The sequence below is a fragment of the Dermacentor albipictus genome, chromosome 9 (assembly GCF_038994185.2).
Source record: "Dermacentor albipictus isolate Rhodes 1998 colony chromosome 9, USDA_Dalb.pri_finalv2, whole genome shotgun sequence".
Classification (NCBI taxonomy): Eukaryota; Metazoa; Arthropoda; class Arachnida; order Ixodida; family Ixodidae; genus Dermacentor; species Dermacentor albipictus.
The window spans coordinates 105,145,945-105,290,123 of NC_091829.1; positions in this window are offsets into that span (position 1 = coordinate 105,145,945).

The following is a 144,179-nucleotide window of genomic DNA, read 5'->3' on the forward strand; positions in this document are numbered from 1 at the left end:
TCGATGTTTCTGCCCTTTACACCAACATCCCCATGAGTTAAGGAATTGAAGTCGTTTCTAGATCCCGCGCAATCAATCCCCAAGCGCACGCTCCTTGGGTTAATTCTCACGCTCAACTATACCGAATTCGCTACCTGGAAATTTTCGGCACTAGCACAGGTACGCGATTTGCTCCCACGTATGCGAACATTTTCGTGGGAGAGCTTGAAGTACACCTGCTGAAATCCTACCCTTTAAAACCCCACTCCTATCTTCGTTACATTGACGACATACTTATAATATGGGAACACGGCACAAGCGCCTTAATCGACTTAACTAGCCATTTCAATCGCTTTAACCCGAGTATTAAATTTACTGCTCACCACTCTACTAGTCAGATCAACTTCCTGGACACGACGGTCTACACTGAAAATGGAAAACGGAGAACGACACTGTACCGGAAGCCTACAGATAGCAAGCAATATTAAGACTACAACAGTCATCACCCGCGACATTGCAAGCAAGAAATTTTTGTCGGACAAACGAAACGTATAAGAAGTATTTGCAGTAAGAACCACGATTATATCAACCGCCTAAATCACCTTAAAACAACGCTAGCAGAAAGGAACTATCCCCAAATTGCTCTCGATAGAGCTCATGATGTCGCGTCGAGATTGGAGAGACAGTAGGAATTAGCGAAGAAACAGCCCACACTAGAATCTGACAGACTCCCGGCCTTCATAACAAAATATGCTAATGCACTCCCAAACATAAACAATATCCTAAGAAAATACCACCCAATATTATCAAGTAACGAGCATCTGCGAAAATCGTTCCCGGATGTACCTAGGGTTACCTATCGCTTAAACAGGAACTTTAATGACATGTTGGTGCGCGCAAAATTCAGCCAACAGCATTCCCCCGTAATAAAAACATGTTGTCGCCCTAGGCGCAAAACCTGCAGGCTACTTCAAAGTGACAATAAAATTAAAAGCACCACAAATAGTTATACATATGAAGTCAAATAAAGCTTCATTTGTATAAGTTTGGATGTGATTTATATGCTTGAAGGTCCTTCTGTAATAAACAATATTTCGGTGAAACAGGACAATGAATGAACGTCAGATTAAACGGACATCGCGCGCACACAGCTAAAAAGCTTCTCAAAGCCGTCCCCGAGCATCTCAACCAACCAGTTCATAACTTTGATAAACTTAAGCTGTACATCTTACAGTCAAATTTACGTTCTGAATGAAAAAGAAAATACAGAGAATCATACCTTATCCATAAGTTCAAGACATTGCAACCAATAGGCATAAACGTTTTAAAGGGAGCTTTAGAATCTATTTGCTATGCTAAACTTCAAGCTGTAGGCGAAAACACTTCGTTTTGTTTCTTGGCGTATCCCACCCTTTTTTGTTTCCCTTTCATTCCTCCTTTTCTTCATTCTTTTTTTCAGTCGGCGTTTCAGACGCCCTTGACACGCCGGCTAACACGCGTGCGTTGACAGACCGGGGGGGGGGGGGGGTGAGGGAGTTGGCCCTAGCTTTGGTGTTGTACACAGTGTTCCTTTACTCTCAATTCGACACGCTAACACACCTTCCTTCGTTTCCGCACTCTCCCGCCTCACAGCCTCTCCCCTTTAGAAGAACCCCACCTATATATACTGCGGCGAGGATAGCGTACGTCGCCTTGAAGAAGACAAGGCCACTTGTCGAAACGTTGGCTCCTGCATCCACCTTGTTAGCGTTTTGCTCATCGTCTTGTTATAAAGTTTGTCATTTTTGCACCTTTCATATCAGATCATGCCTAACCAACCCGCCCTGTTTTCCATCTTAACATTATACAATTAGGCGGCGATGATTTACTACAAAAAGCAGAGCTTTCTGTATCACGTACTTCACAAGTGCATAATTCATAAAAATTGGCAACATGCGATTGTGTCCGACCTTTCAAGTTCCGGTACTCTGTTTGAGATTTCACTGGAAATATTAGCACCAAGTTCCATCCTTACTTAGTCTGAATACAATAAGTGCATACATAATGTAAATAAAGTATTCAAGCAACGGCAATAGACGAACAGATGTACTGCTCTGAGTATGCAACTAAAGCGAGCGAAATGCGCTCAGTTGCCTTCTACACATTTTGCACAAACATATCTTCAGTACACTTATCTTCTTCGAAATCAACTCAATGTGCTTTTGCTTATGGTATATTTTACAGTCATATTTCTTCGCTCTTGCAGGTAACAACTAATTAGCCCACATTGCCAGCCTGCAGTCAGGGCTACTCATTTGTGTCCCTTACACTTACTGGCAAGCGGCGTTTGCATTCATTTACACTCGCCTCAACTGACTCGGTGACTTCCCAATGTTGTTAAATCAACAGAAATGAGTGAGAGGGCTCATGAATGTGTGTACTAATAGTCGAGCGCATGCAACTGCTTCAATGTCATCCGCATGCCAGCAATATTAGAAACACCTGTGTCTTTCTGCACCTCATCACACTTTTCTGCTGGCAAAATATCAGGTTTTAACGCGAGAGCGTTAAGGAGCTCGTGTCGCAGAAAAGCTGGTGTCGTCGGCGTTGGCCGTGAGCGATAAATCTCAGCAGGCACTTCATGAATAAAAAACAACTTGCAACATGGGCTGGGTGGGAATCGAACCAGGGTCTTCGGAGTGTGAGACGGAGACTCTACCACTCAGCCACGAGTTTTTTTTTTCTTTACTCAGCCACGAGTTCGATGCTTCAAAGCGGTACAAAAGCGTCTCTAGTGAATTCGGTGTTGCCTTAGAAACGAGCTGTTTCTAAGGCTCAGGCGTGCGTCGCTTGCTCAGGCGCACATTTTGTTGCCGCGCCGAACGCGGCGCTGCTCGACGCTCACCGCGTCCGATGCGGCGCGCGTAGTCGCTTCCCCGTAGCCCACTGTCTTACACCCCTTGGCGGGTCGACGGGAACGCTCTCGCGTTCCACTCTTGAAGGCGAAGCTTAAGCGTCCTCCAATTTTTCCTTCGTGTGCTTCATCATAATATTCTGATCTTTTCGCAGTGCAATGAACAGCCATTCTGGGCCAGTTTCCTGCTTACCGCTGCTGTGGTCCACTGTACAGTTGCACTGGAGAGCCGGGGTTTCTGCTTTCTTTGATGGTGGTACTATTACTGCCAAGCTCTCCCGCTTTAATTCTGTATAGAAATAGATACAGTTAGGTGAGAATAAAAAGATATTGCAGAAATTTGATCACTTTAGAAACAAAAGCTCCTAAAAAATGTTTTATTAACGCCTTGTAGCGGCAGCAGCATCGGCGTCGCACGAGAGTTGACGTAGACGCTCGCGTCTACACGAGGCTCGTGCGGCTGGCACGCTCCGGCGCGGGCTAGCGTTCCGAGAGAGATATCATTAAAAAATAATGCTACGCTAAGCGATCGAGTGTTGGTGCTTCCTCTCCTGCGAGAGCCGGACTTTACCGGTCTACGTGGTTGCTCGTCGCCACAGTTTGGTGACACCGGACGTCATACTGCCATACGCTCCTGTGGTAGAGACGACCGTGGACCAGACCAACGCTACGAGAGCTCAAGGCCACAACCCTTCCGAGGAACGCGGTGAGCCCTCCTGTTCCGCCATCGCTGTTCGCCTCCCACAGTAGTGGGACCAGCATCCATCGGCGTGGTTTCTTCAGGCCGAAGCGCACTTTCAAGTCCCTGGTATGCGCTCTCAAGCCTCGAAGTTCCATTACGCCGTCGCAGCGCTCTCGCCCGCTGCCATTGACAAGGTAGCAGATTAGTTGAACTCCCCATTGTCTGCCGCCGCCTATGACGATCTCAAGGCAGCACTGCTACAGCGCACAGCAGCTTCACAGCGTTCTCGCATCCAGCAGCTTCTGTGCGCTGAAGAACTCGGCGACCGACGCCCTAGTCAACTTCTTCGCCGAATGAGCCAGCTGCTCGGAAACAACGCGAGATCTGTCCACGACACGCTGTTGCGCGAAATATTTTTGCAACGACTCCCGGCTAACGTGCAGATGGTCCTGAGGACAGCCTCTACCATGGACCTTACCGGACTTGCCGCTTTGGCCAACAAAGTCATGGAAGTAGCCACCCCAACCATCGCAGCCATGGCGCCGTCTCCGGGTGACAATACAACAGCTCTGCAAACGTTTCCCTGCTCTCTCGCAGTGCAATCTCCGCTCGACTCCTTGTGTGAGCGCCTGGAACGCACCATCAGTGGAGCGGAGCATCGCCGCGCGTCTCGTCACCCACGCAGCCATAGTTCCAGCAGATCAAGACGCACGGGCACTCGCAATGAAGCCTCAACTACAGCGCCTGGCGTTTTCGAACACATGTTCGAACACATGCTGCAACTTGGCATCATCCGCCCTTCCTCCAGTAACTGGGCATCACCACTCCACATGGTTAAAAGGGGTGAACAAAAACCTGGGGCACTTCGCCGACCAAATAAAGATTTAAAAGAAAAGAAGACGTTTCGGCTCCCACACGGGAGCCTTGTTCACAGGTAAAATTCAGAGATCATACGGCAATCACTCGTCAATGTTAAGGACAAATTACCAAAAGAGAAATTCCCAGGTGTTGTGTACGTTTTCCCATGCGCGGATTGCGACTACGTGTACATTGGCGAAACTGGTGACTTTGAGAGGCGTCTTAAACAGCACAATTATGACGTGAAAAAAGAAAATGTGAAATCCAGTGCCTTGGCTGAACATGCCACTTCAAGCCGCCACGCAATCGACTGGGGGAAGGCACGTGTCCTTGCCAGGGAAAAAGGGCTATCTCGACGCCTTTATCTCGAGTCCCTCATGATCCAGACTACGCCACACACTCTGAACAGGAGCGATGGCAATCTGCCATCAGTGTATGCGCGCTGCCTGCGTCACGTGTTCTAGACTATTTAAGCGAGCTGCTCGAGCTCCTTTGTTTATTTTACCTGTGAACAAGGCTCCCGTGTGGGAGCCGAAACGTCTTCTTTTCTTCTAAATCTTTATTTGGTCGGCGAAGTACCCCGGGTTTTTGTTTACCCCTTTTAACCATGTTTCATCCCGACCAGACGGCCTTCTGTCAAACACTGAACTTCACCACTCTACATGGTGCCTAAGAAGAGGGGAGACTGGCGCCCATGCGGTGATTACCGGGCACTAAACAAAGTCACAGTTCCTGATCGCTACCCGCTACCGAACATTCAGGACTTCACGGTAGCGTTCCACGGTTCGACGATCTTTTCTAAGATCGATCACGTTCGCGCCTACCATCAACTACCGGTCGCTGAAGAAGACATTCCCAAGACCGCCATCACCACACCGTTCGGTCTTTTCGAATTTCTCCGCATGCCTTTCGGTTTACGGAACGTGGGCCAATCCTTTCAGCGTTTCATCGATTCCGTCACTCGAGGTTTGCCTTTCGTTTTTGCATACATTGACGACCTTCTCGTCGCAATCTCTACGGCAGAAGAACATCTTCACCACTTGCGGTTGTTGTTTTCAAGCCTTGCCAGTAAAGGAATTGTCATCAACACCGCCAAAAGTGAATTCGGTCAAACCGAACTCGAGTTCCTCGGTCATATCGTCGACGCTAACGGCATTCGACCTCTGCCGTTCAAGATTCGCGTCATCAAGAACCTTCCCCGACCGACCACACTCACCAAGCTTCGCCAATTACTCGGATTCGTCAATTTCTACCACCGATTTATTCCCGAGTGCTCACGACTTATGGCTCCGCTAGACGCTCTCCTGGTAAGCAAACGCAAACAAGTGATTCAGTGGACTGAAGAGGCCACCGACGCTTTCACAAGTCAAGTCTGCCCTCGCCGACGCCACGCTGCTTAGACACCCAAAGCCAGACGCACCCACTGCCATCATGACCGACGCTTCAAATACTGCCGTTGGTGCCGTTCTGCAGCAATTCATCGACAATGCGTGGCATCCACTCGCTTTTTTCTCCAAGAAACTGAAGCCTGCACAGTTCCGCTACAGCGTGTTCGGCCGTGAATTACTCGTTGTTTACCTGGCTATCAAGCATTTCCGCCATTTCCTCGAAGGCCGTGCATTCACTGTCTTCACTGACCACAAGCTCCTTGTGCACGCAACGAATCGTTCGGCGTCCTGTTACTCGCCCCGCGAGATTCCACACCTTTCCTACATCTCCGAGTTTACAGCAACGTTCCGCCACATCAAGGGCACCGACAACATTCCAACCGACGTCCTCAGTCATGTCAATGTCGTTTCCAAGTTGACATCGGAACCTTTCATTATCGAGGCCGACTTACTCGCCAGTCAACAGCGTGACGACACTGAACTTCGTACACTCCGGAATTCTTCAACGTCCCTGAAATTGGAAGATGTCGTTGTGACCCCAGATGGTACGTCCATCGTCTGCGACACTTCTAACGACACACCCAGACCATACATTCCGGCATCCCTTCGCAGACGTCGATTCGACACCGTGCACAACCTGTCGCACCCTGGCATACACGCGACACAGAAGCTTCTTTCCAGTCGTTTCGTTTGGCCTCGGCTAAACGCGCAAGTTCGCGATTGGGTTCGCTGCTGTTTGTCGTGTCAACGTTCGATGATCCAGCGTCACCCCTTTCCGCCTGCCAAGTCTTTTCTTCCACCGGATGCTCGTTTCGACACCGTACACCTGGACCTCGTCGGCCCTCTCCTACCTTCGAAAGGTTACTGCTACATACTGACATGCATCGACCGTTATACACGGTGGCCAGAAGCTACACCTATATCTGATATCTCAGCGCCCACAGTTGCAGCAGCTTTCATGTCTACGTGGATCGCAAGGTTCGGCTGCCCAGCCACAATAATCACAGATCGCGGTCGACAGTTTGACCCAGCGCTCTTCAACGAGCTACTCAAACTACTCGGAACGACACGTTTTTGCACAACTGCCTACCACCCGTAGTCCAACGGACTAGTTGAACGTTTTCACCGGCATCTCAAGGCCTCCCTTATGGCACATGAATTACCGGAGAAGTGGGTCCTGCATTTACCTCTCGTCTTACTTGGCATCAGAGCCGCACTCAAGAGTGACCTAGGTTGCTCCTGTGCTCAGCTAGTCTACAGCACTCACCTACGCCTTCCGTGCGATTTCTTTGTCACCACACCCAAAACGCGTATGCCATCACCTGCCGACTACGTTGCCGAACTGCAAGCTTTCTTCAGCCAGATGCGCCCCTTGCCTACACGTTCACAAGAAGCAAGGTCCCCGTACGTTTCTCCCGCACTCAGCTCTGCTACCCACGTTTTCGTGCGTAACTGTGCCGTGCGGAAGCCTTTGCAACCACACTACTCCGGGCCATATTGTGTTCTAGAGCGTCGTCCGACGACGTTTGTTGTCAATGTCAACGGCCGATCAGACACAATTGCCCTGGAACGTCTCAAACCCGCTTACATGGACGCACCCGCGCCATCAGCTCCACCAATATGCTACGCGACCCTGCTGCATCCTTCGCCGCTGCCTGAGCACGTGACACCCAAGACCAATGCCAAGACACGCCGCGTCACATGGATTTTCCATCGTTCGTAGAACTTTCCTCCTCTCTAGGGGGAGAGCCCTCTGTAGCGGCAGCAGCATCGGCGTCGCACGAGAGTTGACGTAGACGCTCGCGTCGACACGAGGCTCGAGCGGCTGGCACGCTCCGGCGCGGGCTAGCGTTCCGAGAGAGATATTATTAAAAAAAAGAATGCTACGCTAAACGATCGAGTGTCGGTGCTTCATCTCCTGCGAGAGCCGGACTTTATCGGTCTACGTGGTCGCTCGACGCCACAGCCTATTTAGGGGTTATTGAATACCTCATAGCCGAAAATCAACACTACATATCAATAAATAGACAAGCAAAATGCAGAATTTATTGATATGCTTTATTTTGTTCTTTCAGAGTTTTGAGCAGCGCAACGCTGCTTTCTGGCATTATGAAATGAGGAAAGTACATAAATTCACAGATTTTTCAGTTTACAATAAAATTTGACACTGCTAGCTCTACGTGAGTTATTGCATCGTTGAAGTTTTGCCACTGGCATAAAACTTCACCCCGTGTAGAAGTAACGAGTGTACAGCTCCTCTCCAAGAGATATTGCGCAAAATTCTGGTTCTAGAGCAAACCAGTACCTTTTTTCTACTGTTGCGTCGTCGGAGTTAAATGATTATTTTCGCGTCGAACAAGCTTTGAGCTGAATTGGGCTTTGAGTTACAGTGAATACGATGCATCATACAGGAAAGCCAGAAACCCAAACGAATCTACACATCACAACGAGGAAACTGCGTAACACACTAGAAACAGCATGGCTTAAGGAAAGGTGTATCTTGCGAAACACAATCACTGGAGTGCACCACCGATCTACATGTCTGTATGAACAACAGTCAACAAATAGACGCCATGTTCCTGGTTTTCTCAAACGCATTCGATCGAGTTGCCCATTGCCGGCTCATTTCTAAAATATCTCATCTAGATATCGACTCACTAACCATTTCTTGGCCTACAAACTTCTTATCGCTTCGTCGCCAATTTACCGTTGTTAAAAATTGCCCTTGTTCTAGTGCTGAGGTCACGTCTGGTGTACCACAGGGGAGTGTCTTAGGGCCTCTGCTTTTCCTAATATTGAGAACCGATCTACATTCGAACATTTGCTCTCGCATTCGCTCTCGCCCTCGCTCTACTGTTTGCCGACGACTGCGTTGTTTACCGAGCGAATAATTCCATTACGATCATAGCACCTTGAAGCATGACCTTCAAATTGTTACCGAGGGGTGTAACACATGCAAAATGTCTCTTAACCCTTCCAAATATAATATTATATCGTTCTCACGCAAGCGAATTATCCCCTTATTCGCACACAGCTTAAATAGCGTGACTTTGTCACGTACCACTACCTAAAGATACCTTGGCGTAAACCTCACTAATAACCTTTCTGAGTCATGGTGTATTACTACAATTTGCGCAACTAAATCGAAAACGCTTGGCTTTCTGAGGCGCAAATTGCAATATCCATCTGCTGACGTGCGTCAATTAGAATACCTGACAGTTGCACGCCCGCAATCAGGATTAGCATCCGCTGTATGATCACCATACCAATAATATTTTGTGACCATGCTGGAACGCATACAGAATATAGCTGTGCAATATATTACACAGAGTTTTGATCGGAACTCCAGTGTAACGCAGATTAAGTTCGATATTTCTTTACAGCCCCTATACACCCGCCGCAAGGTTGTTTACTCTGTGTACTTCACAAATGTGTTCATTCCGATAAGCGATGCATATTACCCCTCGAAACCCCCGCCTGTTTGTCCCCTAGATTACATAATCATCTTAGCTTCAAGCGCATTTTTTGGTAAAACTACTGCTTTCAATTTATTTGCGTACGTACCTCATCCTGTGTCTCACTGGATTGGTCTTCCAGATGAAATTGTTTCGATGACCAATCGTAAAATATTTCGTGAACGTCTGTGCACGCTTTTAACTTAATCTCCTTCCTCTTATTTGCTGTTATAGTTTACCATTCTGTGCATTGTTTTATTTTTTTTAATTCAGCCACTATAGAGTTGTGCTAGATTTATTTTGAAATTTAAGTTGTTTCCATTGTACTCAACAGCTCATTGTTACGCTACCCCTCTTGCTCAATGCCAGACAGGGCCTGTAAGGTGTTTTCTAAGTAAATAAATAAATATCTTTTCAAAATAAAGCTGTTGTTCCACAGCCTCAACTTACAGAATGCCATGAATTTATTTTATTTATTTATTAATTTATTTATTTAAATATTACTGCGGACTCATAGTCGAAGCAGAGTGGTCGATACAAATACAAAAGAAATACAAAAGAAACAGCCACTAAAAAAAGTAATAACAATAATACAGGCGCAGAAAGGTTATCTCACAGTTTGATCACTTGCATTGATAATAATAATAATAATATTTGGGGTTTTACGAGCCAAAACCACTTTCTGATTATGAGGCACGCCGTAGTGGAGGACTCCGGAAATTTTGACCACCTGGGGTTCTTTAACGTGCACCTAAATCTAAGCACACGGGTGTTTTCGCATTTCGCCCCCATCGAAATGCGGCCGCCGTGGCCGGGGTTCGATCCCGCGACCTCGTGCTCAGCAGCCCAACACCATAGCCACTGAGCAACCACGGCGGGTACTTGCATTGATAAGGCAGTTCCATCTACTAATGGTTCTCGGGAAATGAGAAAACCTATATAGGTCTGTGTGAGCAAAATATGGTGTTAGGGCATTTTCATTGTGGTGTCGGGTGGGCCTGCAAGTTAAGGGTGACATATATGCTGATGCAGCTAGCGCTAGTTTGTTTTCCAAGAGTTGGGAAAGAAATTCTAAGCTACATTTTTGCCTCCGTGCTTGTAATAGGGGAAGGCCATCTACTTGCATTAAAGGAGAACGTGAGCCTAATGCTGAAAATTTATCAAAAATAAACCTTATGGCCTTTCTCTGAATACGTTCAAGATAATCAATGCTGCGCTTAGTATGAGGATCCCATATATTGCACGCATATTCCAGTCTTGGCCGCACAAGAGTAGTGTAGCGGAGCCGCTTAACATTAGTGGGAGCAGTTTTAAGGTTATGTTTAAGGACACAATCTTGCGGAAGGCGGATGAAAAAACATTATCAATATGAAGATTCCGAGACAGGTTTGAAGTGAGTGTTACATCGAGATATTTATAGCAATTTCTTATTATAGTGAAGACCCTAATATGAACGTATATGACAGCGGATTTATTTTGGGCAAGCTCTTGGAAGGGAGACATTTGCTCGTGTGAAGGATCATTCCTCATTTAACACACCCTTGATGTATATTGCCTAGACTTGTGTTGAGATCGTTGTGATCGTTAGTGGAACTAATTTCTTTAAACAAAATACAATCATCGGCAAACAATCCTATTTCTACGCCAGAGCGAACATCAGCAATATCATTAATATACAACATAAATAGCAAAGGTCCTAACAAGCTGCCCTGAGGTACACCGGATCTTACCGGTAGAGAGCCCGAGTGTTGACCCGCTACATCAACGTATCGTTTGTGAATCCAGGCAGCGAGTATTTGAGGAATGCCTATTTCTTCAAGTTTTAAAATGAGTTTACTATGGGGAACCTTATCGAAGGCCTCGTGAACATCTAAGAAAAGCATATCTATCCTATCGTGTTTATTGAGGGTGGTCAATGCCATAGAGTGAAATAGTGCGACGAGTTCAGTTACCGTTGGTAATTTTTTTCGAACTCCATGTTGATATTTGGTTATTATGCAGCGTTCCTCGAAGAAGTTTGTTATACTAGTAGCTATGATATGTTCAATAATTTTGCACCATTGTGAAGTTAGTGAAATGGGAAGGTAATTTCATAGTGTCAGGCGGTCCCCCTTTTTAAAAATAGGTATAATTCGGGCTGTCCCCTAATCACAGGGTAGTTGTGAAGTCAGTAAAGAAGTGCGAAAAAGAAAAACTAAAAATTTAGCAAGATGCAAAGCATATCGTCATAGGAATGCATTTGGGATATTGTCAGGACCTCACAATGGTTTCGTTATCAAATTTAGTAACAGAGAAACCACATCAGGATAAGGAATGAAGGGTGCATCTGTACGTCAAAACACGGTCGTGGTACATGCACGGTTTGAAACGGAAGTGTTAAACACGCTCTGGGATTAATTATTGAAATGCTCGGCAACGGCTCGCTGATCCGTTACGTTGATCCCGTCGACTGACATATGTGATACCGGCTTTTTCTTTTCGCCGATATGATTCCACAATTTACTGGGGTCGCTTTTGGTAAAGTTAGGCGAGGAAGTGCTGAAGTAATACCCTCTCGTGCCGTGCACAGCTTGAGCGAGATTGCTCTGCGCATCATATATCCAATCCACCCGTGCCTGTCGTTTGCTTGCGTTTTATCTGGATAATGCTACGAGTTATTCAAGGTGTGTGCTTGTTAATATTTTTGGATTGGTTGGGACACTGTTATCTAAGCAGAGACGATCCATTTCTTTGAGGCGTGTCCAGAGTACGCTGACGTCCGCATCATCAAAAACTGTAAGACATGTTTCCATATGTTCATATATATGTACATTGTTAGTCCAAGACTAGTCTTTAAAGTCACGAAGTGATTAAGCTAACACATACGAAGTTCTCATTAGAGAGACTTTGTCCTACTTTCACAGTGTGTTGAGAGAAATTGCAGTCAAGAAACACGAGAAAAAATATTGATGTAGGATCGCCCTGTACCCGCGTATTTACGTGAACTACTAGTTACAGGTCACGCGTAAGCATAATGTCAAAAACCATGTTAACATATTGCTACGGGGTATGTTCCCACTGACGAAGAGCTGAGCAGGAAGAAGACGACGACAACGATTAGAAGCTAGCGCGGGCTGTTGCCTCTTGGCCAAGCGCGGCGTATTTTCCTTGTAAATATATTTGTACATAGCTTGTCGTCTGCGTCTTCCTACGTAACATATTTGGTGGAGGTGGACGTTCCCTGTACCTCGTCACGGAGCTTCGCAGTGGACGGTACGTCGAGCCTACCTTCATGGCTCCCGGCGACGCCAACCCGACTCCACCGGCTCCGACACCTGCTGCCACTTCGACGACCTACATCACCCTCTCCGCTCCCCGTGATCCTGGCGTATTCTCGGCCACAGATGGGGAAGACGTCGAGGACTGGATCAGCCTTTACGAACACGTCAGCCGCAATAACCGGTGGGACCCAACTATCATGCTCGCTAACGTAGTCTTTTACCTCGGTGGCACACCTCGAGTTTGGTTTCGGACGCACGAAGAGGAGCTCACCAGTTGGGATTCGTTCAAGCAAAAGCTCCGAGACTTGTTCGGCAACCCCTACGGTCACAAACTTGCCGCGCAGAAGGCGCTTTCCGGCCGTGTGCAGACGTCAACAGAGCCCTATGTCACGTACATTCAGGACGTCCTGGCTCTATGCCGCAAAGTTGATGCACACATGCCTGAGTCAGACAAGGTATCCCACATCCTCAAAGGCATTGCCGATGACGCCTTCAACTTGCTCGTATTCAACAACGTCGCGACGGTGGATGCTGTTATCAAAGAGTGCCGCCGCCTGGAACTCGCTAAAAGCAGACGTATCGATCAGCAGTTTGCCCGTCTGCCCAACACCCCAGCGACTTCTTCCTGTGCCGACGCTCCTCGTCCCAACAACACCGGCGATATTACCAAGATCGTTCGGCGTGAGCTTGAGGCCGCCTATCCGGCTGCCTTCGACTCCAGCCCCACCAACGCACCGGCAGTCACGGTTTCCCTGATCCAGGCAGTTGTCCGCCAGGAGTTCGAAAACATGGGCCTTCACACCATCTGCTCGGCCCATCACCCTGATACCCATCCGGCTTCTTCGATTCCACCCCGTCCCGCATCGTCTTACCCACCACGTTTCCGCAACCCAGCTGAATGGCGCACTGCTGACGACAAGCCCATTTGTTTTCACTGCCGTCGCATCGGGCACATTTCTCGGCACTGTCGAAGTCGCTGGACTTCCCCGACCCGGTCTGCTTATACTGCCTATTCTCGCCCCTCGGGTGGCCCTTCTCGTCCTTATGCCGCACGCTCCGATAATGCCGCCACTGACTCTCCTGCGCCGAACCGCCCCTATTCTCGTTCACCTTCGCCCCAAGGACGACAATCTCGCTCTCCCCAGCCCCGTCGCTCCTTTTCGCCGACTCCCTTCGGACGCCGCTCCCAGCCGGAAAACTGAATGATGCAGCGCCTCGAGGTGACGCTGCATTGCTCCCTACGTCGCCAAATCCTCCACTGACGTTGCCCACTCATCTGAACCTTCTTGACGTGCAAGTCGACGGTGTTCCTGTATCTGCTCTTATAGACACTGGGGCGCATTTGTCGGTAATGAGCGCGGACCTTCGTACCCGCCTGAAAAAAATACTCACGCACGCCACGACGCTTGTTGTCCGTGTCGCCGATGGCGGAACAGCCCCCGTAATTGGTATGTGTGCCGCCCGCGTCTCCTTCGCCGATCGCTCAACAGTCGTGCTATTCACAGTCATCGCCCACTGTCCCCACGACATCATCCTCGGCTTAGACTTCCTCTCCGCACATTCAGCTCTCATTGATTGTTCCGCCAGTACTGTCCGCCTTGACCTGCCTGTTCTGGATCCCGCTGAACCACACCCCAGTCGCCTCAGTTCCGTCGACTTTGTTCGCTTGCCACCTACGGCACTGACTTACGTTGACCTAGTGTCATCCCCACCAGTGCCCGACGGTCACTATATCGCGGCTCCTATAGAAGACGTCCTCCTTACACACGGGATCACGGTACCTCATACCGTTTTATCTATTACGGCTAATTGCGTCTGCCTGCCAGTGGTCAATTTTGGCTTGACGACACAAGTGCTGCCCCGCGGGATGTCTCTGGCCCAGCTTTGCTCATTCGAAGATCACTCAATAGCATCTATTGACGTAGACAGCAATTCAGCCGATCCTCCTCTACCATCTCAGTCGACACCTTGCACCATCGCCGACTTACAGAAAATGATTGCGCCCGACATGCCGTCCGAGCACGCTCGTGAGCTCTACCACGTTCTGCTTTCCTACAACGATATTTTTGACTTTAACGATCGTCCTTTGGCCCAAACTACAACTGTTAAACATCGCATTATTACCGGCGATGCCCCTCCTATTCATCGCCGCCCGTATCGAGTGTCACCGGTTGAGCGTCAAGTTATTCACGCTGAAGTTCGCAAAATGCTTGCCAATAACATCATAGAACCTTCATGTAGTCCATGGTCGTCACCGGTTGTACTGGTAAAAAAGAAGGATGGTTCATGGCGCTTTTGCGTGGATTATCGGCACCTTAACAGGGTAACCAAAAAGGACGTGTATCCCCTACCTCGGATCGATGACGCCCTTGACTGCCTCCATGGTGCTCGCTACTTCTCTTCTATTGACCTCCGCTCCGGCTACTGGCAGATTGCTGTGGACGATCTCGACCGCGAGAAGACTGCTTTTGTAACTCCGGACGGTCTTTATCAATTCAAAGTAATGCCGTTTGGTCTATGTAACGCTCCTGCCACTTTTGAACGCATGATGGACTCCCTTCTTCACGGTTTCAAATGGTCCACATGCCTGTGCTACTTGGACGACGTCATAGTATTCTCCCCAACGTTCGCTACGCACCTCGAGCGCCTCTCGGCAGTCCTGGACGTTTTTCGTCGCGCCGGTCTGCAACTGAACGCATCGAAGTGCCAATTCGGCCGTCGCCAGATTACCGTCCTTGGGCATCTCGTTGACGCGAACGGAGTGCAACCGGATCCAGGCAAGATCCATGCTGTTACGCACTTTCCAGTTCCGAAGTGTGTCAAGGATGTGCGCAGCTTCATCGGCCTTTGTTCCTACTTCCGCCGTTTCGTGAAAAATTTCGCGGCCATAGCACGACCACTGACCGAGCTTTTGAAAAAAGACGCCCCTTTCCAGTGGGGCGTTAACGAGGCCTCTGCATTCTCGCATCTAATCGACGTTCTCACAACGCCTCCCGTTCTGGCCCATTTCGATCCGTCTGCGCCTACCGAAGTTCGTACTGATGCCAGCGGTCACGGAATTGGCGCAGTACTGGCACAACGCCAGCGCGGCAACGACCGTATTATGACTTACGCCAGCAGGCTCCTCTCACCCGCAGAGCGCAACTATTCCATCACTGAGCGTGAGTGTCTGGCCCTAGTTTGGGCGGTTGCGAAGTTCCGCCCATACCTATATGGCCGACCCTTTTCCGTTATCACAGACCATCACGCGCTTTGTAGGTTATGCTCATTGAAAGACCCTTCAGGAAGACTTGGTCGCTGGGCCCTACGCCTCCAAGAATATTCGTTCTCTGTCACCTACAAATCTGGCCGACTACACAAGGACGCTGACTGCCTGTCTCGCTACCCGGTAGCCGAGCCTGACGACGCCGACAGTAGTACTGCCGACGGCATTTTCTCTGTGTCTGCCTTCGTTAACATCGCCGATGAGCAGTACCGAGACCTATCGCTGCGAGTACTCATCGAGCGTCTGCGCTCTACACCTACCGACGCATCCGTTCGCCGATATGTCCTCCAGGGCGGCATTCTGTACCGAAGGAACTTCCTCCCTGACGGATCTGATCTTCTTCTTGTCGTGCCAAAACATCTACGACAGACTGTGCTCTTTGAGATGCATGACGCACCTACTGCAGGACATCTTGGCGTAACCCGCATGTACGACCGCGTCCGCCGCCGCTTCTATTGGCCTGGTCTCGCTCGCTCTGTCCGACACTATGTTGCTGCCTGTGATACCTGCCAGCGTCGGAAAACACCTCAGGTGCTACCTGCCGGTCATCGCCAGCCGATCACTGTCCCTGTGGAACCGTTCTTTCGTGTTGGATTAGACCTCCTCAGTCCCTTTCCCACGTCATCCTCTGGGAACAAATGGGTAGCCGTCGCAACTGACTACGCCACCCGATACGCTATCACGCGGGCTCTCCCTACCAGTTGCGCCACTGACATCGCGGACTTTCTCTTGCGGGACATTATCTTACTTCATGGCGCCCCGCGACAGCTGCTCACTGACCGTGGTCGTAACTTCCTCTCGAAAGTTATCGCCGACATTGTACGTTCCTGCTCCACTCAACACAAGCTGACTACCTCATACCATCCTCAAACCAATGGCCTGACAGAGCGGTTAAACCGTACTCTCACCGATATGCTGTCAAAGTACGTTTCCAAGGACCACCGCGACTGGGACATTGCCCTTCCTTACGTCACATTCGCTTATAATTCTTCCCGGCACGACACCGCCGGATTTTCTCCCTTTTATCTGCTCTACGGTCGCGAACCGACCTTGCCCCTTGACACGGCACTTCCTCCTACTTCGATCTCAACAAGCGAGTATGCGCGCGACGCCATCGCTCTCGCCGACCATGCACGCCAGCTTGCCCGTGCTCGACTGACGGACTCGCAAACCACTCAGCAGCGTCAGTACAACGCCCGCCACCGTGACGTACAGTTTTCGCCTGGTGCGCTCGCGCTCTTGTGGTCGCCCTCTCGTCACGTCGGACTTTCACAAAAGCTCCTTTCGCGATACACAGGACCCTACCGCGTGCTGCGCCAGGTGACGCCTGTGACTTATGAAATTGCTCCTGTGAGCTCAACCTCGTCATCTACTCTGGCGTCTAGTGATGTCGTGCACGTCAGTAGGCTCAAGAGCTACTACACTGCTTCAGAGTCCAGCCTTTAGTCGCTCCGGGACGGCGCTTTTGCCGCCGGGGGTAGTGCTACGGGGTATGTTCCCACTGACGAAGATCTGAGCAGGAAGAAGACGACGACAACGATTAGAAGCTAGCGCGGGCTGTTGCCTCTTGGCCAAGCGCGGCGTATTTTCCTTGTAAATATATTTGTACATAGCTTGTCGTCTGCGTCTTCCTACGTAACAATATTGTTACGGGGTTAAAAACAATCAGACGTATATGTAAAAGATATTTACAATAAACTGTAGCAGCTGACAGCATGTTAGAGAGCACGCGAAGTCCAGAGCGTCGTCTAGGTCAAACCAGGACTATAACATCTTCGTCAGCGTGTCACATAACCCCCGGCGGCTGAAGCACCGGCTCGGTACTGATGAGGAGGCGGGCGAATGATGCAACTTAAGACGCGCGACGTGGACCACGTCGGAACGTTGCTGAGAAACGGTTGGCTCAAGAGGGGCGATCTCGTACGTGACGTCAGTTACTTGACGCAAGACACGGTAAGGGCCAGAGTAGCATGAAAGTAACTTCTCCGAGAGGCCAACGCGTCGCGACAGCGACCGAAGGAGAACCAGAGCGCCCGGTGTGTGATGGACGTCACGATGGCGGTCGTCATTTAGGCGCCGCTGATTGTCCTGCGACTCCACAAGTTTACGTAGGGCGATATGGCGTGCTTCTTGTGCGTTGAGTATGGCTTCACGGGCGTACTCGGATGTGGAATTCAGACAAGCACGCAGAATGGTGTCGTAAGGTAGCGTAGGGTCGCGGCCAAAGAAGAGGAAGAATGCAGAGTAGCCTGCAGCATCATGGTGAGTCGAATTACAGGTGAAAGTGACGAACGGCAGCGCAAAGTCCAAGTCGCGATGGTCAACGAAGACATACATGGAAAGCATGTCAGTAAGGGTGCGGTTAAGGCGCTCGGTTAGACCGTTCGTTTGGGGATAGTAAGCAGTAGCAAGTTTTCGTTTAGTCGCGCAGAGTATAGAATGTCATTGACAACTTTAGAAAGAAAGTAACGGCCTCGGTCGGTGAGGAGCTGTCGAGGGCTGCCGTGGCGAAAGATGACGTTCGCTAGGAGGAAGTCAGCGACATCGGTTGCACAGCTTGTCGGAAGAGCCCGTGTGATTGCATATCGGGTGGCATAGTCTGTCGCTACAGTAATCCACTTGTTTCCCGAAGCAGATGTAGGAAAAGGGCCTAAACGATCAACACCTACACGGAAGAATGGTTCTGATGGTACGTCAAGTGGTTGAAGGCGAGCAGCAGGGAGTGGGGTAAGCTTTTGCATCGTTGACAAAGGTCACACGCAGCGACATAACAGCAGACGTCACGGTACAGACCAGGCCAAAATAAGCGCCGACGAACGCGGTCGTACGTGCTTTACACGCCAAGGTGACCTGCAGTAGGTACATCATGAAGCTGGGCGAGAACAGTCTGACGCAGATGCTGAGGCACGACGAAGAGTCGGGCAAGGCCGTCCCGGTGCATGATACAGCGGTACAATGTACCATCTTGGAGTTCGAACTTGCGAAGGGAAGGATGGGGCGTCGTTGAAGTGAACCATTGGATAAGGTCTTGCAAGGAGCCGTCCCGACGTTGTACGGCTCCAATATCGCGAAAAGCAGCCAGAGAGAGAACGGTGACAGGTATGCCGGCCGCAGAAACGTCAGGAGGGTCGACAGGATGGCGCAGCAAGCAGTCCGCATGTTGATGTAACCAGGTGGTCTTGTACACAAGGGAAGCGTTGTATTCTTGAAGGAGCGGAGCCCAGCGACCAAGGTGCACTGAAGGATCTTTGAGGGACGAAAGCCAACACAGAGCGTGGTGATCAGTGATAACTGTGAATTGGCGGCCGTACAAATAGGGGCGGAATTTACCCACTGCTCAAACGAGAGCCAGACACTCGCGTTCAGTGATAGAATTATTCAGTGATAGAAGGCGGCTGGCGTAGGCAATAACACGTTCTCATCCTTGTTGTTTCTGTGCCAACATAGCGCCAGTACCATGGCCACTGGCATCCGTACGAATTTCTGTTCGAGCTGACGCATCAAAGTGAGCATGAATGGGCGGGGACGTAAGCAGCCCAATCAGCTCGGTGAAAGCACCAACTTGCTCGGGGCCCCGAATGAAGGCAGCGTCTTTTTTGAGGAGCTGATTGAGAGGGCGCGCAGTGTTCGCAATATTTCGGACAAACCGACGGAAATAGGAGCGAAAGCCCAAGAAGCAGCGAACATCCTTGGCACATGTTGGTGCGGGAAAGTCTTTCACTGCCCGTATTTTATTGTGATCAGGGCGTACACCAGAAGAGTCGACAAGATGCCCGAGTACAGAAATTTCCCGACGGCCGAAGTGGCACTTGGACGAATTTAGTTGCAGCCCCGCCTGACGGAAAACAGAGAGGATCGTTGATAGGCGTTCGAGGTGTATCGCAAAATTCAGTGAAAAAACCATCACGTCGTCCAGGTAACAGAGACAGATGGACCACTTGAAACCATGTGGGAGGGCGTCCATCATTCGTTCAAATGTGGCCGGGGCATTACATAAACCGAAAGGCATCACTTTGAACTTATACAGGCCATCGGGAGTAACAAAAGCAGTCTTCTCGCGGTCCATGTCATCGACAGCGATTTGCCAGTAGCCGGAGCGAAGTTCGATGGACGAAAAATATTGTGCTCCATGCAGGCAATCGAGGGCATCATCAATGCGTGGTAGCGGATAGACGTCTTTCTTTGTGACCTTGTTGAGGTGTCGATACTCGACGCAAAATCGCTAACTGTTGTCTTTCTTTTTTAACTAGCACAACAGGCGATGCCCATGGGCTGCAAGAAGGTTCGATGATGTGTCGAGAAACCATCTTGTCAACTTCATGTTGGATGATATGTCGCTCAGTAGGCGAGACGCAGTAGGGTCGCCGATGGATCGGGCTCGCATCACCGGTGTTTATTCGATGTTTTGCGAGAGATGTTTGTCCTAGTGGGCGCTTTCCAAGGTCGAATATGTCCTAGCATGAGGCAAGGAGGCAACGTAGTTCTTGAGCACGCTGGGGCGGACGATCGGGAGCAATCATTTTTCTAAGGGCATTCAAGTCTGAAGGGACAGGGGCGAAGCAAGAGTTGAACACGAGGGGCTGTCACAAGTTCAAGCCTAAATGTGCTAGTCTCTGGCTGGCGTTATATGCGCCAGGGATGTTCCGTGCTGGAGTACTTGTGTACAGAGTCCAAAGTTCACAAGCGGAAGGCAGGACGTCGTGTCCGGAAAGTACTGACGGTGTGAGGAAAAGCGACGCTATGCGAGAGCAGGACACCTGTATTAGGGGAAACGATGTAGTCAGCGTCTGGTGCAGGTAGAACATGGGAGACACCTATGTAGGTAACGGCACGGTGACGACGGCGTATATGCTCCGTGGAACATAGCCGTATCGGAGCGCTATCGGGAGGGTCAGTGGCAGCAGGTAGAGTGAGTTGGACAACGCCAGCAGAACAATCTATCAAAGCGGAATGTGTAGACAGAATGTCAAGGCTCCAGGATGAGGTCGTGAGGGCCCCAGTGCTATAGAACATAATGTCACGTGGTGGTGACGTTGAAGAAAACAGTAGCAATACTGTGAATGACAAAACTAGCTTTATTGGGCCAAGCTGTGCCCACAGAACAGGCTACACTTAAAGCACAACAATAGCGGCGAACACGGTCGGCGATCGTCGAAAATCTGATCAGCGGGTCAAGCGCGTCGGCTTCTACAGATCAGTCGTCGAATGGTCCAGATTAACCGCTGGGACCCGCGTGTCTTCCACAAAGTTCTACACTATTCGCGTCTCACATACATGCAATCAGACTACACAAGTTGAGGTGAAAGACAGTGGACGGTACCATCGATAACATTCCAGAAACTTCTTTTACATGCAGGCGCGTCCTGCGCTGTGCGATAACATTTGTGAGGCGGCGAAGCGCAAAAGAAAGCAGAAGTATGATGTCCAGCGACACTGACGCGAGCCGTACACATGCCAATAACGGCTGGTGTTCCACCGTCGGCGACTTGGACCACAAGCGACGGAGCAGGAGTGAGGATTTTCTTGAGACAATTCCAAAGGTGAGCATTCATCACAGATACGTGCGCGCCAGTGTCAATCAGAGCAGTAACAGGTACACCATCCACGTTCACTTCAATGAGGTTTGGATGTGTGGGCAAGGACAGAAGAGGAGTTTTGCGTCGGGTCGGTTTGGCAGCATCACCTCCCGGTGTTGCAACCGTTAGTTTTCCGGAAGGGTGAGCCGGAAGGAGCTAGGGGACGGTGATCGGTGAGATGGGGGCGATCGAGAGAAGTGGTGACGTGGCGAAGGAGAGCGACTAGAGCGAGTAGGCGGAGAAGTGTCGCCAGAATTTACTGGTTGCGTTGGCGGGGGAAACTGTGGAGCAGCATGAGGGCCGTGGGATGGGTGGTAGGACCAGGGGGTCGAATTTCACGAAGACCGGCCGTGACGTGAAATATGGCCGATACGGCCGCAAGTGAAGCATATATGCCATTTGTCTGCAGTAAGCCATTCGGCCGGGTTGCGATACCGCGTTGGGGTATTAAGGCTGCGGGTGCGAGTGGTGGGCTTGTTGGCTGCTTAGTGTCGTCACCTACAAACCCGCTACTTCTTGCTATGCAGATGCTATCCGCCGTCCTCGTCCATCTGCTCCTTGCTGCCAGTGCGACTACTTTTGTTGACACACCGCCGGCCTGTGGATTGCTGTGCTAGAACTCTGCTCCGCCCACTATCCAGCTGTCAACCGTCAACGTATAAAGCTTGAACCCGCCGCTATCTGCTTTCCTGTCGCCACTGCCGCTGTGCCTGGCCCTGGATGGTGGATCGTCAGCGCCGTCGTCACCAACATCAGCTGCGTTGCCAACTATAAATAGGCTGCAACTGTCAGCCACACTTCATGGGCTTGGTGGCTGCTTAGTGTCGTCACTACAAACCCGCTACTTCTTGCTATGCAGGTTGGTGTATCAGAATCACTTTTTTCTAAGGCAAGTAATTACTTCTTGCTGCAGCTACCGAGCCCACGTTGCTGATGTGCGACCGTTACTGAGTGTGCTGCTGTTGTTCAGTTGTTGTTGCTTTTGTTATCGGGTGACGTAGAGTCAAACCCCGGCCCTGATCCTATTCTCGTGGAACTACAAAAACTTTCCGCGGGCCAGTAAACGCTAATAAGCGAAGTCCAGGGTCTAAAGAACCAACTATTGACAACAGAGCAAGCCCTATATGATCTAACTAAGAGAATGGGCGACATTGAAAAACATTACCATTCTCTGCCATCCCTCCAAGCCGAATTAGAACTTATCAAAAATAACACCGTTCATACAGCACGCCTAACCGACGATATTGAAGCACGCTTGGATGACGCCGAAAACAGGTCGCGACGTAACAATCTAATTTTCTACGGCCTTCCTGACGCCAAGCCATCTGAATCGTATACCGAATCTGAGGAAATAATCATTCAACATTGCCGTGACCATTTAGCTATAAAGAAATCGACCGTGCGCATTGCTTAGGCCGCCACACAGGCGGGAGATGTAGGCCGATAATAGCGAAATTCGCGTTCCACAAAATAAAAGACGCTATCCTTTCAAGTGGACGTAAATTGAAGGGAACACCCTATAGTATAGGTGAGGATTTCTCACGCAAGGTTCAAAACGCCAGAAGTCATTTGCTCAAATTTGCAAGACAGAAATTTGTTCCATTTTCTCTACGCTACAAAACGCTTCACATCGGCTCGAAACGCTATCTTTTCAATGAAAGCTCAAGAACAGTACAAGAAATCCAGTAGAAATCACATCAGCGTCAAGCAGTTATCACCAGTTTTCACCCTAGATCCAAAGCTAACCTTTCTTTTTCCGTAATCTTCCCTAACATACGAAGTTTCATACCCAAATGTGAGCACCTGTCCTATCTTGTCAAGTCTTCTGATAGCAGTATTCTGATACTAACCGAAACGTGGCTATCAAGTGATGTTGCCGACGCAGAAGTACTCGCCGATTTACCGAATTTCAATGTCTATCGGAATGACCGCAAAGGCACTCGCGGGGGCGGTGTTCTCATTGCAGCCAGTAAACAATTACCGTATTCTGAAGTTAACATTGACTCCGACTTGGAAATTTTATGGCTATTAATCCAAGCTTTACCACAATCTGTATTATTGGGTGTTTGCTATAGGCCCCCATATAACAATCCTAACTTTCCCCGCGCACTTCATAATAATCTAAACCAGCTTACCTTGACCTATCCTAAAGCCGATCTCGTTCTTTTTGGTGATTTTTATTTTCCCGGTATTAATTGGAGCGGAGAGACTGCAACGGCTAACACAGCTGAAGCTAGAGATTTTCTTGATGTTTGCTTTGATTATAACCTAACGCAGGTAATAACTCAGCCAACGTGTGTAACCCATCCCAATAGCCTGTCTTCGATTAACTATCTGTATGAAATAAGTGAACACAAAGTTATTCACGTAGATTTCAGTTTTTGCCCTACTACCAACCCCTCGCACAAGAAAACTATAACATTATACAATAGGAGAAATAATGAGGCCATTATTAACCAACTTCGCACTTTTTTTCCCTCATATGAGGCCAATTTTTATCACTGTTCCGTTCAGGAAAACTGGCTTACTTTGAAGCAGAAACTAACCGAGCTAATACACCTGTTCATCCCTAAAACTACTATCCGTGTAAACAGCCAAAAGCCATGGTTTAACAAAATTTTGCACCGCCTAGATAACAAAAAAAATGTTTATTCCGGAATGCCAAAATAAAAGGGGGCGCCCAAAACTGGGAGAAGTATTATGTAGCAGAAAAAGCTTATCTCACGAGAATCCGTAACGACAAATTCACTTTCTTTAACAACGATTTGCCTAATATGTTAATAACCCACGCAAATTTTGGCAGATTATTAACCCCCAAGCAGCAGCTTCTACCACTCTTACTAACGACTCTGGAGAGGTTATTTGAGCAGCTGAATGTGCCGATACTTTTAACAAGGCCTTTTCATCTGTCTTTACTAAAGAGATTAACACTTCCTTACCCCATGTTTTCATGTCGTATCACGTCTTCCATGCCTGAAATCAGCTTTTCTGTTGGTGGTATCTCATCCCTCATCGAAAAGACCAAGTTATCATTGGCATCAGGAATGGACGACATTAACGCTAAAGTGTTAAAAAATATAGGTCACATTGCTTCTGCTTAGCTTGTCTTATTATTTTCGCAATCTCTTTCAACAAGTATCATTCCTGATGACTGGAAAGTGGGAAACCGGTCGTTCCCATCTTCAAATCCGGTAACAAAAACTCCCCTCTGAACTACCTACCAATTTTCTTGAGCAGCGTACCTTGCAAACTCATGGAACACGTCATTTACTCTTACATCATGAATTTGCTCGACTCTCATAACTTCTTTCACCATTCTCAACATGGATTTCGTAAGGGTTTCTCTTGCGAAACCCAGCTTGCCATCTTTGTTCATGACCTTCATGCTAACCTTGATGTTAACGTACAAACTGACTCCTTATTTCTTGACTTCGCGAAAGCTTTTGATAAAGTACCCCATAAACGCCTTATTTTAAAATTGTCCTTAAACTTGCACCCGAATCTACTAAATTGGATAAAAGAATTCTTGACTAACCGCTCACAAGTAATGTTTGCAAATAACAAATTATCCAACCCACTTCCAGTCTCACCGGGGTTGCCTCAACGCTCTGTCCTCGGCCCTCTTCTGTGCCTAATATGCATTAACGACCTGCATTTGCATGTGTCTTCTAATATCCGCATGTTTGCTGACGACTGTGTTATCTACCGAACCATTACTAGCCCATCTCACCATATGATTCTACAACAAGATCTCGACCACATACAACACTGGTGGGAAGACTGGCTAATGTCCCTAAGCCCTACTATATGCAAGCTCATTTCCTTCGTACGTCGTAAAATTCCCCTTCACTTCACTTATAACATAGCCAACATCCCTGTTGAATGAGTAACCACTTATAAATACCTTGGAGTTACCTTATCTAACAATATGTCTTGGAACACGCACATTGCTAAGGTCCCGTCATCAGCTAACAGAACTTTGGGTTTCTTAAAACGGCATTTATGTAACGCTCCGAGACACGTAAAATTACTTGCTTATAAATCATTAGTGAGGGCTAAGTTGGAGTACGCATCTCCCATCTGGAACCCACCCGAAGTAGGTCTCACTAATACCCTAGAATCCGTTCAAAATCGTGCTGCTAGATTCATTCATGCATCGTATTCATATGAAATCAGTGCTTCATCCCTCAAAGCCGAGTGTAATTTATCACCTTTATCCTGTCGCCGACGCATTGCAACCCTCTCTCTATTTCAGAAGTTCTTTCACTCGCCGCTTAATTGCGCTCCTTACATTATCCCTGCAGCTCACATATCTCACCGCTCTGGTCATTCATTGCAAGTTTCTCGCCCACATGCCCGCACTAAAACATTTTCTGCTTCATTTTTTCCCAGAGCAGCAAAAGACTGGAACGGCCTTTCTCGCAACATCGCCATTATCACCTATCCATCAAGCTTCATGCATAGCATATCAAATATAACCTCGCACTGATCGGCATCAACAATATTCTGTCTAAACAAACAAACAAAAAACCACTCCTTATGTAATACCCCCTCGAGGGTCTTTAAGGAAACAAAAATGAAGGAATAAATGAACAGTGCTGGACGGAGTGTAGTCAGGCCGATTAACTGAGCCGACGTTGGTCAAGCCAAGGTTGGCCAATTCTTGGCGCATGACGGAGTGGATCAATGAGACGGTCGCCTGGCGATTGTCGGGGCCCTGTGTTGGGGTCGTGACAGGAGATGAGGCTTATATTTCACGTCGGATGATATGTAGGATTGAGCGTGGGCGGACTGCGGAGGTCTTCGCAGGTCGACGTAGCCGCCGTGTTGGGTAGGCGGGGACACGGCTGGGCAATGCGGTGACTCTTGGCTTCTTCAGACCACCGGCATTAGGTAATAATGGCTTGCACAGTGGAAGAATTCTTGAACACAAGGAGATGGCAAGCATCATCTGCTATGCCCTTAGTGACAAGTGCAACTTTATCAGGTTCGGACATCTTCGGATCAACATTGTAGCATAAAGCGAGCACGTCCTGGATGTACGTGATGTAGGATTCAGTGCACGGCTGGACACGCGAAGCGAGGTCTTTCTGGGCGGCGCGCTGACATCCAACAGGCTCGCCAAAGAAATCTTTGAGCTTCTGCTTACAAATGTCCCAGCTGGTACGCTCCTCCTCGTGGGTCTGAAACCAGACGCGTGCCGGGCCCACGAGGTAAAATATCACATTAGCGAGCATGATGGTCTGGTCCCAGTGGTAGCTGGCGCTCACCCGCTCAAATAGCTGAATCCAGTCTTCAACATCAGGGTCGTCGGTGCCTGAAAAGGTTCCTAGGTCGCGGAGTTGTGCTAGAATGATGGTGGGTGGGGGTGCCGATGGACCCGAAGCATCCTCACCTTGAGCTGGCATTATAGATGCAGCCAAGGAGCACCCGCTGCGTAAATTCGTCTTGATAATGATCCCGCAACCTCCACAAAAATGTTACAGGGTTGAAAACAGTCAGACGTATATTTACAAAACATTTAGAATAATTGTAGCAGCTGACATGGTAGACAGCGCGCGAAATCCAGAACGTCGTCTTCTTTCTACCAGGGTTAAAACATCTTCTTCGTCAGCGTGTCAGAATATTTTGAGGTGTTAGTAACAGCATCAAGGCACTCCCAGTCTACTCTAGGTAAGTTCAAGTCACCGATTAGTAAGGCCTTATTTTCAAATTTAGCCACGGAATTTTTCAGTGTGCTAAGGTATTCTGCGGCGACTTATGATGGTGTGTACAGCCCAAATACACTTACACTGTAATCCAGCAAGTCAGCTTAATAGATGTGCATTCCTTTTCGTCAACATCTACCATTAAAACAACCTCGATGCAACTTTTAACTAAGACTGCCACACCTCCTCCCCAAGGGCGCCTGCCTTTACGAAAGACAGTGTAGGATGGGGGAAAGGCATCACCATCGGGCAGTTGATCTTGCAACCAGGTCTGAGTAACAAAAGTGACGTGGCGATCATGTTACAGCAGAAGTATTTCGAAAGCTTTAGCTAATTTAACAATGCTTCGCGTATTAATATTTCATAGCCTTAATTGCTTGTTACAAGGCGCAAGGGTAGGTCATGAGTGCGGCTTTGTCGAATGACGCTCTCCTGCCTTTACTCGCTTGTTTCGCGATACATCCCCCCCCCCCAAAAAAATGTTTCTTTATCAACTGTAACCCGGTCTTGAACTAAGTTAACTTTAATTCTTTGCTGCTTTTCTTTCTTAGCGCTATCCCACAGCAGCTTCCATTTCTTTAGCGTCAACTGTGAGTAGTAAGTTTGAATAGTCACTTTTGATGCATTGAGTTTCTTGCCATTTTGTTATTTTATTTTGTTCTCGTTCAAATTTTGAATGTGTAGGATGATGGGCCTTTTACCGGAGCGCTTCCGTATTGGGTGAATGCGTCCGATGGAATCACACTACAGGCTAAGCGTTTGTGTAAATAATCCTTTCACTACTTTTTCCTTCACGGTTCCATAATTGTCATCAGGTCTTTCGAAAATCCCGTGAATTGCGGTCGTCGGGGTGCAGAAGTTCTTTGGCTTGAAATTTCAGAATGCGTTCTAGTGAATGCAACATATTTTTCACTTTGTCGTTACGAACAGGAGCGCATCGTTTTTGGGAATCCTTTCTCGCCTCAATAAAGTCATGCACAATATTTTTTGATTCAGTAAATTTCTTCTTCAGTTCAAGAACCTCATCATCAAGCTTCGCTCGGCCCTTTAGCATTTCCTGATAGAGTTCCTTCTGCGCAGGGCCAGGGTTAGTTGGTACATCAGACCATAAGATCAAACGACAAGAAGAAAGCATTGATATGCTATGTTCGGACAACGCCCAAGGCATGGCAGGAAATAATAGCAGGATAGTCACTACGAAATGAACTTGCGTTGGGACTAACCTGCACAAAGCCGAACAAATCCGTAAGTACCATGGCCATGCCGGGTCCTCCGTGTCCACTAAAATCGAAGGTGTGCGATGCTCGCTTTATAGCGCTGTCTATAGATGAAGTAGTGCCGCCCATAACATCGGTAGGTGCCCGTAGGCGGCCTACTGTGCTGTGTGTCGTCTCTTGGGCAGTCATGGTGGCCATTTCCTAGAGTAATAGGGACTGCTGATCATGACGCAAAGGCCGTTCGATGGCACGCTGGACTGCATTACCGAGACAAAGTTTGCTGGATCGTGTATGGCTAGTGTTTGGGAATGTGGCAAAAACCGAGAATGCCCTCCTGCACAAGGCAGAACAAATCCGTGAGTGCCGTAGCCGTGCCAGGCCCGCCTTGCCCAAGAAAGTGGAATGTGGGTGATGCTCTCTTTATAGCGCTGTCCATGTATGAAGCGGAGCCTCGCTGAACATTGATAGCTGCCCGTAGGTGGCCTCTCACGCTGCTTGTAGTCTCTTAGGCAGTCTTGGTGGCCATATCTTAGACTGATTCGAACTCCTCATGATGACGCTATGGTAGTTCGATGGCCGGCTGCTCTGCATTACCGAGACAAAGTTTGCTGGTTCGTATATGGCTGGTGGTTGGGAATGCGGTGAATACGAGAATTCCCTGCACAAGGCTGAACAAATCCGTAAGTGCTATGACCGTGCCGGGTCCGCCTTGCCCAAGAAAGTGGAATGTGGGTGATGCTCTCTTTATAGCGCTGTCCATGTATGAAGCGGAGCCGCACTGAACATTGTTAGCTGCCCGTAGGGGGCTTCTCGCGCTGCCTGTAGTTTCTTAGGCAGTCGTGGTGGCCATATCTTAGACTGATTCGAACTCCTCATGATGACGCTATGGTGGTTCGATAGCCCACTGCTCTGCATTACCGAGACAAAGTTTGCTGGATCGTGTATGGCGTGCAGTTCGGAGTGCGGCGAATTCGAGAATGCCCTGCACAAGGCAGAAGAAATCCGTAAGTGCCGTGGCCATGTCGGGGTCACCTTGCCCACGAAAGACGATGGTGCGCGATGCACTCTGGTCACTGCCCGTAGGCGGCCTCCCGCGTTGCGTGTATTTTATTGGGCACTCGTGGCGTACATTGGTAGCTGCCCGTATGCGGCCTGTCGCGCTGCGTGTAGTTTCTTAGGCAGTCGTGGTGGCCCTACCTTAGAATTACTCGGACTCCTCATGGTCAATTGGCACAGCGGAGGCAGTATTGACAATCGACACAATTGCTGCAGCTGCTATCTTTGCAGTTGCCTTGGAATCTTTCCTGGCGAGGCGACTGTTTCGTCAAGCGGCGGCTGCTGCTGTTGCTGCAGGAAAGGAACGTCTGTGACAGCGCAATCAAGTTAATGGCATCACATCCGCCAGGGGAAGCAAGTTTAAAGCCGGTGGTACTCCAGGACTACGGTCACTTGGCCAGCGGAGGCAGCACGGACAATCGACGTAATCGCTGCACCTGCTATCTTTGCAGGTTTATATTTTTCGTACAGTATCTCTTTCAACCCAAAATAGTTCTGTTACGCTGCCTTGACTGATGCCAAGTTCCTGGCATTTTGTTTCCTTTTCTCTTTACCATTTACCTGTGTTTTACTATAGTTGATGCTGCTCGGTTCCAGGAGGAGCTAAAAAAGGAAATGAATTATTTTAAGGCAAGGTTGGAGCGTGAATTACACAAAAAAATCCGCGAGCTTAAGTAACGTTTTGAATGCTTCAACTTGGAATTTGAGAAAGTAAAGAAGGAACGTGACGAGCTTGTGCAAGAAACCAAATCTCTCAGAAAAAACAAAAACAAATAAAAAGCTTGTTTTGGACTTGGAGGCCCTTCAAAAGGAAGCGTTTAAGCTTGAGCAAAGCATCACTGCCTCCGAGCAGTACTCCAGAAAATTTAAGCTCGAGGTGAAGAGTTTGCCTTTAGCTCAAGGCGAAAAGATTCCTGACACGCCGAGTCAGATTGGTAGACTTGTTGGTGAGCACATCTTTCTTTCTTTCTGTATTGATTTATTGAAGACAATGAACAGATTGTCTTAGGGGACACGGCTAAAGGCAATACATTTGCCTGACTAGGCCGTGCCACCCGTACATTGGCAGCAACATGGCAGTGGCAGGCTTTCAGGAGATCACACATGAAATTAAAGTAGTACACATTTTCAACACTTGAGTGCACAATTCGCGTAAGAAAAAGGGAAAAAAAGGTTGAAGTTTACACAGTTTTCTAATCAATTGAAGCACAACAATTACAGGAAAAAAATGTATGTACGAAATTTTCCATACCTGTAGCTGAAAGGTTAATGTTTACACAGTTTTATAAAAACAACAACAAGAAACATGAACAAAATTTTCTGTACCTGTAGTTCAACATTTCTATTAGTCTTCGGATAGTAACAATTCTTTTACCGTTTTCTTAAAGCTTTGCTTTGAAATTCCAGAATTTAGCAGGTCCAATACCAAGGGGTAGTCGTTTAGAAGGTTAGGAAGTTGAACTGCTAGTTTTTGATCTCCGTATTTCGTTCTGCAACGTGGTTTTCCTATCAAAGTTTTTCTGAGGTTATAGTTTGTCGTTATGTCATGGTATTTACTTTGGAAGGAACATTTGTCTTCCCAGAATTGCCGTGAAATTTCGAGGAATAATTTGTAAGTGTGAAGTTTTGATGCTGTTAATATTTTATATTTGCTATAGTATAGTTTAGTGGTATCAGTACGTTCTAAGTTACCTATCGCGCGCAGTGCGCGGTTTTGGAGTGTTTGAATTGATTTTAAGTTAGTTTGTGTGGTGGTTGACCAAACTAGCAAACAATACGTTAATCGAGAATGTATAAGCGCGTTGTAAATATTGCGCTTCACATTTATCGGTAGCAAATATCGCAGCCTATTTAGCACACCGACAGCACGAGCGATATTTTTTCTAAGAACGTCTACGTGCGGTGTCCAGGACATATTTTCATGGAAAATAACTCCTAAAAATCTGGCTGTTGTTGCCTGTTCGAGGTTGACCTTCTGAAACTGGAGTGTTATCTGAGGGTGGATTATTGTTCCTTTTGATTTAAACACTAGATACTTAGTTTTAGTTATGTTTAATTGGAGTTTATTCGCATTTAGCCTCAAGCTTAGTTGCTGTAACCGGATGTTAGCTTGCTCAAAAAGATTTCCTATTTCCCTTCCTGAGAGGAACACGTTAGTATCATCCCCATATAAAATATTGAAATATATATTAAAATACCAATATTGGAACAGCCTTGAATATGGACAATATCATTAATATAGAGTAAAAATAAAACAGGCCCCAAGACGGATCCTTGCGGCACGCCGTACTTAATGTGCTGAATTTCGGAACTAACTCCATTTGCTGTTGTGTACTGTGTTCTAGAGGTCAGATAGCTTTTTATTAAGGATAATGCGACACCACGAATTCCATAAAGAGGTAGCTTTTTCAAAAGGACATCGTGTTGCACGCAATCGAAGGCCTTCCTAAAATCTAGAAAGATACCAAGAGTTAGCATTCGGTTTTCTATGTTGTCAAGGATTTGTTTCTTTATTTCAAGTAAAGCGGTTTCTGAAGATTTAGCCTTACAGAAACCATATTGCTCCTGAGCTATTATGTTATACGTGTTTAGAAACTCACAAAGTCTTCTATTAATTACATGCTCAGCAATTTTCGCGAAGAAAGAAAGAAGGGATATTGGCCTGTAGTTATTCATGTCGTTAACTGGGCCACCCTTATGAATGACAGTCACTCGGGCTAGCTTCATCCTATCTGGAAACATACCGTTAGAAAGAATTAGGTTACAGATATGTGAAAGAGGCGTGCTTACAATTTCACTGACCGCTTTCAACGGCTTCACTTTTATATCATCTTCACCTGAAGCACAACTGTCGTTCAACGATTAAAATATTGTCTGTATCTCGTGCTGTTCAGTAGGCACCAAGAACAGCGTAGAAGAACATCGATTTAATAAATATTCCGTGCAAGAGGCTGGTGTATCGTTTTGTGAGGACGCACCAGCATCAATAAAATGAGAATTAAAAGTATTTGCAACCTAAATATCTGACAATTCACTATGCTGAAATGCAACTTTTCTTGCGATAGCGCCTTTGTTAATTACTTCATTGATCGCTTTCCACATGAGATTTGAATTTCCCATGACAGCAAAAAACTTCTTCGCGTAATATTCTTGTTTAGAGTGTTTAATATTGGAATTCAATTTGTTACGCTCCGATTTGAAAGACCGAAAGTCGTCTTCGCTTCTGCTACTCAAAAAGATTTGGAAGAGCTTGTTACGACATTTTATCCTGTTATAGAGGTCACAAGTTATCCAAGGCTTTCTAGCTTTGTTGTGTTTTTTAAACTTCTTAAGTGGGAAACATCTGTTGTATAACAACGCGAAGGTAGATATAAAAACATCGTAAGCATTGTTTACATCAATTTCCGCGGTCACCTCAACCCGCCGATAACCAGAGACTAGTTCAACAAATTTCTTAACACTTTGTTCTGAATAAGTTCTTTTTAAGCTTTCAGGGCATATATTGGATGGCTGTCTATGAGGTAGCAGACAGTACATAGGCAAGTGATCACTAAGATCGCACATCAAGACTCCTGCCCTTACATATTCAGCAGAAAAACTCGTCACACTGAGGTCAAGTGTTGTCTGGCTTGTAGGTGTGATGCGAGTAGTCACGTTGATGACGTTGAACACCCGTATGATTCAAAAGTTTCCTGAAAACGCGTATAATCTAGGTGGTCTGGGCAAGCATCTATATTAAAATCGCCCATTAATATTGTTTCCAGTTTAAGTTCGGTGCTGAGTTCTAATAATTTTTCAGTATATTCTAAGAACTTGTACATGGATCCAGATGGCAGGCGGTACACTAGCGAAATCAAGGTGTTCATGCACTGAAGACCAATACATTCATAGCATTCATTAACAATCTTGAGCGCGGGGATTATACTCTACGACAAACCAGAACGGACATAAATAGCAATTGCTCCTCCTAGTTTTTTCGTTCGGTAAACAGAGATACAGTCATATCCAAAAATAGAAGCGCATTCAACCTCTGATGTAAACTACGTTTCACTAAAACAAAGCAAATCGAAGCAGTGTTGCAGCTCAGACAGATACAAACTGACTTCATCAAACTTATTTCTCAAACTTCGTACATTAAAATGAAATATTGAAAGTGGACATTGGTTCTTTAACGATACGACATCCCCAGAAAATTGAAATTCCAGGGTCGCCATTGTGGTTTAGTAAACATAACACATCTTCTGTTATCACGTATGCCGCCATCACTTCGAGGCTGTAAGACTGGCCAGATCCTCCTCGCCGCGCATGACAACAGCTCGGTCGCCGCTCCTTTTTCGCACGAAAACTTTACCGTTTGAGTGCCAGACGTATGCGTATCCTGAGGTCTGGGCCCATTCCTTCGTCTTTGATAAAATAGCACGTGATAGCCGTGTCATATTTTCACAGAAAAACACGTGCCCATGGTCCTTTAGTTGCTTCTTGTTAGCAAGCCAGGAATCGCGAAGTTCCTGGTGAACAAAACGGATAATGATCGCCCGAGTTTTGCCTGGTTTAGCGGGAAGTCTGTGTATAGCCATAACATCACTCTTGTTCAATAGTGGAAGCTTAATTTGCATCGCTACTTCGTTTACCTTCATCATTAGGTATTCGTTCTCGCTTTCAGTAATACCGTGTACTTCAATATTTAACCTGCGGCTACGGCATTCAAGGTTATCCAGATCCCGTTTGATTTGAGACAATTCACTGCTCGAATCTGCAAAGTTGATCAACTCTGTTTGATAGTTGTGTGGTAACTTTTTCCTGAGCCTGCAGCCTCGTCTGAAATTCATCGAATTTATCAGAAATATGTTGCACAGACGATTCTAGTTCCACCAGTTTGATTGGCAGATCCAAAAGGGTATCTAGCTTGGTTTCGATTGCTAGAAGTCGAACTGCTATGTCTCTCTGCGGCGTGTGCCGCTCAATTTCAGCAACCGCCCCTTGTCCCACCCCCCGACATGTCTCACATTTCCATGCCTTCTTAGACATGTCGCGCTTTCCAGTAAAAGCTTCTTCCGTTATACCGGAGCACGAACCAAAATGAAATTTGAATTGCCACTCACAGCAAGTCATGTACAAGCCATTGTCAGGCACCGCGGAGCGGCACACACAACAACGCGACATTTCAACAGGCACTAGTAACACTCGTAAATCTCAAGCAGCGTTGGCAGTAGCAGCTAGCACATACAAAAGGTAACTGATAGAAAACCACCAACCTGTAATATTTCAAAAACGTGTTTCAGTGGACATGCGTCAGATGCTGCCGCTACTGCCAAAGTGCGCAGGAAAACGGTTGTCAGGACTTGATATAGCCACTGGTCCAGGGGGCGCATCGGAAAGTGCATTGATAGTAGATCTATGGCAGGGAAATCAGCGCGGCGGTATGGGCTCACAGTATCGGCGATGAAGCTGCAAGTGGCAGAAGAAACCGGGAGTAAAGTTCAGTGCTTGAAACCGGGGTAGGCCAAAGACGGGGCATGGGCATCACAGTCTTGCGACGAGCGCCCGACGATTCCACGGGTAAAGCTTGTAGACGAGGCAGAAGCCACCGTACCTGTAATATTTCAAAAACGTGTTTCAGCGGACATGCGTGAGATGCAGCCGCTACTGCCAAAGTGCGCAGGAAAACGGTTGTCAGGACTTGATATAGCCACTGGTCCAGGGGGCGCTTCGGAAAGTGCGTTGATAGTAGATCTATGGCAGGGAAATCCGCGCGGCGGTATGGGCTCACAGTATCGGCGATGAGGCTGTAATATTTCAAAAGCGTGTTTCAGCGGACATGCGTCAGATGCTTCCGCTACTGCCAAAGTGCGTGTTTCTGACACCGTGTTTCAGCGAAAAACTCGAATGTTGCTCTTAACATTGTTGTCCAGTTTAAATGTTGATGTTAGCGTGACACTGTGGTTGAGAAGGCAAGAAAGCTGAAACATCCCACGCGTGACTTTGGTTATAAGTGTAGCAAACCTGTGTTCATCAGTGAGCACCTTTGCCCTGCTATGAAACAGTTGCTAGTAATGGCAATAGCTCAAAAAAGGCAAAAACTGGCACCTTGCCCTGCTATGAAACAGTTGCTAGGAATGGCAATTGCTCAAAAAAGGCAAAAACTGGCGCTTTGCTTGTACACCTGGTGGCAAGGTCTATCCGCGAAAAGAGGAAAAATCTCCTGTCTTGCACATTCGTTGCGCGCATGACGTAGAAAAGATTGCGTAAACTGTTCCGGTTTTCGCGAGCCTGAGCAGTCTATTTTGAATGATGAACGAGTCACCGCGAGTTGTCAGCTACTTAATTAAAATCAACTCCGATGTATGCTTTTCTTGCCTACGCCTGAACATTCATTCAGCTAGACACAAAGAAGATGAGCTATCAGTATTTATAGACGAGTTTACTTGCCAGTTCGACACTATCATGTTGACTGAAACATGGTATGTATGTGTCGAAGAAATTTAAAAGCCGGACGGATATCAGATCTTCTTTGTAAATCGATCCCGTAGGATGGGGGGTGGGTTTGCTATCGTCGTTAAAAATATGTTCGACTGTGAAGTTCTTTCGGAATTTTCGTTTACATGCAACGAAGTTGAACGTTTAACGTTGTTATCACACAATTATATTTATTCCGTAGCGTACCGACCCCCCAATGCTGACATAAATACCTTTATTGAATTGCTAGACCGCCTCTTCAGCTACGTAAGCCACAACAAGTTCAATTTAATTCTTGGGGGCGACTTCAACATTGATCTCCTGAAACGATCTCATACGCAGGAAGCTGTTTTACTAACTTTGGAATCATGTGGTAATTGCATACTGACTCAGACGGCTACACGCGTTACGATGCAGACAGCCACCCTTATTCATGTATTTATCTCTAACGTAAACACTAGTAGCTTACTTTCAGGTGTATAACACCGTTATATCAGCGACCATCATCCCATATATGCGCTCCTTAAATGTGCAACAAATAAACAACACAACTTATGAGCGCAGAATAATGTGCAAAATATTACTCCGGACACCCTCGCGTCCTTTTTTTTCTATTCTTTGAAATCAAACCGGGGATGACGTCTTTTCTTCTGAGACTGTAGATGCGGGGTATGAAGCATTCATCAAATGTTTTAAACGAGTATACCATGATCATTTCCCCGATAAGACTGTAAAAAAAATCCACTAGAAGTCGTAAGCCATGAATAAATCGAGATTGCTTTTGCATGATTAAAAAGAAAAAAAACAGTTATACAAGAAATTTCTGAGCACCAAGTCCCTTGCTGATCTAGGCAAGTTTAGACAATACGGCAATAAAGTAACGTATTTTCTCAAAAAACGAAAGCAGAAGTTTGACAGGGATTTCTGTGATGGCAGCGCACAAGTTTGGAAAAAAGTTAATAAATTATTAGAACCAGCACATCCTACGTCAGGAGTTAAAGAGCTTTGGTTTGAACGTGAACGTATCGAAAGTGTGGCATTTGCAGAGAAATTTAATACGTTTTTCTAAGGTATTATGAATACCGTGTGAGTTCAGATTTCGCTTGCAACCCTATGCGACGGAATACCAATAGCATATTTTCGGAACCTACGGATGACACTTAAGAGGAAGCTTTAGCTCGAGTGCTCCTATCTAAATACCTGTAAAAGGAGAATTCGTTTCTCTCGGCAACCACTGCACCACATGTGACGAGGTTTGTTGCATCTAAAATACAAACGTAAAATCTAGTGACTGCTGGTTTCGAACTTTTGAGTTAGGTCGTCAATTTTTCATTAAAAATTGGCAAAAATCGGAAACTTTCAAAAAACGAAACTATCACGTTTACAACTCTGTAACTCAACCACTAAAAATGACAATACAATTCTATGATTTGCATGTAATAGTACATTTAAAGCGGACAAAATTGATCTGTTACACATGAATATAAAAAAGTTTATGATAGGGATATACAACTTTTGCAAAAGCGTTGTAACCATCGTAACAAATTCACGTAAGATGTCAAATGACATATTGTATTTGTCCCCTTCGAATGATCTAATGGATGCCGTTTACAGAACCGCGATATCAGTTCTTGATGCAGAGCTATGAATTTGTAAACTTCGTGCTTCTATGTTTTTCAAACGGTCAAATATTTGAAAATCGTTTTAAGAACATTCAAGCCCAAAATCGAAATTCCGCGTCCAACAGTCACTAGAATCTAACTTTCTCTTTCAAATGAAACAAATTTCATCAAAATTGGTCCAGGGGTTATCTCCTAAAAACGTTTTTGCGTTTTACATGTACTTGAATAGGCCGTGTCGGAGTTGGGCCCGAGCTAAAGCTTCCTCTTAAGTGTGCAGTATTTGTACTTCCTTTAGGGACAACAGATCTTGTCATATAGATGGCGTTCAAATATCACCTGTAAAATTTGTCCTCCCTCTAATAGCACCAGTATTAACCTATATTTATAACCTTGCTGTATCAAGCGGGTCGTTTCCAAAGCAGAGGCAAAAATATGAGATTATAGTAGTATATAAAAGTGGTGATAAAAAAGCATCTCAAATTACCGACCGATCTCCATATTACCGATTTTTTTCGAAAGGATTGGAGAGAATCCTTGAAAAACGGTTAACGAAATACTGCAATAGGCTTTATTTGTTATCAACAGCACAACATGACTTTTTAGGGGTAAATCTACCGAATCAGCTTTATTGTCTCAAAAAGAAATTATTCGTAACGCTTTTTGAAAATTAAGAATTGTGCATCGGCATCTTCATAGATTTCTCGAAGGCTTTCGATCACCTTAAGAATACTACCCTACTTAAAAAATTAGACCTTTATGGCATACGTGGCACTCCACTTGAACTACTGAAATCCTACCTACGTCATCTTCTACAGTGCGGTAAAGTGGGGCCACATATATGTCAATTTCAAACTATTACTGCTGGCATCCCACAGGGAAGTATTTTGGGACTTTCTTTTTTTGTGATAAAAACATGCCTTTAACGCATAACTCTTTGTGCGTATATGTGTATTATATGTGTGCTGTGAGGCTTGTGTTGTGTATGAATTGAAGCAGTGTTTTGTGGAATCGGTTATCATGTATCCAGTGGTCATAGCTGGTTGTCACACTGTAGTGGAGGCCGGCTTGCAGTAGGAGAAGCGAGCGTTCCGAGTTTAAACCAGTACATGTCTATATTAAGTGGTACGCATCTCATTCCGTCACAGGAACAGAGCAGTATGGGCCCGTAGCACCCAGTGGTAAATGCGATCAGTTCCACCTTGAGATAACAACCGGTGTAAGGGCCACCCCGGGCTGAAGCCTCTTAAGCACAACTTCCTCCGCCCTAGTAAGGTGATGGAGGAGGGAGCAGACACACGGTGGGATAGGAGCGCGTGTGTCCTGCCGGATAAAATTTTTATGGGGTCGGAGTGAGTTAAGGGGTTGAGGTGGGATGAGAATAGGTGGAGGATCAGGGTAAAGAGGGCAGTGTGTCTGCTGGTCCGCAGCAATGTTGTAAGGGTTCGCTGAATGGCCTTGGATCCAGTGTACCTTGACACAAGTAGCTGTTTTCGTATTCATTGTGTGTATTATCTCGCAGATTTTCATCGCCTTATCAACCTTCTTGGGTTCCTGAATAGCCGCTAAAGAATCAGTGAAAATATATAGTTGCTGAGTGGTAGGCAGCTTAGATGTGGCATCTTACACAGCGTCATGGATGGCTTGAAGTTCCATTACTAGAGCGCTGGCATCCGTAGATAAATAGCCCTGGTGGACGCTGATGAAATTATGCGTATTACTCAGGAATGATCTCCTTCCGCCGTCTGGGAGAATGGAAGCATCCGTATAGACTTTTCAGGTGTTAGCGCATGATGCATCAACGATATTGTGTTCGTCAATAATACCTGTTGTATAATATGCGTCTTAACTTCATTGGCTTATTAGTTGTGATGCTGGTGGATTCCCAGGGAGGCATTGGATAGGGCTTATTGTCAATCCGAGAGCCGCGTTGAAAATGAGCATGCAACGCAGCGGCAACCGGCACAAGTTGCTTTTTTATTTCACGTGCTTTTTCACATTGCAAAATTAGCTCTGGAATTGTGCTGAGCTGGGCATGTTCCTGTAAGGTTGGTATCGGAGTGATGCGGTGCAGTGCTGTGTTTGTGCGCATAGTATCGCGATTGTACGTCTCCAACTGAGCCAGCTGTGCCAAAGTCAGCCGTTGAAATTGTGTCTGATATAAAATTCGTAGCTGCAAGACTGCACGCACCAACCGTCGAGTTACGCCATAACGAGTTCCAGCTGCTTTTGCTGCAATGCGACGAATAACGTGAAGTGTTTTCGCCGAAGTCTGGTTTTACGGAGCCAGTGTGCACCACTGCCGGAGGGGTGAATATCGAGACCCAGTATGCGGACCTCAGAAGCCTCAGGGATTGTCACTGCGCCGAGTCTAAATGTAAAGGGGGCTGTGTGATTCTTGTGCGTCCTTTCTTTTTGACCACCACAACATAGCTTGATTTTTGGGCAGAAATGTCCAACCCTGCTTTCTGAGCGGTGCTGTTCAGAACAGCAAGGGCTTCTTGAAGCTGTTCAGTTTGTCTAGGTATACCTTCATGCACCGACCACAAAGTGACGTCATCCGCATAGTTGAGAACCTCACGTCTGGAATCCGACGTAGTTGCCAAGCTAGAGGTATTAGAGCAACGTTGAAGAGAAGATGAGCCAAAACCGAACATTGTGGGACTCCTCTGTTCGATGTGAAGTGTCTTTCTTGCTTTCAATCTACTGTAATCGCAAATGTGCGATTCTGAAGGAATGAGTAGATAAATCTTATCCCCCGCGGCGGAAGTCCCAGGTCGATGAGGTTGGCAATAATGATTTCATGGTCTCTAGTGTCATAAGGTTTAGGTATGTCTGTTGCTGCTACCGTGCGCACAGCGTGACTTGTGGTGAAACCAGTAAAGCATCGGCTGATAAGATAGAAAGTCTTCTTCAGTTCCCAAGTAAGAACGGAATCGAGTTTGAGCAGGTTGATATTTATTGTGGCGTTCAAGCCACCAGGAAACACGTGTGGCCAGTATCTTTTCAGCGAGCTTGCAGACAGTTGAGGTTAGTGAAATTGGGCGTAAAGACTGCAGGCTATTTTGAGACTTTCCTGTTTTCGGAATCGTGCCAACAATAAAATGCTCCCAATCTGGTGGAACGTTTCCAGTCTTAGGCTTGTAGCGCAGCTCAGAAGAGCAAAAAAGGAATAAGGTAGGGGTAATCAAAGGGAATGGGAAACAGAGTGAGCGCTAACTTCCAACTGACAGTTTATTTCGTGACACGAGACTACTCATACACTCGGCAAACCATATGACATCAGGAGATAACAAAGACATGAAGCAACAAAACCGATAGTAACCAAGTGGTAACATTCAGACAGCCTGTGGCTGCAGTCGGAGATACGCCAATTCATTGTTAGATAATGATAATGAAGGTGAGCTTACACATGCATGGCCCAGACCAATGATAGCCTTTGCTTCGATGATTTCTCTTGTGAGCTGATTACGACTGCGACCAAGAATGACGCATTCCTCTAAGATAGGTTCGCAACCACACGTTTTGCAGTGCTGCGCCAGAAACCCCCCAGCTGTAATACAATTCTTGGCATTGTAACGATGTTCGCGCAGCCTGTCATTCAGACAACGGCCAGTCTGACCAACGTAACGTTTTCCGCACATGAGTGGAAAACAGTAAACGACGCAATGTGTGCAATTAACAAACTTATTTTTGTGGTTCTTGTCACAGGAAAGAGGAGCTACCTTATTGGGATTAGTGAGTTTGCAAATCTTCATTAGCTTGTTAGGGGCAGAAAACACTACACGAACATTCGCTCGCTGGGCGATTTTCTTAAGATTATGCGAGACGGTGTGAATATAAGGGATGACGCTAGTCCTACCCCTAGTAGTTATAGGATAATCTGCGTGCTGGTTGTCTTTCCTACGCTCTCTTAGAATTCGTTCTGCTATTGATACTTGTAGGGACACGGGATAACTAGCCTGCGAAAGCCGATCGCACTGAGAGGCAAAACTAGACGACACAGTATGGTGGCACGACTTTTTCAAAGCATTATTAAGGCAAAGGTTAGCAATGCCTCTCTTGATCAACTTGGAATGGGCAGAATGAAACGGAAGGAGTGGTTTGTTAGCACGCGGTTCATAGGACCAACACGTATGAATATCCGAACAAGTTAAGCGCAAATCTAAAAACCGGATCTCATGATCCTGAGGGAGCTCGTAGGTAACGTCAAGGGGCGCTAGGCATTCTTGGACTATTCGTACTACCAAGGCGACCTCAGTCTCAAGGTCAGCCGGAGAACACAGAACACAAAACAAAAAATCGTCCACGTAACGAAATATTTTAAAAATGTTAGTCTGACAAAGGTTCACTGACATGGCGACGTCTAGGCGAGCTAAAAACAAATCACTGAGGAGCGGGGCAATGCACGAACCAATGCACACTCCGTTTTTTTGCAAATAGATGGTGTCATTCCATGTAATGAACGTAGATGACAAATAAAAGCTCAAAAGTTCTAAAAAGTGATCACTAGACATCCCAGCATTATTTTGAAAACGGGTGACGCCGAATTCATCAATTGTCTGCGATATAGCTGACAGCAGGTCATTGTGAGGAATAGAATAGTAGAGGTCCTTCACATCGACGGAGAAGAGTTGAAAGCCTCGATCAGAGTTGTCCTTTAAAAATTCAATTACTTCATCGGAGTTGCGTATTAACAATGGGTCATTCACGGGTAAAATGGCTAGCTTGGCCTGCAGAAACAGTGCGACAGACTTCTGCCACGTGTCTTTTTCTGAAACAATAACCCTCAACGGGACGTCAGGTTTGTGCGTTTTCGCGCTAAAGAACACCTCTAGGTGATCTCGCTTGCTGCTGGCAATATTTCTTAACACTTTGTCCAAGTTGCAATCCCTGCAAAGTTTCTTAGCCTTAGCTTTTACCTTACTTAAGGACACTGTATCCTGACGCTTAAAAACAGCGGAAATTGCCAGACCAGCTTTTGCGTGAAAATTCCCTTCCGAGAATACACAGAACCCGCCTTCTTTGTCTGCCGGTAACACGCAAATCGAATTGTCACGCAGATAGTTAGCTACACGTCTCAACGACATCTTCGGAAGTGCCTGTCTAAAATATTTCGTTACGTGGACGATTTTTTGTTTTGTGTTCTGTGTTCTCCGGCTGACCTTGAGACTGAGGTCGCCTTGGTAGTACCAATAGTCCAAGAATGCCTAGCGCCCCTTGACGTTACCTACGAGCTCCCTCAGGATCATGAGATCCGGTTTTTAGATTTGCGCTTAACTTGTTCGGATATTCATACGTGTTGGTCCTATGAACCGCGTGCTAACAAACCACTCCTTCCGTTTCATTCTGCCCATTCCAAATTGATCAAGAGAGGCATTGCTAACCTTTGCCTTAATAATGCTTTGAAAAAGTCGTGCCACCATACTGTGTCGTCTAGTTTTGCCTCTCAGTGCGATCGGCTTTCGCAGGCTGGTTATCCCGTGTCCCTACAAGTATCAATAGCAGAACGAATTCTAAGAGAGCGTAGGAAAGACAACCAGCACGCAGATTATCCTGTAACTACTAGGGGTAGGACTAGCGTCATCCCTTATATTCACACCGTCTCGCATAATCTTAAGAAAATCGCCCAGCGAGCGAATGTTCGTGTAGTGTTTTCTGCCCCTAACAAGCTAATGAAGATTTGCAAACTCACTAATCCCAATAAGGTAGCTCCTCTTTCCTGTGACAAGAACCACAAAAATAAGTTTGTTAATTGCACACATTGCGTCGTTTACTGTTTTCCACTCAAGTGCGGAAAACGTTACGTTGGTCAGACTGGCCGTTGTCTGAATGACAGGCTGCGCGAACATCGTTACAATGCCAAGAATTGTATTACAGCTGGGGGGTTTCTGGCGCAGCACTGCAAAACGTGTGGTTGCGAACCTATCTTAGAGGAATGCGTCATTCTTGGTCGCAGTCGTAATCAGCTCACAAGAGAAATCATCGAAGCAAAGGCTATCATTGGTCTGGGCCATGCATGTGTAAGCTCACCTTCATTATCATTATCTAACAATGAATTGGCGTATCTCCGACTGCAGCCACAGGCTGTCTGAATGTTACCACTTGGTTACTATCGGTTTTGTTGCTTCATGTCTTTGTTATCTCCTGATCTCATATGGTTTGCCGAGTGTATAAGTAGTCTCGTGTCACGAAATAAACTGTCAGTTGGAAGTTAGCGCTCACGTTGTTTCCCATTCCCTTTGATTACCCCTACCTTATTCCTTTTTTGCTCTTCTGAGCTGCGCTACAAGCCTAATACAGTCATGACATACCAACTCGCCCAAACTGCCACGCTTTTGGCGTTTCCAGTCTCCCATACTTAATAATAGCCTTAAGAAGTGCGTCGACAGCTGCTCCTTCCATGTTCTTGAAAACCCCATAAGGAATACAATGGGGACCAGGTGTTCGTTGCTTCGAAGTTTCAATCACCGCTATTAGTTCGGCCATGCTGAAAGGGCTGGATATTTCGGATTTGGAAGTTGTGTCAGACTCATCAACTTCAGGGCAGTTTATAGGTGACGCGTGATCGCATTTCCGGAAAACGCTTTTGTGGCGTGTTCTGAAAATTGATGTGGCGAACTCTGCATCGCTAACCTAACGCTCGCTGCAGGGTCAGGTAGCTTATGACCGTGTTCCATTGATCCGAACGTACGCCAAAGTGCTCGGTTCCCAATGCCCGATCCAAGATTCTCGCACCACTCATACCATTGACACCGAGAAAGTCGCTTTTCGTGCCGACGCGCCTCCGCCGCTCTACAGTCAGCACGTGCACAGCTACCTGGTGCATCGGGATTCCTCGACGCATACACTTCTGCCTGATGTCGCTATGCCGAAAGTTGCAAAAGGGCGAGGTCTGGTTGAGGTTGTTCCTCGTCAACTGTGGTTACCGTGGTGTTCCTCCGCAGCAGTTCTTGCAAAGCGGGAAGATTTTCTGAGGGCTCTGAGGGTACTTTATCAATCGACGATTCCCGAAACTTATCGCAATGCGTGACTGTTACTCGTCGTCGAATTTTCTTTATGCACGTTCTGTGTAAACCAATCATTATTGGCATATGATCACTGACCCATGTATCTGTTTCCACCCGCCACTGTGGCATTCCAGGACCCAAGCACCACGTGAGGTTTGGAGCGTTTGTTTTGTATACTGCGGGTACAGCACAGGTAGCCACAGCCTGACGGTTCAACAGTGTAAAAGTGGCATCGCTCATGATGTTTTCAACTTGGTATCCTCATCGGGAGTTGTACTTGTACCCCCATTCTGTATGTGGGGCATTGAAGTCTCCACCCACGAGAATAGGAATTCCCGGGTACGTAGACCGGAGATTGGCTATCCACCCCAAGTTCAAACGTGTGCGCTGTGGTCTGGCGTAGAAGGGCACTAGAATGATAGGAGTCTTCACTGGTCGTGTCAGGACCCCGGCCGACAAATTCTTGATTACCACTACACCCTAGCTCCAGATCAATCACTGTGTGAGCAATAAGCGATGATATATAAACTGCAGCTTTTCCCGGAGATGAAGCCACTAGCACGTCTATCTCTAATAGATGGGTTATGATACCCATTAAAATTGGACAGGGAGCATAGCTTATTATGCTCTTGAACAAGTAGTGCCCATACATGTAGCTTATTGTATTGTAGCTTGGCTTAATTTCTTATAACTTGGAGTTTAGGCCCTGACAATTCCACTGTAGAATTCCATCCTGTGACAGCTTCTGCAGAGAATTAGCCATGATGCAGGCAATTCTGAATGAACAACGTTTGTTGAGCGAATTGATCTAAAACTGCTGTCCAAACAGCTTCGTTTACCGGTTGTGCCGGATGGGATATAGGCGTAACGGTTGCATTCGCCGTGGTTGATGCGTCACGTGTTGGTCTTGTTTTCTGGTGACGCAGAATTACCAATTCTTTATGTTTGCTTAGTCGCTCAATCTCTCTGGCCAGTGCGTCTATCCGAGCGTCAATGTCATCATGGGCATCATCCGACTGATAGAGAGGTTCCGGTAATTTCTCTTTTTTTGTCTGCAAGTGCTTGCCACGTTTAAGAATAGAAGAATACAGTTGTCTTTCAGGGGGATTTTGCGTCTTCTGGCAACAGCATCTATGGCTCTTCTGCAAGAACCTCATAATGATTGTGTGTTGATACTATAGTCGTTTTTGGTATAGCCTTGCGTATCCATACTGTGACCTTCTGTTTAGTCGCACAACTTGTGCTTGTCATGTCGTGCTCATCAGATTTACATAAGACACATCGATATCGTGGTTGGCCTTCTGGTGTGAGCTTTTCTGGATCAATAGTACGCTGTGGGCAAAATGCCTGCATGTGTCCACGTTGAAAACAGCGGTAGCAGAAAATTGCCCGAGGGAGGTAGGGTTTAGGTCGCAATATGCAACCATAGTAGTAAAACCGTTCTGGAATGCATTGAGGGCCCTGTACCGACACTAAGCATGTACGGCTTTTGACCATGAATCTAGCGGCGAGCACCCTGTGTGTCGCGGAGGTCAATTCACGACATATTATTTCAGGGGTCGCTTCCGGCTCAATGCCATAGACAAGACACCTCTGTATATTAGGGCCCGATGCAAAGTAGCACTGCACAGGTAGGTGTTGATCTTCTGACAGCGGGACAGATGTTAAAGTGCGCATTTTCTGCACATCACTTAGAGATGCCAGGTGCATAGTGATCGAGTTGGTAGATTTATATGCTGCGTACCCTTTGTATCCAGTGGTTTCAAGAGATTGGTCGATGACTCTTTGGAGATATTTTGTGGCTCCTGAAGTTATGTCGTAGCATGAAAGGGGGCGTATATGAACTCAATAGGATTGAGAAGGGGTGGGCGTTGGGAAAGACCGAGAGGGAGCGAGCGTAGGGGAGGCCGTGGAGGAATTGTCTGGGGTGGCCCTTACCTTTCTTGCCGGTTGCTCCGATGCGATGGCGTTTTGTTGAAGCACGTTGATAGGGGGACCTCACTTGGCTGCATTCCTCGAACAGCCAGAGGGCTGAACATCCATAGGGCCACCAGTGTGCGTCGGGACGATTGCGGATAGGTTCAAATTCACATCATGAAGTGGACTGTCCTTCGGTGTTGCATCTTGGGTATTCGAGCTATCGGTTGCACACTTCGGCAGCATAGTTGGCATGGATGTTTTCACGCGCAGCAGTCCAGTGGAAGGTACAGATGAGGAGCTCACATCTGGCACAAACACTTCTTTGTCGGGCGAGCGCGGCGGCGCGGCCGCACTAGGCCTAAGCGCCAGCCGTGCTTGTCTTTAGCCTATCATTTCGTTTTATATGTAAATGACCTTGTTTTGACTGTTAGCCAGCCGAAATTTGTAATTTATGCCATCGATGCAAGTTTATTTTTTACAGGTAGTTCCATACAATCTCTGGTTTGTTATTAACAATGCTCTTGATAAATTTAAGGAACGGTCTGAAGCAAACCCATTACTCATAAACACAAAAAAACTAAAGCGGTTCTATTCAGTACAAGACAGTTTCCCACTCAACCTGATATTCATATATACATAGGCAATTCACATGTACAGTTTGTAGACACTGTCAAGATTTTAGGCGTAATTTTAAGCAAGACCATGAGCTGGGACACTGAAGTTCATTCTGAGTAAACTCGCAAAGTGCAACAAAATTCTCGCAAAATTCCGGCAATTTCTCCCCGAATATATAAAATTAATTATTTTTATAGCGCTTTTTGCATCCCACCTAAATTATTGTTTCTTTGTTTGGCGTACTACCACTAAAACAAACATTACTAAAATATTTATGCTTTACAAGAAAGTTGTACGCTACATTGCAAACGTAGACTACATTGCTCACACTCAGGAACTGTTTGCTCTTTACCAAATTTTGCCGATGAATACCGTGTACGAATAATACTTAGCAAAAAATTAAAAGCGTTGAATCCAAAATAACCAGCTTAGTTTTCTGGACTTTCCTTGCATAAGTCAGAATCTTTCAGAATACTCCTTTCGCAAGAAAGAAATTTGGCACATTCCCTCCTACCGTACAATGTGCGGGCAACAGATGCTCCGACACAGCCTGCGCACTGTATTGACTAAATAATTGTGAATGGGTATAATCCCTGAAACATGTTCACTAGTTGACATGAGAAGTGCAATATTTCACTAATATGTCCTTCTTGAAAGCCGCATTCATGTGTTTTTTTTATTTTGCTGCGATGTATTCTGTGTAATTTCATGTTGCTGCGATGCCTTTCTGTGTTTTTTCACTACTATGCTGTTTTTTTTCTGTTCCTACGCTTTGTTCACAAACTTATGTATATGCGAGATGTTTTTGCCCTTGTTAAATAGCCAGAGCTTTACTATGTCTTTTACACTTTGCATTTTTGCTGTATGCTTTCTTAGCATGGCGCCCTTTGGCCATACCTGGCCCTTGCGCCATTAAACCTCAAACATCAATATCTGTATGCTTTCTGCAGGGTGGCTCGGGCATCCCTCAAGTGATTGTGGTCACTGTTTGCCCCGGGCTGCCCGCATGGTTAATTTTTTGGCGAAGTAAATAAACTACACTTTGACATCGACATATCCTAGAGTGACAGGGACTCCTGATGATGACGCAAAGGCAGTGCAGTGGCCCTCTGGTCTGCATTACCAAGACAAAGTTTGCTGGACCGTGTATGGCCCGCAGTTCGAAGTGTGGCGAACTCGAGAAAACCCTGCACAAGGCAGAAAAAATCCGTAATTGCCGTGGCCGTGTCAGACGGGCCTTACCCGCGAAATGGAATGTGTGTGATGATGTCTCTATATAACGCTGTGCATATATAAAGCGGAGGTGCGCTGAATATTGGTAGCTGCCCGTAGGTGGCCTCTCGTGCGTCTTGTAGTTGCTTAGGCAGTCGTGGTGGCCATATCCTAGAATGATTCGGACTCCTCATGATGAGGCTATGTCAGCTCGATGGCGCGCTGATCTGCATTACCGACACAAAGCTTGCTGGATTGTGTATGACCGGATTTTCGGAGTGTTGCGAATTCGAAAATGCCCTGCACAAGGTAGAACAAATCCGTAAGTGCCAGGGCCGTGCCAGGCCCACCTTGCTCACGAAATCGTATTTGTGCGATGCTCTCTTTATAGCGCTCACCATGTATGAAGCGGAGCCACGCTGAACATCGGTAGATGCCCGGAGGAGGCCTGTCGCATTGCATGTACTTTCTTGGGCAGTTGTGGTGGACATATCCTAGAGTGATAGGGACTCCTGATGACGACGCAATGGCAATTCGATGACCCGCTGGTCTGAATTACGCAGACAAGGTTTGCTGGATGGTGTAGGGCCGGCAGTGCGGAGTGTTGCCAATTCGATAATGCCCTTCACAAGGCAGAACCAATCCGTAAATGCAGTGGCCGTGCCGGGTTCGCCTCCCCACGGAAGACTAAGGTGCGCGATGCTCTGTTTGTAGCGCTTTCGAATTATGAAACGGAGCCGCCCTTAACATTGCTAGCAGGCCGTAGGCAGCCTCCCGCGCTGCGTGTAATTTCTTGGGTAGTCGTGGTGGCCACATCCTAGTGTGATAGGGAATCCTGATGAGGATGCCATGGCAGTTCGATGGCCCACTAGTCTGCCTTACCGAGTCAAAGTTTGCTGAATCCTGTATGGGCGGCAGTCCGGAGGGTGGCGCATTCGAAGATGCCATGCACAAGATAGAACAAATCCGTAAGTGCCGGGGCAGTGCCACGTCCGCCTAGCCCGCGAAGTCGAACGTGTGCGATGCTATCTTTTTAGCGCTCTCCATGTATGAAGTGGAGCCGCGCTAAACATTGGTATCTGGCCGGACGCGGCCTCTCGCGCTGCGTGTAGTTTCTTAGGCAGTCGTGTTTGCCATATCTTAGAATGATTCGAACTCCTCATTGTGACGCTATAGCAGTTTGATGGCCCGGTCGACTGCATTACCCAGCCAAAGTTTGTTTGATTGTGTATGGCCTGCAGTTCGGAGTGGGGCGAATTCGATAACGCCCTGCACAAGGTAGAGCAAATCCGTAAGTGCGGTGGCCTTGCCAGGCCCGTCTTGCCCACGAAATCGAATGTGTGCGATGCTCTGTTTATAGCGATTTCCATGTATGCAGCGGAGGCGCGCTGAACATTGGTAGCTGCCCGTAGGCGGCCTCTCGCGCTGCGTGTAGTTTCTTGTGCAGTCGTGGTGGCCATATTCTATAACGATTCAAACTACGCATGGTGATGCCATAAAACACTGGTTCGTTCAAAGCTAGAACACGCCGCGTCAATATGGAACCCTCAAGCTATGTCACTTATATCTGTGTTGCAAGCTGTTCAGAACCATGCCGCCCGTTTTCTGCTCCATAACTATGGCCACACATCAAGTGTCACACTAATGAAAAACACTTTGTCACTACCATTAATTTCATTGCGCAGGAAAATTTCACCACTCTGTCTTTTTTTTTAAGATCTACAATCTGAATCCTGTTTTGAAAAGCGCTTTGCTCCTTTCACCCGCCTATGTTTAATCACGCATTGACCATCCACGCAAAGTGGGCGTTCCACTTTGGCACACTACCGTTCCCTTAACTTCTTTCATTCCAACAACGTCATCCGATTGGAATCACTTGGCAGCAGATGTGCCACTCGCCGACGATCTCGAGCATTTTAAGATTAAGTCAAGTGTCTGCATTTCTTTTTGATGACATGTGTGCCTTTCGTTTTGTGGTACCTCACGAACTCTGTGTTGCTGTTTTCTAGTTTGCGTTATTACTTGTTTTCTTTTCTCGTTTTTTTCTAGCTTTCCATGAATGCGCAGAATTGCTGAAATATGTGAAATCTGTAAACCTCAGTGCAGTAAGCAATGTAATGTTATGTATGCAATGCTATTCTATAATGCAATGACATGTAATGCTGTGACCCATGAATGTATTTACATTTCTTGTTATCTGTATTATTGTATGCCTTGTTCCACTCCCCTCAATACTGCTCGCAGGGCCATCAGGGTACTTGAAATAAATAAATAATTCAAAATGGAAGTTCGATGGCCCTTTCCTCTGCATTACCGAGGTAATGCTTCTGGATCGTGTATGACCGGCAGTTCGGAGTGTGGCGAATTCGAGAACGCCCTGCACAAGGTAGTACAAATCCGTTAATGCCGTGGGTCCACCTTGCCCACGAAAAACGAAGGTGCGCGATGCTCTCTTTATAGCGCTGTCCATGTATGGAAGCGGAGCCGCCCTGAACATTGGTAGCTGCCCGTAGGCGGCCTCTCGCGCTGCGTGTACTTCCTTAGGCAGTCGTTGATGTGACATCCTAGAATGATTCAGACTCCTCATGGTGACGCTATGGCAGTTCGAGGGCCCGCTGGTCTGTATTACCGAGTCAAAGTTTGCTGGATCGTGTATGGCCGGCAGTTCCAAGTGTGGCAAATTCGATAATGCCCTGCACAAGGCCAAACAAAACTGGGGGTAAGGCGTTATAGCAAGCATTTGACACCCCCTCGGATATAATCTTCGTTGGGCCGCCTGACTCAGTGGCCTACCAGGCTCAGTTAGGCAACAATGGTCACCGCAGCGCAACAAATACCTACGAGCACAGCTGCTGGGAGGTCAGCCGTCGTTAATCACCACCACGCTGCTGAGCATCAGTCTAACGGTGGGTGCCTCAAGCCTTCTCTTGTTCATGAACCCGGGCGGATCATGACAGTAAGATCTCGAATTAGCCTAGACGTTAGGAGGGAACGGAAGAAACTTGTACATAAGAAGCCTATTAATGAGTTAGTCGTAAGAGGGAAAATAGAGGAATTCGTAATCAAGGCATGGAACAGGTATTCGGCACTAAGCTCCCCAGCAAGCGGAACTTAGTGTGGAACCAACGAACAACAATCTTATGGGCATCATTATGGAGTCTGCTATAGAATCCGGGGGTGACTTCTTTATACAGGACACCCATAAGCTATCGCCCGTAACGAAAGATCTCATTAAGAAACGCCTATGTATGAAAACCTTATGAAAGCCTTAAATGTAGAATATACCTGCCAGAACATTCCAAGTTAATCAACAAGCGCAAGATAGCTCGCATAAGCAAGTATAATATGGATAGAATTGAGCATGCTCTCAGGAACGTATGAAGCCTAAAAGCAGTGAAGAAGAAACTAGGAAAAGGCAAGAATCAGATGTATGCGTTAATAAAGAAAGCCGCCGATATCATTACTAATATAGATAAGATTGATCAACCTAATGAGAAGTTCTAAAGAGTTTTATACAGTGTCAGTGGCATATACTAAGTAAATGGAAGAGGGAATGGTCTAGAATAATTTCACATTCCACAAGAAACGCCGGAAGAAGTCAAGAAAGCCTTGGGAGCTATGCAAAGGGGGAAGGCAGCTAGCGAGGATCACGTTACAGCTGTTTTGTCGAAGGACGGTGTGCAGATTGTTCTACAAAAACTGGCCACCCTGTTTATCCAATGCCTCATAACCTTGAGTGGAGCGGAATCTTGGAAGAATGCCAACATAATCTTAATCCACAAGGAAGGGGACGCCAAAGACTTGAAAAATTATAGACCGATCAGCCTACTTTCGGTAGTCTACAAAGTATTTACCAAGGTAATCGCAAACAGAATCAGGAACACCTTAGACTTCTGTCAACCAAAGGATCAGGCAGGATTTTGTAAAGGCTACTCAACAATAGCCCATATTGACACTATCACTCATGCGATTGAGAAATGTGCGGAATATAACCAACCCTTTATTACAGCGTTCATTCATTACGGGAAAGCGTTCGATTCATTGGAAACCTCGGCAGTCATGCAGGCATTACGAAATAAGGGTGTAGGCGAGCCGCATTTAAAAAAAAAAAAAACTGAGAGATCTCTATAGCGTCTCCACAGCCACCGTTGTCCATCATAAAGAAAGCAACAAAATCCCCATAACGAAGGGCGTCAGGCAGGGAGATACAATCGCTCCAATGGTATTCACATTGTGTTTACAGGAGGTATTCAGAGACTTGGATTGCGATGAATTGGTGGTACGAGTTAATATTAATAATAATATTCAGGGGGTTTACGTGCCAAAACCACTTTCTGATTATGAGGCACGCCGTAGTGGAGGACTCCGGAAATTTTGACCACCTGGGGTTCTTTAACGTGCACCTAAATCTAAGTACACGGGTGTTTTTCGCATTTCGCCCCCATCGAAATGTGGCCGCCGTGGCCGGGATTCGATCCCGCGACCTCATGCTCAGCATTCTAACACCAAAGCCACTGAGCAACCACGGCGGGTGGGGTAAGAGTTAACGGAGAATGCGTTAGTAACTTGCGATTCACTGATAATAGTGCCTTGCTTAGTAACTCAGGGGACCAATTGCAATGCATGCTCACTGACTTGAACATGCAAAGCAGAAGGCTGGGTCAAAAAATTAATCTCCAGAAAACTACAGTAATGTGTAACAGTCTCTTTAGAAAACAGCAGTTCACGATAGGTAGCGAGGCACTGGAAGTGGTAAGAGATTATATCTACTTAGGGCAGGTAGTGACCGAGGATCCGAATCATGAGACTGAAATAATCAGAAGAATAAGAATGGGCTGCGATTCGCTTGGCAGATATCCTCAGATCATGAACAGCAAGTTGCCATTATTCGTCAAGAGAAAGTGTATAACAGCAGTGTTTTACCAGTACTCACCTACGGGGCAAAACCTGGAGGCTTACGAAAAGGGTTTTACTTAAATTGAAGACAACACAACAAGCAATGGAAAGAAGAATGAAGGGTGTAATGTTAAAGCATAAGAAGAGAGCAGATTGGGGGAGGGAACTAACGCGAGTTAATGAAGTCTTTGTTGATATCAACAAAAATAAATGGGAATGGTCAGAGCATGTCATGATGAGGGAAGATAACCGGTGCTCAATAAGGGTTACAGAATGAATTCCTAGAGAATTGAAACGTAGCAGGTGGCAGCAGAAAGTTAGGTGGACGGATGAGAATAAGAAATTTGCAGGGACAACTTGGCCACAATTAGCACATGAGCGGGGTAGTTGGAGAAGCATGGGAGAGGCCTTTGCCCTGCAGATGGCGTAGCCAGACTGATCATTATTATTATTATTATTATTATTATTATTATTATTATTATTATTATTATTATTATTATTATTATTATTATTATTATTATTATTATTATTATTATTATTATTATTATTATTGTGCACCTACTACAGTACAAATGACAAGGTCTATCAGCTATGTAAAACTTCAGGGCTGAGCACTGTTCACACAATAGGCTAATCATAACCTTGGGACAGCAAATTCAAAAACTGAACGATTCGTTTTCTAAAGCTGATTACATTATATGCAGTATCAACCAACTAGACCTCATTTTTTTTCTGATAAATGAGTTTATACTAGTTTTTCCCAGTGTACTCCTGCATCATGTTAACATTTTTAAGGAATGGTCATTCACAAACATTTAACTACTGATATAATCTTTTAAAGTTAACTATTCGTCATAAAATGAATCTGGTTAACTACTCTGCAAAGCAACTATGCACTCGCACACTGTATTCATGTTATACAGTGGCACATGATTGTCTAATGCTTCCAAAGGCAGAGCCCACAATTACTAACGTAATTTTTTTTGCATTTTTATTGCATAGGATGCCAAATGGTCAATCTCAGTGATAAAAACAGTGCAGCCGCATGTAAGTATACAAGCTAATGACAAATGGGAAGAAGCTTGAAAATTGAATGGCGAAGATAGTTCTAGGCCCTAATTCTCCTTAAAGCACATGAATGTGGCCCTCCTAATTACCTAATTCCACCTGTCAAACCTGCTTGCACTGCACACATTCTGCCACTACTGTCACTTGAAGTAGCCTGTCATATTGCAGAGAAAAATTCGTGATTTGAAAACGACCTCTCTATCACATTTGGCAATTTCTACACACACATTTACTGCCCTCTAATTCCTCCAATGGCTCTGCTAGACTCGCCGCACTAGATAACGTTCTAGCGTTAAACGTTGCCAGGTTCATATTTCAATGGCGGCCTGTCCGGAGCCAGTGATTCTTAGCACCCTCTGCTGCGTCGCAGGTCTGACCGCCGCCGTGGTCAGTTGCTTCGCAGCTGCTGGGGATTGAGGGCCAGGGTTTGATTGTTGTGTTCCTATAGGAGGTTGTGGCCAAGTACTGCACCAAGGTGGCCAATCCTGCTCTGGTGAGGGAGTGCGTTACCGGTTCTGGTCACCGGGATCAGGCCACCCTCCAGGCCGGTATGTGCAATTTTATGAACATGCGGATTCTTTTTTTTAATCCGAAGGAAAATTGCCGGCACCGGGATTCGAACCACGGACCTCTTGCACGCGAGGCGGGTGTTCTACCTCTACGCCACCGCTGCACCTATTGTGGTGGTACGACCAAAATCGATACTGCAGGTATTTTCTGGTTTGCCTTACTCTTATCCCGAGAGCCAAAAAAATGCGGGCACAATTAAACGGCATTGTGATGTGTCAGAGCCCCCAGAGCAAAATGCGTGATGTGCCTTTCAATTCACATAAGATTAAACAACATATAGCAATGGCCCCTCAAGTACCGACGTCTCACAGCACATGCCAAATTGGCACTTCCTGTTATGAAAAACGCTTAGAGGCAGCACTTTGAGATTGAAATTTGGAGGGAATAGGTGCAGTGAGAGACGCGCTTTTGTTTGTGTGTGACCGTTCGATGTCTATCAGCTACAATGATTTACTGAGGATAGTTGGAGAATTATTTCATGACCGCTTTGTGTAATAGACGGCTTTAGTTTCGCTATATTGTGCTTTAAAAGTTCATAATTAGAAAGCTAACAAATTCACTCAATTCATTAGTGATTACAACCCAGATTCTTACCTGAACCACTGTAAGCTTTATATTAGGAGAAAACATTTACTGTTCTCTGCTGCACTGCATTTAATAACCATTTAAGGATGCCCTGAAATGGAGAGTATGCTCTTAACTGACCGCAGAAAATGGGCTACTGCTCTCGCGTACTTGTTAGACTAACATGACTGCCGAAATCCGGTGGTTTCCTGGAATCCCAACCAAGAAACCGACCAAATGCCTAAAACAACTGCATTAACTTTATTCAGAAGGTCCTGGAGCAGCACCACAAAAGTATACGATCGCGAATACCAGCTCACCAATCTTCATAACCGCCACTTGCTTGAGCAACTAATGGTATCGTATGAATAACTTTATTGGCTCCTGGAGGTCAACCCTAGGTTGATGCGGGCCGTTCCCACGTTGGGACTGTTAGGCCGAGCCCTTCAGCCAGATCGCGGGCCTTCTGGACTGCCCGTAATTGGTCAGAGAGTGATCCATTGTGTAGCCTTTGCCACCGCCATTCATGTTCCTTGCCACAGTCTGTGAAGACCGTGGGGCTATGCCAAAGCATGTGGTCAAGAGTAATGATGCCACTGCACTTATTACAGTTGGTTTGAATTTCCCTTTCCGGATTGATCCTGTTAATAAAATCTGGATTTGGGTATGTTCTTGTTTGTAGCAAACGTAAAGTGACCGCTTGCGCTCTGCAAAGCTTACCGTGTGGCAATCTGTATTCCTTTCTGCTTAAATAAAAGTGTTTCGTGATTTTGTTATGTGGTAATAATCGATCCCTGTGTATCCCGGGTGAAATGTAAGTTGCTCGGTCTTGAAGAGCACGGCTAGGTAGTCCTCGCGCTCCTTCTTTTGATACCTTCTTGAGGTTTCTCCGAGCTCCGTCCACCACCCCCAGATGTGCAGGAAACCAGCGGATTTCAATCCTCTCACTGTTGACCATCTCTAGTAATCTTGTTGCAATCCATGTCACATATCCGTTAGTAAAATTACGTATGGCTGTTCTAGAGTCGCTGTAAATGTGAGTGTCGACAAGAACGGAGGTATACACATCCTTATTTTTAACACAGGCCGCGTCAGCAAACACCGCCTGCTGCTTATGTTGATCTATGTCTTGAAGGAGTGCCTTCGCCCATGCCTTCCGTCTCTCGAGGTAACGTGTCGTGTGCATGTTCCCAGGAAACGAGGTCGTCTTTATTGTTTCTCGTAGTCCCGCTTGCAATTCTGTTAATAATTCTTCTTCGTTGGTGTGGTTGTTAATTTCTACGCCAATTTCTTCGAGTAGTGCCTTCCCTGGTCGTGTCGCCATTAGTCTCTCCTGGTGGGCCACCTGTTGAGCCTCAGCTACCTCTTCTAGTGGGTTATGCAGCCCTAGGCGCGATAAGCTATCATTGCCCATGCTTATGGGATGTCCTAGTGCAGTTTTTATAAGTCGTCTGATTAAAGCGTTTAGCTTGTTCTTATCAGCCTGTGTCCGTTGCAACATGCCTGCCACGTGCGAGAAGTGGTAAAAGGAGAATGCATGTAAAAATCTTATGGCACTGTCTTCTCCTAGCCCCTTATACTTGTTGGTAATACTACACAGAAGCCTAGTGACTTCTTCTGACTTGTTAGAGATATGTTGTATCATCCTGCAATTATATCAATTCGCTTGTAGAAGTCCTAGCACTCTAAGAGTCTCCACCTGCCCGACTGGTTCTCCATTCTTGGCGTATATGTCAATGTGGGATTCTTCCTCTAGGATATATCCTTTGGGCTTGTGCCGACGCTTACTGCTCCGTAGTACCAATAGTTCTGATTTTTTAGCAGAGGAGTTCAGTCCCACACCCTCAAGTACTGTTTCCACCACATAAATGCTTTCCTGTAGCTTGGTCTTTGTTTGTCCCATATTACCTTCGGCACCCCAGATTGTTACATCATCTGCATATATTGCAAAGTGGATACCCTCAATCTGCGCGAGGCCTCCAGCCACTTTTTACATTGTCAAATTAAATACCACGAGAGATAGGACAGACCCTTGCGGTGTCACATGATGTCCAAGTTCCAGGGTTTTCGATTGGAGTTTGCCTAACCTTACACAAGCAGAGCGGTCACCGAGAAAGGCTTTCGCTATATTGTGCAATCGCTTACCCAATCCCATTTCCGTGAGGATACACAATATGGTCCAGTGCTTGATGCAATCAAAGGCTTTTTCTACATCTAGGCCTAGGAGAGCTCCCGTATGTAGCGGGCTAGCAAGAATAAGGTGATGTTAGGTTAAAAGCATTGCATCTTGAGTCGAAAGTCCAGGACGGGAACCGATCAGGTTATGCGGAAGAACATTTCTGTTTTCTACATACTTAGTCTATTGAGTATGACATGCTCCGTGGCTTTGCCCAGACATGATGTTAACGATATGGGTCTTAGGTTGTCTAGATTGAGTTGCTTGCCTGGTTTGGGAATAAGAATTGTGGTAGCAATTCTCCATTCCTTCGGATAATCAACGTTTCTCTAGAGTTCAGTCAAATACTCTGTTAAATATTTTATAGAATCATCGTCCAGATTTTTCAACAGCCTATTGGAAATTCCATCTGGACCGGCAGCGTATCTATTATTCAGTTCGCATGGGGCTGGGAGAGCTTCGGTTTCTGTGAAGTCTTGATCTATAGGCTCACAGTCTACTCCTGTATGTTCAGGTTCGTCTGTACTCTCATTGTTATCCTTAAGTGATAAATGCTTAGCTGCGAGCCGATCCCGAATGTCCTCCTCCCTTTTTTCCTCACTCTCACGATGGAATAGTCAAATCAAATCAAATCAAATCTTTATTCAGCATTCTTCCACGTATGAAAAAAAGAATGCTAGGACAAGAGCAAAAAAGCTGCTACAAGCAGCTTGACGAGGCCCTTGCCCCTGTTTGACTGGCAGCGAGAAGGTTTTACACTCATTGTAAATACATATTGTTTACATATATGTGTTGCATCTCACAGAAAAAAAAAAACAAGACAAATGTATTCGCGTACAGTAGAGTCCCACGTACAGGCCAACATGTCTGAAAACAAATGCAGGAAAAGGAATGTATGACAAATGCATTCACGTACAATAGCATCCCACGTACAGGCCAACATGTCTGAAAACATATAAAGGAAATGGAAGGAAAAAAAACGCATTTCTGGTCCAATTTAGACCATTTTCACTCATGTTGTACAGACAATAAAGGATCATACAAAGGTAATACGAAAACAAGTGACTGCAATATAACAGAAAACGTTTACATTACATTTTTCCCTTAGCCTTTTTCTCCTTTCTTTCTTTTTTTTTAAAGTTGAAAACCGTCGTTCGCCATTAAAAATTCTTTCCATTGTTTTCTAGTGATGGTCCTCGGGTCTATATGCCTCCTTTCAAGGCTATTTAGCAGGAATGGTACACGATATTGTAACCTGTTAAAACCATTATTGGTTCGGGAAAATGGCAAATCCCATATTTCTGTTTGCCTTACGCTGTACGGCAGCTGCAATGATTTTTTTGAGGCAGCTCATCCGAAAAAAATGCTCATTTGTGCGTCTTAAGCTGCTCTGGTATTTTAAGAACAGGTTAAATATGTATGCATGCTTTACAGGAAGGACATTAAGTGACTGAAACAAATCCCGCGTATGGGAATCGTATGGGGCATTTGCGATATGGCGAATAACTTTTTTCTGTATTACAAGTAATTTGTGAATGTATGTTTGAGATGTTGTCCCCCAAACAAGGTTACAGTAGTTTATATGCGGGAGGAATAAGGCATTATATAGAAGAAGCTTGAGTTTCGGTGGAATCACCTGTCGCAATCTGCAAATCATTCCACATGCCCTCGCCAAATTTTTAGCTACAAGGTCAACATGAGCGTCCCAAGTTAAATTTTCGTGAAAAATGACTCCTAGTGTTTTAACCTGTTTTGCAAGCTCGATTTTAGAATTGTCAAAATAGATATCCAAGCAACGATTTATTTGCTTTTGCACCGGCGCAAATAAAATACATTTGGTTTTCGCTGCGTTTATTTTTAAGGAATTTACTGTGCTCCATTGAAACAATCTATCAAGGGTAGTATTTGCTAAACTTGTGAGTTCCTTAATATCCTTGGACTGAAAGAAAATGCTGGTATCATCTGCATAGATAACAAAATATGCTTGATCACTAATGCTTATTAAATCATTCACATAAATATTGAATAAGATCGGTCCCAGTATACTGCCCTGCGGAACCCCAGCCTTCACAGGAAGCAAAGATGAATATTCGCCTGAAATAGCAATGCACTGTTTTCTTTGTTCGAGATATGATTTTAGTAATTCTAAAGGTATTCCACGAAACCCATGATGTGCTAATTTGCATAATAAAGTGGTATGATTAATCCTGTCGAACGCCTTCGAAAAATCGATGAATATTCCAAGGGTTAACTTCCTTTCCTCAAATCCATTAAGTATGTACTCTTTTTGCGACAATAGAGCCAGTTCGGTTGACACCTGCTTTCGAAAACCGTATTGCTGAGACGTTATAATCGAACACCTATTACAAAATGTTGTCACTCTATTACAAATAACTTTTTCCAGACCTTTCGAAATAACAGGTAATATTGCCACTGGTCTCCAAACTTATACAACACCGAAACCTTTGCGAGCTTCATTTTGTCTGGAAAAACACCTGTAGACAAACAAGTATTAAACAGATGGGTGAAAACCGGTACCAGGAGATCGAGTACAAACTTAATAGGTCCTATTTGAAGTCCAGCTATGTCACGCGCTTTACTGTTTCTTAGTGATGAAAATACTAAGAATATTTCCTCCGGAGATACCGGCTCAAAAAAAGCACTGTTCGTAATCTGCATGTCCAGGAAGCTCGTGGCACTGTCATCATGGATGCTATCAACCAGATTTGTGAAATATTCATTAAACTTGTTCGCCAAATTTTGCCCTCTAAATGCTTCATTATCAATTATTATTTCAAGTCCTTCATTTTGGCGGCTTCCCCTTTGTAATAGTTTGTTCATTTCGCGCCAGATTTCATTACCACGAGCGCCCGGTTTCCCCAAGAGGTTTTCAAAATAGCTGTTTTTAGCATTCCGTAAAAACTTTGTCACGAGGTTTCTGTGTTTCTTATAAGCAAGAAAGTCTGCACGATTTTTTTTTGCAGAAATACGGAATACAACGCATATTTTTTGCTTATCATACTGAGACATTCATCTGTGAGCCAGGGCTTACGTATCTTCTTGGATTTCCTTACCATTTTGAATCTAAAGCAGGTTCTGTAGGCTTCAGTAAGGATAGAAATGAGAATGTTGTAGGCTTTGTTAGCGTCTACACATTCAAAGACAGGGTTCCAAATTATTTTTTGGATTTCTTCCCTAAAGTTGTTTAATGTTCTCGGATTTATCTCTTGAGCAATGAATGACTCAGAATGATTCACACTTTTTTTCATAATTTCACCGTGTTTACAAAACATATATATAGGTAAGTGGTCACTCACGGCTGCTGAGACAACACCCGATTGTATCGTGTCTTCAATGCTGTTAGTTACGAATAAATCCAGAAGACTTTCAGAAGAGTGGCTGATGCGTGTTGGCTCATTTATAACGTTTTTGCAGCCAAATGAATCCAAAATTACCTGCAATTCTCGCGACTGATATGTATCTTGGAAACCGTTAATGTTACAGTCACCCCCAATTGTAATGTGCAGCCTATTTAATGACACAAAACTGAGCACGCTCTCTAGAAAAGAAAGAAATGCGTCCAGTTTACCATTCGGTGGGCGGTACAGCACAACAAATACAGATTTCTGATACTGTAAGGATAAGGCTTCATAATCTGGCGTTTCTATCGAGAATTCGGTGAGTAAGCTGCATGGCATGTGCTCGGATACAAGTTGCAAAACACCCCCACCACGGCGATGTGATCGATTTAGAAAAAAAGTTCGAAAACCAGGCAGGTAAAGTACTTCCCCTTCAGATTCGTACCACGTTTCTGTGAACATGATGACGTCAAATTTGAAACCAAACTCGGCAAGAAACATCATTAGTTCGTTATTTTTGTGCCTAGCTGATTGCGTATTGCAATGCAAGAATGAGATATAGGCACCGCCACATGGGCGGACAAGTCGTGCTACTGCTGTTCTATTAGATTTCGTGTTGTTCAGATGAAGCAAATATCTAAGTAAGTTCCAATTTCCCATCTATGGACCATCTATCGAATTACAAAGTTCATTCCACTGTTGTTTCTGCCAATTTCTGTAGTGGTCTGTAATCTCCCTATTCAACAATGGTATGCGCTTCCTGAGTCTCTTGTTCAGCCATTGCGTTTTCCATCTTTTTAACATAGATTGCTTGGCTTCAATCACGTGCGCCAGCCTACTGTTCATGATATCAATATCCTCCTCTGTGGTAATATCCTTCGTTGCTGCCTGCGCATCTTCCCTGAGCTGAGTGGTCCAAGTTTGGAGTGCTTTCTTTTGTCCTGTGGCTGTGTCGGCACTGCTTTTGCTTGCTTTTCGAAAAAGCTCCCTGTCAATGTAGTTAAAGTTCTTTATCTCATTACTGGGTGTTTCCATTAGTATTTGTCAAATGCGATGATCACTACCCAGGTCAATATTGGAGTTATTCCAGCCAGCGTTTGCTAAATTTGATACAAAAGTAAGGTCTCGGGTGGAGTCCCTGCATGTAAATGTACCACACCTAGTGGGATAAGCTGGCTCTGTGATTAGGGAGAGATTAAGATCTGTAGCTAGGTGCCAGAGTCCATCTTCTTTCTTAGTATTCCAGCGATATCCCCAGGTTTTATGTGGGGCGTTGGAGTGCCCTACAACAATGAGTGGAGCGTGCTTAGTAACAACCATAGTCTTATTAAGAAGTGCCCTGAAACTCTGTTTCATGTCGCTGGGACTGCTATAAACATTGAGACAAAAGAGGCTTTGCGGTTTGCTTCTATTACATTTCAAAATTATTGCCGAATGTATTCTAATTTGTTTAGTCTAAGGCATGGCTAGACCCCTACGCGGCTCTTTCCCCCTGCATGTCGCTTTGTATCCTGATATCCGGACACCAGGTGTATCCGGACAGCAGGCGCCCTGGAACACGGACTTCTACCAGAGGCTACCAAGCAGATCGTCCAAGAAGAGCATCCAGAGACGACCAAGAAGACAGCCCGGATGGCAGCTGCAGCGGCCACAATAGTACTGCAGCAGCCCAGGGTGCCACAGACGTTCCCCCGTTACACACTCGAGGACCCGGAAAGCTGACTGGGGACAAATGAGATTGTCGCTACGTTTAACAGCTGGAGCAAGGGCGACAAACTGCGAAATGTCGATTTCGCAATGAAAAGTGCGGCCAGGACGTGGTTAGACAATGGTTAGACAAACATTTACAAGCGTCGTGCGAAAAGGGCGAGCCCAAGCTCTACTAGAAACCAGAGTGCAGCTGCCAAATGAGACGATCGCAATCTTCACGTAGGAGATATCCCGTCTGTTCCGGCACGCCGACCCTGGAAATGTCGGAGGAGAAAAAGTCCGCTTCCTGATGCGGGGCATCAAGCAAGAACTTTTCGCCGGACTTATTCGTAACCTGCTGAAGACTGTAGCTGATTTTCTGCAGAGGCATCGACGATCTAGAAAACTCTGGAAATGCGCACCCGCCAATATAACCGCCAGCGGCACACGCAGCAGTACGCCATCCAATGACTGGGTTCCGACGACCTTCAAGAGAGCATCAGGGCCATTGTGCGTGAATAACTGCGCAAGGTCCTGCCTTCGTCGCAGCCTCATTTGGCCTCGCCGACATCATGAAAGATGAGGTTCAGCGGTCGCTTGGATTTCCTGAGGTGGAACCTCAGAGACCGCAGCCCCAGCCAGAAGCGATTATCTACGCCGCCATCGCACGCCATCAAGGGCCCCCTCCGCGACCGCGCCAGAGCTCTGGGATGCCGCAATGCCGATGTCCGCCGCCGCCACCGCCAGCATGCCCACCCGTCGCCCAGTGCACCAACTCGAGGAAGACGAACATTTGGCGAGCCCTCGACAAACGGCCGTTCTCCTATCACTGCGGAGAAGCCTGTCATGTGTTCCGCCGATGCCCATACCGTGACTTGGGACTGAGAGGGTTCGCTGTTAAAGCGTCGCTTCCACAGCTTGGGGAGCGCCCACGTGACATAGCCGATTACCTACCTGCCATTCAGTGGAACTCTCGACGACCGTCCCGTTTGCCGTCACCAGGCCGCTACCTGTCACCGCAGCGCCGTCCATGCAATAGCCCAGCCCGGGGCTGGTCCGTGAGCCCATATCCAGAAAACTAAAAGAAGCAACCGATAGAGGTGCGCTTGCTGTTCGTCGAATTCTCGAAGATCCTCCGCCGACGACGAAGACGCCGGAAAGACTATCTCGACGACATAACAACGGCGACACACCGCCGTCCCGACGAAGTCTGGCAGCCAAGAACACGCTGATGGAAGTCGAGCTGACGACGCGGCGTTCCAGCCACAGGTCAACGCGACGCAGCCGTGATCCGAGACCTAATTGTAACCCAAGACTAAGAACCACCGTCCTCGACGGGCTTCTCGACGGCCACGCAGCCACCGCCTTAGTAGACACAGGGGCCAATATCTCCGTTATGGCTTGAGACATCGCCGTCCAGTTAAAGAAGGTTAAGGCTTCATGGGAGGGCCCTCAAATTCAGACCGCTTGAGGACACCTCATTACGCCGACTATAATCTGCACCGCAAGAATTACCGTTCATGACCGGACTTACCCTGACACCATCGTTATCCTCCAACAGTGTTCACGAGACGTCATTCTCGGCATGGACTTCCTGAACCAGCACCGTGCAATCATCGACCTAAAATCGATATCGATAACGGTGTCGGAAGATCAAGCGACACCGCCGGAGAGCTCTCGTAGTCATCACACCTTGAGTATGCTCGAAGATCAAGTGAGCCTGCTGCCGCGCTCCAGCGTTGGTATTTCCGTCGGCACCGAAACACCCACTTACGTAGACGGTGTCATCTAGGGCGACCAACATCTACTGCTGAATGTGAAATATGCGTCGCAAGCGGGATCGCTCGACTCCACGGAGGGAAAGCGGAAATGATGCTAACCAACTTCAGCCAAGAGTTCAAGCGCATCAGCAAGGGTACAGCAATAGCGTAGGTCGAGGAAATTGTGGAAACGAGCAATGCATTTGTCCTCTCAGATTCTGCCGCATCTACCCCGCCGAGCATAGTCCCCGAACCAGACTTCGACGTAAATCCAAGTCTTCCCATGAGCAACCAGCAACAGCTAAGAAGTTTTCTCCGTTAATACATGGACTGCTTTTCGACGTCATCGAGGATTCGACAAACGCCAGATGAAAAGCACCGCATATTAAACGAAGAGCGCCCTCAACCACTCCGCCAGAGCCCTTACCGAGTTTCGCCGTGAGAACGTGAAACTATTAGGCAACAAGCAGACGAAATGCTCCGCGACGACATCATGCAGCCGTCTCAAAGTCCCTGGGCATCTCCTGTAATCTTGGCGAAGAAAAAGAACGGAACCCTACGTTTCTGCGTCGATTACCGTCGACCGAACACGATCACGAAGAAAGACGTATACCCCCTTCCACGGATAGACGATGCATTAAATCAGCTCGGCAACGCTAAATGCTTCTCGTCGATGGACCTCAAGTTTCCCTACTTGCAAATAGAAGTCGACAAGAAAGATCACGAAAAGACCGCCTTCGTCACGCAAGACGGCCTCTACGAATTCAAGGTCATACCATTCGGACTGTGCTCGGTGCCTGCAACGTTCCAGGGCGTCATGGGCACGGTGTTAGCAGGATTGAAGTGTCAGAGGTGTCATGTTTACTGGGATGACGTCGTTGTCTTCGCCGCTACATTCGACGATCACCTCAGGTTGCTGGCGACAGTATTAGAGGCCATCAAGTGACTCTCAAGCTGTAAAAGTGCGGCTTCGCTTACGATGAGCTTCTGTTCCTAGGCCACGTCTTCAGCAAACCTGGGGTCTGGCCTGACCCACAGAACACAGCTGTCATCGTGAAGTTCCCGCCATTCACCGACACGAAGGCAGTGCGTAGATTCTTTGGCATGTGCGCCTGCCATAGGCGCCTTGTAAAAGGCGCTAACACATCTAACCAAATGTGCTGTTGAGTTCAAGTGGGAAACGCTGCAGGCCGATGCATTCCAAGAACTCAAACGACGCATGCAGTCGCCGCCGTTACTTCCACACTTCGACGAGAACGCCAATACCGAAATCCACACTTACGCAAGTAGCCTAGGTTTCGGTGTTGTCATAGTCCAGAGAAAAGACGGACTTTAGTGGGTGATACCTTATGCTAGCCGGTCGCTCTCAAAAGCGGAAGGCAAATATTCTATGACTGAAAAGGAATTGCTCACCGTCATTTGGGCTGCAGCAAAATTGATAGCCCATTGTATGACAGGCCATGGAAATTCGTCAGCGACGATCACGCGTTGTGCTGGCTAGCTAAATTAAAGGACCCTTCAGGACGACTGGCGTTGTTGAGCCTGATCCTGCAAGAATATCACGTCACGGTAATCTAAAAGTCCGGACGAAAACACTCTGACGCCGATTGCCTATTACGCGCCCCCATCAATCCCGCGCCGCATGACAACGAGGACGACGACGCCTTCCTTGCAATAATAAGCGCACAAGACTTCACTAAACAGCCATGAGCAGGCACGGAGCTAAAAGGCCTCGTGGAGTATTTGAAAGGGACCACCGACGTTCCGCCTGGGGCATTTAAGCGCGGATTGTCCTTTTTCACGCTACAACACAACCTACCCGTGAAGAACTTCTAAGCAGTCCGCGCCAAGTGCCTTCTTGTTGTTCTGTCAGCGAAGCGTCCAGAAGTACTGCACGCCCTACATGACGATCCAACCGCTGAGCACCTCGTATTATCTCGGGCGCTGTGGAGGATGCAGTAAATGTATTATTGGCCGCGTCCAAACGCCAATGTCGCCCATTATATTAAGACATGCCGAGACTGTCGGAGACGCAAGACACCACCGACAACGCCAGCAGGGTTACTACAGCCGATCATTTCAGCAGATCGGGATGGAATAGTTTGGGACCGTTCCCGACGTCAACATCCGTAAATATGTGGATCGTCGTGGCGCCTGACTATCGCACCCTCTTCGCTGAAACTAAAGCTCTACCGAAAGGAAGCGCAGCCGAAGCGGCGAAATTTTTTGTCGGAAACATCTTGCGGGGAAATGGTGCCCCAGAAGTCCTCATCACCGACAGAGGACTGTCCTTTAAAGCAGAGTTGTAAAGCCATTCCGCCAAGCAATTCTGCAATACAGCCAGACAAGACACAGGAGGACAACTGCGTACCACCCGCAAACGAATGGTCTAACGGAGCGCTTCAACCAGACGCTCGCCGACATGCTAGGAATGTATGTTGGCGTCGAGCACAAGACATGGGACGCGATCGTGCCATACGCCACCTTTGCTTACAGCACGGCGGCGCACAAAAAACACAGATCATGGAATTTAAGCAGGTATACGGCAGTAACTCGACGACGACTGTTGACGCCATGCTGCCTCACGTCACTGACGAACAGGATATTGACGTCGCTACCTATCTACAGCACGCTAAACAAGCCGGACAGCCCGCCCACCAACGTATCTGCTGACAGTTAAAATGAAGCAGAACCGTCTCGTGCGCAATTCACGCCTCCCGTTGAAGCTATATGTGGTGAAGAACCCTGTCCTCAAGCACCTTATAGTCGCCAAATTTGTTCAAGGCCCTACAATAGCAGCAGAGCCTCATATTCTCTGTCGGCCACGTCGTCATATTCGTTGACCCCGATGGCTTGACGACTACGACGTGTAACGCCACGCGTTATTAGCAACACCAACATCGCCAGCCCCAGCTATGTGCTGCTTCCAAGACTCTGTTTACCTGTGCAAAACATTACGACCACTGGGTTCGTCGCCAAGAAGGGAGTTGGATGTGAGGTGTGAGCCGTCCCACACTACCTATCTCCTGTGTCTCGGGACAGATGGTAGAACCCGCAGCTGCTCCGTTTAGCATTTCATACTAAACCTAATAGAGGCCGCCTGGTGAGACGCCAGCAGAGACTGCCAAGAACTTGGCGCGTTGCGTGTGAAATGACCATTTTCTGTGCGTGTGCGAACGCCGCCCTGTTGCGCCGCAGTGCTTCTGTTACTGTCGTTACTAAACATGTATTTACCAAGAGACAGTGCCCGTGTGCCTTCAGTCGCTCGCCCTTCAGCCTAACAATATAAGAATAGCTTATGCATATATAACTAGCTGAAGTTAAAGTATTGTTGCGAAGCGGAGACAAGCAAAAACTTTATTCATGCAAGGCGAATGCGGATGGCATCAGCTGACACTAGAACGTGACGGCCGAAGCACCGCAGCAACAACACTTCTTTGTCATCGTTTCTTGTCTGCGCGAAAGAACCAAAGGCTTTGTTTTATAAGCAGAGCCACCTGAGAGCAATTGGCACCCTAATTGCAATATTAGGCTCATATACAGCATAAATCATTAGCAGGGAATCCCTACATATTCCATATTGTCGGTTACTGATTCTGCGCAGAATACCTTAGGCACATTGGACTTTACTGGCTACACATTCTGTGGGAACTAATGTTGAGTTTACCTACAGATATATTACCCGAATCAAATGCTTTCTCGTAATCAATGAAAGCTATATATAAGGGTTGGTTATATTCCGCACATTTCTCTATAACCTGATTGATAGTGTGAATATGGTCTATTGTTGAGTAGCCTTTACGGATCCCTGCCTGGTCCTTTGGTTGACAGAAGTCTAAGGTGTTCCTGATTTTATTTGCGATTACCTTAGTAAATACTTTGTAGGCAACAGACAGCAAGCTTATCGGTCTATAATTTTTCATGTCTTTGGCGTCCCCTTTCTTATGGATTAGGAATATGTTAGCGTTTTTCCAAGATTCCGGTACGCTCGACGTTATGAGGCATTGCGTATACAGGGTGGCCAGTTTCTGTAGAACAATATGCCCACCATTCTTCAACAAATCTGCTGTTACCTGATCCTCCCCGGCTGCCTTCCCCCTTTGCATATCTCCCAATGCTTTCTTTACTTCTTCTGGCGTTACCTGTGGGATTTCGAATTCGTCTAGACTATTTTCTCTTCCATTATCGTCGTGGGTGCCACTGGCACTGTATAAATCTCTGTAGAACTCCTCAGCCACTTGAACTATCTCATCCATATTAGTAATGATATTGCCGGCTTTGCCTCTTAACGCATACATCTGATTCTTACCATATCCCAGTTTCTTCGCTGTTTTTACGCTTCTTCCGTTCTTGAGAGCATGTTCAATCCTATCCATATTATCTTCCTTATGTCAGCTGTCTTACGCTTGTTGATTAACTTCGAAAGTTCTGACCGTTATATTCTAGCTGTAGGGTTAGACGCTTTCATACATTGGCGTTTCTTGCGAGAAAGCATTTGATTCTGTCGAAAACTCTGCAATCATGCAGGCATTACGGAATCAGGGTGTAGACAAGCCGTATGTAAAAATACTGAAAGATATCTATAGCGGCTCCACAGCCACCGTAGTCCTCCATAAACAAAGCAACAAAATCCCAATAAAGAAAGGCGTCAGGCAGGGAGATACGATCTCTCCAATGCTATTGACAGCGTGTTTACAGGAGGTATTCAGAGACCTGGATTAGGAAGAAATGGGGATAAAAGTTAATGGAGAATACCTTAGTAACTTGCGATTCGCTGATGATATTGCCTTGTTTAGTAACTCAGGGGACCAACTGCAATGCATGCTCACTGACCTCGAAAGGCAAAGCAGAAGAGTGGGTCTAAAAATTAATCTGCAGAAAACTAAAGTAATGTTTAACAGTCTCGGAAGAGAACAGCAATTTACAATAGGCAGCGAGGCACTGGAAGTCGTAGGGGAATACATCTACTTAGGGCAGGTAGTGACTGCGGATCCGGATTATGAGAGGGAAATAATCAGAAGAATAAGAATGTGCTGGGTTGCGTTTGGCAGGCATTCTCAGATCTTGAACCGCAGGTTGCCATTATCCCTCAAGAGGAAAGTGTATAATAGCTGTGTCATACCAGTACTCACCTATGAGGCAGAAACCTGGAGGCTTACGAAAAGGGTTCTACTCAAATTGAGGACGATGCAACGAGCTATGGAAAGAAGAATGATAGGTGTAAGGTTAAGGGATAAGAAAAGAGCAGATTGGGTGAGGGAACAAACGCGAGTTAATGACATCTTAGTTGAAATCAAGAAAAAGGAATGGGCATGGGCAGGACATGTAATGAGGAGGGAAGATAACCGATCGTAATTAAGGGTTACGGACTGGATTCCAAGGGAAGGGAAGCGTAGCAGGGGGCGGCAGAAAGTTAGGTGGGCGGATGAGATTAAGAAGTTTCCGGGGACGGCATGGCCACAATTAATACATGACCGAGGTTGTTGGAGAAATATGGGAGAGGCCTTTGCCCTGCAGTGGGCGTGACCAGGCTGATGATGATGATGTTACCCGAATATTTCAGACTCCGCCTGGGGAATGGGTTCTTGCCTGTTGAGGAGGAACAAGATCGTGAGACGTTGACTGCTGCGTGGTGTTGCTAGTCAGCCATCTTGCCCCTTCAACTCTGCTTGTAAATGCACTCTGTGTCTACTCCCAACATATCCGTAACATATTGTTGGGACGTGCGGGTACCACGGCTGCAAACGGAGCTCCACATTTGACATCGCCTCATGGCCTTCACTATGAGTGACGGTGAGCACGCGCGATCGTCGTCTTTGCAGCCTCCAATGTAACCATCGACAGCTACGTCCCTGTCCTCTTCGGTGCTGGTTGTGCAACCCAAGCATCCGGGAAGTTTCAGCGGGACTGATGTACCGACTTTGAAGAGTGGGTGACTACGCACCTGCGCGTGGATGGAACCACCAGATGGGACCCTACGCTTATGCTAGCTGACCTGTTGCTCAGCCTAAAATGTATGGCAAAGGTGTGGTTTGAAAATTAGGAACAGAAGCTGACCAGCTGAGACCAATGCAAAGAGAAGTTAACAGAGTTGTTTGGCAAAGCAGCCAGCTACAAGATTGCCGCAACGCAGGAACTGGCCTCCTGTGCTCAATCTCCCACGAAGTAATATGTTTCGCACATCCCGGACGTAGTGGCGCTTTGTCGTAAAGCCTATCGCAACATGACAGAAGCACAGAAGGTAGGGCATGTGCTCAAGGGAATTGGTGACGACGCCTTTAATCTGCTCATGTGCAAAGCGGCTCTACACTTGATGTTATCATCAAAGAGTTCCAACAATTCGACATGCCAAAAGCAGACGCGTGTTGCAATCATTCGCCAGGCTTCCCAGTACTGCCATCTACGTGTGAAGATCAGCCCGCACAGTAACATGCTTCACCATCAGAGGACGGGGTGCGAATGGCTAGACCTGAACTGAATGTGATGGCGCCCGCAGGTTTTTGTTCGCGTAGCCCTGATGCTACCACATTTTGAATTCCGGTCGTGCAAGCGCACGTTGGTCAGGAACATAAAAACATTGGCCAACATTCTGTATTTGCTGTTGCCAACCCCAGAGCCAACGAACACTCTTCTACTATTTTCGCTCCATCCGCACGCTTCTCTCTGCATCATCGCGACCCGACTGAGTGGAGAACTGTGGAAGACCAGCGGATATGTTTCACCTGTCGCCGTATTAGTCATGTCGCCCGATAGTGTTGCAACTCCTGGCCCTCAACACATCGCACGCCGACAAAGCTGAGCCGTTTTAGTGGAAATACCCGCAATATTTCGCCCACCACCGGCTCTAACATCACCGCCAACTCTGCTAGCAACACGTGGTACAGTCACTCACCATTGCCGCGCGGGCATCAGTGTCGTTCACCGCAAACGCGTCGTCTATGTTCCCGTTCACCGCAGCCACGTCGCCTTTCGTCCGCTGTGGCTTTTGGCCGCACCCTTTCGGAAAACTAAGAAATGCAGCCCTCGACGGTGGTGCTGCATTTCCTTCTAGTTCAGCAAATCCTCGGTCTGGGCCCACCAAGAGAAGTGTAAATTACGTTGAAATAGACGGCGTTCCTGTCCAATCACTGGTCGACGCTGAAGCATACCTATCATACCAGCCTACCTATCTGTGATGAGTGCTGGACTGCGTACACGTTTAAAGAAGATCCCCACCCCTGCTGCTGCCCGAACGCTTTGTGTTGCCGACAGCGGCGTACTGGTCATTCTTGGTATGTGTACTGAGCGTTTAAGTAAAGCCAGCTGCCGTACTTATGTTCTATATGCGGTGACCGACAACTGCCCTCACGACGTTCTCCTTGGATTGGACTTTTTATCCAATCATACTGCTCTCATCGACTGAGCATCCGGTGTTCTTCAGTTGGAACTGCCTCACATCGCCGATGTGCTCGCTTCAAGATGTGCGTCTGTCACCTGAGGCAGTCACTTACGTCGCTTTGACCGCACAGCCACAGATTCCGGACGGTAAATATGTCTTTTGCCCCATCATCGACGTGTTCTTGAAGCGGAACCTTCCCCTTCCGCGTACGCTGGTGACGATTACTAATAAAGGCATCGTTCTTCCGCTTCTGAATTACAGCCTGTGCCTTCAAGTGCTTCAACCGGCATGTTCTTTGCCATCGTTTCTAATACTTCCGAATTTGACATTGAAAGTCTGAATGCTGAAGTGGTTTCTTAGCCTCAATTGCAGCTCACCGCTCTGGTTCCCTAACAGAAGACTTCGCGCAGATGACAGGACCTTATCTCACCTCTGCACAGGCCACAGAGATACGTCTCCTGCTTGAATCATACCATGACATCTTTGTTTTCGGGGACAGGCCTTTAGGGCAAACATCTGTTGTTCAGCACCGTATCAACACGGGAGACACGCATCCTATTCATCTGCGGCCCTATCCTGTATCGCATGCTGAACGTAGAATCATGCAATCATAAGTGGAAAAAATGCTCCGCAAAGGGGTCATCGAACCATCAGCCAGCCTTTGGGCTTCTTTTGTCGTCCTTGTGCAAAAAAAAAAGAGATGGCACCTGGCATTTTTGCTTCGATTATCGCTACTTAAACAAAATCCCTCGAAAGGACGTCAACCCACTGCTACGCATCGATGATGCCTTGGACTGCTTGCAGCGAACTAAATACTTCTCGTCCATTGATCTTCGTTCCGGCTACTGTGAGATTTCAGTTGATGAAATGGACCGCGAGAAGACGGCCTTCGTTACACCTGATGGCTTATATTATTTCAAAGTGATGCCCTTTGGCGTATGCAACGCTCCTGCGATATTTGAATGCATGATGGACTCTCTTCCGAGGCTACAAATGGACCACCTCTCTTTGTTATCTTGACTGCATTATTTCTTTTTTCTCCCACCTTACCCGACTCCCTGCAATGCTTGCGGTCTTCTGAAAAGACGGCCTCCAACTGAACTCCACGAAATGTCAATTCGGTCGCAGTCAAATTACCGCGTTGGGATACCTTGTAGACGCATCCGGTGTACAACCAGACTTGAAAGAATTTTCGCCGTCCACAGTTTCGCTATTCCGCGCTCTGCTTCTGACGTGTGCGCTGCTTCGTCGGCCGATGTTCTTACTTTCGCCGTTTTGTCAAAAAGTTCACCGGCGTTGCTCCGCCTTTGACATATGTTAAGAAGAACACACCCTTCTCATCGGACCCTGAGCAAACTCACGCGTTCGCCGCTCTCATCGGTTTTCTGACCACCCCTCCCAATCTTGCCCACTTTGATCAATCTGCACCGACCGAACTGCGCACGAAACCAAGCGGCCAAAGCATCGGCACTGTTCTCGCCCAACAGCAGAATGGTACCGGGTGCGTTATAGATTACGCCAGCCGCTTGCTATTACCTCCGGAGAAACATTTCTTCATCACCGAGAGGGAGTGCTTGGCTTTAGCTTGGGCTGTCGTCAAGTTCCACCCATATTTGTATCGACGCACGTTTTCGGTCGGTGCAGACAACCGCGACTTCTGCTGGTTGGCTTCTCTCCGCGACCCCACAGGGCGCCTTATTCGCTGGACTTTGCGGCTCGAGAAATGTTCATTTGTTGTCGACTAAAAGTCTGGACGTCTACACAAGGACGCTGCCTGCCTCTCTCGTCACCTCGCTGATCCTCCCGATCCTGCTGCGCACGATCCGGTGACCTGGGTGATGGCTTTGACTGACATGATCGACATACGCGCTGAACAAAAACGTGACGCGTCCTTACAGTCCATCACCGCCATAGTTCAATCTGGCAGCACCGACGGCACGTGCCGCATGTTCGTGCTGCATGACAGCATCCTCTACCGTCACAATATCAATCCGGACAGCCCTGAGGTTCTCTTTATCCTTCATCGTCATCTGTGATCCGTCGTTCTCGAACAGCTTCACGATGCACCGATGGCGGGTCTCCTTGAAGTTTTGCGTACATACGACCGCGTACGACGCCCTTTCTTCTTTCGGGTCTCTACCACTCTGTGTGTCGTTTTGTTGACTCTTGTGAATTATGTCAACGCCGGAAGAAACCTACCTGCAACCTGTAGGACGACTCCTCCGAATTGAAGTTCCTTCTGAATCTTCTTTCGCGTACGCCGTGATCTGCACGGTAATTTTCCGGCGACTGCTAGAAGGACTAAATGGATCGCTGTTGCTACTGATTACGCGACACGCTACGCGGTAGCAAAGGCGTTGCCGAATAGTTGCGCAACAGACGACACCAGTTTTCTCCGTCATGACGTAATTGTCCAACACGGTTACTTATATTACCGTGTGGCTATGCTCGGAACATCTCCGGAACAATATGCAGAAATATCCTTGAGCAGCAACACTAAGATAGACTTTTAATTACATATACTGACATGCAGATTGGCTTAAGCCAGACCTCGAGTATACTCGTGTACCTTTGCGCTTTTCTATACGAAGCGTAAATGTCATTATCAGCCGTGAAGAATACAATGTGGTCCGCATACACATAAACTTGCACGACCTGACAGTGTGGATGGAGTTCATTATTACACTATATAATATTGCAGACAGCCCTGATCCTTGGGGAACACCGCGAGTCCGTATGAAATGGGATGAGGAACATCCGTTCTTACGATAGAGGGCTCAATCCCATCGCTCGTGATCCGTTGTGAAGATTGGAGTCGGGGATGAATTAGAAGGTAGCTGGCCCATGCTGTCGTCCAACTTATTCACCCTGAGGACGTTGATGAAGGGAAGGACTGCTCCTCATCGAGAACGAGGAATGTGGGTTTATTTACAGTATTTATATCAGCCTAACATGACTGTTTGAGGAAGTACATCAGTCTAACGTGACTGATTGAGAGAGAGTGTCCTGAGCAGCCGCACAACAGCGGTTTTAAAACACTCGGTCCTCCCCCGATACCCAGGTGACGGAAACGGCCGTCCCAGCAGGGTAAGCGAGTTGACCAGGCACCGTAGGGGAGACGAAACACCGTAGAGGAGCTGACGGGGCACCGTAGGGGCGACGACATGGCACCGTAGGGGCATTTATTCCCCGAACTGCAGTGCGCCCGCCGGCCGCCCATTGCCTGGAGTCTTGGTCGGCGCGTGGGAAGGGGTGTCAGCAGACGTTCCCGCGGCTCAGTAACAATAGTTGGTCCACCGAGCCCGTTTAGTTGCAATGGCGACTTCGTCAAGCTCGACTCCAGCGACGGAGAGTCGAGGACGCACGTATTGTTGTTCACACACAGTCAACTTAGTCACGTCGTGACTAGAAGTGTGCGGTAACGCTTCAGGAAAGTTGCCGCCACAGTCGCAACTGGTTGGCAAAACTTGCAGTGCAGCTGGCCGTTCTTAACACCGTCCCTTACGTAATAAAATTCTCTTGATAGCAAAAATACCAGAAAAAGGCTGTATGTCTTTCTTCTTTGATATCTAAATGCACAGGGCGAGCCACGTCGAAGTCGACAGCGGTCATTTTCAAGTTCTACTTCGCTTTACGCCACTTCTTGTAGATGCATTTTATAGAGGTATATTGAGTCATCATAGCCAGAAGTATAATAATTACAATCAAACAAGCCTTGCCTCTCTCGATAAGGCTATCGAAACGGGAGCCTAGAAATAATTTAGGAAACAGGACAGAGCCAGAAGTAAAGTTTTTGCGATGAGGCCTAAATACGCAAGTTCCATTGAAATGCAAGCATGAATTAGGAAGACCTGAACAGCCTCGGCCTATGATTCTATATATGAGACGATGGTGCCTCCCCATACAACGAACTACCACAATTTCCTACCTAAGGATCGGCTTCTGCGCGTTAACCGCGGTTTGGAGGAAAGACCACATTTTGCAGAGGAGCATAGTGTTTAGCGCCTCTTTAGCTTTCACAACACTTAGAACCTTTAGTCACCCCGAAACGAGTTTATTCAGAAGACACGGCATACTTGACGTTCCAGAAACGCGCCGCACTGCAATAATGGGATAAGAGCTAGGCGCCCAACATTTTCTTGTCGCTGTCAAAACCCAACATATACCCACTTCGGAAGTGGCAATGAAACGGGCATTCTGCCACCGCTCATACTGAGATTTAACCGAAAGTGCACACAGCTTATCAGCGTGTTTCGGGAAAGAACGCGTTCACAAACTGTATTTTTTCTTATCGTTTAGAAGACGCGTGGGCCAATTTTTGTGAGTGAGGTATGAAAACTGAATAAGCAAAAAGAAAGAACAATTAACCTGGCTTCAGCGCCTGGGCGCGAAAGCCTTTATACAAGAAATTTGCAAAGTAAATGTTATTATAGCAGGCGTCCCCAACGCCACTTAGGAGAGTTGATTATATTTCTGAATGTGTGCCTCTTGGTCATACGTTAGTGAATCGGGCTTCCGTGCAGCGTTAGCAGGGTCCAGGACTGGTCGTCGAATATATGATTTAGTTAATTGTTTGGAGTGAGAACTAAGGGCATCTAGTGCCCCACGTTGGCCACAAATGCCCAAACTTTCAGAGACTGCAATGTTGGGGGAACATCCAATGAACGTTACAGCTTCAAAAATACTACCTCTCCAGTTATCATTTTCATTGAGACATTCTCTCCATACTAAAACCACACGCTCGCAATTTGTTTTCCAAAAAAAGATAGAGAGATTATTGTGATACTTAATGGGTAGTCTTTGGTATAATTTACTTGAAACTGTTGAGCAGCTTTCACTTTTTTCAGTAATATTTAGGCAGTAGTACAAGACATCTGTTTTTTTACATAACCAATAATATTGGGTAGTATTTGTACGTTTATATTTTAATTTTATTTCATATGTATCGAGAGCTTCTTGCCCTGATTCCGATTGTGGGTATATGCCATAAATTGGAATGATCGGAACAGCTGGGTGGCCACGTCGCTGAGACCAGCCATGGTGGATGCAAGCCCGCCCAACTCCCGCAACCGCGAAGTGGGAAGCTTCTGCGGCACATTTTGCCAGGGGCTGAACAACTTCTGTTGTGAGGTTCTTTTAATAGTTATGGGCGGTATGTTATTGTATTTCTCAATGCAATTTGTGTATTGCCGCATTCTGTGACCTTCGCCGTAGCCACGCCTGCTGTACGTGAGAAGAAATCAATGTATGCATCGGGCCCGGCCGCCAGCCCCCTAACTGCAGCCCAACCAGTTACCCAATATGCATCCCAATCTGTTAACCAATCAAACACCAAATTCTGGACCAATCATCCTTAAACCGCACTGTGCAATGAACTTCGTAGTAAAACACCCAATCAACCACCCGGAATTCGCCTAAGCCTCGAAGTCAGCCGCTCGTGGAAGGGCCAGGAAATGTCGATGAACCAGCAAAGGCCGCACCCTTCGAGACGCGCCAGGGCTTCCGGAAAATGCGTGAAGACTGATACCAGTGGTAAACCACGGATGACCTTGGAACCAACAAATGGATCAGCACGGCTCTCGGCGAATAAATAAACAGCTGTGGTTCAGAAGCACTGTGCTACATACTTGTATCTTCTTTGCTAGCAACACGCCTTAACTGCGAATACACTATCCCCTGTTTGGAGAACATGGCGTCTTCTACTGAAAGGGGGCGTTCTCCTAGGCCAAACTCTTTGCAGTGTAGTTTACGCGCAAGGTACGAGACGGAGTTTCACGCATGCCGAACCTAAAGATACACATGGCTTGTTGCAAGAGTAGGTAAGGCGCGCTAACGCAGCGAGAAAATGTCACGGACATGGAACCCTTTATCTCAAGAGTAATCACGCATTAGCTCTAGAAATCTACATGAGTACTTTCGCCATTTTGAGCGGGATAGTACTGGAAGCGAGCATCTTCGTCCCTCTTACCTTGGCCATCAACAGCAACTTCTACTGCGAAGACCGAGCAACCGAGTGCTCGAGGTTAGGCTTCCCCTCAAGTTGCGCTGGAAACGTACATCCAACTTGCACACTGGCCTGCGATGTGGGAGGAAGGCTACAGTATAAAGAGGGGCTGCGCCACCGGCAGGGGGCCAGGAGACATGGCATAAGAAGTGGCACGAACAATCCCCATGCAATTAGAAAAGTACCCTTCAAGCGACGTTAAATTCAGGCTTAACAACCTGTGGCGCTAATGGTAACTGTAGTTCAGGGGCTTTATGGGAAGCTTTTTGCTCTCAATAACTGCGGTCGCTCTCAGTCATCCCCGAAATCATCATGGAAACTATGCCATGAGTATACACGTAGGTGCTGTATACGTACACATTTGCCTGGCAGTTTGTTGGCAGCGCTAGACGCTGCGCGGGAAATGCTTACAGGTGAGCCGTGAAAACAGCTTTACTCATTAAAATCGCATTAAATTTCCAGTAGATGGGGTCTAAAATGTCGAAATAACCCATTTCACGATGACTGACGACGGGTGTGCGTTGGCATTGAACCAGTGTAGCCAAATAACGCATTGTCAAGAGCTACGCGAGTTCCGTCAAAGGCGTGAAGTGAAGCGGCACTCTACCATCACGCTTCACGAAGACCACGCGGCTGGACGGTGCCTGCCAACGGTGCAATTTGTTGCATCGCTCTGAAGCTCGCTCAGTAGAGCATACTCGGGGACCCAAGTTGCCAAGGGGATTATTGATGACTGGCACATGCTCACCGTAATGATGGCACAGTTCACTAAAGTGTTGGCATAAAAGGCTTTCATTGAAAAGCGGCACAAATCAGTGCATTTCCGGAGCAGCCTGCTAATGCATCGGATTGTAGTCCGTGAGCAAGCCTTACCCCTTGCATTGATTTCCACTCAACGTTCCATAAACTTGAAGGATATCTTTCGTCCTTCTACCATGGCTATGTCCTTATGGAGTTGGGCTAGTAAGTCAAGTCGGCGACAACGACGTTCGTTGAACAGCGCCACACACCTAATGCCAGATACAAAGTGACCCAAAGTTCCATGAGAGAGATTCGTTAGAGAGCAATAGAGTCCGAGCGACACATAGCAAATACTTCAACTTGGATTAAAAGAGTTTCTTAGAGTAGATACACTTAGCCAGTTAGGCGTCTACAGTGACTCGCCAAAAAGTGGTCTATTGAAGAATGGCTGGAATGCCCACCTTGCACACAGTGTAAAGTTTGGAGTCGAACATGATTTAGATGGTAGCTGTCCCATGCCGTCGTCCAACTTATCCGCGCTGTGGACGTTGTTAAATTGAGAGACTTGTTCTCATCGAGAACGAAGAATATGGGCTTATTTACAGTATCTACATAAGGACGTTGCAGTTCATCCGTCTAGCACGACTGCGAGAGAAAACACACTGAGTTCCCTCAGGAACTCCCCCGCTCCCGACTGACCAGGTCGGTGATGGCGAGTTCGCTAACAAAGCCTGGTTCGCTGATCTCGACTCGGCATTCCGGCGCCGAAGAGTTGTTGACTCGGCGTGTTGTCCTCCCCACACAATCAGTCGCCGCAGCAGACGTCGTGACGTCAAGAGGCTGCGGAACGATGTCTTGTCGTCCTTTCAAACGAAGTCTCCACAGTAGACCTAGTGGCGCCGTTCGGCTGGAGATTGACGGTCGCTCCCTAAAAAACGCCAACCCTGCAGCTGCAGCTGGCTGGGAAAACTTTGTATGTTGGCACCTCTGCAGGCCGTTCCGAGAAACACTGAGTCCAGTTCGTCCAACTGTTCATTTTTAACACTGTTACCTAAGTGGCTGACGCATTAATCACATTCGATTACTGAGTGCCCAGTCAGCCAATTAGGCGCGAGAATGGTTATATACAAGCATACAAGATATACAGGTCCGAAAAAGTGCGCGAACTCATCACAGAGTGCGAAGTCATTAAAATCTACGAAAAAACTCATCACTCGATGTGTGCCAAAGTACGAAGGTAGCCAAACTTCTGAAGTGGCAATTGTACAGCAGCAGCAGTGATAATTTCGAAATTTTCGCTGTTTTGACGATATGCGGCACACTTTCGCCCGTACTGGCCCATTTTGCTACAGCAGGCGCTTGCCAAGGAACCTGTGAGCATGAATGGATGACGACGACTGTATGGCGAAGAGACCACAACGAAGAAGGAATGGCATCAGAGGAATGACGAAGGGGGTCCCTACTGAAAAAACCTTTACGATTTCGTATAGGACCTATACGATTTCATACGGAACCGATATGCTTTCATAAAGGACGAACATGAATTCATAAATTATTCATAAAGTATTCATGGGTTACATCTAGCACCGATTTGACTGCAGAAAAACCCGTATATGTCCCGTATGCCGGAATATAGGGGCCATATATCTTACTATGCCATGTATCTTAATACCATGTATTTTCGGTTCTGATTTGACCATGTATATGATTTTCCCTTTATTCACCGTGTATCTTAGTATCTTAGTACCGCCAATGTATAATAGCCTCTAACCCTACAGCTAAAATAAACTGGCAGAACTTTCGAAGTTAATCAACAAGCGTATTACCGCTGACATAAGGAAGTATAATATGGATAGAACTGAACATTCTCTCAGGAATGCACGAAGCCTAAATGCAGTAATGAAGAAGCTAGGAATTGGCAAGAATCAGGTGTATGCGTTAAGAGAAAAACCCGGCAATATCATTACTAATATGGATGAAATAGTTCAAGTGGCTGAGGAGTTGTATAGAGATTTATACAGTACCAGTGGCACCCACGACCATAATGGAATAGAGAATAGTCTAGGGGAATTCCAAATCCCACAAGTAAGGCCGGGAGAAGTTAGGAAAGCCTTGGGAGCTATGTGAAGGGGGAAGGCAGCTGGGGAGGATCAGGTAACATTAGATTTGTTGAAGACTGGTGCGCACAGTGTTCTAGAGAAACTGGCCACCCTTTATACGCAGTGCCTCATGGCCTCGAGCGTACCGGAATCTTGGAAGAACGCTAACATTATCCTTATTCATAGGAAAGGGGACGCCAAAGGCTTGAAAAATTATGTACCGATCAGCTTACTGTCAGTTTCCTACAAACTATTTACTAAGGTAATCGCACATAGAATAAGGAACACCTTAGACTTCAGTCAAGCAAAGAACCAGGCAGGATTCCGTAAAGGCTACTCAACAATAGACCATATTCACACTATCAATCAGGTGTTACAGAAATGTGCGGAACATAACCAACCCTTATAAATAGCTTTCATCGATTACAAGAAAGCGTTTGATTTTGTCGAAACCTCAGCAGTCATGGAGGCATGACTGAATCAGGGTGTACACACGCCGTATGCAAAAATACTGAAAAATATCTATAGCGGCTTCACAGCCAACATAGTCCTCCATAAAGAAACCAACAAAATCCCATTTAATAAAGGCGTCAGGCAGGGAAAAACGATCTCTCCAATGCTATTCACAGCGTGTTTACAGGAGGTATTCAGACACCTGGATTGGGAAGAATTGGGGATAAAAGTTAATGGAGAATACCTTAGTAACATGCGATTCGCTGATGATATTGCCTTGCTTAGTAACTCAGGGGACCAATTATAATGCATGCTCACTGACCTGGATAAGCAAAGCAGAAGAGTGGGTCTAAAAATAATCTGCAGAAAACTAAAGTAATGTTTAACAGTCTCGGAACAGAATAGCGATATACAGTAGGTAGCAAGGCACTGGAAGTGGTAAGGGAATACATCTACTTAGGGCAGGTACTGACGGCGGATCCGGATGATGAGACGGAAATTATCAGAAGAATACGAATGGGCTGGGATGCGCTTGGCAGCATTCTCAGATCATGAACAGCAGGTTGTCATTATCGCTTAAGAGAAAGTGTATAATAATTTGTATGATGATGATGATGATGATGATCAGTGCTCATCTACGAGGCAGAAATCTAGAGGCTTTACGTAGTAGAAGCCTTTACGAAAAGGGTTCTACTCAAATTAAGGACGACGCAACGAGCTATGGAAAGTAGAATGATGCGTGTAACGTTAAGGGATAAGAAAAGAGCAGATTGGGTGAGGGAACAAACGCGTGTTAATGACATCTTAGTTGACATCAAAAAAAAAGAAATGGGCATGGGCAGCACATGTAGTGCGGAGGAACGATAACCGATGGTCATTAAGGGCTACTGACTGGATTCCAAGGGAGGGAAAGCGTAGCAGGCGGCGGCAGAAAGTTAGGTGGGCGGACGAGATTAAGAAGTTTGCGCTGACGACATGGCCACAATTAGTACCTGACCGGGGTAGTTGAGGAGTATGGGAGGGGCCTTCGCCCTGCAGTGGGCGTAACCATAATGATGATGATAATGATCATGATGACGATATCTTAGTACACAGGACCAATATGCTCCACTAAAGGTCCAGTATAGGACCTATCTGGCTGGATATGGGAGTAATATTGGACTCGCGTGGGAGCTCTAGGACCAACATATACATTTCTTTTTTGATCGTGCATTATTTTCATTATCGCTCATGGCGTACAGCGTAATTGTAGTCATGAAGCAGCAATTGCAGAAGCAGCGGACGTTACTAGCACGAGAAATCGAAATGCTTAATTTACTAATTACCAAACAAACACTGAATGACCTTTAATTATTGACTCTCCGGCGCATACTGTAATTTAGGAATTGCAGCTGAGGAGTTCTCACAGCGTATCCATATGGATAGACTGCTATAGATGGACTGCTAACAACACACAAAACGAAATTAGACAAACCAGAGTACGTTGGAAGCAGTTGGTGGTTTGCATCGCAGATCTGCAGGTAATTACTTGTATCTGCACCAACACTAAACAAACCTGCGCGTAGAGCAGGAGACATGAAACAGCATTCGAACCGAGGCGGGCCACTGCATGCTCAGGCATGCGGGCTACGACGATTCGGGGCACAATGAAGGTGCATCGAAACGGGCGAGCGGCACGTACGCCCCGCCCATATCCAGCTGCCCAGCTTATACTCTCGAGGAAGACTTCATATCCACGCCGAAAAACGCAATATATATGTTGAAAACCAGGAAGCGGAGCCGAAGTAGAGAACGTCTTCTTTATTCGACGCTTCTCAAACAACTCAAAAAAAAATGCAGGTGCGCGCTCGGCTCCACGCTCGCTTTTCACTTCGTCTTCTTCTCTTCTTTTTCGGAGCATAATATTTAAGAGCTCCCGGCCGAACAATTAGCGAGTGCTTGTTTCTTTTCGATATGGAGCTTGTCCAGCCGATTCTAGGTGGTACAGCATCTGTACCGGTCTCCGCAACGTGTTGCCACTAGAAGTGCGCACTTTGCATGAGCGAACTTTACCGTCGCTGCCCGGAAATAATTCAGCGACTTGTCCAATCTTCCACAATTGTCTTGGCGAGTTTAATTCTTTTATGAGTACTATGTCTCCAAGCTTCACTGATTCTAAGCGTCTAGTTTCATTAATGTGAGCTGAACGAAGTTCTTGGAGGTACTCTCGTCGCCACCGGTTCCAGAGATCGTTTAACACATGTTCTGTGTGTTTCCATCTTCGCTGAAGTAATTCGCGTGACGACGGTGTCTTTTTTGATGCTGTGCTCGACAAGTCTGGAGGAAGCATAGTCAATCTTTGGCCTATGAGGAAATGACTTGGCGTAAGCGGCATTGGTTCAGAGGCTTCTGCATACACAAATGTTATCGGTCGTGAATTTATCATCGCTTCTACTTGGTAGAGCGTGGTCGTAAGTTCTTCAAAGGTAAAGAAACTGTTTCCAAGTGTTTTCTTCAATGTAGACTTCACAGATCGAATGAGTCGTTCCCAAAATCCTCCCCACCAGGAAGCTTGTTCGGTGATAAATTTCCAAACAATCCTGTGACTTCCGAAATACGATTGTACTTCCTGTGATTTCATTAATTCATAAAGTCGCTGGATCTCCCTTGAGGCCTTTCTAAATGTCTTGGCGTTGTCGGAATATACAGTCTTACAAATTCCTCGTCGTGCCACAAATCGTTTAAATGCTAGCAGGAATTTGTCGTAAGTAAGACTGGTGACAAGCTCCAGATGAACCGCTCTGACGACTGCACATGTGAAGATGAGTATATAACACTTCTTCGTTGGTCCTCCGTTATCTTTGTATAGAAGCGGTCCGGCAAAATCGATACCACTGACTTCGAAAGGTGGAGAGGGTTGAACACGTTCAGCTGTCAGAGGCGCGAAGGACTCCGAGTATGGCTTGCAGGAATATCGTCTGCAGACTGTGCATTCGTGAATGACTTTCTTTACAACCTGCCTGGCCCTCAATATCCAAAAGTTTTCTCTCAGTTCAGTCAAAAGAAAACTGAGTCCAGCGTGTAAAAGTCGTTGGTGTTCCTTCTTGACCAACAGCGTTGTGAATGTGCCTGACGCAGGAAGCAGAATGGGGTGCTTGGAACTTTCCCGGAGGTTGCTGAACTGGAGACGACCTCCCAAGCGAAGAAGCCCTAATTCGTCGTGATATGGTCTGAACCGCTGGAGTGCAACGTCCATTCGGCTGACATCCGGTCCAAATACTTTGTCTTGTGTTCGACGTATCCAATAAATTTCAGCCTCTTGTACTTCAGTTGCGTCTAAAGGTCCCTTCTTCCTGGTGTCTGTGTACCTGCAATTTCTAGCAAATCGTTGTATCCACGCAGTTACACGCATCAGTCGGTTATAAGAGCTATAGTCGTTGATGTTTACAATAGTAAGCACTGGTCGAGCAGCTGCTTTCAAACACGTAATTTCCTCAGGCCGACTGTGTCGGGCGTTGCTGCTGCTGTACAGGTAGTTTCTTCAATTTCGACTGTATCCTCGGTGTAGCAGGGCTCGTTGATTGTCGTCTCAGTGTAGAGAAAGTTTGGTCCTTTCCACCAAATTGAACTTTGTAAGAGTTGTTCCGCAGTGGATCCTCTTGACAGTAAATCGGCTGGGTTTTGATTACTCGGACAATGTCTCCACATGTTCAAATCAGTTAGGGAGAGTATCTCTGTAACTCGGTTTGCTACAAACTGTTCCCAACGTTTCGCCGAACCACGTAGCCAATGAATCACGATCATAGAATCTGTCCACATAACTGTTTCAATGTCCACTAGATTTAGGGCACGTTTCACTGTTGCAGCTAGTCGAGCTGCAACTAGGGCTCCCATCAGTTCTAATCGTGGCACAGTTATCCTTTGTATAGGTGCGACTCTCGACTTGGCTAGTAGTAGCTGAACTGTTGTGGCTCCCTTGAAATCTCGTATCTGAAGGTAAAGCACGGCGCCGTACGCAACTGGGCTAGCGTCACTAAAAGCGTGTACTGTAACCTGCACATTCTTGCCCAGGAGGGTTTCACCAAAATATCTCTTGACTTCCAGCTGATCAACAGTTCTGAGGCCTTTAGTCCACGCTGTCCACTCTATAAGGAGAGACTCAGGAAGTGGCGCATCCCATGTGTATTTCTCTAACCACAGTTTTTGTATAAATAACTTGACTACCAGCACGAACGGCGCTAAGAATCCAAAGGGATCATACATGAGTGAGGCGAAGCTTAAGATCTGTCTCTTCGTAACCCTTTGTTCGCTCAATGATTCAATCATCTTCGTTAGTGATGGCTTTAAGATGTCTTTGTCGGTATCTCCATGAAGTGTCCATCCTATGGCAGTTTCGATGGCGGTCAAGGAGTCATCCAGTCGATGAATTCTTCCGCTGACAAGCTTCCAGTAATAGTCGGCACCTATAAGGATGCTTATTCCAGGCTCAGGCGAGACCTGAACTGCGTTGACGTCAGCCAAACCTAGGTTCTTGCTTTTCAACCTTGCAAGTACATTTGTATCTGTCAATGCTGACAAGTCATTGCATATTTCGGGAACTTCTATCGCCTCAACTTCTAGTGAGTTTGAGTCGTACTGGCTATGCAGCGTGACTCGTACCCTTCGATAATATTTTCGTGGTGCTGAAACGTTTCCAAATCCCGAGATGGTGAGCTGCTCTTCGGCTAACACAGTGGCTTTCAGCTTCCTTGACAATTCTTCCGTGATGAAGCTGCGTTGACTGCCACCATCAATCAACATTCTTACAAAGCATCTGCTTCCAGTGCGCACAGCCCACACTTGCGCGGTCTGCAGAAGAATTGTGCACTTTATCGAGTCTGTTGACGAGCTGGAAACAGTTGTCTGCGTTTCCGGATTCTTCTGCTTCCATTTCGTGTCGCACATTGTGGTGATATGTCGCCCTTTGCATTTCGCACACCTTAGTCTCTTCCAGTTTCGGCATTCCTTACCTTTGTGAAATTGTCTAGCGCAGCGGAAACAGCATCCTAATTTCCGTAGTTTCTGCTTTTTCTCGTCTAATGTCAGTTCCGTTGGGCAGACATCCACCGAGTGCTCTTTGTCTCCCCATAATATACAACTCTCTGTAGTCAGTTTCACGGTTAGCATAGATGCAGAACTTTGGAAATGCTCATTAGATTTTCGTTTTGCTGTTGAGGCTTGTTCTCTCTTGTCAGAAGTCATCATTATAGTCTGTTCCCTGCTTCTTACTTCAAGGCTCAAGAAGTCTAGAAGAACAGACATTTCATTTAGCCTGTCACTAGTAACGCCTGTATTTGTCGAAGACAAGATGCGCTGATTATAACGGAGTACTATTTCTTGCGGAAGATTTTGTATTATAGCAGTTTTCAGAAGCACTCCATATTCTTTTTCTTCGACGCCAAGGTTATGCAGGGATCTCACGCGAGTCTGCACTTCTCCATGCAACCTTTGAAGCCCTTCGAGATCTTCACAAGAACGAACTTTACGTAGGTTTAGAAGGCGACGCATGTGGTCGTTAACAATCAGTGACTTCTGACCGAATCTTTCTTTGAGAAGTTCTATAGCTGTGCTATAGCTCTCGTTAGTTGTCGACAGGCCGCTGATGACACCTTCCGCTTTACCCATCAAGTAGCTCCGAAGATATTTCAATTTGTCTACGTCTGTAATATATCGGTTCTGGTGAATAGTAGACTCAAATTGATCCCAAAATTCTGGCCATTTAATGGGGTCACCATGAAACTTCGGCACATCGAGCTTCGGTAGCTTAACGTGTGCGCATGCTTGACGAAAGTCATCGTGAGATTCGCGCGTAGTCGTTGGTTGCTGATCGGATAAAATGCGTTCAGCGCGGGACTTCGCGAGGACGATAGATTCTTGATACTGTCCGACGCTGAGAAGCTCGTCCTCAAGGTTATCATCGGTAACCTGCTCTTCTACTTGGTTATCAAGGTCCGTAAGCATAGTTTCATTTATCTTCAATAGGTTAAGACGGTCGGTCAGCTCACCATATGGCGTTGGTTCCGTCTGCATAAGAGTTGTCATGTCGTTGATGATCCTGGTGACCGCCGCTCGAACGGTAGCACGCTTCCGTCGTAGTCTTTCCATGTCGTCGCGTCGGGAATGGTAGGCCTCGTGATGACGTGGATCGTTCTTCGATTCTGTCGCAGCGTCGTCGCGTTGATCGCGTCGGTCGGTTGTCCTCTTCAGGTAGCTCGCTTCATCGTTAGGGGTCTTCAACTGTAGGTCTGATATCCTGGTCACGGCACCATATGTTGAAAACCAGGAAGCGGAGCCGAAGTAGAGAACGTCTTCTTTATTCGACGCTTGCTCAAACAACTCAAAAAAATGCAGGTGCGCGCTCGGCTCCACGCTCGCTTTTCACTTCGTCTTCTTCTCTTCTTTTTCGGAGCATAATATTTAACAATATATAAAGAACTTTGCACAACACTGCTTCACTTTACGCGAACACTATCAATAAACTTGTGCTTCTGCGAGTGACAAAACACTTCACAACGGTGCGTTGTGCACTGACGCCTCCGCTGACAGCAAGCAATAGGGCCGGTAAGCCTAGCTAGAGGGACGCCGCAGCCGACGGCGCTGGCGATCCAGCCCGAGCTCGTCGAAGAGCGCTTATTTTTGCCAAAAAGGTAATAATTTACACTTAGGTCAGCCGTAACTAAACTCAGTTTGTTTACCGACGCAGCCGTTGCGAAGCGGGCGGCCTCCCTCGGGTGGTCGGTGTCTGCCGTCTGCATGTGAAAGGCCCTCTTGTCGCGACTCCCGATCTCCCCAGTAGGTTAGTACTAGCGTACTGGGCGCTCCTTTATAGAACAGGCGCTCGCTCGAGAAAATTTTCCTGAATTGGTAGATATTTCCTGTCGGAAACCGATCGTAGCCGGCAAGAAAAAGAAGTGCCGCGAGAAACGGGGCCGCTGGTGCCGCCTCTAGGGAGGGAACGTCACATGCCAGCAGCGCTGTCATTGGCTGCGGCCATGCTACGGAGCTGTTGTCGGACGCCTCTGAGGATAAAAACCTACCCGCTTTGTCGCACGATGGGCGTCCGATCCGGCACTTCAGCATGGCAAAATACCCCGATTCCGGCTTCCCTTCTGGCCCGTCAGACGGCGGTTAGGAGCCCTAATGGAACTGTGTGTCTCCCCCTTAAGCAGGCACGTCTTTTTGCGGGAATGCAGTACGTTACTGTAGTGCTTGGGCTGCAAACATCGCGAACGTGATGGCAAATTTGTGGCACATGCCACAGAAATGTGACAAATGCACGTTCCAGAGACATGCGGTTCTTTCGAGGAACCTTCGCGGGTGGCACGTTACACACAAAGGCACGGACGACATGAGCGCAATCCGCGCACGAGAAACAAACCGACACGAAAGTAAGGTACGGACCACACGTCTACGTGTAACCTAGGCGGCATAGTAGCAAAATTAGGAACCATAGTAGACACGTGTACACGTGTCAACATACACGTGTCATTACACTGTACACGTTGTAAGAGTTGAGGGTGATGTCTGGATGAAAAACTGGAGGTTTATATACATTATTTACAGTGAGACGACCAAAAAATTAACAGTCATAGAAGTCATTACGAGCCGGCAGCAACTCGGACATGGCGGCCCGTGGCAAGAAGCTCGAAAGAGATGAGTCAAGGAATCCTCTCGGTCTATGTCTTTTAAGCCCTTCGGTGTCTCGAAGACACGTCATGTTCAGCCAATCGGCGACCCCGCTCAGGTGATGCCATTTTCGGCCATTCAGCGAGCCCGCTCAGGTGACGCCATTTTCGGCCAATGGTAGGCGCCCGTGCGATTGTGTCACACCCGGCGGAGAGGGTCGCTCCTTGGTCCCCAATGGTCCGAGTGCTTACTTGTCTCTGTGGTCTTGCCTTCCCGGATCGCAATGCGCCGTCACAATAGGCGGATGGGGCGACGCTGTCAGGGTTTCACGCTGCATTACACCCGTCTTGCCTCTTGGACCCAAGTTACATGGAACAATGCCAGTCTCTCGCTTCACTTTCGGGAAGAGTCAAGCAGTGAATAGCTCCACCTGCGGCACACAAGGCGGGGGCCGCCAACTTGTTTGCACGTGCCGTGCCTCGGGAATGTGGTATCCGTGCTTCTGTGCTGCTTAATTAGCTCTGGTGCGATTCGATGTGGTCTGGTGAACTCGAAGTAGGCTCAGGAAATGGTCCCGTATCTAACAACGTGTCAATATACAGTCAACGCAGGAGACGTCATTTATGAAGCCAAGTAGTATTAGTAGTAGTATGTAAACGACTTTATTGGTGCCTGAACAGCTAGGAGGGGGCCTGCTAGGTTGGTCCCTACCCGGCCTAGCAGGCCCCCTGCTAGGCCGGGTAGGGACAAGGTGTTGTCCCTACCCGGCCTTGTACGTGTCCGATCGCCTTGTACCGTGTCCGAACAGAGAGGCGATGCCTCTCTGCTCGTTCACGGGCCTTCTGGGCAGCCAGGAGCTGGGCGTCTTGTTCCGGGTCGGTGATGGCCTTCGTCCAGTCTTCTTCTAGGTTAAAATCCTCTAACACAGGGCACTGCGAAAGCATGTGACTTAATGAGCTAAATGCAATGCCAGAATCTGGGGAAAGTGGATCAATGTCCGGGTGGAGCATGTTCAGAAAGCCCCTAGAGCGGTAGGACCCTGTCATGAGCATGCGCAGCGTGCTAGCTTGTGGTTTGTTGAGCTTAAGATTGGGGAAAGAAAAACTCGGCCTCTTCCCTTTGTAATGAGATGTAATTTCATGAAAAGTAACTCGAGGACCACTGTGGACGAACTCTCCCAAACTAACCCGAGACACCATCCCATCGCGGCATATGAAACCTCGCGCACGGTTGTGGGATATCTCATTGGGGTTCAGGTGACCCGGTATTACGTCTGCTCCCATGTGAGCTGGGAACGAGACGTGATAGAAGGCTGTTCACCATACAGAATTCTGGCTACTTCTTTGGCTATCAATCCCGATGCGGGCGCTCTAACAGCTGCTTGGGAGTCCGTGTACACCATAGTGCGTTTTCTGTCAAGTAATGCGAGAGCTATAGCACCCTGTTCCACCACATCAACCGTTGAGGTCTTCAGCGAGACTGCCGAGAGTTCTCCCCTGTCATTGATGATTGCTACGGGAAATTTGTTGGCACTGGCGTGTCGTGCCACATCAACAATAGTATCCGTTCCGGATATGTTCTTTGAGGAAGTTCTAGTCCTCGCTAACCTTCGACCTTCATTGTGTTGGGGGTAGACATTTCTTGGAAAAGTATCTACTGTAAAGGAATTCCTTGTCTGAATGTCAAGTTGCCCGGCATCTCCTTGATTGAAGCTAGGAAGGCGGCCTCCCGTATCCAACAGTCTTCTGCCGGTTTGGAGTTTGATAATCTAATATTTTGTGCTGATCTTTGTGCTTCTATTAACTCCGAAATTATCTTGTTTTCTTTTTTGTGCAAGGCACGATTGGCATGCCGATTTCCCTTTTGACACTTTCGCCCATAAGCGTGTATAATTTATCTATTTCGATTTTGGTCCAATTGACGGTCGCGACTATGTAAATGACATGGCTCATGAGGAAAGCATGGTGAGCCCTAAAGAGTATATCCTCACCTATGCCACCTTTCTTGTTGGACAATCTCATAATTAGTCTAATAACGTTCTCAGTTTTCGTGGTGAGATGGGCTATAATCTTAGTGTTGCAGCCCTTTAAGTCTATTGAAAGCTCTAGGATTTTGACAGAGTCCACTCTCGGGATGGTGTGCCCATCTCTGGTACGAACACTAATGGGCACCTGGTCGAGTGGGTTGAGTCCCCTGGCACCTTATATAGCCTATCTATACAGCAGGAGTTCTGACGTTCTAGGCTGGAGTGACAGTTCCCTACCTTCCAAGACAGACTCTAAAATTCAGAGCCTCCTCTAGAGATCGTTCGACCGTTCCATCCGATCCTCCTGGACACCAGATTGTAATATCGTCAGCAAATAATGCATGACCTACGTAAGGAATTGCTGCAAGGCTTTTCGACAACTTGCGCATCGCTATATTAAGCAGAAGGAGTGAGATATCTGCCCCTTGGCGAGTACCCCTTCTTCCGCGTGTGAAATATTCCGAAACTGGTTGCCTCGACTTTATGGCCACCGTCTTGCTCTCGAGGAAGGATGCAACGAAGGAGAAGAATTAACTCCTAAGTTCAAGGCCAACATCTCCAGAAGGATATAGTCATGTGCAATTGTATTCAAGACCTTTGATAGACCCAGTGCAAAGACCCCTATTAAAGCTTTGGTTTGAGAGTCGATTATCTGTGCTATGAGCAGGAGCAAGACATCCTGCGTTGAAAGCAAGGGCCTGAAACGAAGCATGTTATGCGGGAATACTTCGTTCCGCCCGATATGTCTCGATATCATAATGTTATGTACTGCATGTTCCGCTACTTTGATAATGGAAGAAGTAAGGGAGATAGGACGCAGGTTCTCCAAGCTGCGTGAATTACATGGCTTCGGGATTAAGACCACTGTGGCCTTCTTCCAACTTTTCGGTACAACGTCCTCCTGCCATACCTCATTTGTCTCCATTTTTAAAGCTTGAATTGCTTTGTCGTTCAATTTTCTTCGGATTCCGTTTGTAACTGCATCGGGGCCTCGGGCACACCTTCCGGTTAGAGTGCGCCCACTGTACACGGAAATAAGCCGAAAAGGCATTTTTAAGATAGGTGACCTCCCTTGAGACTCCGTGCCTGAAAATCATGCTCCCTTACAGTGGTGCAGAAAGCTTCAGCGCCCTCCATTTCGCTCCCTCGCAAAATGGGGATGAAAGAACGAGAAAGAACGTCGATTCTACAACCTTTTTAAGCGGGAGTTTAGAAGATAGAGACCTCCCTTTAGCGTAAACGGTGTTCTGTTTCTTATTTTATGCGGTATTTTCTTTTGTTTTACACATCTGTGAGAAGAAAACGAGAAAGAAAAAAATATACGGTCCCAGTGGTTCTTTTTCTTTTTTTTTTCTTTCTGCAAATTTATACATTTCCGGAGTGCAAGCCAACTTATTTAGGGCCATATAATAGGCGATTTGTTCTTCTCGTCGACCACAATATCCTGTCGCGCTGCCAGAACCCCCGGTCGGCATCCGACGAGCTGTCTTCAGAAGCGGGACCATGCAAAACTCCGGCAGCTTCGGCCGCAGGATGTCCTCGCTTCTGTTCGTTTTCCCATCAAATAAAAGTGAAACTGAAGGCAAAGTCCGCAAAGCACCACTGTCGTAGGCGCCGGTGACGGCACCTGTTTTGCTCATCGTAGTTCTGCGTGTGTGTCTATACGCGTGCTTACAAGGTAATTTTGGCGGCTGTCGGAGAGTGTATCGTGTAGTGTGGAACCTCATAAGAAAGCTACCTGTCCCACTGCGCAGCACGGCGGTGATCGGCCACCGCCTGGCCATCGCCTTGACGTGATCCTTGTTCTACAATACACGTTTGCGGTCCACGCGGCCGAGCTGGGGCATTCCGTAGGGCGCCACGATATGAAAGCGGCTAGTGAAACCTCACCCACAGTCCTCACAAAATCGTACCGCGTGCGGTGTCGACAGCTTTGGAAATGGCGCGTCTGATTACCGCTTGCCCAGTTGCCTCATGTTTCACGTGGCCTTTTAAAGCTGCGGCGGTGAGTACCGTGCGGACCCATTGCGCTCTGCGCATAACGCCAACACCTTTTATGTCGCGGTGTTCAGACCCATCAGTCCGCTCAAGAAAACTGAAGCAGCCAGTGCCGCACAAGAAAGAGACATTTCAGTTTCCTTTTTTTTTTCAATTTCTCGTGTATTATGTGCCAGACAGGTGCAGCGGTGGCGTAGAGCTACAGCATCCTGCTCACGTGCAAGAGGACCATGGTTTGAATCCCGGTGCTGCGCCATTCTCCACTGGATTAAAAAAAGATATCGCGTGTTGATAAAATTGCATAAACAAGGCCTGGAGGGCGGCCTGATCCCGGTGACCAAAACAGGTAACGCACTCCCTCACCAGAGTAGGATTGGCCACCCTGACGGAGTACTTGGCCACAACCTCCTATATGAATACAACCACCAAACCTCGGCCATCAGTCCCCCGCAGCTGCAAAGCAACTGACAATGGCGGCGGTCATACCAGTGACGAAGCAAAGGGTGCTTACAGCCCCTGGATCCGGACAGGTCGAAATTGGAATCTGAACCTGGCCATGTTCAATGCTAGAACGTTATCTAATGAGGCGAGTCTAGCAGTGCTATTGGTGGAATTAGAGGGCAGTAAATGGGATATGATAGGGCTCAGTGAAGCTAGGAGGCCAAAAGAAGCATATACATTGCTAAAAGTCGGGCACGTCCTGTGCTAACGGGGCTTAGCGGAGAGACGAGAACTAGGAATCAGATTCCTGTATAATTAGAACATAGCTGGTAACATGCTGGAATTCCATAACATTAACGAGAGGGTGGAAAGTCTCGTTGTGAAACTTAAGAGGTACAAAACGAAGGTCGTATAGGTCTACGCCCATACATCCAGTCATGCTGACCAGCAAGTGGAAAGCTTCTATGAAGACGCGGAATGTGCGAGTGGTAGAGTGAAAACAAAATGCAGTATACTGGCGGGCGACTTCAATGCCAAGGTAGGCCAAAAGCAGGCTGGATAGAAGTCAGTGGAGGAATATGGCATAGGCACTAGCAATAGCACGAGAGAGTTATTAGTAGCGTTTGAGGAACAGAATATAATGCGGATAATGAATAACTTCTTCCGCAAGCGGGATAGCCGAAAGTGGACGTGGAGGAGCCCGAACGACGAGACTAGAAATGAACTAGACTTTATGTTCTGCGCTAACCCTGGTATCATACTAGATGTGGACGTGTTCGGCAAGGTGCGCTGCAGTGTCCATATGATGTTAAGAGCTCGAATTAACCTAGACCTTATGAGGCAACGGAAGAAACTGGTACATAAGAAGCCGCTGAATTAGTTAGCGGTAAAAGGGAAAATAGAGGAATTTCATATCAAGCTACAGAAAAGTTATTAGCCTTTAACTCGGAGGGAGTATGGTAGCGCGATTCAAAGACAGGACAAGAGAAGACGCAAAGGGACACACTCAGCGCTTTGTGTGTCCCTTTGTGTCTTCTCTTGTCCCGTCTTTGAATCGCGCTACCATACTCCCTTTGAAGATGCATTACCAACAAGCCCACATTGCAACCCTCGTGAACTTTAACTCGGGAAGAGGACCTTAGTGTTGAAGCAATGAACAACAATCTTGTGGGCATCATTAAGGAGTGTGCAATAGAAGTCGGTGGTAACTCCGTTAGACAGGATACCAGTAAGCTATCGCAGGAGACGAAAGATCTCATCAAGAATTGCCAATGTAGCAAGCCTCTAACCCTACAGCTAGAACAGAACTGGCAGAACGTTCGAAGTTGATCAACAAGCGTAAGACAGCTGCCATAAGGAAGTATAATTTAGGTAGAATTGAATATGCTCGCAGGAACGGAAATCATGAGACGGAAATAATCAGAAGAATAAGAATGGGCTGGGGTGGGTTTGGCCGGCATTCTCAGATCATGAATAGTTGGTTGCCATTATCCCTCAAGAGAAAAGTGTATAATAGCTGTGTCTAACCAGTACTCACCTCTGGGGCAGAAACCTGGAGTCTTACGAAAAGGGTTCTACTTAAATTGCGGATGACGCAACAAGATGTGGAAAGAAAAACGATGGGTGTAACGTTAACGGATAACAAAACACAAGATTGGGTGAAGGAACAAACGAGAATTTATGACATCTTAGTTGAAATAAAGAAAACCAAATGGGCACTGGCAGGACATGTTATGAGAAGGGAATATAACCGATGGTCATTAAGGGTTACGGACTGGATTCCAAGGGAAAGGATGCGTAGCACGGGGTGGCAGAAAGTCAGGTGGGCGGATGAGATTAAGGAGTTTGCAGGGACGGCATGGCCACAATTAGTATGTGACCGGGGTAGTTGAAAAAGTATGGGAGAGGCATTTGCCCTGCAGAGGTGTAACCAGGCTGATGTGGATGATGACGTTCCAGAACCATGATCTGAATATGAGGCACGCCGCAGTTGTGGACTTCGCGTTAGTATTGACCTTCTGGGGTTCTTTACCGTGCACAGTTCTTTAATGCACGGCACGCGGGCGCTCTTGCACGCACCAGTATCGAAGTGCTACCGCCGTGGCCAGGATTTGATCCTGCGACCTCGTGCTTAATACTAAGCACAACGCCAAGGACACTTACAGCAACCACGGTGGGTCAAAGAGTGTTACATTTTCGTCAACAGGTGTGTTTGAGAACCATTTCGCACTAAGCGTCGATCTAGGTTGTGGCAGCCCACTTAATTGAAAAACACAACAGGAAGTTTTTGTCTGTCGTATTTTGGGACATAGTTTCTGTTGTCTGTCGTTCTTTTGTCTGACGTCCTGTTGTTCTTGATCAATATATAATTAAAAATTGACAGCAACCTCCTTAGGGCTGTGTAGATTTGTTAATATGAAAAAGAAAAATATAAACGAAAAAAATTCACCAAGGGGGATTCGACCTTGGGACATGAGGATCCCGAGCCCAACATCCTACCACTGCTCCCCGCCGAACATTTCTCTAAGGGTATACTTTAGCTATGTCAACCGTACGAATCTCTGTCTGTGTTGATGTTTACATTTGCATTTAAGAGCCATGATGCACTTTCACTCCACCGCGTCAACTGTCGCATCTCTAGAAAATTAAGTGTTCTTAGCATCGGCAAGTGCATTGTGTAGTGCTAGAACATCGATTTTGCTGTAGGATATCCATATAAAATAAAACATACAGAAATAGACAACAGTGACCGGGGCACTGTTAGGGTTCGTACTGATAATTTAGACAGATGTCTCTCGTTCTTTACAATTTTTAGCGTGCATATAGTCCTGTGTTCCATGCACAATAGCTACTTTAGCATTCGTGGATAATTGTTCATTCTGACAGCATACTGGCTTCTCTCGGCAGAGCTGTACCAGAATAATGAGACCCGAGCGAGACAGCTATTTACGCAACTTTGTGTAACAACCCGAAACTTCCTTTTCACTTCGTCAAAGCTTATCCAACATTTATGGGAAATTACATTTGTTAGTGTACCGGCACATGTAAGTCCGCAGGCTTGTGTACCACATCTTACCAAATAACACAAAACGGATACGCAGCCATTCCCGCAGATGCTATGATCTTGATCCGCGGCCGATTTTGAGGAGGCCGGTAGGGCGTTTATGGGGCTTCATCGTCACGACACCATTATAACAATTACCCACCTCGACTTTATTACTGGTGTCGGTGCCATCAGCATTGCCGGCTTCAGAGAAGTACGATTGAATACCGCGCAAGTGAAAAGTACAGAGTACACCACCGATGTCAAACTGACATACAATTTGAAAGCGTCGCGACTGAAAGCGCTTCTGTCGCGGCGTCAGAACTTATGTCGCTGCGACAGAAAGTGGCACATTTCTAACGCCACAACAGAAAATGTGTAGTCCCGACAGAGAGTTCCTGTTGCGACGTCAGAATCGCTGTTGCGATAGAAAGTTGTTGAGACTTCGTAAACTCTTGTTACGACAGAACGTTTCTGCTGCGACTTCAGAACTCTTGGCCGTCAGGACAGAATGTTTCTTTGTGACGTCAGAATTGCTGTCATAACGTCAGAGTCGCTGTCGCGATAGAAAACCGTTGTTGCTACTTCAGAACTCTTGTTGTCGTGACAGAACGTTTCTGTTGTGACTTCAGAACTCTTGGTCTTCGCGACAAGATGGTTCTGTTGGGACATCAGAATTTCTGTCGTAATGTGAGAAATGTATATCGCAACTACAGAAACATCTGTAACGTCTGTCGTACAACAGAGATTCTTGTAGTTGCGACAGGAATTCCTGTTGTCTTTTTCAACTGGGAGCGATTTGTGTTACAGCAACATTGTTTCTAAGGCGGCCCATTAGTGTTATGCCGCATGAACAATGCGAACAGCCAGCCTGTTTCTGTGTTAAATGGAGGCACGCAGTGTGTGCACACAATTATGTTCATTTTATCAGTTTTGTGAAATAAGCTTCAAACTGCATGCATTTTCACTGGGATATCTGAACCAGCACTTCCTTCTACAAAGTTGTCGATGCACAATTGTTTATGGATAAGAAATCACAGTTTCAGGCAGTTACAGCATACAATTTCTTTTTCTTTATGCAGACATCAACTGCGCGTTCATAGTCATGTATTGCACGTTTGACCAGTGCTGAAAAGTATAACTGGAATAAATTCAAAGAAGCCTGCGAATTTGTCTGCTTGGTCAGGCTTTGATGGATTTTTGTAACATATGTTCATGTGCAGATGTCATGCGAATGCATACTTGGACTTTAGTTGCGTTTCACTGCAATAAAAGAAAGCACCTAGCTAATCTCAATTCTTTTTCTTGTTTCTTGCCCTTGGTGTCCACATATCCGAATGTATTCTGAGTTTTTGTACCAAGACAACGACAGGGCGTCACACATGCTAGAGACATTAAAATAAAGAACAAGGAATGTGGCACAAATGATCCACGGAGTCACAAAACAACAAGGGGGCTTCAAAGAAGCGGAGGCAGTCAGACTTGCGCAAGCATTCATTATTAGCTTTGCGACCTATAGCCTCCCCTCAAAAAATAAATCAGGCTGAAATGTCTAAAGTATGTTCCATCATCAGGGCAGCTAGGGCTCCCAAAAACACAAGCGACATAAGGCTGAAGGCTCTTGGTATTCACAACACATATCAAGAACATGACACGGCAGTCGTCACGCCTCAGAGACAACATCTGACTTCTACAAAACAAGACAAGACCCTGTTACAAAAGGTGGGATATCCCCTCGTAGCGCAGTAAAACTGGGAAAAAACTGTTTCGCCGCCCAGACAAACAAGAGAGAAAATTCTAGTTTCACCAATCCCAGAGAACATGAGCAGGCGACACCACCAAAGCAGAAGAACAGCACAATCAAAGGCTTTACCAAAGAAAAGTGAAAGAAGTCCAGACATATACTACGCAATAGCGTGTAGAGTGGCAACAGACAAATTCACAATAATGGCCTTCAATTGATCCACAGGGATAACAACCTCCATTCGGACCTCAACCGTGGAGGCAGCAGTCATAGCACTGGCCTTTCTAGATGCAGAAGCAAAGGAAACAATCTGCATTGGCCATGATGGACTCTAAGGCAGCATGCTGTTCGTGCATGACCGGTACCGTCCCACACAAAATTCACAGAGTTGCACCAGGTGGTAAGTTGGTGCCCGGCGCACTCTGGACACGAGGGATATGAGAGGGTGAACCAAACTGCTCGAGCAATAAGCATCCGACCACTAGTGAGTCCTTTCTAGAAACCCCCATTGACCCACACGACATCTTCGAAAACCAGGAAATTGAGAGACAAATAAAGAGCCGCCCACACTCCAACCTTATGGAAGAACAGGACAGGGATTGGCACTGTGTACAAACTAACACATATCTGCACCTACAAATACTCAGTAAGATATACCTTGCGTTCTATGAAAGTACGTGTTCTTAGTGCGGGGAGCTGCCAACTCTTGCCTACGTAACATGAACGTATAAACTACAGCTTCCGAATTCCAATTCGCCCCTTACGGCGCAAGTGCCAAGTAACAGGCACTGGGATGTTTGGCTTCCTAGTGAAGATGTAGACAGCCAGAGAGCTCTTTTTGATGAAGCTCAGCAAACGACAAAGACCAGTGGAGCCCTGGAGTAGGGACGCACCGACCGCCCAAACCATTAAGACAAATAAAATTTATACTACTTTTACTTGCCCTTGGTGCTATTGGCCATCAAGTTTACCCGCAACTACTAATGAGCTACATGTCACTTGATTCGCTCAGTTTCCATCCAGCAAATGCACTCTTTGTAGGAAGGCATGCATGATTTATGGCGTAGGTGCAGCATTTTGTTGCCACAGAGGGCCATGTAATATGGACACCGACATAAACATTAATACACTCTGCAGTAAATTGTTCGAAATCGAACTTTTAAAAATCAAGAGCAATTTCAGTAAATGACACCACATTTTTTTTTTAACTCGGTGAGTAGTGTGCTACCGTCTGGGATTCTTTTTTATTCCACGTGGTAGAGGTGTGTGGCTGTCACTGTATTGCTTTCCAGCTTCTGCATTAAGTGCGCTTATGGCACCTGGGACTAATTCTCAAAGCAAATATGTTTCCGGTAATTGTGAATTCTCGTCAAACATGACACGCATGTTGTTGTATTTGTTCTGCGAAAATTTTTTCAGAAAAACAGCTTTTATAGCTTCACTATGTAATCATTGTGGCCATTTCAGCTGACCTTTTCCGAGATTACTTTTACTCATTCATTATTTTACAGCAATGGTTTTCTTTATTTCTAGTACTCAGTGTGCATACTACTCCTTTTCGGATCAGTTAACATCATACAAGTCTGCTTTCCTAAGAACATAAACAGCCAGATGCCACATTGCAAAGACGGGGATCTGAGTATCAAGAAAAAAACCAATAAAAAAGGTAGCAAGAAGTACTCAAAACCAAATGTTTGCTTCGAGAGGGATGCAAGAATAATACAGCCCATCGAGGGGGTGCACGAAAACCAGATAATAGCCACAAAAAACAAAGCCAACTCATATGTCACAGCTATTTTATTCAAAAATGACAGTGACCTCCAGTGTACGCATAATGAAGCCTTGCTAATTATGTCAATTTACTAGCACTACCACCCAGTACTACTGTGCCCCAGAATGGTGGCTCACATTTGGAGACAGCAATAGCTGCAGCGACATCCATCATTCGTGCACCACTCATTTTTAACAATGCACACCCTGCTGCATGGAAAAGGTGCCACAATATAGCTTTCTAACAATTCTTGGCAATTAGTTTGAGAAAGGCGTTTCCAACCACCGCAGACAAGACCGGCATTGCCTTGCAGCATTCTCTACGCCGGGAACGTAACTCCTTGCCCCCAAACCCAAAATTTCTGTTTACCTGGCATAATGCGATGTGCAGACAATGGTCACCTGCCCCCTGCCCTCCTCGACCCTCCCAACACACGCACGACAATATTCCTGGCTACGGTACTGGTCCTTGTTACATGAAATAGAAGTACGGATCCTTGGTCTCGATGTTCGCCTATCCCGAACAAGATCAATTTGGCTAGGCAAAATATTGAAGACACCAATGTCAACTTTCCACCTGATATGAAGGATTGCTTCTAAATGTGGGAGAGATTGTACCGAAGTAGCCAGTAATGTTGTTTGGTCTGTACTTCATTCACGTATTATTTAACAGGCTCAGTTTTACTGGCTCTCACCGATGAAGAGGGACCAGATTGAGATCATTATTCCCAACGTGATGAGGGAAATAGCTGTTCTCCCTCTATTCGCTCAAAAACATGCTCAGGTGAACACCATCGCAGCATTGCTAATTCAACATGAATGAGCATGAGAGTTAAAGAGGTTGCATGTTGCAGTCACTTCTGATTGCTTCGGTGCAAGCACAGACTTAAGGCCACGGCACGGCTGTACACGGATGCTCCTTTGGACTAATGTATTTTGTACAGACGCTGCTAATACAGGACATGGAAGCATAGTACGAGTCAGCCTTAAGTTTGTCCGGCTTTATAAAAATGAATATTCAATGGATGTCTGCACCTCTACTTGAGCTTCACGCCATACATGACAAGAGTGTGCGGAAAAGGGCTGGTACACAGTAATGTCACTCGTGACACCGATGAGGCAGCCTTATTTTATCAAACATCGCCAAAGCACAGGCACACCAATTCCTTGTGTGCAATTTAACAGCTGAATCAAGACAGTAAAGTCACATAGCTTTGTCAGAAGATACACAAGCTTCACAACTACTCACTTTTAATGCTTGCTTACGCTAGGTACAGTGGCACATCTAGGGCCTTTTGAATGTCGAGGCAGATAACAAAGAACACAACAACTTCAAGAACATCTATCTACCCCTACTTCTTCTGCCAGGCTCACTTGCCGTCTTTCTTAGTGGAAAAGTTTGCTCTAATGCGACACATGCATTTACGCACAAATTTGACAGCAATTGCTGCATCATTTTTTCCAGCACTGTCAAGGACGTAGTATTCTTAACGGCAATGTGTCATCAGGAAATACGTAATTTTGATAATGTGAGCGCAGGCATTTTGGCTCACGTATTATGAACGGAAAGAAATGTCATTGCTACCTGAATGAAGAGAGTAATCTTCTGCAGTTGTAGAGAGTCAGTCTAGCTTCATGCAATACTGTTTCACAGCAAGTTTTTACAAAGGATCATTACAGGCAGGGACTTATATGCCTAATTGCGCTTTTCACTGGCTCTCAATGTGACCTTAAACAAAGCATTGTGTGTAAAACGCGCAAATGTTCTTTGAAATGAAGCATCTATCAGCAAGTAGCGTTTTCCTTTTGAGACTTTTTGGCATCCATGGTGGAGAGAATTAATTGTCAATGTATCTCTATAGCTCACGCCTCTAAAGAAGCACATGGCGTTTAGGAAGGTAATATTTTTTTAACCAGGGAGGGACGTACGGAAACAACTGTAAGTGCAATGTTGATCTGCAATGTTTCTAGCCTGGGCTCAGGCCACCGGGTCATTATGTACGGTGAGGCATAGCCTTTCCACCGCTGCCCGGGCCCATTGGATAGCCCATAGCTGATCGTGTAGTTCCGAGCTAGTCAGAGCGCTTAGCCCTCGCTCCTCGAGAATGTCGGGTTCTATCTTGTCCTCTACGTACATTCATCTGATCTGTGTGCTCTTCCATAGACGTGTGCCATTTCTGCATGTTCGTGCTTGCATAGCTTGCAGCTAGCGTCTGGGTATTCTGTACAATTTACTCTGTTTAAATGTACTGGTTTCGGAACGTTCTGGTTTACAACCTTCTCCAATCTGTTTCTTGAAACCTGTCGACTCGTTTGCATGGTGGATGTGTATACACACTAAGGTTTACAGCAGTGCTTTGAGTGGAAAATAGATTTACTCATCTTCAGAATCTCAGAATTTATTAGTACAAGAGTAGTGGTATGGAGAAAGAATACATAAATTTACAGAATATATGCCCATAGAAACATGCGCCTTCTGATGTCATAGCAGTAGCATGCGGTGGCGGGACCAATTTCTTTATTTTAGATTTAAATAATGGCTTACAGGCCTGGGTTTGTCTCCTACATTGAGGATTCTGGGAGAGCGTCCCTGTTCTAGAGGGAAATCAATTAAACTAGGAAACATAAACATAAAAAAGATTTTGTTCGTGATACTAGTGTGACAATCGGCAGGGTTATTTTTGCATTTATTTCCAAATTTGTGATGATATATTTCACATGAATAGTTTAATTCTGGTGAGAACAAATATTTGTTTATTGTAACACTACAATGATAGCACCCATTTTCATGCAATTCCTTTACTGACTAAAAATATTTCTATTAACAGGGTGTTTTAGGGCTTGCGCAACATCAACTCATGGTGATGATGAAGTAGGTCAGTTTTATGAACTATGCAGCGTCATACAGTATACTGATAAAAAGAAACATAATCGAGAAGAGACAAAACGAACTGCGAAAGAAATATCCCATATTTTTCTTTCGACAACGACGCCCCCATTTCTCCTTTGTTTCTAGAGAACGTCATCGGTTAGAGGGTTTCCGGAGAAATACGATGACGTCCTGGGAATGACAGCGGCGGAGATGCTTCAGCACTTCACTGGGACAATTTCACTGCTCAGTGTTTTGTCAGGTGGTGATGTGTGATCAATTACCAAAGGGACCGCGCATCGAAATAAAGTAAGCGTGTTCGAATATTAACTGCATCAAATTAGCTAAGAGTTGTCAGTAGACGCGCGGAAGCACAAGCTCATAATTAATGTGCTTTGAGGAAGCCTCAAATAAGAAAATTATGAGTGCGAACTGCACCGGCACCTTTGGTTGGTAAAATCTCGTGACACTTGCCTAGGAACGTTCGACGGGAATACCTGCACTGCAGCTGAAGTTTTTCCACCAGCAAATACCGCCCGTGGGGCTAGTAGCGCCTGAAATAATAATAGCTAGAGAAGTGCACGGGGGCTAACGGGCAGCGTTCAGTCAGCTCTTCACTGAATCAGAGTTCAATGATAGGCAGTACCATTAAAACGAGAAAGGCAAAGAGCTCAGATGCCACTGCCGGGGCGAATCACTGCTGTGCAAAGTTCAACATACGAAATTATTGGCTCGTTGTACGTCTGAGTATGCCACTCTATTTGTAGAACATCAGGCTGTAGTCTAAACGGTACTGGCTTGTAATGAGAGCTCTGTAAATTTTTGTTTGTATTGAAGAGGCCCCAAGCTAGGCGAGACGGGAACCTACTTATTGCAATATTTCGCAAAGGGCGAACAAGTGTTGCATTAGAACACACGTACTTGTAACCGCTGCACCACTTATCTGCATTCGCGCAACGAAAAAAAAATGCCGTATTAGCCCGACGCGCGAGACTACGCACGAGGTGTATGAGCCGTGCAGCTATATCAATACCCCTCCGCTACTCCGCCGCACGATGTCACTCACTGCAAGGCAATTTTGTATCTAGAAAGTACATATCATAGCACGTAGAACCACATACGTGTCACGCATGTCTCTTTTTTAGAGCGCAGCTCTTAGGCACCCGTTCCTGCGCTGAACTTCTGCGTTCCTCGGCTTCGTATCTTGGTGCAATCGAAAGAACGAGCACAGCGAAGGACGAAAGAGCAAATGAGGAACCCAGCGGGAGACGAAAGGCGTCAAGAGTGAAGTGAATGCAGTGAGGAAAGTGGAGGAGGAGGTTGCAGCGGAAGCATGAATAGCAAAGCAGAGAAAGCCATCTTTAAACACCAGCAAATGGCGCTCACGTCCTCGCATCCGGGTAGGCAACAAAGCAACAAAGAAGGCAAAGCGGAAAGTCAGAGACGCTGAAATAATCTCATGGATGGCGGTAACGTAAAAGAAACCTGCCATGAGTATAACTACTTAAGAGACAGACAAAGAACTTTAATTACAAGGTCCTGATAATCTTTGCCCTAGGGCTGAGCTGCGGGCCACTCCCACGTGGGGACCAGTAGGCCGAGCCTAACCGCCGCATCGCGGGCTCTCTTGACAGCCCAAGTTTGACGCTAAAGTTCTGAGCTCTGAATGGCAGACATCCATTCTTCTTCCGTGATACGACTGGGTCCCTGTAAGAAGGGGCATCTCCAGAGCATGTGTGTGAGATTGCTAACAGTCCCACAGTCAGGGCAAGTAGAGCTAAAAGCCTCTGCAGTGATCGTATTGAAAAGAGCCAGGTTTTGACAGCACTTAGTCTGAAGCATGCGTAAAATGGACGCCAAAAGTCTAGCCAGTTTGCTATGAGGTGGAGGATAAGTCCTCCTACCCAGTTGATAGCATGCAGTGATTTCGCTGAAAGTAGTGAGAGTGTCCCGAAACTCGAGAACCCCGGAGTCTGAGCTCGAGCCTGCTCCCGCGCGGTGGGTTAGTGCGCGCGCTTGGGAGTGGGCGATGTCATTGAGATTGGGAAAGGAGTCAAGCTGGGAGTCGAGGTGAGCCGCAAACCACGTGATGGTGTGCTGAGAGATTATCTTGTTCTTGAGAATCTTGTGAGCCTCCTTAACGATGGATCCTGAAGCGAAAGCCCTAACCACCGATTTCCAATCAGTGAAAAGTTGTGATTTGCTGCTGACTAGCAGTGCTACAGCAGCTGCCACTTGCTCCGCTCTGGTAGGTGTTGAGCACTTCAGGGAAGCCGCATTCACTGTCTGTCCGTTGTGATCAAGGAGCGCAATGACGAAGCTAGACGACTGTCCATATTGAGCTGCGTCGACAAAACATGCCGAATAGGAATCATCTTTTGTACGCTTGAGGAGGGCGAGAGCTGCTGCCCTGCGTCTGCCTACGTTATGTTGAGGATGAATATTACGGAAAAATGGTGTGACTGGTATGTGGTACTTTTATCTTCTGAGACTTCATATTTCTGATCTTCCATGAGGATAAGGCGTATCCCAAGAACTGCCAGGATCTTCTTTCCATTATGCAAAAAAAATGGCTGCGGCTTAACTAAGGTTAAGCCCAGGATGCGAAGCATACTAGCCTTTATTTTAGTTGTTGAACCACTGTTTAGCCTGGGGAACTGCTGTTGCTTGGCTATCCTTGGCCGGCTAGACGAAGAAACAACTCATGCGTTACTCTGCTTATTCCTCTATTTTCAAACCAATAAATACGCTGTGGTGATCAGTAAAGTAGTGGCTCTTTGTTCGAACATCGCTTATCTCATATTTTCTCGCCACATTTCTGTGCAGGATCACGTCCCCGCTAGAAGGAACGGGAGTTAGGCCGCAGCACTGGCTGTGCGACCGCAGGCGAGCGCACGAGCTGAGACCCGGCTACGTAGCTACGCGGCCGCAACCGAGCGCACGAGTTGAGTCTCCGCTTTTCCAGCTGTTATGACGTCATACGGTAGCTACGCGGCCGCGCGCGGCGCAGCAAGGAAGAGCGTGATTGTGCGGCTAATATGCTTCGCCTAAAAGGTGAGGCGTGCAGACAGGACACAAGAGTAGAGAAGTGGACAACATGAACGCCGACTATCAACTGAAGGGTGCACTGAGGCGAAAAAATAGAAGACACAAAACTCATCTGTGCAATCTAAGGACTGGTATCACCAATGTGTCAGTCGGGTACATGTGTCGGCCTACGTGAGAAATAACTGTTAAGCCAATTAATATCTTCCTTAAGTAAAGTAATTGAAGGCTGACTCAAGCACACACTTCCGCCGTTATAGATATATGATGCCTCTACCATAAGACGCGTATCTTCATTCTTATGCCTGTACAATATCGAGTATTCATCTAAGTTACAATCTTGGCAATGTGGGGAAAGATTAGAAGGCGATGCATAGGTCAACGACTTTTTATGTTTCATTAACCTCTGATTGATACATCCCCCCCCCCCATTTGCCCTACGTAGAACTGGCCGCAGCCAGGGGGAATATTATGCACCACATCCACACGACAGTCAGTAAACCTGTTGTTGTTCTCATGCTTCACCGGACAAATATTTGTTCTTTTTTTGCCTTTTACCTGCTCCCTTTTCACCTGCACAGCAGCGCATATCTTAAATTGCTTATCGGGAGCAGGGAAAGCAACATTAATATCATATCTACTTGCAACTTTCTTAGGCCTGTGTGACATTGAAAGAATGCACGGAGTAGCCACTACTCTTTTTTTGCTATTACTGCTTTCTGTAATCACGCCCGTCGCCTCTCAAAACCGCCTTCTTTAAGCGCTCAGCCACAGTGGCCACTGCTACAGTAGGATAACCTGCTTCTAATAGGCGCCGGACCTGTGCATTAAAGCTGGCGCTCATTTTCTGCATGCAGCATATGGCGGGGAAGACTTAAGGCAGGACATGACAATTCCGTTTTTTACAACTTTGGAATGCTAGGATAGAAAGGCTAGTAACCGCTTCGAAGATCTTGGGGAGTGCTGCCAACAAGCGTGATTTTATTTGAAGACCAAGGAAATGTAAAAAACTGAATTTCGCCTGGCTGAGGAAATTCCTTGGTAAACAATAATCCTCCTCCATAAAGGATAAAGTGCTCACTTACTGAGGTAGAAGCGGAGTCTAATTCTTCCGTATTTTAGAAAATTAGGTAATCATCAACGTAACGAAATATCCTAGCAGGGATAGGATTCGTCACACGAGTCGCCCAGTGGCAGATACTTGCGATCGAGCCTGTAGAGTACGGTCTTTAATGTATCTGGTTATGATGCCTCGTGTAGAACCTTCGCTATCACCTGTCTTTGGTTTGACTTGGTATTGGTATCATCAAGCAGATGCTTGAGTAGGCTCAATTTACCTCCAACTCTCATCTGGCCATCCACGGAATTTCGTACCTCATCCAATTGTTGTCTGCTCAGGGTTTGGCAGTGATCTTCTATAGTTTTGTTGGGCTCCGCGATGTTTTTTCGGATTCTTCGGTTGAGTTTCTGTCCTTTCCATCTGTTTAGCAGTGACGTTTTAGCTTCTAGAAGATTGATCATCATCATCATCATCCTGATTACGCCCACTGCAGGGCAAAGGCCTCTCCTGTATTTCTCCAACAACCCCGGTCATGTACTAATTGTGGCCATGCCGTCCCTGCAAATTTCTTGATCTCATCCGCCCACCTAACTTTCTGCCGTCCCCTGCTACGCTTCCCTTCCCTTGGAATCCAGTCCGTAACCCTTAATGACCATCGGTTATCTTCCCTCCTCATGACATGTCCTGCCCATGCCCATTTCTTTTTCTTGATTTCAACTAAGTGTCATTAACTCGCGTTTGTTCCCTCACCCAATCTGCTCTATTCTTATCCCTTAACGTTACGCCTATCATTCTTTCCATAGCTCGTTGCGTCGTCCTCAATTTGAGTAGAACCCTTTTCGTAAGCCTTCAGGTTTCTGCCCCGTAGGTGAGTACTGGTAAGACACAGCTATTATACACTTTCCTCTTGAGGGGTAATGGCAACCTGCTGTTCATGATCTGAGGATGCCTGCCAAACGCACCCCAGCCCATTCTTATTCTTCTGATTATTTCTGTCTCATGATCCGGATCCGCAGTCACTACCTGCCCTAAGTAGATGTATTCCCTTAGGATTTCCAGTGCCTCGCTGCCTATTGTAAACTGCTGTTTTCTTCCGAGACTGTTAAGCATTACTTTAGTTTTCTGCAGATTAATTTTTAGACCCACTCTTCTGCTTTGCCTCTCCAGGTCAGTGAGCATGCATTGCAGTTGGTCCCCTGAGTTACTCAGCAAGGCAATATCATCAGCGAATCGCAAGTTACTAAGGTATTCTCCATTAACTTTTATCCCCATTTCTTCCCAATCCAGGTCTCTGAATACCTCGTGTAAACACGCTGTGAATAGCATCGGAGAGATCGTATCTCCCTGCCTGACGCCTTTCTTTATTGGGATTTTGTTGCTTTCTCTATGGAGGACTACGGTGGCTGTGGAGCCGCTATAGATATTTTTCAGTATTTTAGAGCGCAGCTCTTTGGCGTCCGTTCCTGGGTTTCGCGTCGTCGTCGGCGTCGTCGTCGTCGGCGTCGGCCTCGTAACCAGCTCGCCTCCGCCGCCGCGCTCCGCCGCCGCGCATGCGCCGCTGCTCCGCCGCCGCGCATGCGCGCTGTCGGCTCTCCGGGCGAGGGAGGATGATGGAAGGGAGGAGGAGAGACTGTGGAGGAGGGCTGGCTACACAAATGGCTCTTTGGCGTCCGTTCCTGGGTTTCGCGTTGTCGTCGGCCTCATAACCAGCTCCGCCCCCCTTTCATCCCCCCAGCGCTAGCAGCGACCGACTGATACCGCTTTCGTGAGTCCGCTACCGCACTCACGAAAGACGTCGTGCACTTCCTGCAACTCGCATTAACCGTCCATCGATCCACACCGATGTTAGTAGTGGGGGACTTTAATGTTGACATAAAGACAAACAGCAATTTCCTAACACTTATGCGGGAGAACATCCCGTTCCTCTCGCTCGTAACGCGTCCCACGGCTGTGACAACCTCGCGAGGCACTTGTATAGATCTCGTCTTTGAGAATCAAGCATTGGTGTACCAAGTCGAACATATATCAGTCTATTTCTCCGACCACAAAGCTTCCTTCATGACTGTCAAGAACTGTTAATGGAGTCTTTGTTAAAGGAATACGTGTGAAAAATAAAAAAAAAATTCTGTGATAGCGCATACATGTGTTGCTCGATTTCTTTGCCTCAATCTATCGAAAAGGTGAAACAGCTTATTTGCTGCGCTCAAATTTCGCATTAGGAAGTAACGTAATCGTCGGTAATTTTTTACATATGGCTCGTCCACACCCTGATTCCGTAATACCTCCATGACTGCTGAGGTTTCGACAGAATCAAATGCTTTCTCGTAATCAATGAAAGCTATATATAAGGGTTGGTTATATTCCGCACATTTCTCTATCACCAGATTAATAGTGTGAATATGATCTATTGTTGAGTAGCCTTTACGGAATCCCGCCTGGTCCTTTGCTTGACAGAAGTCTAACGTGTTCCTGATTCTATTTGTAATTACCTTAGTAAATAGTTTGTAGGCAACGGACAGTAAGCTGATCGGTCTATAATTTTTCAAGTCTTTTGCGTCCCCTTTCTTATGGATTAGGATTATGTTAGCATTTTTCCAAGATTCCGGTACGATCGACGTTATGAGGCATTGCGTATACAGGGTGGCCAGTTTCTCTAGAACAATCTGCCCGCCATCTTTCAATAAATCTGCTGTTACCTGATCCTCCCCAGCTGCCTTCCCCCTTTGCATATCTCCCAAGGCTTTTTTTTACTTCTTCCGGCGTTACCTGTGGGATTTCGAATTCCTCTAGACTATTTTCTCTTCCATTATCGACGTGGGTGGCACTGGTACTGTGTAAATCTCTATAGAACTCCTCAGCCACTTGTACTATCTCATCCATATTAGTAATGATATTGCCGGCTTTGTTTCTTAACACATACATCTGATTCTTGCCAATTCCTAGTTTCTTCTTCACTGTTTTTAGGCTTCCTCCGTTCCTGAGAGCATGTTCAATTCTATCCATATTATACTTTCTTATGTCAGCTGTCTTACGCTTGTTGATTAACTTCGAAAGTTCTGCCAGTTCTATTCTAGCTGTAGGGTTAGAGGCGTTGATACATTGGCGTTTCTTGATCAGATCTTTCGTCTCCTGCAATAGTTTACTGGTATCCTGCCTAACGAAGTTGCCACCGACTTCCATTGCACACTCCTTAATGATGCCCACAAGATTGTCGTTCATTGCTTCAACACTAAGGTCCTCTTCCTGAGTTAAAGCCAAATACCTGTTCTGAAGCTTGATCTGGAATTCCTCTATTTTCCCTCTTACCGCTAACTCATTGATCGGCTTCTTATGTACCAGTTTCTTCCATTCCCTTCTCAGGTCTAGGCTAATTCGAGTTCTTACCATCCTGTGGTCACTGCAGCGCACCTTGCCGAGCACGTCCACATCTTGTATGATGCCAGGGTTAGCGCAGAGTATGAGGTCTATTTCATTTCTAGTCTCACCGTTCGGGCCCCTCCACGTCCACTTTCGGCTATCCCGCTTGCGGAAGAAGGTATTCATTGTCCTCATATCATTCTGTTCCGCAATCTCTACTAATAACTCTCCCCTGCTATTCCTAGTGCCTATGACATATTCCCCCACTGCCTTTTCTCCAGTCTGCTTCTTACCTACCTTGGCATTAAAGTCGCCCATTAGTATGGTGCATTTAGTTTTCACTCTACCCATCGCCGATTCCACGTCTTCATAGAAGCTTTCGACTTCCTGGTCTTCATGACTGCATGTAGGGGCGTAGACCTGTACAACCTTCATTTCGTACGTCTCATTAAGTTTCACAACAAGACCTGCCACCCTCTCGTTAATGCTATAGAATTCCTGTATGTTACCAGCTATATTCTTATTAATCAGGAATCCAACGCCTAGTTCCCTTCTCTCTGCTAAGCCCCGGTAGCACAGGAAGTGGCCGCTTTTTAGCACTGTATAAGCTTCTATTGGCCTCCTAACTTCACTGAGCCCTATTATATCCCATTTACTGCCTTCTAATTCCTCCAATAGCACTGCTAGACTCGCCTCACTAGATAACGTTCTAGCGTTAAACGTTGCCAGGTTCATATTCCAATGGCGGCCTGTCCGGAGCCAGTGATTCTTAACACCCTCTGCAGCGTTGCAGGTCTGACCGCCGCCGTGGTCAGTTGCTTCGCAGCTACTGGGGATTGAGGGCCGGGGATTGCTACTGGGGATTGATTGTGTTGTTCATATAGGAGGCTGTGGCCAAGTACTGACCAGGGTGGCCAATCCTGCTCTGGTGAGGGAGTGCGTTACCGGTTCTGGTCACCGGGATCAGGCCACACTCCAGGCCTGTTTATGCAATTTTATCAACACGCGGACTTTTTTTTTAATACGGTGGAAAATTGCCGGCACCGGGATTTGAACCACGGACCTCTTGCACGCGAGGCGGGTGTTCTACCTCTACGCCACCGCTGCACATTGAGTAGTGGTAGAATAAAGAGTGGTAGTAGAGAGTGGTAGAATACTCGCCTGCCAGTATGCATATACTTGTCTTGAACTACCCGCAGAGGATGATTTCGACGAGCGAGTGTTCAACCTGATCAGATTCAAGATTGAGATCGTGGTCTATGAACGAACATTTGTTTGTGACTAACGTGCTGAAGACCCTCTTCCCATCACCACATTGGGTATGTGATTTACAGCCGGGCAGGTTGACCGTATCCGTGATCGTTTCTTATGATAGGATCACATGTGTCGTGCCCGATTGAATCCAAATGAACTGTTGTTGGCCTGTTGGAGGACATTCCTTTTAGGATAGAATCCCCTACAGTTCCACTACCACACAATAATGACCCTGTAGTGTGCCGCCCTAGTGGGACGAAGTAGTCAGCTCATGTTATAAAATAATCTGGAGTGATGGCACTGCCGACATTTCAAAGTCGACGTTATTCAGTTTGCCCAACGACCTAATTGTAGCCGTTGCTGAAACGTGGCACTTCAGATTATCGCATGTGACCCCTAGTGTTCTGACCGCCTCCGCGAGTTTGTAAGTTACTATTTGAACTTTTTCGAGGCATTCATTGATTTTATCTATCGTTCTTTTTCTAATTAACGAACACTGGTGCTCTTGTCTGAGGCATCAACTGCCAATGCCATCTTTTTGGGTAGACATAGGCAGTCGGTTCCACTACTAAGACCTCCATGGGCGTTTCTACCACAGCGGCCCGAGTGGGCTGAACTATCTCTCGCTTCCTGGATTTTTTCAGTTCCGCAATTTCTGCTGTGAGCTGCTGCATTGCGTGATTTAACGAAGTGCTTTATTTTTCCAATTGTGGTATGCTATTGTTCTCTGGCGATTCACCCCCGTTACCTTTTTCGGTGATTCTTTGACCCGGTCAGCCCATGTTATACCATGATCAGCATGCTCCTGGATCTGAACTTCTGGTCCCCTGGAACGAGAGTGGCCTCTGGAGCGGCAGTGGGTCCTGGGGGACTTGCGGCCCCTGGAAGACGAGCACTCCATCGTGCGACTCCTGAAGGGGCACGGTTTTGGTAGTCGCTATCCTCGCCGCCGGAGTCTCGGGATCAGCTCCTGGATGTGCGAGCAGCTGAGGGGCTGCTTGAGAGGGGTTGGCGACACAGTTGGTTGGTTGGACTGTTTGCCGTTGCGCCGTTCTCTTCTCCGTTGTCTTACTACAAGCGGTACTTGGAACTTTTTCTTGCAAGTTCGGTCAGCCGTGGGATGAGGGCCTCCGCAGACGGTGCACTTCGGTTTACATTTGTGCTTATCTTCCGGGCTGCTCGCACCACAGCCGCAGCACATTGCATTTTCAGCGGTTGGGAAGATGTCAGCTCTGTGGCGAAGCCTTCCACATGCATAGCAAACGTCAGTTTGCCTAAGATAGAGATAGCATTCGCCCAAACTGGGACCGCATTTTACATATTGCGGGACTTTGATTCGATCAAACGGAATGACTTCCGTGCTTCTGTTCATGATTCTTCTCCCTTCGAAGGCGCTTGGCTTCATGGGTTGTATAATGAGGTATTTGAGCTCTTTTCGATCTATGGTTGGATAGATGTCGCGAATGACTCCCTTGCATGAGTTTTCGGAGGCTGCGATATATGCACTAACTTCTTAGTTTGCTTGTCCAATAATTATCGCTTTCACATCGGCGGAGACTATGGCGTTGCGCTTTGACGCCGTGCTTGCCACCAATATATTTTGCACCATGTTCGGACATATGCTATCCTCCGCCGTATCCGCCTCCGTAAGTCTAGCAGCAGTAGTGAGTGCTTGGGCAACAAAATTGAGGCTCTTTCGGCGGTCGCGGAAATCTCGAAGCAATGCTTAGCCGTGTCTTGACACTCACCGGAGCCTGGCTTTTTTTCCCGCCACGTGGCGTGTCGGTGACTCGGGCGCCCTGCCCGAGCGGGTCCTGAATGATGGTTTTTCGCTTGTGTAACAGCGTGGTCCACCCAGCGCTTTCACTGATTTCGTCGGCAGCGATATCCGCACCCTCAACGGTGATTTGCATAGCCGTAAACGTCGTGGCTAGAGCGTGCGGAGCCACGCTGAGCTCGCCCCTCGAGGCTCTGCCGGGGTGAGGTAACATAGAAAAGTCCTCGGACGATTCGGAAAATCTCCACCCACCATTGAAAACTTGGTATCGGCGTAATCCTTGCAACTTCAGGCATCCATATGTGCCGACATTTTTATGATTAAGGGCAGTTTTCGACCTTAATCATGTAGAGAAGCAGGAGGAGCAGATATTGTCGAGCGCTCTCATTTCTTCTGCGTCGTACGAACATGATTTTCTTGCTACTTAAGAGGAAAAAAACGTAATCCGGAAAGAAACAATTTATAACTCAAAGGATGTCTTACAAAACGCAGCTATAAAGCGAGATATAAGAAGGAAGAAGAAGCATGTGCTTGCTGCGGTAAAGCTAGGGAAACCATGGAGCATGTTTTATTATATTGTGAAGACGTCTATCCAGTTGTCGATTTAGGAATCACTGACCTCTTTGATGCCCTTGAGTTCAGCGAGAGCAGGGGAAAAGTAAACATGTCTGCAATAGAGATCAGTAACACGCCATTGGAGGATTGGTGGAAGAAATGCAAGGAAACGACAAATAACAGGGAAGTGCAAAAGAAAAGTTCACAATAGGGAGTCAGAAAATTTAGTTGTGAGAGTTCAGTATTTTCTTTTGTTTTCTTCTTTAACCTGGGTATGACATTAGGCAGTATAATAGCAACAGCTTGGTGGCGCAGCGCTCCACCTCGTTCCAAAGGGTATGCTCATAATATTCATCCATCCATGCGTGCGTCCATCCATCCGGGACAGCGACTGTGCAGGGCCAGTAAAAAAAAGAACCAGAAAGCTCGACGTCCCGCATAGCATTTGCTGCAAACGTTTTCCGGTTAAATATTATGGTTGCATAAGCTGCAGTTGACAGGAAGCGGCAACAGCACGACAGGTCTATACATACAGTGACGTGTCGCGGCACTGCCAGTCAGGGCGGTAATCGGTGCGATGCCTCAATATATCGGGAAATGAAGACATGCCTAGAGCTGCGCTAAAATGTCGCAGTAGGAAGTATCGTAATTGTCGCAGATTTTTTTTCTTGTTATAATGTGCTTCTACCAGCTCACGAGCTGTTTATCCCTATACTACAATAGCACTTTGCCCTCAGTGAATCTTGCCTCACTGGCGACTTGTGCTTCGCGAAAGAAGAAGCTTTTGCTCGGGTCCAACTACTACATGGCCCATTCAAATATATGTAAAACGCAAGAACGCTTTTCCGAAATAACCCCTGTGCCCATTTTTATATCCCAGTCAAAAATTCCAACAAGACCACGTCTGTTGGCTATGCGGAAATCTGGCATATCGGCTTGTTGGCCTGTCGGCCTGTCGGCTTCTCAGCCTGTTGGCTTATCAGCCTGTTGGCTTATCAGCCTGTTGGCGTATTGGCCTGTCGGCCTGTTGGCGCATCAGCCTGTTGGCTTATCGGCCTGTTGGAGCTCATGGCATAAGCCTACTGGTCCTGCACATACACAGCCCTGTGTTATTTGGCACAAAATCAGTGTTTCTCTGAATACCTGAAATTATTTTTATTCACCGAGAGTACCACAGTCTGCAAAGAAGCTCGCGGCACAAACAATCAGTTCCTTCACACGTCGCCCGACTTCTGTGCAAGAAGCCGCTTTCAAATATTTTTAATCCTTTTTTTTCTGGTCTTTCTCGCGCATATCGCTGTCCATGTATCAGTGCCCAAGAGAGCTGCAAGTAAAAAGCAAGGAGCAAATTCAAAAACTTGTTTATAAATGCAGTTGGGCTGTATATGTATACAGTGAAGCGCTCCATAAATATGCATAAGGATCGAGAACTATAACACGTGTTTGTACTATTTTAGTCAATGTGACTGCGAAGTGAATATAGGTGGCATGATGGCTAAGAATGCAATGCACCTGTGAATACAACGAGCGTTATAGGGGTTGAAAGATGCAATCTGCCTTTCTGCACTATTTGTTCCGGGACACCAAAAAACTCCTAAGAGGCAGAGATGTAAACGTCCACATGGATGCGCCCTCCCACAGACAAGTATGAGCGATTCAGCGAGAACGCACAAGCAGCAGCCACCGTCAGCAAGAGAGGTGCAGGCAGGTTCACCAAAAAGATTTACTTTAAAGAATTATGGGGATCTCGTACAGATCTTTGGGAATCGATGCAACTGCTAATTTGCGTTATATAGCAAAACGCTCTTTAATAATTTATTTTTATGTGGTTACAATCTGTCATCAAGTAGGTATAAGTGGTGCTGACTCTACCCTTAATGTCAACACTGCAACACAAAAAGTGGCATAGAATGACTCTTGCATACTAACCCATGGTCACTCAAGCGTTTGAGAGAAGTCTATCTCTGTTCATGTCGCCAGAGAAAGTTGATTTTATGCATGCATTTATAGGTAGCGATGCTATGACTTGGACAAAATAACAATTGGCCAGGTAGCATGCAAGGGCATGTGCATGCTACAATGTATTGACAAGCCTTTTTGGCTAGTTCTGGAATATAACTTCCTGCAAAATTTACTATTTTAGATTCGTGAATATTAGAACGATTAAGCACCGGCCACCATGAACCCCCGACCCTAGGCTCAATGCCATAAACTATAGTAACTGCGCCATGCACTGTGGTTTTACTTGCGTGATAAACAGCACAGCCAAACTAAACACACAGAAAGTTCCTTTCATTGACAATGCACAGCCAACATAGCCAACCTTACACATGCAAGGGTCTTCGTGGTCCAATACTTCAGCATACTGAATTCCTATTATTTACGAACATTGCAAGGTTCAAAAATCTCAATAAGTGAACTGCGCACTGATCTTCCATCTCAGCTGAAACAGTAGTTCACTGAATCGAATGATTTCACTGCCTGTCACAGTATAAGTTCTAAATTTCCTACATTGCAAACCTTTTAGTGAGGCCACCTTCTCGGGGTTAAATCGGGCCTCGGCTCCATCTGCCACTTAGCCCTGCACTTATTTGACGATGTTCCTGTCACATTGCGGCACCTCAGTTGATCTGGCATCCAATAGACAGTGGCTGGCATGTAGCAAACAGGGATTCCGCTGAGGTCCGAAACAAGATGCCCTAGCCTCCTTTTCGAGCCACCGGTTCCTCCCAGCATAGATGTGGAATATAAAGAATTGAATTAGGCATTATATTTCGACACGCACAATAAACACCATATAGAATATCCTTAACAGCATCAGCTGCATATGCCTGTATTGGTGGCCATTACATCGGAGAGGTCTGGTAATTCACCCTTCTGTCTTAAATTATAGCCCACCATGGAAATAACACAAACAGTGAATTGTTATACAAAATTTGCTGCATGAATAAAGCCAAGTAAAAAAATGACTGTGCAGAAAGCCTAGCTTAAAGCAGCATAGCCAGGAAAATTTTGGCATTTGAAATACAAGCGAAAAAAAAGCTAGCAAAAATATGGTTGATCGCCCTTTCGTAGGCATAAGTGGAACACAAAAGTGATACATGTCACAGAAGCGGTTGTATGTTTATTGTACATGAAGAATTAGGTTGCAAGTACTCATCAACGGCACCCTACCACTGCACAGGCATCCTCGATGATTGCCACATGCGAATGTAGTGGAACGACTTGTGACCGGGAAACATCCCCTAAAGACACTGCATTGCACGCGCTGGAGCGCTGTGCACATTCGCCATAAACCACAGTCGTTCGCAAGATGCACAAGGGAACCTGACGTGTTTTTAGTAAATTGCTTCGTGAACTCGCGCTCTGCTGCAGCGTCTTGTTGGCAATTTGCGTCCTGCTGCAGAGTTGCTTCAGCGAAGGTACGAGCATTTTGTTCTGGCTTCGCAGTGTCTTGGGCAGCCACTTGTGATAAGCTCAGCTTCTGGAATGCGGCTGGCAGAGTTTGTAGCATGCACCGCACAAGTACAAAGGCATTCTGCTTCACACTCGCGTGTTTCTCACCAGACCAAAGCGAGATTTGCCCATTGACGTTGTTGCCTTTTTGCGCCGCTTAACGCGAGTTTCCTTAGTTGGTGCAATCACAAGCAAAGCAGCAGGCAGCATGTAAATATTGCTGATACATGTTAAAGCTGCATTCCGTAGGTGGTAAGACATCACAGGCTAATCCAACACGAAAAATAAACAATGCTCGAAATTTTTTTTAGAAACGAATGTGTTTTATGCCGTGGTACACCATCAACTTTGTGCAACTGATGTGACGTCAGCGGGAACACGTCAAATACGCTCTGTGATGACAGGGATGGCTCCGCCATGTAGGAGCAGTGAAGCAAGGTACTGCACAATGACACTAACGAGCACCGACAGCGAGCATTTCAGTAATCTCACCTCACTGCAGCGGAGGCTTCAACACCTTGTAGGCTAATGTAGGCAGTATAGGCCTTCAGCTGAGGTTACCACGCCGCTTCCGCACATGGTTTGTCTTTCCCGTCCATTGAGCCTGTGAAATCTCGTTGCCTATGGAGTGCAGCTTCTACATGCATCATCAGTGCTTAGACACCGCCTTCTGCTTCGCTCAAGATGGCCCCAACTAGAAGAACTGCTGGACTAAGCGCCTCAGAAAGGCAATGACGTTGACAGGTGAACCTCTCTTTTGTCCGGCTAGAGACACGCCAGCATGAAACAGAACGCCTTCACGTGTTCGCAGCGCAAGGTGGGAACCCTGCCATTTCCTTTCCTGAAGCTGAGTGCATTGCAACTGGCTGCCCAAGACACTACAGAGTCGGGCCAAAATGCTCATACCTTCGACAAAGCGACTCGGCAGCAGGACTCCGCTCACCAATGGGACGCCCTTGCCAAGCAAACGTGCAACATGATCGCCAACCTGCAAATCGTGTGCCTTTCGCTACAGTGGACAATGAGTTAAAGTAAACAAGGAAGAGCTTCTGTGAAGACACTTAAATTTGGTGTTCTACAAATTCATACGAAAGAGAAATCAACCATATTTATTATACTAAAACTGAAAAAGCCGCCACTCCTACTTGTCCAGCATGATCCCTGAGATTAGGGATTGCCCCCGAATGGTATATTATGTTCAAGAACCGGTGTAAGGACTTGTGTCATAGCCGTCAACCCCAGGTGCATGCATCAGCTGCCTATGTGCTGCTTAGAGGCTGCTAATACAAAAAATTGTGCAATCAACAGGGCTGTTGTTTTCTCAAGTCAGCAGACACAAGAGGTGACTGCAGTGCAACGCTTTCAAAAATATAAGCGTACCTCCAATTACCAGGCTGCATGGCCTAGCACACGAATTCAGGTTTTCATGCACCACAACTTCACTTGACATGAAAAAAATGCAGACCCCAAGGCATAATGAAATTACCTTTCCATCATATCTCTCACTGTAGATCACAGTGTGGAGGCCCTGTGGCAGTTCGCTCATGAGAGCGCCCTCTAGCTCCTGTGAGGTCCAGGGTTCTCCTACAATGACAAGCGTTTAATAGGGATAATAATTGGACACAGACAAAAGTGAAGGACATGTTATGTAGTACACATTGCAAATCAAAGTAGCTACACTGCAGAAGTTTTTAAACAAATGAATGCAACTTTGACAAAATTAGAAAGCCTGACGATACCTCTCAAAATAAAAAAATGCAGTGAAGGTGTTTTGTCCTGTTTTATCCTGAAGCAATTTTGTGCAATTTTCAACATGCTGTTTATTTTTTGCTTTGCACTCATTGCAGTCGCTTTGCTCGAGGCTTCCTCCTGCACTGCCTATAACTAAAGCCTAGCATTGGCGCATTACTTTGAGATCATACTTCAGTAAAGCGAAAGGAAGTTGCGATGTAGAAGAGCTGTAGAAGACTACTAGAGCTCAAGTACTATGTTCGTAATCTTGCAATGCTGCTAGCTGCTAACCATTATACTTAAGTATTCGCAATTATTTTTTACAATCTGCAAAGTGTTTGTTGTGTGTGAGAATTCATTTTACAGCACTACTGTAACTAACAAGCAACTAATAACAAGGCTACTTTCTAAAAATTCATTATAATGGCAGAACAACACAACTCCAGTCTAGAAAAGAAGTGGGTGGATGCTAACTCTTATTGGTGCTTTGCAACACCAGACGCACCTGCATAATCTATGGCACATGTGTATAGAAAGAGATTTCAAACAAAAAAGGAAGAATGCGTGATCAATAAGTGATGGCTTTTACACATTGCGAGCCACACTGTAAGTGTAGATTAAACTCCCAAGCTACCTGTCATGTAGCAGGGAATAAAATTATCCACAGGAGACGTGAAAACAGCCGTGCAAAGCTAGTTTAGCGGCACCAATAGCACCGTCATGACAGTGATTTTGTACCCTTCATGTGACGGAAATGGCATCGATGAGAGACATTGTGATCATTGATGAAAATTCCATGCGTAATTTATGATTGCGCAATATTGCGAGTACTGTGAAAAAAAATATCAGATGCATAAAAATGTATATGCATAAAAAGAGCATGCTTAGGAAAACGTGGGCTTTGGGAAGCTTTTCAGCTGTGTCCGCACGATGCCCGTTTAATCTGACGTTCAATGATTGTCGAGTTTCACCAATATATTGTTTCTTAAAGAAGGAACATTCAAGCATATAAATTACATCCGAAATTGTACAAGTGAAGCTAGATTTTGCTTCGTGTGTATAACTATTTACGATGCTTTTAATTTTAATGTCACTTTGAAGGTGCTTACAGGTTTGGCACCTGGGGTGACAACATGCATTTATGAATGCTGTTGGCTGACTTTTGCGTGCCCTAACCTGTCTTCAAAGTTCCTGTTGCGGCGATAGGTAACTCTATGCACATCCGGGAACGCTTTCCTCAGACGGTCGTCACTTGATAATATTGGGTGTTATTTTCATAGGAAATAAATAACAAAATATAAATACCACAAAATTCTAATGCACTCCCAAACAACACAAACAACATCCTACGAAAATGCCACGCAATATTATGAAAAACGAGCGACTGAGGAAAGCGCTCCTTGATGTACATAAGGTTATCTAACGCTGCAACAGGAACTTTAAAGACATGTTGGTGCACGCAAAAATCAGCCAACAGCATTCACCCGCACCAAAAGCATGCTGTCGCTCGAGGTGCGAAACCTGTAGGCACCTTCAAAGTGACATTAAAATTAAAAGCATCGCAAATAGTTGTATACACGGAGCAAAATTTAGCTTCACTTGTACAAGTCCGGATGTGATTTAGATGCTTGAATGTTCTTTCTGTAAGAAACAATATATTGGCGAAACAGGACAATCAATGAACGTCAGAGAAACGGGCATCGCGCGGACAAAGCTCAAAAGCTTCCCAAAGCCGTCGCCAAGCATTTCAACCAATCAGGTCATAACTTTGATGAACTTAATCTCTACATATGACAGACAAATTTTCGTTCTGAACGAGAAAGAAAATACAGAGAATTCGACCTTATCCATAAGTTCAAGTCAATGCAACCAATACATAAACGTTTCATAGGGACCTTTAGAATCTATTCGCTATGCTATATTTCAAGCTATAGACAACAACACTTAGCTTGGTTTCTTAGATTTTTTTCTTTTCCTTCATTTTTTTCTTCCTTTTTTTCCAGCCGGCGTGTCACACGCCGCTGACACGCAGGTTAACACGCGGGCGGTGACATGTACTTGACATTCGTCCAGGTCGCTGGCGTTGTGCACAGATCTCCTTTATTCTCAATTCGACACGCTGACACACCTTCGCCCATTGTCGCACCCACCCGCCTTACACCCTCTCCCGTTTATAAGAACCCCACCTATATATACTGTGGCGAGGAAAGCATACGTCGCCTTGAAGAAGACAAGTCCACTTGTCGAAATGTTAGCTCCTGCTTTCACCTTGTTCTCGTTTGCTAATCGTGTTTAATTTCCATCTGCCGCCTTCCCCGTGTTTTATCTGCAGCTTAGAAACCGCTGACAGACAACAGAAACTATCAAATGCACTGCTGATATTGAAATACTGAAAGCTACCCCTAAAATTAGCCATAAAAATGGAGACTAGTGATGATTTCCTGAAAAAAAAAAAACGTTGGGTTGGAAATAGTCAAGGTACGTCCGGATAAGATTGTGCTTATCGGAATGTTTTCCACACAGATGAGTGTGAATATTATAAATGTATGAGCCAGTCCTTTGAAAACTGCTACAGGTATGCAGGTGAGTATCGGTGAAAGTCACTCGATAAATATGAGTGAGTGCACTAATGAAATATTAGTTAGCAAGAGCAAGTGTATAACAATGTGTTCCTGAGAACTAAGCAATGGTGTCAGAGAAATCTTACCAAGCTGGTCTGGCAGGAACACTGTGGGGCTGCCAAAGAATGCAGCAGCAGTGCTGCATCCAGAAGATAATGAACAAGAAATGTTATTGCAAATCAGTCGTGCAGAAATTCACGAACTAGAGGCAGCTTCATGAAAGGGCAAAGAATGGCATGCACCCAACAACGGCCTTCACATATTACTATCCCATACATAACTGCACTTAAGTGGGCATGGCGAAAGGATCGGGGCAATGCATCTGAAGAATCCGCTCTTGTTTTTCATCCAGGCCGTGCTTCTGATGAGTGCCGATCAAGAATTTTCTATGCCCTACTATCAACTTGCTGCTCTTCAAGGGACCACACTGCAGCATGGGCGCCATCGCAACGTGTCGGAACAATCTCTGGATATTGACACTTCGGGTCTGCGCACAACGACGACGTGGTTCGAAGCACAGGAAGCGCCCCTATCATCTACATCACCTCTGCTGGGCTACATAGAAGCAGCCAAGGGACAGCAACCGTTCAGCGGGCATGGCGAAAGTATCGGGACAATGCATCTGAACAATCCGCTCTTGTTTTTCATCCAGGTAAGCGACTATGGCCAAATTCACAGCTACCGTAGTAACTTGAATTTATCTTCAAGCCAGCGGCTTGAAGATAAATTGAATTTTATTGATAAGAAAATGGGTGATGTCGCAGTCACTGTCGCCGAATATACGTGTAAAGTTGATAAATTACTAATACCCGTCGATCACCTCAGTCTAAAAGTGGACGAATTGTAAAACACAAGCAGACGGAACAATTTAATTCTTTATGGGCTACAGGAAAAAAATGTGAGCTACACCAGGCATTAGAACAGGCAGTTTTCAAAAGAATCCTTGAAGACGTGCTGCAAGTTCCAAGTGTTAATATAGTGCATATGCATAGGCTTGGGAGGCCATGCGAAAACAAGTGCCGCCCAGTCATATTTAAGCTAGTTGAGGGGAGGGACTAGACAAAGATTCTCAATAACTGTGGCCATTTCAAACGGACCCCTTTCAGTATTTCCGAGGATTTTTCGACTCATGTTCAGTTATTGAGAAAAAGGTTGTGGGAATGCACAAAGCAAACCAGGAACAATCACGACGGAGTGGTGTTAACTTACGACAAGGTAAGAATTAACGGCAAGTTACACAGGTGGGATGATACACTCAATAAGGCAGTCCCTTTGAATGGCGAGTGACCAGATGTCGTAAACACAACGAGCAACATATCAAAACGCAAACAGAGCAAGAAATCATTGGGCATGCTCCTGCCTCCACGAGAGCTCACTATGCTATGTGCTAATGCTAGGAGTATAGCGAATAAAACTGTAGAACTAGAAAGTTTACTCTTTGCCTTTCATCCGGACATAACACTGCTAACTGAAACTTGGATAAGCGAAAACGTCTCGGATGCAGACATAGTACCAAACTCTCACATAATGGTCAGGAGGGATCGTGGCTCAAGAGGGTGTGGCGTAGCAATTATCTTAAAAAAGGGAATAGACTTCACTATTATTCGGCATGAGACGAGCTTTGAAATGGTCTGCAATCTTGTTCATTTGTGTGAATGCAGCCTACTAGTCGGTGTAGTCTACAGGCCTCCTAGCGCCGACGTTTCGTTGCTTCAGTCACTGCATGAATTTCTTCAAATAAACACGAAACGCTACAACAATATTATAATGTGCGGTGACTTCAATTTGCCCACAATAAACTGGGAACAACTGTGCTCACTACTGCCTTGCGCACAGTCTGAAATGTTACTTGAAATTGCGTATTGCTTTATTCTCGCACAGCTTGTGCAGACACCGAAACGTGTCACTTCCAGCTCCAGCACCACACTTGACCTTGCTTTTGTTTCTCAAGTCATTCGTGAAAAGGGCCCTACCATGGAAGTTTTAAATGTAAGTTTGCGTTAGTAAGACCACGCGAACCTATGAAAGAATTCATAGATTTCAATACCTCCGAAGACTAAAGCAGTCTCGACTACTTAGAACAAGATTTTTACGTTTTTTTCCCAAACACAAAGGCAAGGTTTCCTAGGCGTCAATGCGCTGTGACTGTACTTTAACAGCGCCGTGCACGAATGCATCAAAACGTACGTTCCTAAAAAGCAAAAGAAGGTCAACTGAAAAAGCCCGTAGATTACTCGTAATATCCTGCATTTAAAGTGTCGATTAAAACGATTATCATGTTATCGGTCAAGCCACTCTGTTCTGGCGTCACTCCGAGGAAATCTTAGATCCAAATTAAAATTAAGTAAATACCATTTCATTAATGTCAGAATGCACAACTTTCTAAAAAATAACCCAAGGAAGTTTTTGATGCATATATCGAAGCGGAACAGCCTTGTAGACAATATAAAATTTAATGATGTCGAAATTACCGACACTCAGCGCATTGTGGAAACATTTAACACGTTTTTTTCGTCAGTATTTTTACGTGAACCCACCCAGAAAGATGATTCTCACGGCGTTAGTGTCAAGCTTCCAGATCTTGTCATATCTGAGGAAGGCATATTTTTTTGCACTCCTAAATTTAGATCCCAGGAAATGTGCAGGCCCTGACGACATATCTAGCGCTTTTTTTTAATCGGTTCGCCGAATGGTCCCCGAAATACCTGTTCATACTATTTAACGTAAGTTTAAACGAACGGGGTCCGCCTAACGACTGGAAAGTCGCCCAAGTAGTCCCAGTCTACAAAAAGAGAGACAAGCTTAATGTAGAAAATTACAGATCTATTTCCCTATTCTGCACCTCTTCTACGGTTATGGAACGCTTCATTTCTAAGCATTTAGGTTTCTTTTTAGAAAATAATGACTTATTTAGTGAGAGTCAGCACGGATTCAGGCGTGGCTTTTCAACCACTACGCAGTTACTTCATATGACCAACGAAATACTGGCAATCTTGGATCAAGGTGGGCTGGTAGATATGCCTTTTTTAGATTTCGAGAAAGCCTTCGATCCGGCTTCACACCAAAAATGATGATAAAGCTAAACAGTATCATACGCAGCGAACAAATTGTGCATTGGCTTGATTCGTACTTGATGCATCGAAAACAATTTGTCAGCGTAGGTGCTTCGAATTCACCGCTCGCCTCTGTACTTTCGGGCGCTCCACAGAGCTCGGTTAAAAGGCCACTTCTTTTTCTTAACTACCTAAAGGACCTGGCTTGCAAATTTTCCGTGCGGTGCCGCTTTTTTGCGGACGATTATATTGTTTATTCTAGCGTTCGATCCGTGGATGACCAATCTAGCTTAACTGACTATCTATAAGCAATACACGACTGGTGTATCCAGTGGCATACGACCCTAAACATCTCGAAATGCGCGCACATGGTTATTACAGGTAAAAAAATCCGCTAATTTGCACCTACACGAGAAATAATATGGACATTAAACATGTAGAGCAATTCACATATTTTGGAATTACAATTGATTCCAAGATGAGCTATACCACTCATGTTCAGTATGTTACCGCGGCAGCAACGAAAAAGTTCTGGTTAATAAAGCACCCTTTAAAAAACTGCACTAGTGCTACCAAATTAACCGTATATAAGACAGTTATTAGGCCAATACTCGAGTATGCCGATATAATCTGGGACCCTCACACAAAGATTGCTATAGACATTATCGAAAGAGTAGAAAAAAATGCTCTGAGATTTATCTACAATTCTTATGATTGGCGCATTTCATTCATCCCTTTAAGGTAGCGATCTAGGCTCCAGAGACTAGAAACTCGTTGCAAAAATACACCTTCTACAAACATTGTATAACATAGTTAACAACCACACTAAAATGAGATTTGACAACTACATGCAAGTTCATAAATCACGACTGACCAGAGGTAAGCACAGTCAAACAATATTATTGCCGCGTGCTAGAACAAACGCATATCTTTCTTCCTACCTGCCCAAGACAATTCGCGAATGGAACGCTCTTCCGCAAAGCGTGGTCAACTCAGCCACTCCAGATTCCTTCTTATCTGCAGTACAGACGTCCTTGTAATGTCATGCATTCATTGTATCTTTTGCTTGTTACATATTCCGATGTCTCCTTTATTACGCTTTTCCTATTGGCAGCAATGTGACGGCATCATCGTATTTCTTTTGTGTATTTGCATATGTTTGCCTTGCCTATTAGGGTGTCTTTTTTACTGATTCTTTCTATCCCCTTCAGGAAACAGTTCGAAATCACGTGATCTTTGCACCAGTCCTGTCTGGGCTTCGAAAAGGAAGCCGGCAGTATTGTGAGATAGATTAATAATCCACTTATGTTATATAGGCAGTGGGAGGCGTTGCATGCGGACGAGGGAAAGGAGAGACAAATTGCTCTCCTGGACCAAGCCCAGCGAGCCGCTCGCGCCATTGCAGCCCTGGACTGAGGGCCGAACCACGCTCGCCTACTTTTCTTTTTGAAAAATAAAGTTTCTTTCCTTCCTTCCTTCCTTCCATCCAACAGTAGTGTCACGTGGTGGTGACATTGAAGAAGACAGTAGAAATGCTGTGCAAGACAAAACTAACTTTCATTGGGCGAACCTGTGCCCACACAGACTACACTTATAGCACAACGATAGCGGCGAACACGGTCGGCGATCATCGAAAATCTTATCAGTGGGTAAAGCGCGTCGGCTTTTATACAGCAGTCGTCGAATGTCCCAGAGTAACTGCTGGGATCCGCGTGCCTTCCCTAAAGTTCTACACCATTCGCGTCACGCGATGAAATCAGATAACACAAGGTTCAGCGACAACAGGCAGCCGGATAGAACCCCGTCTATCGTGGAGTGCCTCAAGGAAGTGTATTGAGCCCAACCTTATTTAATATCGTTTTCATCAGACTGGTCAAAGAACACGCAGGCGCAGTCTCGGTCTCTGTGTATGCAGACGGCATCTGTATATGAACCACGAGCTTAACGCGCTTACAAGTGCAAACGAAGCTGCAGCGTGCGGTGTCAATAACGTCGACATACCTAAACAGTCGCAGACTGCAGCTCTCACCGGCGAAAACTGCAACCATGGCATAAACACGAAAGTCAATGGCCTGCTACCCCGTTATGATTGATGGGAAGATTATACTTTCAGTAACCCAGTGTCAAGTTTCTCGGAGTCATCATCGACCGTGACTTATCTTGGTCGAAGCACCTCTCAGGATTCAGAAAAAAGCTAGACAGCTTCACTCAGATCATTCGACATATGCCTGGAAAATCATGGGGGCCATCCAAGTCATCTCTTCTGCAGCTCTACCAGGCACTTTTTGTTGGCTACTTCCGTTACAGTGCGCCTGTACTTTCTCGGGTTAGTACAACTGCTGTACACACACTTGAAAGTGCTCAGGCTCGCGCACTGAGAATTTGCCTAGGACTACCACGATGTGCGTCTACTTAGGGCACCATTGCAGGGGCACGTGCGTGCCCAGCTCGATTTTATCTGCACCAAGAGCCATTGCGAGTGCATCTAAGGGTACTGACTAGACACAGGAACCATCCACTCACGAGCGTCACAAGCGTACGGCCTGTGTCCGCTTACTCAGAACCGTGTTGTAGCAGCAAGACTTATTGCCGTCGGACTTCGAACCGTATGACATACCCGAAGTTCCACTCTAGACGATGGCAAAGCCAACGATGAGGCTCTCAATCCATGCAATAACGAAGAAGTCGAAGATGCCGCTTGCTGGCCTCAAGCATTTCGCGCTATCATACATTGCTTACATGTACGGATATTACGAACATATTTTTACAGATGGTCTTGTGACACAGACCTCTTCCGCGGCGGTCTACACTGTGCCAGTAACGCGGATCGCACAACGGTTCAAGATAGGACACAGGACGTCGTCTACAGCAGCTGAGTTGACCGGAGTTCGAGAAGCAGTTCACTGCATGCTGCAACAAAGTCTCGAGAAGTGGGCAGTGTTCTGCGACTCAAAACCAGCACTGCAACTCATCAGCAATTATATGAGTGACAGAACCGCATATAGTTCCCTAGTTTGTGACATCATGTACCTGCTTGCTGAGGCGTCTCATTCCGGACATACCATCGTGCTGCAGTGGATTCCTGGCCATTGTGGAATAGCTGGAAACGAACAGTCTGACGCAGAAGCAAAACAGGCGCACACTGACGGAACTATTAAACAAATTCATTTTTCCCGTTATGACATTAACGCCTTGCTCCATACCTCCCTTAAAACTTCTAAGGCGCAACATTGGGACAACCCGGAACATCGACAAGAGCGCCTCCATAGATTTGACGCTGGATTACAATTCCGGCATCCACTTCGGTAGCGGAGAAGCCAGGAAATGCTCATTCATTGATTACGGCTGGGTGTGGCATAAACCAACCTATACCTTCACAAGATTGGACAAACACGGGACCCTGAATGTAGTGTCTCTCACATTCTCGAGACAATAGCTCTAGTATTTTGCGTGTTCCCTCAATATGCGGCCGAACGATGAAAACTCAAATCTACAGTTGACAGCTTGGACTCCCGCCCCTTTTCAGAAGAAAAGCTTTTGGGTGCATGGAAGAGTGTTGACTGTGCCCAACGTGCCATAAAAGCACTTTTGAACTTTTTAAGTGAGACTGGTTTAGACGATCGCCTCTAGAAGCTGTCAGACGTGTAATCAGTGCGAAATGTGTTTGCGCAAAACCTTTTTGTGGCAAGATTACTTTTTGTATGGACAATATTACTCTTAGTGTATGCGTCTCCAGTGCGCATCCGCATATTGGACAACGTGTATATAGCATCTCATTGTACCATATCGTAATCATCCGCCACCTACCTTTCCTTGTATTTCCCACTTGCCCATTCCCCAGGGAGGAGTAGCAGGCTAGAGACACACTCTCGAGGCCGACCTCTCCTCCTTTCTCTCCATTAAAATCTACTCCTCCTCCCTTCCAGAAACTTCGGATCCATGCAGGCGCGTCCCGCGCTGTGCGATTACATTTGTTAGGCGGCGAACCGTGGTCGCCCGACAAGTGCACGTGTCAATACCCCTCTCTAAAAAGCATCGTCCTGATGCTACAAATATAAGAGAGCGAAACACAAAAGGACACTTATTAAACATAAGTAACGAAACAACGAAAAGAAAGAAAGTCCAAAGCTCAGTTACGCGAAGTGCCAAAGTTCATTGACGCTGGTAGTACGACTTGAGTCGCACAACGTGGAATATTTCAGGTCGGGAGCAGCGCCGCTGTCATAGCGAAATGTGCCTGGCGCGACCTGATAGTCCACTGGGCCAATACGCGAGTTCATTTTGTACGGTCCAAAATAGCTACACAAAAGCTCGCTCAGTCCTCGTCGGCGTACAGCGGTCCAAACCCAAACACGGTCGCTGGGCTGGGACTCGACGAAGCGTCTTCGGAGGTTGTAGTGTCGGCTGTCGGTACGATGCTGGTTCTTCATCCGTAGGCGGGTGAGTTGTCGGGCTTCTTCTGCGCGCTGGAGAAAGGTCGTGACGTCAAAATTCTCTTCGTCGGTGACGTGCGGCAGCATGGCGTCGAGCGTCGTCGTCGGGTTCCTGCCGTAAACCAGCTTAAACAGCGTGATCTGTGTTGTTTCTTGCACCGCCGTGTTTTAAGCAAAGGTGACGTATAGCAGGACGGCGTCCCACATCTTGTTCTCGACGTCAACGTACATTGCTAGTATGTAAGCGAGGGTCTTGTTCAGGCGCTCCATAAGACCATTCGTCTACAGTTGATAGGCAGTTGTCCTCCTGTGGCTTCTATGGTTCTACTGCAGAATGGCTTGCATGAGCTCTGCTGTAAACGCTGTTCCTCTGTCGGTGATGAGGACTTCTGGGCACCATGTCGCAGCAAAATTTCCTCGACAAAAAATTTCGCCACTTCGGCTGCGCTGCCTTTCGGTAGAGCTTTAGTTTCAGCAAAGCGGGTGGGATAGTCCATCGCCACGACGATCCACTTATTTCTCAATGTTGACGCCGGAAACGGTCCCAACATATTCATAGCGATCCTGCTGGCCTTGTCGGTGTTGTCTTGCGTCGCTGACAGTATCGGCATGTCTTGACGTAACGACTGAAGTCGGTGGTCTGACGGGGCCAGTAATACCTTTCCTGTATCCTCGACAGCGTTGGGGAGAATCCGAGATGCCCAGTGATTGGATCGAAATGTAGGGCGTACAGTACTTCTGGACGCAGCGATGACGGAACAACAAGAAGTTAGCTGGCGCGGACTGGTGAGAAGTTCTCCTTTACGAGCAGGTTGTTTTGTAATGTGAACGAAGACAATCCGCGCTTAAATGCCCTAGGTAATACGTCGGTGTTCCCTTCCAAATACTCGAGGCCTTTTAGCTCCAGGTCTGCCCGTTGCTGTTTAGTGGAGTCTTCTGCGCTTATTGTTCCGAGGAAGGCGTCGTCATCCTCGTTGTCTTCCGGTGGGGGATCGATGGGGGCGCGTGACAGGCAGTCGGCGTCTGAGTGTTTTCGTCCGGACTTGTAGATTACCGTGACGGCATATTCTTGCAGTCTTGAATCCACCTCGCCAGCTGTCCTGAATGGTCCTTTAAGTTAGCTAGCCAATACAACGCATGATGGTCGCTGACGACTTTGAATGGCCTGTCATACAGCTAAGGCCTGAATGTTGCTGCAGCCCAAATGATGGTGAGGCATTCCTTTTCAGTCGTAGAATAATTGCCTTCCGCTTTTGACTGCGACCGCTTAGCACAAGATATCACCAGTTCATGTCCGTCTTTCTTCTTGACTAGGACGGCACCGAGGCCTAGGCTACTGGCGTCAGTGTGGATTTCGGTATCGTTGACTTCATCGAAATGTGCAAGTACCGGCGGTGACTGCATGCGTCGTTTTCGTTCTTGAAATTCGTCGGCTTGCGCCGTTTGCCATTTGAACTCGACATCAGATTTGGTTAGATGCGTTAGCGCCGCAGCGATGCGTGAAAAGTCCTTGACAAAGCGCCTGTAGTAGGCACACATGCTCAGGAATCTACGCAGTGCCTTCTTGTCCATGGGCTGCGGGAACTTTGCGATGGCAGCCGTTTTCTGCTGTTACTGGCCTACTTCGGATTTGCTGATGACGTGGCCTAGGAACTGAAGCTCGTCGTAAGCGAAGCGGCACTTTTCTGATTTCAGATTGAGCCCTGATGATTTGATGGCGTCTAGTACTGTTGCAAGCCGCCTAAGTCATCCAAGTACACGAAACAGGTTGCCACTTCAACCCTGGTAAAACTGTGTCCATGACACGCTGGAACGTTACAGGCACCGAGTAAAGTCTGAATGGCATAACCTTGAACTCGTAGAGGCCGTCTGGGGTGATGTAGGCGGTCTTTTCACGATCTCTTTCGTCGACCTCTATTTGCTAGTGGAAACTTGAGGTCCATCGACGAAAAGTATTTAGCGTTGCAGAGCCGATCCAATGCGTCGCCTATTCGTGGGAGGGGGTATACGTCCTTCTTCGTGTTCTTGTTCAGACGACGATAATCGATGCAGAAACGTGGGGTTCCGTCCTCTTTCTTCACGAGGACAACAGGAGATGCCCATGGGCTTTTCGATGGCTGGATGATGACGCCGCTGAGAATTTCGTCGACTTGTTGCCTATTAGCTTCACGTTCTCGCGTCGAAACTCGGTAAGTGCTCTGGCGGAGTGGTTGAGCGCACTCTTTGGTTATTATGCGATGCTTTGCAACTGGTGTTTATCGAATCTTCGATGAAGTCGAAAAGCAGTCCTTGTATCGTCGGAGAAGACTTCTGAGCTTTTGCTGCTTGCTCATGGGGTGACTTGGATTTATGTCGAAGTCTGGTACGGGGACTATGGTGGGCGGGGTAGATGCGGCAGAATGTGTGAAGACAAAGGCATTGATCATTTCCTCAATTTCCTCGATGTACGCGATTGTCGTGCCCTTGCTGATGTGCTTGAGCTCTTGGCTGAAGTTGGTTAGCATCACCTCCGTTTTCCCTCCGTGGAGTCGAACGATTGCTCTTGCAACACAAATTTCACGGTCTAGCAGTAGACGTTGGTTAACTTCGATGACGCCTTCTACGTCGGCAGGTGTTTTGGTCTTATCGCTTGATCTTCAGACAGGGTTATCGACTTCGACTTCAGGTCGATGATTGCGCCGTGTTGGTTTAGGAAGTCCATGCCGAGAAGACGTCACGTGAACATTGTTGCAGGATAACGAAGGTGGCAGGGTAAGTCCGGTCATGAACGGTAATTCTTGCCATGCAGCCTTCCACTCGGCATAATCAGGTGTGCTCCATAGGTCCGAATTCAAGGTCCTTCCCATGCAGTCTTCATCATCATCATCATCATCATCATCATCATCATCAGCCTGGTCACGCCCACTGCAGGGCAAAGGCCTCTGCCATATTTCTCCAACAACCCCGGTCATGTTCTAATTGTGGCCATGCCGTCCCTGCAAACTTCTTAATCTCGTTCGCCCACCTAACTTTCTGCCGCCCGCTGCTACGCTTGCCTTCCCTTGGAATCCAGACCGTAACCCTTAATGACCATCAGTTACGTTCCCTCCTCATTACATGTCCTGCCCATGCCCATTTCTTTTTCTTGATTTCAACTAAGATGTCATTAACTCGCGTTTGTTCCCTCACCCAATCTGCTCTTTTCTTATCCCTTAACGTTACACCTATCATTCTTCTTTCCATAGCTCGTTGCGTCGTCCTCAATTTGAGTAGAACCCTTTTCGTAAGCCTCCAGGTTTCTGCCCCGTAGGTGAGTACTGGTAGACACAGCTATTATACACTTTTCTCTTGAGGGATAATGGCAACCTGCTGTTCATGATCTGAGAATGCCTGCCAAACGCACCCCAGCCCATTATTCTTCTGATTATTTCCGTCTCATGATCCGGATCCGCAGTCACTACCTGCCCTAAGTAGTTGTTTTCCCTTACGACTTCCAGTGCCTCGCTGCCTATTGTAAATTGCTGTTGTCTTCCGAGACAGTTAAACATTACTTTAGTTTTCTGCAGATTAATTTTTAGACCCACTCTTCTGCTTTGCCTCTCGAGGTCAGTGAGCATGCATTGCAGTTGGTCCCCTGAGTTGCTAAGCAAGGCAATATCATCAGCGAATCGCAAGTTACTAAGGTATTCACCATTAACTTTTATCCCCATTTCTTCCCAATCCAGGTCTCTGAATACCTCCTGTAAACACGCTGTGAATAGCAGTGGAGAGATCGTATCTCCCTGCCTGACGCCTTTCTTTATTGGGATTTGGTTGCTTTCTTTATGGAGGACTGCGGTGGCTGTGGCGCCTTAACTGCAGTCTTAACTTTCTTCAACTGGGCGGTGATGTGTCCACTCATAACAGATTAATCGGCCCCTGTGTCCTCTAAGGTGGTAACTGCGCGACCGTCGAGAAGCACGTCGAGGTCGTTGGTGCTGTCTTGCGTTACAGTTAGGTCTTGGCGTCCGATCACGGCTGTGTCGCGTTGACCTGAGGTTGGTATGGGACGTCGTCAGGTCGTCTTTCACCGTCGTATTCTTTGCTTTCACACTTCGACGGGACGGCGGCACGTCGTTATGTCGTCGAGGTAGTTTCTTCGGCGTCTTCTTCAGCGGCGGAGGATCTTCGTCAGTTCGACGAACAGCAACGGCACCTCCATCTGTTGCTGCTTTTAGTTTTCCGGATATGGGCTCGCTGACCGGCTCCGGGCTGGGCCGTGCTGATCTCGCGCTGTCGCCATTCGGCACCAACGTTTTTGAAGATACTGATGACACTTCCAGTCGTGTGTTCGTCCCCGCCGACACCGAGATTCCTCTATACTCTGCCGCACTTGCACCCGTTTCCTGCGTTGGGGTTTCCGGCTCCACAGTTCTTTTCACGCCGTCTAAGCTTGTCGCCCGCCGCCATCCTTTCTTGCTTCCTTTTGCCCTTCTTGCCATTCGACAAGGTTCGAGCGCACTTTATGTATCGAACCTGTTTCCTTGCCCGGCTAGGCTGCTCCACAATGAGTGTGTTGGTTATGCCAAGGAAATCGAATCAAGCTTCCTTTACGATGTACCTGACGACCCGGCTTCTCCTCCGCTTGACGCTCTGGCCCTTCAAGTTTTCCTCTCAACATTTGTGACCCAACATTTTACCAGAGTATTGATCCCAACCTCATTCCAGCGCAGCACGCTCAGATCCTCCATCTTCTAGACCGCTTTCGCACGTCATTCGACCTACTACAATTTCGCTTAGGCCGTACTTCCACTGTTGTCCATCACATCGACACCGGCAACCATGCGCCTTTACGCCACAGGCCGTATCGTGTATCCGCCGCGGAGCGTAGCGTGATCGCTGAGCAAGTTGCAGACATGCTCCAACGTGGTCTCATACAACCTTCTCACAGTCCCTGGGCTTCTCCTGTAGTGCTGGTAAAAAAGAAAGATGGCACAATTTGCTTTTGCGTGGACTACCGGTGACTTAATAAGATCACACGCAAGGACGTTTATCCGCTACCCCGTATTGACGACGCGCTAGACTGCCTCCAAGGCGCTGAATTCTACTCATCCTTAAACTTACGACCCGGGTACTGGCAAGTGCCAGTGGCTGAGTCAGACCGTCCGAAAACTGCCTTCATCACATTTAACGGTTTATTTGAATTCACCATGATGCCATTTGGCCTGTGTAATGCGCCTGCCACATTTGAAAGAATGATGGACAATATCTTTCGCGGCCGGAAATGGCAGATATGCCTGTGTTATCTGGACGACATCGTTATCGTTTCACCGGACTGTCCTTCCCACTTACTTCGACTTGAACGCGTCCTAAAGTGCATCGCCAATGCTGGCCTCCAGCTTAACTTGAAGAAGTGTCACTTCGCTACCCGGCAGCTGGTCATCCTCGGCCATTTCATGTCGAATGAAGGTGTACTTCCTGATCCGGCGAAACTACAAGCTGTTGCCCAGTTTCCCCGACCAACGACTTTGAAAGAACTACGCAGCTTTATTGCATTAGCTTCATACTTTCTCCGTTTCATCCACAATTTTGCCACTATAATAGCACCTTTAACGCAGCTTCTTCATGGCGGCCACAGCCTTTCAACCTGGTCACCGGATTGCGATGCCGCCTTCACAAAGCTGCGTCGTCTCTTGACGTCACCACCAATCCAGCGCCATTTCGACCCCAGGGCTCCAACTGAAATACACACGGATGCCAGTGGCGTTGGCCTTGGGGCCGTTCTCGCTCAGAGAAAGGCTGGCTTCGATGAGTACGTCGTTGCCTTCGCCAGTCGTGCACTCACTAAACCTGAATCGAACTATTCTGTCACAGAAAAGGAATGCCTGGCCATAATTTGGGCCATAACCAAATTCCGTCCGTATCTTTATGGCCGCCCGTTTGACGTCATAACTGATCACCATTCGCTGTGCTGGCTGTCATCCTTAAAAGAACCGTCCGCTCCTCTTGCTTGAAGGGCCCTTCGATTGCAGGAGTATGACATTCGCGTACTGTATCGTTCTGGCCAAAAACATTCGGATGCGGATGCCTTGTCTCGTTCGCCACTAACAGACGAGGCTAGCTTCCCGAACGCCTCATTGTCTGAGTCTTCCCTTACTGCCACGGACATTCTTCTGGAGCAGAAGAAAGACCCATGGATTGTGTCCACGCTGCGTTTTTTGTCCAGCCCAATGACACCCACTAACAATCGCGCATTACGTTGCCAAGCACATCACTTCTCCATTCGCGACGGGCTCCTGTACCATCGCAACTGCCTCACGGACGGCCGCAAATGGCTGCTTGTTATCCCGCGACACCTGCGTTCGGATATTTGCGCAGCGTTCCACGACCATCCCCACTGTGCGCATGCAGGGGTACTGAAGACATACGCGTGTCTACGCCTTCGTTACTACTGGCGGGGGATGTATCGATTCATCCATCATCATGTCCGCTCCTGTTTGGTTTGCCAATGCCGTAAAGATCCCCCTCGTCGTTCAACTGCCCCATTGCAGCCTTTGCCTTGCCCAGCACATGCTTTGGTCGAGTAGGCATGGACCTCTGCCAACCACATCAGATGGCAATCGCTGGGTAATCGTGGCCATCGACCATCTTACGCGCTATGCGGAAACTTCCCCTTTGTCCAGCGCTTCTGCACGTGACGTCGCCTGATTTCTGGATCCTTCGCCACGGAGCTCCCAGGGAATTACTCAGTGACAGAGGCCACGTCTTCCTCTCCGACGTCATCGAGGCTCGCCTCAAAGAATGCCGCATCACTCATTGCACCACTACTGCGTATCATCCGCAGACTAGGGGCATGACCGAGCGCTTTAATCGCACTCTTGGTGATATGCTGGCCATGTACGTTGCATCCGACCAAGCCAAATTGGACCATGTTCTATGTTTTCTGACCTACGCTTACAACAGCACCACGCAGACTACCACGGGATTTTCCCCCTTCTTTCTCCTGTATGGACGCGAACCTTTTTCCACAATGGTACTATCCTTCCGTACCGCCCTGACTCCACGGAAACAACTACCCTATCCGAAGCTGCTGCACACGCAGAAGAGTGTCGCAAGCTTTCCCGTATATTTACGTCAGAAGACCAGCAACGCCAGAAGCACCATAGAGAAAGTTCCAATGCTCCTGTACCCTATGCTCCTGGCTCGCTAGTGCGGCTTTGGGTTCCAGCCTATACCAATGGACTGTCACCGAAACTCGCGTCGAAGTACCAAGGCCCATACCGCGTGATCAAACAAACGTCTCCAGTCCACTATATTGTGGAACCCCTCGAGCTTCCTTTGTATCATCGCCGTCGTGGACGTGAAATTGTGCATGCCCAGCGTCTCAAGCCCTACTATGATCCGCCTGTGCTGTCCTACCCCTAGGTCACCGGGCCGGCTTCCTTTTCTGCGGGGGAGATAACTGTACTGTAAGATAGGGAGCAGTGGGGCTGTGGCTAGGAGAGAGACAACGACGACGAGAAAAAACAACCTTGTTACGGTGCTCGGTCGGCTACACTACCTCTCGCTGCTCCAACGTTCTAGTCGCGAACGCTTACTGCTCAAGTGCTTATATATATATATATATTGAAGCGGTCTGCGCTGGACGCATGAAAGAAGACGAAGGAAGGTGCTAGGGGAGAAGTGAGAAGGAAGAAGTGGGAATAAAAGGGCGGACGCCACCCGTCTCACTTAGATGATGTCATTTCTGTTGCCGTTCTAGTTAGGAACGCTACATTTTGGCGCAGCCGACAGTTTTCGGAGACCAGCGATGTGGGTGACGTTTTTCGTCGACCAGGCGTCATCAGAGTCTGTTGTGTTCACCCGATACCAAGTGCACGGTGAGCCAGCGACGGACCTTCCTCTTGAAGTTAGTTCTACCGCGCTGATCAACGTGGTACTGCAACAAGCTGCAATCAGCCGCCAAGCCCTCGTGCAAACAGGATCGGTGACAGTGAATCTACAACTGCAGACACTGAGCGAACTCGTTCTGGAACCCATATGACGTGGCACCCTCAAAGAGGAAACGCCTGCCGGGAAGGTGAGCCTAGACTTAAGTGTTATGGAACTGCAAAAGAACATTATACAACAGATCGAAATAATGAGAACTTTCGTCCAAGCGCTTTGTCGAGAGCAGTCAGCACGAAGTATTGTTGAACCAGATGTTTTTGAAGGAAAATCGCAAATTGCACACTACTGCCTGTGTTTTTTCGAGTACGCCTGTGACAAGAATCTGTGGCACTCCGACGACACAAAGATTTTGCATATGCGCCGCTATTTGGGCGGTATAGCCAGAAACTGGTATGGCGTTCAACTCATGGATTATGGAACAACATGTTGGGAACTGTGGAAAAGCAACTTTTTAGGGGCTTTCGAAGGCAACGCAGTAGAAAGATGGGATGCGGCACTGCGGTTCAGTTATACAGGTGGCTCTCTGCTTGAGTACTGTCTTGAGAAGCGTCGCCTGTTGTATTCTGCAGAACCGAAGCTGTCGTCTTCTGCTGTTGTAGCTTTGATAACGCAAGGGTTGTGTATCGAGATCCGTTGTCATGTCCAGCTCAAAGGTCCAAGAACGTTTGATGACCTTCTGAACTTTCTACAGACCTCAGTGCCAAGAATTACATCGAGAAGACAGCCAGATGGTAGAACAGAGCAATTGATTCCAATCTAGAGTCGTTGCCGTCAACTGAATGTGAACACAGCTTCATAAACAAATCTCTGGGAAGCGTAAATCATGACTGTGAGGATGGTGAAGAACCAATTACCGCAGTTCACGGCAACCTACTTCCACATAATCTGTCTACCGTGCATCACAAGCCCCAGAAAAAGAGCTTCAGTGAGACAGTATATTTGGTGTCGTCAAGCTTATTGTACGCCCCCATTAAGGTAGATGGCATTGAAGTGAAGGCTCTCGTTGACAGTGGAGCTTCGGTATCTATTATCAACAAGACTCGAGTGGATGCCAGTCGTCTGCACGCTGGTAGAACATTGCGTGTCCAAGCCTACGATGGGTCAGTGACCATGCATAGCGAATGGGTAACCCTGGCTATTGAATTTCAAGGAAATGCTATTACCAGTGACGTATTGGCCATTCCCAATGTCACCTACGATTTTCTTTTGTCCCGTCCAGACATGAACAAACTTAAGATGAACCTCTATTGGGATGACAAGGCAATGGCTGAAGACACGATAAGAACAGAAGACCCTGGTGAAGAACCTAGTGTATCAAGGCTAATTTTTCACCACGAAGACATCAAGACTAAGTACCCAGAGCTTATATGCATAGGAAGCTACCCTCCAGCAATGAAATCCCATGTCGTTCCTTTCGAGCTCGCAGATAAAACAGTGGTTCGTAGAACCCCCTATAATATGTCCAGAGATAAAAAGGTGTGGCTGAAAAAGGAGTTGCAAGAAATGTTATACGCAGGTATCATCCGGCCTTCTGCATCCCCATTTGCTTCTCCTATCACTATTGCACCTAAAGAAGACGGGACATTCCGCCTCTGCACAGACTACCGGGCTCTCAATCGTCAAACTGAATTGATACCTTATCCAATGCCGAGAATCGACGACATCATTGACGAAACCGGTGGTTGCCATTGGTTTTCACGAATAGATCTCTGCAAGGGCTTTTGGCAGATTCCACTAAGTGAAGAAACGAAGAAGTACACCGCGTTCATAACCCCATTTGACTTGTTTGAGTACAACCGCCTACCATTTGGTTGGAAAAACTCCCCTGCGTGGTTTCAGAAGATTATGACGGACATTCTGAAACCTTACCTGGGCACATTTTGCAATGTGTACATCGACGACATCATCATCTACTCAAAGACAAAGGACGAACACCGTAGTCATCTTTCAAAAGTTCTTCATGCCCTCAGTCTTGCCCAACTCAAAGTCAACTTCAAGAAAAGTGCGTTCTTTCAAGATACCGTAGTATTTCTTGGCAGGGTGTTTGATGGACAGACTAAAAGCACCAAGCAAGAATCGGTTGAGAGAATCTCCAAGCTGGTAAAGCCTTATGATGTGCACTCCCTGCGCGTTTTTCTTGGCCTTGCAGGACACTTCCGGGCGTTTATCAAAGACTACGCACTGAGAACAAGGTGCCTCACACGTTTAACCCAGAAAGACGTGCCTTTTCATTGGGACGAGAAGTGCGAAGCTGTCTATCGTGAGCTTGTAAAACTAATATCTGCGCACCCCATCTTGCGAATACCGGATTTTTCCTTGCCTTTCGTGCTGAACACGGACGCATCACATTATGCTACCGGTGCAGTTCTATACCAGAAGCCATCCAAACAAGCTGCTCAAACCAAACACTACGTCGTGGGGTACTACAGCTATACCCTGAAACCCGCCGAAATCAATTACTGTACCACAGAAAAGGAAGCTCTGGCCGTCTTAAAAGCTGTGCAGTACTTTCGTACTTACCTGGAAGGTGCCAAATTCATACTTTTCACGGACCATCAAGCATTGACTCAACTTCTGAGCATGGCCCAGCCGAGAGGCCGCATTGCTAGATGGGTGAACTATCTGCAACAATTTGATTTCGTAATTTCGCACCGTCCTGGCCCACTCCTCACTGACGCTGACGCACTATCAAGATTACTTGTACAGGAATCAAGCAATAATCCAGATACAATCAATCATATTAAGCTATGGGAAGGTACAGAGGAGCTCCAGTTTATCAATGGAAGGTATCACGTACCACCAACTATGATTCCAAGGATTCTTCATCTATACCATGACACCCCTGAATCGGGTGGACATGATGGCTTCTGGCGCACTTATAAGAAATTGCTCATGAGATTCAGATGGCCGGGCATGAAAAACGACATCAGCCATTACATCCGCACATGCCACCTCTGCCAGGTGAACAAAGTTAAATTCAAGCAATCGACAGACGTTATGACAAACCCTGAATATTCAAGCATCCCGTTCGAAGTAATTCATTTGGGCTTCGCGGAGCTCAAAAAGAAGGGGGAAGGAGTCAAGCGAACGCAAGCTTTCTTGCTCTCCATAAATGAGTGCACACGGACGATTGCGGCTAAAGCTGGCAAAGAAGACGCAAACAGCGTAATAGACCTCCTCAAAGCTGAGTGTTTTAAACACACAAAGACGCTCGTCTGCGACAACGGGCCGGCTTTTCGGAGTGCCAAATTATCAAAGTGGCCCCAGGAGCACGGCATCATGATAAAGTATTCTTCTCCATACCACCCGGCAGCAAACGGCCTAGCGGAACGTGCCATACGAGACATCAAACAGTATCTGAAGATGTATCCAGACTTTGCCGGTGGCTGGAAGTGTTGTCTCGAGGCCGCTGTGAAGCATCACAACAGATCGTACACCACGAGTTTAGGCTGCAGCCCTCATTTTGTAACTTCAGGTACAGCGCCCATACTTCCTGCAGATCGTGAGCTAGTCTCCTAGAGAACCTCGAACTTGCGGAAGTAAGGAAAACTGTCAAAGAACAGGAGATCTACAAGCGCCGCATGAAGCGAAACTTTGATAAAAGGCACAGTAGCCAGATACCGGACATACAGCCTGGAGACTATGTCCTTGTAATGAAAGGAGCTGTGCCCTCAAATTCAAAATATTGCGGACCATTTCAAGTTATTAAGACTGCATGCCAGCATGGAATATTGAAGAATGTCTGGTACGCCGGAGCCTCGGGCCAAACGGAGTGCGCCGCTATTGGAAACGTATTCAAGTATTACCCCAGGAGGTGTAATTAAAAGAAATCCGGAAGAGTGAAGCGGTCTGCGCTGGACGCATGAAAAAAGACGAAGGAAGGTGCTAGGGGAGAAGTGAGAAGGAAGAAGTGGGAATAAAAGGGCGGACGACACCCGTCTCACTTAGATGATGTCATTTCTGTTGCCGTTCTAGTTAGGAACGCTACATATATATATATATATATATATATATATATATATATATATATATAATGACACAACTACATTTGGCACAACCATAATGCAGCTGGTATGCGCCAGTGGGGACGACGCTGAAGTTGTGCGCGTTTTTAAGTGAAGCGGGGCGGGGAAACGAAGACGAGGTTACTGTTTTCGCTTGGACGATTGATAAAGTGCATTTCTTGGCGGTGCTGCTACGCATAGTCGTCGATCCCACGTCGTTACACTGGTGGAGGTGCTGGGTATTCGTCATGCTTGGCAACCCTTCGCGGATCCGACGATGCAGCCCGGAGTCAAAATCGGGCATAGAAACACCAATTCCCTGGTTTAGTCGTCGCCTGCTAGGTTTAGCGCCTGAGTCCAGTCCCCTGCAAGAAACTTCGAGAAATTGTTTGCCTCCTACATATAACATGCCCACCGCAGCTCCATCTCAAGTAACACTAGAGAATACTGTGGTCCCAGAGAGCTTTCATGGTGATGCCATTGAAGGCGTCCAAGATTGGCTAGACCAGTTCGAGCGTGTCGCCCAGTAAAACCATAAGACCAGCTCGGCGGACATACTCTCGAGTGTCTGTTTCTACTTGGAGGACAATGCTCGTATGTGGTACGTAAACCGGAGAGGAGCTTTGCCACGTGGGACGACTTCCGCGCACAGCTGCTCGATACCTTTTCAAGCATTGGCAGGAGGGAAAACTCGCAGCGTCTCCTTGAAATCCACGTTCAAAAATCTAATCAGAGTGTTACTATGTCCTCGGAAGATATGGCCTGTCTTTTCCGTAGGGAAGACCCAGGCATGTCAGAGGAAAGAAAGCTGCGATACCTCTTGCGAGGAGTGAAGGAGCAACTCTTTGCCGGCCTTGTGAGAAATCCACTGACAACAGTGGCACAGTTCACAAAAGAGGCTACAGCCATTGCACGGGCCCTGCAGCAACGATACCGGCCGCATGACATGAGCAACTCGGCGGCGAACACTTCCGTACTCGCTGCGAGTAACAACATGCCTCTGCGTGAAGTTGTCCGAGACGTGATGCGAGAAGAGCTTCGGCAGCTCGGCTTTGTCGTTGCGCCTACGGAACCGACGCCAGCGTTATCTTTTGTTGTTATTATGGTCCGGGAAGAAGTCCGGCAAGCTTTTTCAGCGCCAGACTGTGGGAACGTTCCGCAGCGCCTCACTTATGCGGAGGCTGTTCGCCGTCCAGTCAACGCAACTTCAACGCCATTGACACCCATAACTACAACACCACCTACGCCACAAACAGAGTCGACATCGTCACCCTCGTCGACTCTATCAACCCCGCCGATCATGCCAGCACTAGCAATGCCGTATTTTCGACATGCGGACGCCACTCCATGGCTCCATGAAGAGTTAACGCCGAACTATCCGCGTCGGAAAACCGATTTGTGGTGCACCGTCGACCGTCGACCAGTGTGCTACCAATGTGGTGGAGCTGGACACGTCTATAGAGTTTGCCACAAATGGAACAACTATCGCGCCACTCAACATCGAAGCTTTCCTGCCAACTATACTTATTCTCCGTACGATGGTCGACGCGCTTAAAACGACGCTCCTGTGAACAGTAAGCCACAAAATACGACGACGCCCCGACCACGTTCTCTTTCTCCATCTCCTGTGCGCTACAATGCGCCGACTCGTCGCAGTTTTGCCGAAGTCACTAGGGACAGATCCCCTTGCTCTCGACGGGGAAACTAGCCGCAGCGACCTCCGGGGGTGAGGTTGCCAATACTCCAACTTCTCCACAACCCCCGTTATCAAAGAACGACGGCGTGAAGGCTATGATGACGAAAAAACGCCCAGTACAACGACAAATACGACGAATACGACAAATACGACGGACACAAGTACGAAAGACGTAACTGACCTCCTCAGCGCCGAGCTCATCGTTCGCATTGATGGCCACGAAGTAGCCGTTCTGGTTGACAATGGCTCCCATTTTTCAATCATAAGCTTACAGGTCGCCGACAAACTAAGGAAGATGAAGACACCATGGCACGGGCCCAACACAAGAACCGCCGGAGGCCAGTTGACGACACCTGTTGGGAAATGCACGGCCCGAATCTTAATCGCCGGTTCAACCTTCGTCGCCACCCTCGTCATCCTTAGTGAGTGTTGTAAAGTACTTATATTGGGCATGGATTTCCTACGTGAGTACGGCGCCGTGATTAACATCAGTGAAAGAAACGTCACATTTGCCACGAGTTCAGCTTATGTCCCTCATGAGAAGCAACAACAACCTCACTTACGTGTTGTTGCTCTCTCGTACAGGTGCACTGTGACAGCCTGCCGAATAGGACTAGAGTAGCTCAACATATCAGTGCGCTAGCACTGAATTGCGGCGTCTCCATTGCCAGAGCACTTATGAATGTAATCGATGGTAGCGCCGAACTCTTGCTGGCGAATCATCGTAAGGAGTGCCGACACATCGTTGGAGACACTGCTGTCGCCTATTTCCACGACGTTACACCAATACAAGACTGCCACTTAGCGCAGGAGTCGGCCTCTACAAACCACACAGCTGCGCCTATTGTAGACGTTAATCCGACGTTAATGGTCCTTGAGCAGAACCGTCTTCTTGAGCTCATCAATCAGTACCAGGGCTGCTTCTCCTCTGCGTCAAGAGTTGGTCAAACGCCACTTACCAAACACCGCATCATTGCTGATGTCGACGCCAGAGCCATCCGACAAAACCCGTATCGTGTGGCTCCAAAGGAACCCGAAGCAATACGAAAATAGGCGAAGACGATGCTAGAAGATTGCGTTATCCGGCCATCTAATAGTCCTTGAGCATCACCTGTAGTTTTAGTGAAGAAGAAGGACGGTAGCTTGCGCTTCTGCGTCGTCTATCAGAAGCTCAATCAGGTCACAAAGAAGGACGTTTATCCACTGCCACGTATTGATGATTCCTTGGATAGGTTGCGAAGCACGAACTATTTTTCCTCAATGGACTTGAAAAGTGGTTATTGTCAGATCGAAGTGGATGAGAGAGACCGTGAGAAAACAGTCTTTGTGACACCTGACGGACTTTATGAAATTCAGGTACTTCCTTTCGGTTTGTGTTCCGCGCCAGCAACACTTCAGCGCCTAATGGACACTGTGCTCTCCGGACTCAAATGGCAAACATGCCTGGTGTACTTGGATGACGTGATTGTCTTTTTCGCAGCGTTCGACGAACACTTACGAAGACTGAAAACTGTTTTTGAAGTGATACGCTCTGCCAGTCTCACTCTAAAGCCTGAGAAGTGCCATTATGGTTTTTACGAGCTCCAGTTCCTCAGTCACGTCGTCAGTAGCCAAGGATTCCGACCTGACCCGGATATGATTGCCGCCGTCGCAAATTTCCCGATTCCATAAGACAAAAAAGCCCTGTGACGTTTTCTGGGACTCTGTGCATATTATCGGTGATTAATTGCGAATTTCTCGCGCATCGCATGGACGTTAACACTGCTCA